The sequence below is a fragment of the Geotrypetes seraphini genome, chromosome 5 (assembly GCF_902459505.1).
Source record: "Geotrypetes seraphini chromosome 5, aGeoSer1.1, whole genome shotgun sequence".
In the NCBI taxonomy this organism is placed as follows: Eukaryota; Metazoa; Chordata; class Amphibia; order Gymnophiona; family Dermophiidae; genus Geotrypetes; species Geotrypetes seraphini.
In genome coordinates, this window is record NC_047088.1 from 40,871,005 (window position 1) to 41,015,183 (window position 144,179).

At 42.7% G+C, this 144,179-nt stretch overlaps 1 long non-coding RNA gene across 2 annotated transcripts; it reads right to left on the reverse strand.

Moving 5' to 3' along the window:
- Positions 1-52,239: 52,239 nt before the first annotated feature.
- Positions 52,240-109,621, reverse strand: LOC117361639. Of its 2 annotated transcripts, XR_004539707.1 has the most exons (5): positions 109,373-109,621; positions 108,852-108,983; positions 80,500-80,682; positions 57,234-57,474; positions 52,240-52,732 (listed from the first exon to the last, which is right to left on the reverse strand). It is a non-coding gene; the product is annotated as an uncharacterized LOC117361639 (long non-coding RNA). The 2 variants fall into 2 exon arrangements; XR_004539706.1 differs by lacking the exon at positions 57,234-57,474.
- Between the last annotated feature and the right edge of the window lie 34,558 nt (positions 109,622-144,179).

Genomic DNA, 144,179 nt, shown 5'->3' on the forward strand with positions numbered 1-144,179 from the left:
CTTTCGAAGTTATTGCTGTTTCCGGTTCTTATTAACCTTGATAAGGAGAGACAGAAGTCAGTCTCCTAATGATTTTTGCTAAGGTATCAAACACTGGCTTAAATAGTTTGTAAGGCTGAGAGATAGCAGTTTTCAAATCTCATAGTTATTGTGGATATTCTGAAAACCTGACTGGCTGGTCATGTGCACCAAGGACTGAGTTGAGAAGTAGAGAATGACACGAGGACAAATTTTTTCCCGACCCCATCCCCATTAGTTCTTTTCCTGTCCCTGCCCCATTCCTGCAAGCTCCGTCTTCATTTGCATAAGCCTCAAACACTTTACAATCATAAGTGCTCGAGGCTTGTGCAGTTAAGGTAGAGTTTACAGGAATTGGGCAGGGACAAGGACAGCGACAAAACTCGCAGGGATGGGATGGGGAAATTGAGTTCCTACAGGGACAGGGACAAATTTGTCCCCGTGTCATTCTCTATTGAGAAGCACTGCTGTATAGTAATAATTACTTGGTTAACATATAGTATCAAGAAGAGCAACCACAAAAGATGAAAAGACCTATATTCCATGAAAACACGGATAAATCCAAAGCAAAAAAAGTGGAACAATAGCCCCTGGATAAAACAGGAGTCGTCAAATTCAAAAGTTTATTATAATTCTAATATCATATAAAAACTTCAAAATCAGAAGGTCTTAAAAGCCAAAGTGATTTCACAATAAACTAATTGCTCCCAGGACTTTGCCTTCTTCAGAGGTGCTGATGGCTGGTGGAAAATTGAAATTGAGGAATTAGGCTGCAGCGGCCTCTGCACGCAATGACACACCGGCACCGTTATGGGGGGGGGGGGGGAGGTGGACAAGGTACTCCAACTCGGTTTCAATTTTCCACCATCAATCAGGACCCCTGAAGAAGGCAAAGTCCTGCCAAAATACGGCCTGCTTTTTTTTGCTTTAGATTTAACATACAGTAAATCTTTTTCCCCACAATGGGCAGTATGTGCTGGTATGTCCTGTCTCTCTCTCTAGCACAAAACAGATGCTTTGAGCAGGGAATCCCTCTTGAAGCTAGGTAGTATCATGAATCATTGGGTTTTCTGCATCAATGGTTTCCTTGAATCTGTTCTGAAATAAAAAAAATCATTAGAATCCCCTAAAACTATTTAATGAGTAGATGTTTCAAAAGAATTAGCGATGGATGGTTTCTACTTCCTATTTGAGTTTAATGGGGGAAAAAGGAGGGTTCCTTCTTGAAATAAACAGATATTATAGAAAGCAAATGGGGGGGGGGGAGCTTTCAAAAACAAGTCTCTTCTGAAATCACTGATTCTGAACTATAAATGAGAACATAAAAATAGCCTTATTGGGTCAGACCAATGATCCATCAAGTCCAGTAGCCCGTTCTCACGGTGGCCAATCCAGGTCCCTAGCTCCTGGCCAAAATACAAGGTATAGCAATATTCCATGCTACCGATCCAGGGCAAGCAGTGGCTTCCCCATGTCTTTCTCAATAACAGACTACGGACTTTTCCTCCAGGAACTTGTACAAACCTTTCTTAAAACCAGCCAAACAATCCGCTGACAGCACATTCCAGGGATCCTCAACTCATCCACCATATGCAGCCTAGTCTATTGCTCTGTGCTGTGTATTGAAGGAGTTAAATTAGCAGCTTCAGGTCACAGATATCCTTTTATTCTTGTATTCAGATAAGGCAAATCCTTTGGCTCCGTTAGCGGCTGATGTATAATAAGCATCTTACTTATTGCATTTTTCTCTTGCTTTCAGGTAGTTTATTTACTGCAATTACATGCAGAAGCATTTTTAAATCTTAGCATGAGAAGGTAGCCCAGTCCTGTAATCCTAGTGCCCAGCAAATTGAAAATGTGGTCTTATTATACTTCATCAGTAATCATTGTGTTTTGAAGTCCTTCTATGTGTGCATTTCTCTATGTATAATATGTTTATTACCATAAAGACCTACCCCGAAACAAGCTAGTATAGCACATTTGCAGCTGAGGTCCAAATAGTCCCAGAGTCAGTGGTATTACCCTAATGCAATGCTTCTCAAACCTTTATTCAACATTACCCCATTTTCACCCTTAAGAATTCACATGACCCCCAGATGATAGTAAAAAAAAAACACCAGGATTTAATAAAATTCAGAAAATAATATTAAATATTGAACTAAGACCAGTACTGGGCAGACTTGCACGGTCTGTGTCTGTATATGGCCGTTTGGTGGAGGATAGGCTGGGAAGGGCTTCAATGGCTGGGAGGGTGTAGATGGGCTGGAGTAAGTCTTAACAGAGATTTCGGCAGTTGGAACCCAAGCACAGTACAGGGTAAAGCTTTAATTCCCCTCCCCCATACACTTCTTCTTTCCCCACCAAAATGCCCTGCGTGTCAGTGCATGAGTTTCCAGTGTTACAGGAAGCCCACACAGGAGGTGGTGGAAAAACATATGAATGTTTACTGACTTACAGGCCTTACACTGACGGCAGCTATTGGGCACAGGGCCATGGGAGGAAGCAACCCTGATTCTGTGACCCCCATCCACTGATGATGACCCTCATTTGTGCCACGACCCATTGCCCTATTGTAAGGACGCAACAAGCCAGGTTGTTAGGATATTTGTAATGAATATGCATGAGGTAGATTTGTGTACAATGGAGGCAGTATCCAAACAGATCTATCTTATCCATATTCACTAGGGATATCCTGAAAACCTGGCCTTTTTATTGCATTAGAGGCCTGACATGCTACATCCCTGCCTTAATGCATCATACGACTTGTGGACCCCACTCCACTACTGCTACTAATCATTTCTATATACCGCACTGTACATCAAAACACAGAAGAGACAGTTCCTGCTCAAAAGAGCTTACAATCTAGCCAAGACCTACACAGTGTTCGGGTGAGGGGATTACAGAGGGAATGACAAGACAGATATTGATACTTAGAAGGTGGTTTGGAGTTTGGAATTGAAACACTCTTAACAGGTATCATTTTCAAGATTCCATAGTGGATATTTAGTGGGTCCATAAACCAGGGGAGCCTCACAATGTAACGGACTTTGCTTTGGTAACTCAACTTCAGTGTACTTTATTACTACCACCATGTTTTCCCTGAAAATAAGGCAATGTCAATTAATTTTGAGTCCAAAAAACGCAGTAGGGCTTATTTTCAGGGGATGTCTTATTGTATTTCATGTACAACAATCATCTCTCGCTTCCTCTCCTCCACCCCAGTTCTTCCTCTTTCCTTTCTCCTTCCCTCATGTGCAGCATCTTTCCTCCCCTTTCACCCATCCCCTTGTGCAGCATCTTTCTATCCCTCCTTCCCATCCGCCTGTGCAGCAGAATCCCACCAACCCTCCCACCGTGAGACTGACATACTTCCGTTCTGAGACCTGCAAAAACAGGAGCAGCAGCAGTGCTCTGAACGGGCTGTTTTGCAGTCTTCCGTGACGGAGCTGGGACTGTCCTCTGCAGCATCTTTCTATCTCTCCCTCCCATCCCCCTGTGCAGCAGAACCCCACTGACCTTCCCACCGTGATGTGTCAGAGGGGAGGCCCCAGCGGGGTAGGCCACGAAGCAGCTCTTTCATAGTGCTGCCACCGCCGCTGCTTTAAGAGACCTTGGATTGGAAGTATGTCAAGTCTCACTGAGGGGGGGGCAAGAGTTACTGAATTGACGAGTCAGACTTTTTTGGCGAATCGGACAGCACTAATATCATGGATGGAGTCGGGGGAGTAGCGGGGATATTTGGGGGGAGGTGCTTCAGAGGTTGATCATAACAAGGGCTTATTTTGGGGGTAGGGTTTATATTAGGAGCATCTTTAAAAATCATGCTAGGGCTTATTTTCAGGATAGGTTATATTTTGAGGGAAACAGGTTAAGTGTTTGTCACTGATTTTTAAAAATAGACATTTAATTTAGGGGCCTTAATCTATGCAAATGAATTGTTGTTTAAATTCAGCTAAAAGTCGCCTAAATTCAAGAACCTAAAGTTTTATGTTATTAAATTCAGGCCCTGAGCAACGGTTGAAAACTGATCCCTTATTTCATATCTGCAAATGTAATATTGTATTGGTGAGATTAAAATGGATTCTAATCAAGTAGCTTCAATGCAATTTCTTCTGGGGAAAAGAGTGCCAAAGGTATGCGAGATGTAAGAGAATCAGTGGAAGAACTGGCCTAATCGAGCTGAACTACATAACATGCAAAAAGCTGCTGACTGGAACTATCCTATAATCACTAATATCAGGAGAGAAGAGAAAAGTTCAAACAAAGCAACATGGACAGAAAGCCAAAGAAATATTGTACCCCCCCCCCCAAACAAAAAAAGAAAAAAAAAGAATTGCACCGTGTAAGTATCTACAAAGACATGCAAATAATTAGTGGTAAGAAAAATTCCAGATATTCAGTGCTAATATCCAGATAGTAGATAAAATGGTTAACACCAGCATTTACCAAATAATGGTGATATTCTGGGGGATCTTTTACTAAGGTGTGCTAGCTGATTTAGCATGTGCTGGAATCTGCCCTTAATCAGACTGTGGAGTGGGACTATGGGGTATTGTTGCTGGGATTGAAGGTTCCACTGTTGGAGCAGGGATTGTCCATTCCTCAATGTCGTTTCATTTACAATACCAAAGGACATGGGAACGGACAACGAACACCCCACTGAGTTTTATACCCGTGGGTTCTCTGTCCTGTTGGACTTTTTGGCATTTCATTTACAATGCCACTAGCCTGATCGCAAAAATGATTCTGTCTTATTGGATCTCGGAGGAGTCTCCCGCTCCTCAGTTGTACTAAATTGAGGGAATTGGCCTCCTTTGAAAAGAATTGGCATGGTATCTCTCCTACTCACATTTCTTACCAAAATACTGGAATCAACTGCACTATGTATCAGATCCCTTGAAGGCTTTTTGAGCTTTAGGAAAGCAATAAAAACATACCTCTTCACCTAATTCCCTGCCAGTACCTCGTATAGTACCTAGACTCCAGCTCCCTCTGCACATCAACATTATTAACAGACTATCAGATCATCCAACCCACCTATTTCCTTCTTCAGTTTAAATGACTATCCAGTCTGTAATTCCCAAGCAAATGTATTCCTCTTGTATGATGACATGATTGAGACATTTAAGTACGTCACAGGTCGTGTCGAGGTGGAAAATGACATATTCTTTCCCAAGGGACCCTCGGTCACAAGGGGGCACCCGCTCAAACTCAGAGGAGGGAAATTTAGTTGTGACACCAGGAAGTATTTCTTCACAGAAAGGGTGGTGGATCACTGGAACAAACTTCCGGTGCAGGTGATCAAGGCCACCAGCGTGCTCGACTTTAAGAATAAATGGGACATTCACGTGGGATCCCTACGAGGGTCGAGTTAAGGAACTAGGTCATTAGCACTCAGACTTAATGAGGTAGGTCAGTAGAGTGGGCAGACTTGATTGGCTGTAGCCCTTTTCTGCCGTCATCTTTCTATGTTTCTATCTTAATTCTCTCTATGAAGGCTAACTCAAGATAAACTAACTATGCCGAACTAACTTCTCTCTGTTAATGCTAATTCACTACAGACAATTTACAATGAACAAACTGTATTACAGTAAAACCTTGGTTTGCGAGCATAATTCGTTCCAAAAACATGCTTGTAATCCAAAACACTTGTATATCAAAGCAAATTTCCCCATAAGAAATAATGGAAACTCAGACTTTTGCCCTTCCTCCTGCTCCTAAAGACCACGGAACTTTGGAGGCCTGAGGAGCCTGAGGGACTGGGCACCCCTTCTGCTCCTACCGTTTCTAAAGGTATGGGGAGGGTGTGGGCCCGGATGGCCTACTACAGGGAGGGAGGTGTGCTGGGCCCGGCCCAGCTAGGTGGCGTTTGCGATGGCAGGAGGGAGATGGCATTCCTCCTGCCTTGTGTTCGGCAGGGCATCGGCGTGGGGGGGGGGGGGGGACCATCGGCGCACGGGGCATTTTTATAGGGGGTTGGAGAGAGAGGAGGCATTTCAGAGGGGATTTTTATTTTTTATTTTAACTGAGCAATTATTTTGCGTGTGAAATACATGCAAAATATCTGCCCGATTTTAAAAAAAAATTTTAAGCCGGCAGAAACCCTGACAGTAGTGACAGGAGGCTGTTTCTCCTGTTACTACTGTCAGGGCTTTAGCGATCCGTGCAGTCGGTTGGGGGCGTGCCTCTGATTGCCCCCATTTATATGCAGATGGTTGGCGAATCAGTCGGCCTGCCTCCAATCGCACACGGATCACACACGGATAGGAGGGTTAGTGAATCTAGTCTTTTATAACTCGTTTTGTCTTTTATTATGTATGTGATCTTGTAGCCCGTTCTGAGCTCTCTGGAGAGGATGGGATCGTAAAACCAAATAAATAAAGACATAAATAAATTTTAATAAAAGGTCCCCTTAGTATGCTATATTGCATAATTTGGTCATATTAATAAAAATCATTGAACAAAGAGAAAGAAAGAAACCCAGGACTGACTTAAAGTGAAGAAAGGAAGTCTAGTGAATGCAAACACTTTTTTATTCTATCTGTACATGCACATTTTTATGGATCAAACACGAATCTTTGTAAACTTCAAGTTCATGGCCTTTAAAAACAACAAGAAAGGCATCCATGTTTTTTGGACTCCGCCATGACAAAATGTATTTGCCAGAAAAACAACTTATTTTTTGAATGAATTTTTATACCAGTTATGTTCTCTCCAGCCTGATAAAAAAAAAACCAAAACCTGTGAAGTCTAGCTAACCAGTACCCACATAAGGAATCCAACAGGAGAAAAACCCTCTTGGCCTCAGTAACTTAGAACTGTCTTTGATAAACCCAGGCAGGAGAAAGCAATAAAAGTCTTTATTCTTCAAACCCCCTTGTTACACTACTCCAATATGTCACATTTTGGCTGGTTTACTGCTGCCAAACTATTAGATTTTTGAGCAAGTAACCTTGGGCAGTTTGCAACCAGCTGTGGCAGTTGAAATGCTGAGCTATTATGAGGCATCAGCAAGCAGAATTCTAGCAATTAACATAAGCCATTTACCACTGTTCTGTCAACGAGAAATAAACATTCTAAAGCGAAATACTGAAACTGGAGAACTTGTAAGATTTATTGAGCTTATAACAGATGTCTGGGTTGTTTTTCTTTTTTTTAACATGGTTTAAGATACCCTAAGAGAATCCAGAGAACATGCTCTGGAGTGAGGTGGGAGAGTAGCCGTAATGGTGAGAGAAGTGGGCTAAGAGCTAGAGAATCTTGGGCAAGTCACTAAACCCTCCCTTGCCTCAGATGCAAAGATTGAGAGCCCTCCGGAGACAGAACATTAACTACTGTTCCTGAATGTAACTCACCTTAACTACAAACGGAAAAGGTGTGAGCTAAATCCAAATCCCTTCCTTTTCCCCTCTGATATAACTCTTTCCCCCCTGAAGACCTAGGAACAGAAAGAGAGATAGGATTATACACATAAACAGTAGCGTAGCTAGGACAGAATGGGCCACGGGCAGAATAATTGGGCCCTAAAACACTATCACTCCCAAGGCAGTAGAGACCAGGGAGCAGGGGGCATGAAGATAAACATTTCCTAAAAGCTGCCATATTACAATTCATAAATCCAGGAAAAAAAACAACCATTGCGTTGTCTGAGCATTGCTTTGATCCTGGTGTCTCTCTTCTGCTTTTCTCTGTTTTTTCCTTAACTCTCTCCAATGTCTCCTGTCTTTTCTTCTCACTCTGTGTCCAGGATTCATCTTTTCTGTATCCCTATCTCTTCTGTTCAATGTCTGCTCTCTTCATCCCTGTCCCTATTTTCCCCCATGTTCAGCATCTCTCCTCTCTTTCCCTTTCCCTCCCTTTGTGTCCAATTTTGCCCCTCTTTGTCCTTGTCCCTGTTCTCTCCATGGCCAAAGTCTCTTCCGTGTCCCTGTCCCTCCCCATGTCCAGCTTCTCTCTTCCCATCCTCTTACACTCCATCCTGTCTCCTCACTCCCTCTGTTGGTCCTCCTCTGATCCAGTCTCTCTCTGCTCTCCCCCTCTGTCTAGCATCTGCTCTCTCTTCCCCCTCTTTCTGCTTAGGTCTCTTTCTTTCTTCCCTCTACCCCCTGAAGTTTAGCACCTGTCCCCCTCTGCCTCCCTCCCAGCCAGTTCAGCATCTCCTCATCCACCCTCCCTGTCAGGCTTTCACATGCTGCAGCAGGGATTGAGGCAGTGACAGCCTGAAAGCTGCTGCTCTAGGCAGTAGGGTTTTCCTCTACCACGTTCCATCCGCAAGAATGTGCATCAGAGAGACAAGATGAGGCAGAAGAAATGTCCTGACTGGTTTACCTTTCTTTCTCTCCTTCACAGTCAGAGTGAATGATCCAAGGAGCCAACTGCCTTCCAGCTTAGCTGGTCCTAACCTAGGATCCTGAATTCCAGAGAGCTGCACGTTGTAAATTGCAGTATTGTCTCCCCAAAGAATGTACCTCCAGGCTCCTCCCATCCCACCCCCTCAGTAAATCCTGGCCTTTGGGAGAAGGGAGCTATAGACTAATGCTGAGATGGCCTAGAAGCTAGGAGAAGGTGGCTGCTGAGTAATGCTGGGGCTGTTAGTGAGGAGAGAGAAGGACAGAAGGGGGAGAAGCAAATGCATATGCAGGAGACGATGCTAAAAAAGGCGAGAAATAGGCTATGATAGAAAAGGCAGAAACAATGGATATCTACAAAATGAGGAACATGTGAGGACATAGGACTGTGGACAAGCAGGAACTCACACAGTGTCTTTAGCCTCAGGTGGTACACCAGAAGAGGCTCTATGGCTGGCATAAGAGCTCACACCCAAATTATAGTCACAAGGTTATACTAGTTTTCTACAGAATAAATAAAAGTAAGCGTCTAGGTTCCATTATAAAATAGGCACCTATCAGGTGTCCAGTTATAGAATTGCCCCCATTGATTCCAGGAGCAAAAGTCATATATTGTATTTTTATGATGGGGGTTGATTGCTTTGTTAAGGAGGGATGGGAAATTGCACTTTCTGACTATTATAATAAACCTGACAGATAATTCACACAGATTTGTATTCCACTCCTCCTATATTCTGCAGTCTTTCGTGATGATTAAATTACAGGCAGTCCCCAAGTTGCAGAAGCCCAACTTAAGCACGACTCGTACTTAAGAACGTACTTGCGACTTCATTTCCAGTGGCAAAGACTTCTACACCTCTCCTGCAGCAGATTCAGGAATGATGCAGGGCCAATCTGGTGGCGGTCTGATGGTTGGAACCCATGCTAGGTAAATGTATTTATAACTTCATATTACACCCTCTGAGCCAGCTCCTCGACTCGAGTTTCACCCAAACAATTGCTTCCTCAGGAGGGAACGCTGACACTCCTAATGCCCAAACAGCTAAAATATATCTAAAATATGCTCTCTATTGCATACCTGACTCTTGGCTTTCTTTTCAGGGAGAGCACAACCTCCCAGCACCAGCCGAAGACGAACTAGTGTGACTGCTAAGAAGGAAACAGCTGATTTAACCTGCTGCACCTCAATTCACGAAAAAGAAAGTTCTTTACCATAATAACCAACAGCTAATTGAGTGTTTATTTAGTTAATGAATTCTGTGATATGTTGTGGAGTATCGCGTATTAATCACAGTATATACAAAAGAAACCACATTTTCCCACGAGAGTGAGAAGTGATAAAATTATTACCATATATTAACAAGTTTTGCAATACTTTTTTCTGTTTTTACATACTAATCGCACATTACCTAGTTTTAACAATATTTTTTAGAGGGGTCATATCATGGGCAAAGAGTAGGCCATGTTATCTGGCTAGTGTGTTATGATTAGTCCAAGCCATCTGGATAAAGCAGACTTAACACACTTGGGCCCCCTTTTATCAAACAGTGTTAGGGCTTTCTTATCGCCAGCCGCCGTGGTAAAAAACTCAGACTCTCATAGGAATTCTGTGAGCGTCGGAGCTATTACCGCAGCAGCCAACGATAAAAACCCCAAATGCGGCTTGATAAAAGGGGGGCCTTTGAACATCCTAATTCATTACAGGTTTCTTTTGTGGGACCTGCAAATTTAAAAAAAGCCCAATAAAGTATTGCATTAAATCTAGGCTTAACATGCAAGGAGAAGTCTTGTGTTAGACTCAGATTTCAACACACTTTAGTAAAAGTGCTCCCGAGAATGATATCTACTCTACAACTTTGATCTCTGCAACCACAGTAGAGGTTACCAAAAACAACACAATCTTCATTTACTATTTATGTATCAGTGAGTTACAAAACGAGATGGCTTTTTTGGTTTGCAGGTCGTTCCATCAATATTTTCTGCCAGTTTCTTAACCCTCCATGCTCTTTTCTATTCTTTGCACCCTTCTTGAGATTGTTTGCATATGTGCGTTGGCCAGTCTTTAAGCAGGTCCTTATTTTTCCTTGCATCTCCATGGTAGTCATTAGAGGTCACAACCCTGCAGGAAGTATGGGCTGCTATGGTAACACAAAATGTCTGCTACAGGCTCAACATAAGTCCTGCCCATTAAAACAGGAGCAGCAGGAAAGCCTGTCTTTGCTAATCTGACTTATTTGTTATACGGAGCATCCTTCGGTGAGGCACTAATCATTTATTGCTAGAGCACAATTGTTATTTTCAAAAATAATAATGTTTCTTCCTGATGTAAACCCTAAAATAAATTGTATTTAGTGCATGAAATGCTAGAGGAATTTTGAAAATACGAAATTTAATGTGTAAATCCGAAAATAAAATTTCCAGCTGTCAGTTTGACAATATTATTATAAAGAAAAATAACATAAAACACCATTTCTTTGCTGAGAGGTACTAGGAAATGGCTCTTCATTCTTCTTTATCCAACTTATTTAATACCATACTAAGCGCATATTAAATTCCAAGCACATTTTAAAACAAAATATCACCTGATCAGGGTGTATAGCTTTAGAAAACAGCCTCTCATTTTCTTATCTACCTTTATAATACTTTGCAAGAGAGCATCTCAAAAGCCGATCAGAAAAAAAATAATGTATTCTGCTGTTTTCTGCAATAATGTAATAAGAAGCAACAAAGAACATTAACAATCATAGTCATAAAATAGAACCTCCAGGTTTCCACAATCTGTAGCCACAGTGTGGGCCACAGAATTTACCACTTGATGAGGAATCATGAGAAACTGCCCCCCCTCCCCCCCACGATGTTTCTACCCGCTTGCCGATGTTTTTCCAGGCTGTCTGACTCTTTCATGGCATCATCACGCAGCTGTCTCTTTTCTGCTTCAGTGACCCATCACTGCTCCCCTCTTGCCATGCCAGATTGCTGACCTACGCTGCTACACCCTACTCTAATTTCCAGTTCAGTCTTAGTAAACAGAGCCATGTGGCACTGGTACTAGGGGGAAACAGGCAACTAGGAAAACTAAGGATTTAGGGATGGCAGGTTGTAGAGAAGAACTGGGAGGAAAAAATGGCTATAGGGAAAGAGAGGGTGAGAGATGAAAATATATAGAATAGAAATATATGGGGGAACATACTAATGAACATAAGAACACTGAGAGTGAGACAGACCAAAGGTCCATTGAGCTCAGTATCTTGTTTCTTACATTGGCCAACCCAGGTCACAAGTACTTGGCCCAAAGAGTAAAACAGATTTTATGCTGCTTATCCTAGGAATATGCAGTGGATTTTCCCAAGTCCATCTTAATAATGGCTTATGGATTTTTCTTATAGGAAATTATCCAAACATTTTTAAAACCCTGCTAAGCTAACTACTTTTTACCACATTCTCTGACAAATAATTCCAGTTTAATTACACATTGAGTAAAGGCATATTTTCTCCAGTTTGTTTTAAATCTATTACTTAGTAGCTTCGTTGCATGCCTCCTAGTTCTAGTATGAAAAGGAGAGTAGTGAGGAGTACCCACAGAAAGACAGTACATCAAATCCATGACCATTTACCCTTTAGAAGGAAGGGACAGAAGCAAAGAACAGGAGGATTAACTAAAGGCCAGATTCTGTAAATGGCACTCTGCGCCAAGCGCCCTTTATAGAATAGCAGTTAGTGGTGATTCCTGTGTCCAATTTTGAGCACAAAGACTTACGTCTGCTGAAATTTGGTGTAAATCCTGGCATAACAAAACGAACAGCACAAAGGGCCTCCAGGTGACGGTGGTCAACATATGTTTTATTAGAAAAGACTCGACATGGGCCGTGTTTTGGCGTGTTTGCCTGCGTCAGGGGAGGGGTCTGTTAAACGAAAAAAAATTATTACACAAATGCAAAATCATTTTCTTACGCAGATATAAAATCATGATAGATATACTACAAATAAAAGTACAAGAAATAATAACAGAATATCAAAATATTAAAAAACATTCATAATGAAGCAAGTTACATATGTCAGGCAATACTTTAAATTTCTGTGCTATAAAAGTCCCATAAAAAAATGTAAATAATTCCATCTGAAGTGATGAACAACATTAGTAAACTGTGAATGGCTAATACAGACAACAACACCTTTAAAACTAATCACCAAAAGTGGAGATGAAACAATTAAAAAAATAAGCATGCAGCATCACCTATTCGTCTGTAAAATCAATGCTGATGTGTGAAAAGCAAAAGACAACCTAAAAACATATGATGGCATATAAGTTGGGCACATAACCCACAAATTCTATAATACCGCACATAAATTTTCAGCAAGCCCCGAACTGCCCATTCCCCTTCCATGGCCACACACCCTTTTGGGTGGTGCACAAGACACTTTGGCCCTGATTGTATAAATGACATCTAAAGCTAGTCACCTAGATTGGCACATCTAGCCGATCCAGGTGCCTAACTTACCCCCCCCCCGCCCCCTTTTACAAAAGCACGGAAGAGGTTCTTGGCATCGGCTGGTACACTGAATGTTCCGCGCTGCTCCAACGCTGGCCGGCACTAAAAACCTCTTCCGCGCTTTTGTAAAAAGGGGAGGGGTTAATTATTATTATTATTTTTTTTTTTTTTTTTTTTTTTAATTCTATTTATTTATTTATTTTTTCATTTTTATAGCCCATCCTTCCCAGGAGCCCAGAACGGGTTACAGTAGTAGTCCACTAGGTGCTTAAAACTTCTCTATTTGTCCAAAAAGGCTCACAATCTATCTAAAGCATCATATTAAACATTTAACATACTAACATTTTTTTTATACATTTTTATTATTTTATTTAGTTACAATAGTGTAATACATTTAGACTGAAAATAACAAAATATAACAAAGAATACGCTATCTCAAACAATAATATTATAGAATCATAGCTATACCCAACCCCTTTCCATCAATTATTAATATTGACAATATTAAACATCTTTAATATGAATTATTTAATTATTTAAAAAGCTTAATTGGCACCAATAACAATCAATTAGCAATTATAATTGGCTTAAATTAAAATTAATTGGGGGGGATAGGCACCTCTGCTTTCAGGTAGGTGCACAGTTCAAGGCACGTACCAGAAAGCACAGTGGAGAAATTCAGTAATGTTGGTGTGCAACATTATTCGTCAATCATGGAAAACTGTGTGATGGCTTGACACGCATGTGTTTCGGCCAATATGGCCTGCCTCAGGAGCTGTTACTTGCACTATGACTTACTTCGGCTGCTTTGACCCGAGCTCTGAGTTCCCAGGGTCTCACAAGACTACAACGGAAATTCCCGTTGTAGTCTCATGAGACCACAGGAACTCACAGCACGGCTCTGCACGGGGCAGGAGCGTAGGAAGATCGCTCCCACCTTGCGTCGCCGTTATACCACCAGGTAAGGCCGGGGGAGGCAGGAGGGAGGCGGGGGGAGGGGGTCAGAGCCGGCCCAAAAATTATTCGTGATTTTCCCTATTCGCGGGCCGGCTTTGCCCCTAACCCCCACGAATATTGAGGGTCTGCTGTAGAAATTAGTTCCATTAACATCAATTGATTGCTAACGGCTTGTTAACTAATTAATTTGTGAGCACGTCCTTGTGCGCCCAGATTTGGGTGGCGTATTTAGAATACAGGGTTTAGGAGATGGGATTGGAATCAGCAAAATCAGACTTCAAATCCTACTCTTCACACTGATGTTCCTTGCAATTATGGGCAACTCATTGCCTTAGGTGCAAAATTTAGCTTGTAAACTCTCTGGGTCACAAAATACCTACCGGGCCTGCATAATTCACCTTACAGTCAGCCTTGGAAAGTTAATATTCAAATCCAAACCTGCAAAAAGTGGAGAAAAGGAGCATTCAAGAGACAAGAGGAATGGAGACAGGCGAGAGAAGAGGCATCCTCAGTCTCTAGTGACAATGTGAGTGGGGTAAGAGATGAATGTGCAAGAAAGAAAGCGGAGAAGTGAGACAAGGAAAGGAACAGTGGCGTAAGGGGGGGCAATCCGCCCTGGGCACCATGTTGGTGGGGGCACCAGCATCCCTCCTCCTCTCTGCCCCCCACCTCTTCCCATTCCTCCCCTCCACACGCGTACCCCCCTTCCCCTATACCTCTAGTTGAAGTCGTCATTTGCAGCATTCAACAATGTGCTCTTCGCAACCCTGTCAGCTCTCCCACTGATGTCACTTCCGGGTGCCACGCATAGGAAGTGACATCAGAGGGAGGGTCGAGAGGTACAAGGGAAGGGGGCACGTGGCAGGTGGGATCGTGGAAGGAGCGGGGAGGTGGAGACGAGGGCGGGGGAGGAACACCACCGCCCCTGGGCGCCTCTCACCCTTGCTACGCCACTGGAAAGGAATGAAATGATAAATGAGAATGGAAAGTAAACTAGAGGGAAAGAATAACACAAAAAATGAATAAATTACCCAGGTTTGTAGAATAAAGGTCAGGCCATGCATTTACTGTATGTTATTAAACAATAATATTGTGCAATGTGGTCAGGAAAACGAGCTATAGATAAATTTATGCAAATGCGCTACCAAATCGTGAAGCCTGCGTCACAGAGTTTTCTAGCTATTGCTGCGGAGAACCAGAGGGATTTTTATCATAACATTTTTAAGAAACAGAGTCCTGGCGTTGGTTTCATCAGTTTATTTATTTAAAATGATGATTCACATCAGGGAAAGGGCTATTAAGTGTAAGACTAATCAGACGGTTGAACTGGTGCCAAAGCTCTAAGCAGCATTTGGAGGGTTTTTTTTTTTTTTCAGACTACCAATTTACTGTGAACAATTATGTTATAATGAAAAAAGTAATAGCATTTCCAGGGTGTATATTAATAGTGCATGCTATATGTTTTAGTCTGCTCATGGAACGCAGTCCTCATCTCTTTACCCAAACTATTCAGTATTTCTCTACAGAGAAATACTGGCTTTGGCTGCATCAGTTTAGCCAGCCAGTCAAAATAGGAGAAAACATTGTAAGCAGGACAGATGTTCCAGCTGTGCACTATTCTACAGTTTAAAATGGTGTACTTATGGGTGGAGTCTAGGTGGAGCATGGGAGGGGCTCACAGTTACATGTGGAAATGATAAGACTACTGGAATGTATGCTTTTTTTTTTTTACTAATCTAGGCTTGAGCGTTTACAACGGCTCTATGGCTGGCGTAAGTGGTCATGCTTCAATTATATACATGTATTTACATTGCTCTCCAGACATAGTACATGGGGCTGACGCGCATCTGTGAAGCTGAAAGCTATGCCGTCAGTAGTTTCACTACCAGCAGGGCCTCCCAAGGCGGACAGGTTTCAGCAGAGATGTGAGACTAACGATGCACCACCCATCTGGGCAGCAGCAGATGAGCAGGGTTGGAGGCGGAGGATTGCGTTTGATGCGACAACATTGAATTTATACTGCGCAGAAGAAAGGTCCAGCAATTAACTTCTGTATTCTACCATGACAACTTGATATTATCAAGTTGCTAGGACTTGAATACGAGTCAATAGCACCTAACCTAATTTGTACTGCTATTCTACAGTTGGTTGACTTGAGCATGCCCTTTAACTAGTGGCATAGGTATGGGTGGGTCTGGGTGGGCATAGACCCACCCATTCTTGGTTTAGGCTCACCCCATGGTGGTACCACATTCCCCACTCTCCTTACCTCCTCCAGCTCTGCCCCATTTCGCCCTCAGCCCTACCCCCACACAAACCTCTTGTTTCTTTCCCCAAGTTCCAGACCACGTCTAGAGGGCCTCCACACATGTGTGGATGCCAATGTGATGACATCACACTCATGTGCACATGCATGCAATATCATCATGTTGACATCCGCACAAGCACAGAGGCTGTCCAGAAGTGACCCTGAGCTCAGGGCCTTCCAAAATCAGACAAACTGCCGACAAATATCTTCCTACTTAGGGCCATGACACCAATAATGCTTCATGACATTCATTCCTACTAGAACACCTGGCCTTGGTTTCTGTTTGTTTTCTGTTAACTCGCTTGCCAGGTTCTCCTACCTATTTGACGTTTTCTTCCTTCTCCATGCTCACCATCCATCTTCCATCTCTGTATCTTCCCTTCCACTGCCATATCCAACATTTCTGTTTCTTTCCCACCATCTACCATCTCTCTCTTTCTCTCACCCTGTCTTATGCCCTGGGTCAAACTTCTCTATTCACCTCCATGCAGCATCTCTCCTTTCCTCCCCTTCATTATCATGTGTACCATTTCTTTCTCCCCATTCACCATCTCTCCCTGTCCCTTACCCTATGTCCAACATTTCTCCCTCTCTCTTCTCTATGCATGTCTCCCTACCCTCCACCATATGCAGAAGATCTCCCTCTCACCCCTTTCTACCTCTGTTGCATCTTTCCCTTCTCCTCCACCAATTCTTCCTCTCTCTTCTCCTCCCCTGTGCAGCAGCTTTTCATCCCTCCTTCCCTCCTATTTCCCTGTGAAGCACCTCCCAACCAACTCCCACCCCCTTTTGGGCCTTGTAAACTAGCAGCAGTGGTGGTAGCCAACTTGGCAGAGGCAGCGCGATGAACAGACTTCTTCCAGCCTACCCCACCAGGGTTTCCCTCTGCCGCATCATCAGTGACCTCATCAGTGATGTGGCAGAGGGAAAGGCCCAGCGGGGTAGGCCAGGAGAAGCCTGTTTACTGTTCTCCCTCTGCCACACCGGTCACCGCCACCACTGCTGCTGATTTAGAAGGCCTGGATGTATGCCAGGACTCACTGAATTGGTGAATCCAATTTTTTAAGGAAGTGAATCGGTGAATCAATTTGAATTGGAAAATCAGGCAGGTGTGTGTGGGGGGGGAGAGGGAGGAGGACTCTGAATTGGTGCACGTGTGTAGGGTTACTAAATGACCAGTTTCCATGGACAAAAGTGGTAAAATTTAAAACCACCCAGACTACCGACAGAGTTCTCAAAAAGAGAACATCTCTGGGGAAATCTGGACATCTGGTAGCCCTAACATGCAGGATTATTGGAAAGAGAGGGATAGATGTTGGATGCGGGAGGGGGGGGCTGAGGTAAAGGTTAATAAAAACAGTGTTTATATATCTACGGGGAGATGGCCCAACCAAGTTAAATCTAGGACCACCTAAAAATACTGGGTCTGGCTACTCTACTGTCTTAAATGGGTTTTTCTCATGCGCTAAGGCCATTTTTACCATCGCCATTAAAATAAATTACTGCAGGAGCACTTACCAAAATCTACTTTGTAGGCGGTAAGAGTTCCCACGATAATCCTGTGTAATTAGTGCACAGTTATGCGAATGCTCTAACTTAGTGTTCTTCAACCTTTTTACCGTATTTTCACGCATATAACGCGCATACGTGTATAACACGCATAAGCGTATAGTGCGCGGGTACAAACCATTTGTATAAAAAAAAATTTATATAGCACGCACACGCGTATACCGCGCATGCTGCTATAACCTCCTCCCACCAATCCCGCTTATTCCCTCATCTGGCCTGCGAACCGGCATCCTCCCCCCCCCCGCTCGCGTCATCCCCCCTCCCCCGCGATCCTACATCCCCCCCCAGCACCGCAAAGACATCGGTCGCTTACCCGATTGGGCACCGGCACCAGCACCAATGCACAGGACGTGCCAGTGCCCGAAGATCCTCCCTCGTTGGGCTGGGCTGGGCTGGGTGGTGCGAGGGAGATCCTCCCTCTTCCCTGTGCCGGGCTGGACTGGGCTTTGAGCATTTGCGCATGCTCAAAGCCTTCTTTTAAAGAGCTCTGACGAGGGTGTGTAGGGGGAACCCCCCCACTTTACTTCATACTCTGCGCTACTGTTGCGGGGTGGTGGGGGCTGCAGCCCTCCACATCATAGAGAAAACTTAACTTTTTCCTAAAAAATCAGAAAAAGTTGTTTACTCTATAATGGAGGGTTCCAACTCCCCCCTCCCCCCCACGGCAGCGCGAAGTGTATGAAGTAAACTGGTGGGATTCCCCCCACACCCCATGTCAGAGCTCTTTAAAAGTAACTTTTTAGGCGGTGCGCTGGGTTCTTGTGCCGAATTGTCTTTGCTGCAATGTCGGCACTCCGAAGTCCCGCGCGTGAATGACTATGAACCCCAAAAAACCCCACTGTTCTGCTATACAGGTGACACCTTCAGACATAAGGGCTATTGAGGTGGTAGACAAGTGGAAACGCTAGATTGGGGGGGGATTTGGAGGGCTCACCATATAATGTATGGGAGTTATGGTGAGCTGTGTACCTGGCACCCTTAATGTGAAGTTCACAGTAGTGCCCCCTAGGATGCCCCATGGCTTTTCTGGCATGTTTATATGGCCAATCCATTAAAAATGCTGGCCCCTCCTACATGCAAATGGCTTGTTTTGGACGTTTTTAATTTGGATTTTTTTTTTTTTCAATAAGGGCAAAGAAAATTAAATGTCTAGTTGGGCCATATTTGAAAAGAAAGAAAAAAGTTAGAATTTTTATGGGTTTGAAAATGGATATTTTTTCCACCCAATTTTTGGATGTTTTTCTCAAAATGTCCAACGTTGGACTTAGACATTCTATCTAAAATGCACCTCCACACTTACATATCAGTCTCAAATTTCTGCTTTGACAAAGAAATTTGTGTGGGGTTATAGATTAAAGCAGTTACGAACCATATGTTCAACTTTGACTCCTTTGAGTTTTAGGAAGATTGTTCAGCCTATTTTGCTTCCATATTTGGATTACTGTAACTCCATTTATTATAGGTTAGTAGAAAAACAACTTCTACAAAACACCGCACCCAGGTTTCCATGCACAGATCAAGCCGTGGCAAAAGCAGCTTTAAAAAAATGATTCCCTAGTATTCTGTAAAGGAAAATAAGCACCTCCATTCCTTTGCAGGATAGGCTCCAGGTGGGCATCTTCTTAGCACGTTTAAAAACAGGCATCACTTTGTAGAATTGCCCTCAGAGGTAGGAGAGAAGATTCCAGCCTCTTTCCCACCAGAATTTAAAGTTGTGACCACTGGACTTTCCTGCCACAATTCAAATTTGTTTTTCCCGCCAAAATTCAATTCATGACCAATGGACTTTTCTGCCTCAGTCACCTCAAGACCCAGTCAGTCTTGTTTGAGGACCCTCTATATATAAAGACAAATATGTATAAATGCCAGTATGTACATGTGCAAATTATGAACAGTTTATGTTTTATTGATTTATAACCCAGAATGGGGAACAAGAAAAAACACACACAATAAATACTATCACACATATAAACATAAGTATAACAAACAACAAAACAAAACTGAAAAATCCAAAGGCCTCACCACAGTTTAAGTTCAATTTAATGCTCAGGCTAAGAAAAGGACCCTGTGATTGGTTGAGAGACGATCAGCTGTTACTGAAATGCCAGTTTAAAACCTTTTTGAAAAACGCTGCCACCATCTTAAAGCAGTGAAGTTATGCTGTGGCTTATTTATTTAAAAAGTTTCTATACCACCAAAAATCTCAACGGTTTCCAAGATTACATACATAAGAACATAAAAATACACATACACTAAAACATAACAATTCAAGATCACTGCACCTATAGATATGGACATTACTTTAAAGAATAATCATCTGTTTTAAGTTAGGGAACAAGACAGCTTCAGAGAAAGTTACCTTGCGACAGCAGGAGCAAAACACGTGCATGTCGTTAGAATAAACCTCCCCCCCCCCCCCCCCCGACCGACACGGAGCAAAAAAGTTATTTGTACATTTTTCTGAAAGTATTTATTTCAAAGATGAGATTGCTAAGATGACACATATAAGAAGTGAAAACGGAAGTGGACTTGTGAAAATAGAAATGGATCTGTGACGAACTGATGTAAAACTCTTTAGCGGAAGAAAGTTTCATCGCTACTGAGTCACATCACTGAGATCCAGAAAATAAGACATACTATATTATATTGAGTATTGTGTGGCTTTATATATGATAATTTGAATATACTCAAGTTATAGAAGATTTAAATTTCTGCAAATTTCAACAGGCTAAGAAAAGGACACCTATGACAAGAGCTGCTTCAGTAGGTGCTTAAAAAAAGAGGCTAGGTTCTTCGCATGACGAATGTCCAGTGGCAGCCCATTGTATTCCAGAGGGCTTTTAAAACAAGGACTACAGTTTTATACAGATAATTTATCCACACAAAGGGCTCCTTTTACTAAGGTGCGCTAGCGTTTTTAGCATACCCAGATTAGCGCACGCTAACCCCATGCTAAGTGGCTAGAACTAACGCCAGCTCAATGCTGGCGTTAGCGTCTAGCGTGTGCGCTATTCCGTGCATTAATGCCCTAATGCAACTTAGTAAAAGGAGCCCAAAGTTATGTGTGTATATGCAGCAGTGGTAGTTGTAAGGATATCTTGTCATACAAACTTTTACAGCTTCCATCCTATTGATACCTCAGTATTTTTAAATGTGTTTTCCCCCCATTTGCTTTGTCTGGAGAAGCATATAAGCCTGATGTAATAAGCTTTGTTCCCGTAGTGTAGATACAAATGGGGCTGGTTCATTGAAGTCTTGTATTATAGAAACAGGAAAGCCTTTAGTGATTCCGCCTCCAAAATTGGAAAAGTCCTTTTGTGTACCAGGCCCATAAGGCAATACTGAGAGAGGCTGGGTAGATTACAAGTTCAGAGGTACAAAGCACAATTTGAAAGGATAACTCCCTAGGAAGCTTCCCTTTGAAAATATGGGCCAGCAGGGACCATGAGAACAAGTACCCAAAGGCTCTGCACCTGCCAAAAGGTAAAATAGGCATGGGGTTTCCGAAATGAAAACCCCACGCATGCTTTCCCGTTCCTGCCCTAATCCTGCCCATTTACATTATCAAATAGCTCCAAGTTAATCCATTTTAAGGCTGTTCAATCTCTTCAAAATTTGACCTCAGATAGCTTTATTAGGAGAAAGACTTTAGCGCATTGGGTCCACACCATTTTGCCCACTTCTGCTTTCTCACACAGCTCCACATAAACGGCACTCAGAAGCTACTCCTTGCTTTAAGATTTTTTTTTTTCCTTTGTTGTTTTTGTTGTATCCGATTAGCACCTGCTAGAAAATTCCTGTTAAGAAGCTTGGGGCTAGGTTCACTAACCTGACTTCCGGGGCCAATTCCAGCGGGCCCGACGAATTCCCAAAACACTAATATTGAAATGAGGGCGATCGGAGAAATGCCCCTCTCCAATCGCACGGATCGCTGTGTGATCCCGACGCATGTGCAGACCACCTGTAGAAGGTCTGCGCATACGTCTAAGACCCGTTTGAGCCATGACTTTTTTTTTTAACTTTACTTTACTTTTTAGCCAGAGCCCGTGGTGCAGGGAAGGGCAGGAGAGATTTGAGGGAGATCAGGGCGGCAGGCAGGAGAGATTCGGGGGAGAGCAGGGTGGCAATTTGGGGTGGCAGGCAGGAGAGATTCAGGGCAGCAGAGAGCAGGGCGTGCAGAAAGCAGCCGCTGTCTTTCTGTGTGTCTCCCTCTGTCGCTCTCTGTGTGTGTCTGTCTCTTTCTCTCTCTGTCCTTGGCTTCTGCCTGCCTGTCTTTCTGTCTCTCCCTCTCTCCTTGGCCGCTGTCTGTCTTTCTGTGTGTCTGTCTGTCTTTCTGTCTCTCTTTCTCCTTAGTCGCTGTCTGTCTGTCTCTCTCCTTGGCCGCTGTCTGTGTGTCTGTCTGTCTTTCTGTCTCTTTCTCGTTGGCAGCTGTGTGTCTATCTTGGCCGCTATCTGTCTCTCTATCTCCTTGGCCGCTGTCTGTGTGTCTGTCTGTCTTTCTATCTCATTCTCTCCTTGGCTGCTGTCTGTGTATGTTTCTGTCTCTTTCTCTCTCTCTCTTTCCTTGGCCGCTGCCTGTGTGTCTTTCTGTCTCTCTCTCTCTCCTTGGCCACTGTCTTGTCTGTCTCTTTCCTTCCCTCTCTCCCATTCCCTGCCTGCGCCCCGCTCCCCTTCCTTTGACCGCCCTCCAGCCCTTCCCACCCCCTCTGCGACAGCGCCACCAGCCTCCAACAAATCCTCATCCTCGACCCGGAAATTTACCCAGAGGAGAGAGTGGAGGCAGAGGAGAAGGCTGTGCGACCACGGAGCGGCAGTAGTTGTGGCCTTCCCTCCCCTAGCTCCGTAGCTCGGTCGCCGCCACCACCTCCACCTCCTTCTTTCCCTGATGTCGGCTCCCAATGTGTGCACGCGCCGCACACGCGCCACACTCTGCAACATTTCTCTGCCGACCACAGAGCGAAGGACGCACGGAGCCACAAAAAATTGAAGTGCGCATGTGCACTAAAGGTATTATTATCTTAGATAATCAATACATTATTAAACTGTAATCAATACTTGTGCTCTTGTAAAGGTGTTACAATACACAGCATTTTCTGAGTTGGTTCTCAATGCACCCCTCTTAAACCATAATCCTTTTTATTTCCGCCTATAATATATAATCAATCTACCTGCTTATACATACCTATATAAAATATATCATATATTTATTCATATTATACCTTCTTTTTGCATGTTGGTGCTTAACATTGTTTAGTAAATCAGGTCCTTTATTCTGAACAGGTCCTTATCAGTCCTTTCTTGGTCCTTGAAAATGAAAATATTTACCAGTGTATTTGTGTGTTGTGAAGGAATTACTTGCTCTGTCTTTCTTTCTATTTCCTGTTCAGTTCTCCACTTTGCCCTCCCTCTAGCTGCTTGCGGTCTCTACCCCTTCTTCGAGTTCCTTTTTATCCCATCTCCCTCCTTTCAGGCTACCTCACCCCTTCCGCTTCTGCTATCCTGAGACACCGCTAAAAACCCTGCATGAGCCCTGGCACAGTGCTATGAACAACACTGTGTAAGAATACCGAAAGTGTGCAGTCGATCCTAATGGAGAGATCCAATCTGATCCCTGCACCTCATGGCAAGAGAAAGAGGGGTGATTCTCATGTCCACCTGGCTAAAATTTAATGCATTTGATTTCTATAAACTTGGCCAAACCTCTACCACAGCCAGTCTCTCTTACTGCCACCAGGGAAGGGGGAGGGAGAGGAGAGCAGGGTTGTTGAGGTGGCCCAGACGCACTTTATTCTTCACCTCAGCTGCATTGGAGCGGAAGTGCTGGTTCAAGATACCCGTAACTCTCAGCTAAAGCCTTGGTCCTTCGGCCCCGGGTACGTTTGTCAGCTGCGCCTCTGCCCGGGTTGAGGGGGAGAGAAGGGGGGAAGGGGACCTCGGGAAATTCACGCGCATGCGCACTCCTACTTGCGTTGCCCTACAGCACACGGAAAACGGGCGCACACGTGGGAGTGCGCATGCGCGCATAGGGCTTTATTATGTTAGATTAATATTTACATACCCCTCTCTTGTACTAAGGTGTGTGATGCTTTTTAGGGGGCGGAGAAGAGAGCGGGGGAGGGGCACCACCACCCTTGGCGCCTCTCGCCCTCACTACACCACTGCACGGTGCTGTCCCAGTCAATGGCATCATACCTGCCAGAGGAGAAGGAATTGACCAGAGCTGGTATTGTGACATCATAATGCCTCATTCCACCACTGCCTAAGAGCCAACCTCATCAGTGATGTCACAATGGCTTCACTGTCCTTTACTTGGGGGACTGTGTCTTCAAGCAGTTGATGACAGACACCTCCCCCAGCAGGCTGAAATAGGAGGCAGTGAGCTCATGTTTTTTTCCCTAAAGTGCTGCATATGTCTTGAAGCACTAAGGTTCTCTTTTACTAAGGTGCGCTACGCGTTTTTAGTGTGTGTTTAGTGAGCACGCTAACCACTAACGCGTCCATAGGATAACTTGTATCGCTTCCCTTCCCCCGTACCTCCGGAATGTTCCTGGCGCGAGCAGCAACCCCCAAGAGCGTTGGCTCTTCCTCAGACATCACTTCCTAGGGAAGCGGCGTGCATGCACGGCAATGGGGGGTAGGGAAGGAGCGATGGGGTAGAGAGGACAGGTGCCTGCACCCTCAACAAGACAGCGCCAGGGGCGGACTGGTCCTCCCCCCCCCTTACTATACCACTAGCACCGTGGCCTACCACTTCTTTGCATTGCCTCAGAGCGGTTCTCTCTTTCACCTAGCAAAGGTTAAAACATTTGTGTGGAAACTGTTTGAAAACAGGCTCAGTTCTCTTTGCATTGATCCTTCCTTCCATACCTAAAGTGAAGGCGGAAATGACTTTCCTCTGGACCTGATTGAAGATTGGATTTAAAATTAGTCTGGAATTTATTTATTTTTTAACTCATAACTAAGGTGCGCTAACCGACTTAGCATGCGCTAAATGCTAAGGTGCCCAGAGAATATAATGGGCACCTTAGCATTTAGCACGTGCTAATCTTTATCAAGAGCTATATCGGTTAGCACGTCTTAGTAAAAGGACCCCCCTAATTTTTTGCTGGGTTTATTTTAATCTTTATTTTTTTTATTTTCTTCATTTTTCTTTTTTTTTTTTTTTTGCTTGATTTGTAATTTATATATTCAATTTGTTAGATCTACTATTCTAATATTTGAAATGTAACCTTGATTTTATTCTTCCTTGGATAATTTGGGTTCTCTGGTGCTAATAATTATGGTGTTTTTCCTTCCTTCCTTCCTTAGTATTGTTTAAAAGTATAGAAGACACAGGTTTACAGAAAAATAGCAATTTACAAAAAAAGGAATGCAGCATATATTAGACAAATGAAAAGGAATGTACTCTGTCATAGCTGTGTAGTTTCAAGTTTTATTAGGATTTTATATACCGCCTATCAAGGTTATCTAAGCGGTTTTACAATCAGGTACTCAAGCATTGCCAGCTGGGAAAGACCTGAATGCGCTTGGGTATTATCCGAACGAGATATAACAGCCCTTCATGACTACTGTTTTCATTCACTCTTCACAACTCTTTCAATTGAAATCAGTGACTCTCTCGTCACAGTTTTCCTAAACCAATAGCTTAATTTTCCTCAGCACTTCACAATAAAGTGACACGTTTCTGACCCATTGCTCATAACAATTTATGCATTTATTGTAAAAAATGTATTACTCGCAACCATCCAATAATTCTGAGCGAGTTATAATCCAACATACATAATTAAATCAGAAGGCATGGGAAGAAGGAAATAATCCAGGTAAATGACTCCTACGGCACTCAAAGAGAGGCGAGAAATATGGTGGTGAACTCCTATAATGTTATGAAAGAGGAGAAGAGACCCACAGAGGAAGGTTCCAGAAAAATCATGGTCATGGGTGCTGGTGGTACACAGAAGGATGGGGGGAGAGAACCACTCCTATAGACACACAGAAAGTGACAATTAGACAGCCACAACAGACACCTCCAGGGGTTATTGGTGCCCTCCTGTCTGCTGTGAGAACCTGATGTGAAAATGGGGAAATCCACTGCCTATTCCTAGGATAAGCAGCATAAAATCTGTTTTATTACTTGGGATCTAGCTAGGGACTTGGGACCTGGGTTGGCCACTGTTGGAAACAGAATTACTGGGCTTAATGGACCTTCGGTCTGGCCCAGTAAGGCAATTCTTATGTTCTTAACTACATCAAACTATTTCACAGCTTCTGAAAATCACAGTAGTTATTCACTTGGTCTCCACAAATCATTGACTCCTCACTCTGCCATTAAGCACAGAAATTTTAAACTATCCCAAATCTTTCCATAGATTTCTACAGGATTCGGTTTCTACAGTAGTTATGGTTATGGTTTATTTACTTATGTTCTGCCTTTTCCAAGTCATAGCGCAAATCACTAAAGCAACACATGAATCATAATCAAAAACATAAAAGCGTACATTAAAATTGCAAAGTACACAGCGACAAAAATAAAATCATTATCTACCACATCAGTGAGGCCTAGTACTTGAATGATACTATTACATGAGGCATCCCTCATGTACGCCACAGCCTCAAGAAAAGCAAACAAGATGTTGGGTATCATTAAGAAGGGTATCACGACCAGGACAAAGGAGGTCATCCTGCCACTGTATCGTGCAATGGTGCGACCGCATCTGGAGTACTGTGTCCAGTATTGGTCGCCGTACCTCAAAAAGGACATGGCGGTACTTGAGGGAGTCCAGAGAAGAGCAACTAAACTGATAAGAGGTATGGAAAACCTCTCATATACTGACAGACTGAAAAAGCTGGGGCTGTTCTCCCTGGAAAAGCGGAGACTTAGAGGAGACATGATAGAAACCTTCAAGATCCTGAAGGGTATAGAAAAGGTAGACAGGGACAGATTTTTCAGATTATGGGGAACCACAAGTACAAGGGGGCACTCGGAAAAATTAAAAGGAGACAGGTTTAAAACAAATGCCAGAAAGTTCTTTTTCACCCAGAGGGTGGTGGACACATGGAACGCGCTTCCGGAGGCTGTGATAGGCCGGAGCACGTTACAAGGCTTCAAAGAAGGTTTGGATAGGTTCCTAGAGGATAAAGGAATTGAGGGGTACAGATAAGAGTAGCGGTAGGTTATAGGGATAGTCTGGGACCATTGCTCAGACAATGGGCCTGATGGGCCACCGCGGGAGCGGACCGCTGGGCGAGATGGACCTCTGGTCTGCCTCAGCGGAGGCAACTTCTTATGTTGTTCTTATTCCCATGAATAATGCGGTGGGGGAGTAACAGCTACAGTCCAGCCTGAATAAATGAGTCTTCAGGTGTTTCTTAAAAGAAGTGTCTTTTTTGCGCTCTGTGTGCTAGTGAACATAAAAACCAACCCATCGAACACATTAACCCATATCAAAAATCCCATTAAACCTGACTCACTCATCAACACACTGAGCCAAGCCTTCTGTTCTAACGTAGGGGGTCCTTTTACTAAGGCGCGCTGGCCAATTTAACGCATGCTTAACGCTAACGCGCCTTAGTAAAAGGACCCCGTATTGAATTTTCTAATACACAAAATGTATTGTATTTGATATACCGCCTGTGCATGAGTATTGAGCGGTTTACATAACTAATACGAAAGGCACATTGAACTATCCTCTCTGTCCCAAACGGGCTCACAAAAACATCACTTGTATAAAAAAAAAGATAAATTGAAAGGAAGGAAGGAAGAAAGAAAGGAGAAGAAACCCCAGTAAAAACACCATAGGGGTCCTTTTACTAAGGCGCACTAGGCATTATAGTCTATGGACGTGTTAGCGTTTAGCACACACTAAAATAGCCAGCGCGCCTTAGTAAAAGGACCCCATAATTATTAGCACCAGAGAACCCAAAGTATCCAGGAAAAATAAAATCAAGGTCACATTTCAAAAATTTTAATCGTTATTTTTTTGTCCACTGATATTTGGTTTTTGGAAGTCAAATTTAGGGACGAAAAAATACAGAATCAGATATTCCGTTAACATATGAAGCAATAATTTGTGGTACTATTTTACATATTAAACCTCCCCTTGATAAATTTAAAGGTCATCTTTTCTTGATTTTAACTGGAATTGCGGTTCAAATGATCACAACAAACTGGAAAAATCATGACAGGTTAAATTATATATTTTGGTGGACAAATGTATGTAATACATATAGATATGAGAAAATGAACGCAGAATGTTTAGGGTTTAGTGTTTTATTCAACAAAATATGGAGTCCATTGGCTTTATTTGCTGATTCACATTAAAAGGTTATATAATATCTTCAGATTTTTTTTTTTTCTCATTACACATCAGGGTTGGGATGAGGGGGTGGGTTTGGGTATGATAAAAATATATATGGATATTAGTTCTTCATATTTAAAATGATCAATATTGTCAATATTAACAATTGCTGGAAAGGGGTTGGGTATAGCTATGATTCTGTAATATTATTGTTTGAGATAGTGTATTCTTTGTAATACTGTATATTGTTACTATCTATCAAATGTATTACACTATTATAATTAAATAAAATAATAAATTATTTTTAAAAAAAAGGATTGGTGCGAAGCTTTGGAATGCGTTGCCTAGAGAATTTTGCAATACTATGCTGGGAGGATGAATTTTTTAAAAATGCTGAAAATTCAATTGTTAGCGCTTTCATGAGTTGCTTTTTTTTATGAGAGCTGTACTGCAATTGTGTCTGTATATGGTGTTTAACTTGTTATGATTGTAATTTTTGTAAACCGTATAGTTAATATATGGTATATACATTTTACAAATAAATAAATCTGCAGATCTAACAAACTGAATACAGAAATTACAAATCAAGCAAAAAAAAAATTATAGAAAAATGAAAATGAAGAAATAAAACCAAAAGATTAAAACAACCCAGCAAAAAACTATGGGGTCCTTTTACTACGGCGCGCCAGCCGTTTAACACGCGCTATACACTTACGTGTCCATTGCATCCTATGGACACATTAGCGTTTAGCGCGTGCTGAAATGTTTCGCATGCCTTAGTAAAAGGATCCCTATGTATTAAGAGAAGACTTGTATTGCAAATTTTGTACTGCACCTTGTAGCGTGGCCGGCCCTCAAGGCTCGCAGTAACCGGCCCACGCTTACAATATTCTCCCCAGCGTGCTTCCCCAAGATGGAGGAAGTCCCTGTTGTGCAAAACTTATCCTATGTGTATAACAGAATGGCCTCACACAGGTAAGTAAGGAATAACAAAAATCAAATTTATTGTTCAACTCACAAGTCCAAGAAAAATGCATCAAAAGAAAAATGTATTCCAAAAGGTCTTTGGCAAAATTAGGAAGAACAACATAATATGCTAGTAACCAGCCTGGTCTGGAAATTTGTCTCAATGTCCCAGGTGTAGCAGAGTCTCTGGCAGTCCTTGACTCTCAAACAAAGAAAACTCTGAACAGTCAAAATGTAGCCGTGCTTCTCCCTTCTCCTCAGGCATACAAGAGCAAAAGGATATGAGCTTTACCAATATAGCTCCTTGGTACAGCAAAGCACAAATGAAAACAATATAATCCCCAAACATCCTATGCTGTAGTCATGCAAACTGACTCCCACCTTCTGGGTTTTCACAGTTCTCCTCAGTAATGCTTCGCTCATGTGGCTTAATTGTCCTTAAGCCCAGTTCCTGCAGCAAGCCACCCAGCATACAAAAAGTCCATAACAAAACCCAATTTTGAAAAACACACACCCAGCCAGTTCAGCTTACTTCCATGCCTTCCGGACATTCCAGCTCTGGAAGAGAACTGCACTCCATGTCCTCTGGTACCTGAGTCTCCGGTGCTTGCTGGTCTGCCTCTGGGTCAAACATTTCCACGTCTGTGGGCTCGGGAGAAGGTGGAGGTTCCTTCCACCTGGGAACTTCTCCTATCTCCCCCCTCCTCTTGGTCAGCCAGCTCTCTAAATGCTGCCAAGCTGCTGTACCACGCCCAGCCCTACTCCGGGGCTGAACTTCCTTCAGCTGTGGTTGCCTTTTCCCCTGCTTAGCCTGCTTTCCACAAAATGCAGGATTTAAAGGGGCCTTACCAGATTTCACCAGGCTGTGTTCTGCATTAGGTCTGAACACAGCCTGTGCTTTCTGTTCTTGTTCCTGCCTCACAGGGACAACGTGGTTAGCCCGGACTAGTTTCAGGGGGTGTTTTTTATCATTCTTCCCTGGCACAAGGCCGGCATTGGGCTCGGGCTTGTGACAACCTATAGCAAATTGTAACCCGTCAACGGTATATTATGAATGTCAACGTGTGACCCGTTCTGAGCTCATTGGGGAGAATGAGATAGAAAATAAATGAAATGCCTAGTCCAGGGGTAGGGAACTCCGGTCCTCGAGAGCCGTATTCCAGTCGGGTTTTCAGGATTTCCCCAATGAGTATGCATCGAAAGTAGTGTATGTAAATAGATCTCATGCATATTCATTGGGGAAATCCTGAAAACCCGACTAGAATACGGCTCTCAAGGACCGGAGTTCCACACCCCTGGCCTAGTCTAACAGCCATGACAAGAAAGGCAAGTGACCAGCATATCTGTTCATTAGATTAGTGTCCAACCTAAAATGTCATTAATATCTGTGAATGCTGACATTCTTACAATGACAACGCTTGCCCATATTTTTCAGATCTTCCTAGCAAGGTCTTGCCATTTCGAGCATGATATATCTGTTTGTGCTCAGTTTGGCTTCAGTGAAACCATACCTAAATTCTATTATGCGCAACCCAAAAGGGGGCATGAACATGGGAGGAACCTGGATGGTCACGGGTGTTCCAAAAAGGTACACACAGTGTTACAGAATTGGGAGAATGCACCCCTAACTTGCCTTGTTTGAGTAACAGGAATCGACATTCAGCGCTATCCCTTAAAGGCCTTTAAGTGCTTAGTTCCAATTTTTCCCAGCACCCAAATTTGGGTGCCATATACTGAGTTTAGCCCTATATGTCCACAAACTGCCACCGAGGAGTGATCTAGTGCAGTGTACTTCAACCTTTATACACCTATGGACCGGCAGAAATAAAATAATTATTTTGTGGACCGGCATCGGTCTGCGGACCAGCGGTTGAAGAACACTGGGCTAAGTTGTGGGCCAGACCCCGCCCATCTCTACCCAAACTCCACCCAAGACCCCACCCCCCTAATAATACTAATTGAAACACTATTTTTTCCATTCATTTTCCATAGATACACACAATATAATCTTATTAACAACACATTATGGTTAACCACAAAATTAAGCTACACAAAGCACACTGACAGCAGATGTAAATTCTCAAACTTGACATAATTCAATCACTAAATTCAAAAATAAAATCATTCCCCCCCTACCTTTATTGTCTCCCTCACTTCATGCTATGCCTTACCTTCTGGCCTGCTCCCGCCTGGCCATTTTATGTCGCCCTTGGTGTTATCTTCAGGCCGGCTCCTTCCTCACTGATGAAGTGCACAAAGCTGCGGGCAGCAGCTCCTTGTGCGTCCCGCGCCTCATCTGGAAGCCTTCCCTCTGATGCTGCAATGTCAGAGAGAAGGCTTCCGGTTCAAGCGCAGGACACGCGTAGGAGCCAATGCCTGTGGCTTTGTGCACTAAATCAGTGAGGAAGAGGAAGCTGGCTCGAAGACAACGCCGCATCGATCGCACCGTGGAACGGCGGTTGAAGAACACTGTTTTGGGCCTAATACACGTGCCGGCCCTGTGGACCGGCAGGAAATTTCTGTGGACCGGCACAGGTCCATGGACCGGTGGTTGAAGAACACTGGTCTAGTGCTTACCGCAGCTGCCTCAGCACTCTGAGGTTGTGAGTTCAATTCTCACTGCAGCTCCTTGTGACTCTGGGCAATAAGTCACTTAACACTTCATTGCCCGAGATACAAATAAATACCTATCTAAAAATATGTAAACTGCTTTGAATTTAACCACACATAAAAAGTGGCATTTTAGGTCCCCTCCCTTTTATCCTTGAATATCTCAAATCCTATCTCCTTTCTGGATGAACAATTTGGGATGTGTAACAATTTATGTTCAAAATTAACCAGAGACCCCCCCCCCCCCCCCAGGATTTGTTACTGTTTAGAAAAGCTCTTTTGGTGCTGACGTTCCCATTGGTTACATTAGTGCTTTTCAGAACTGACTTCAAATAATACATAGGTATACGGATTTTTAAAAATGCATAAGCTAATTGATAACTAACTATAGTGAAACCCAGCCTGTTAAAAAAAAAAAACCCCAAATGTGATCGAAATATTTCAAAGTTTAATCTTTTCTACATCACAAACAGAGAACAGAGGGTGAAAGTGTGGTGCAGTAGGTTCAAATCCACGCTGCTCCTTATGACCCTGGGCAAGTCACTTAATCCCCCCATTGCCCCAGGTACATTAGATAGATTGTGAGCCCACCAGGACAGACAGGGAAATATGCTTGAGTACCTGAATAAATTCATGTAAACCTTTCTGAGCTCCCTTGGAAGAATGGTATAGAAAATTGAATACATAAATAAATAAAACATTGAAAAGACCTCAATCATGCATGAAGTTCAGACATCCAAAGAAAGTTTAACAAGTGGAAAATATCTTCAGCAGATTATCAAGGATTTTGGAACAATAGAGCATCAGCATTAGGATACAGAGAAAAGAGATCATTTTGAAAATAGGAAGCAAGATGTGGCTTAACATCTGTGGACTGCAGGGCTCATCAAATAAACTACAAAATGGCCAGAAGTACGGCACCAAAAAAAAATAAACTTCACTATGCTCGCCAAAATGAAACACTGCTTCATTTTGTATACTGGGAGGGATGAGAACATTTTCAGACAGCAAATGGAGAGCTGAGAGCTCATGCGTCATCTGACATTTCACAGTGATGGGCTTCCTTAGGGAGTGTGGCAACAACAGTCTGAACAATAAAGGATCCGAGTAAACGACAGAAATGACTGCATGTTTGTTTGTTTCTAAAGCAAAGATCTATTAATCCCAACAGAAATGATGCATCGTCCTTCCTGAGTCAGGAATGCAAGCTTCTCCGTTTTTGGGTTTGTTTGTTGTTTTATTTTTTTTGGTTCGCTTTATTTTCTAGCCTTAAAAACAGAATTTTGAGCAAGGCATCTGGAGAATAATTTGGAACATCCATTCTAGATGTTTCACATTATTTATATATTTATCGATGCTATGGAGACAATTCTATAAGTGGGTGTCTCCATTTATATGCCGTAATCCTACGTTGTGGGAACCTATTCAAAAACCAGCCTGGTATACACATTCACGTGCCCGTAGATGCACCAGCCATAGACAATAAAGGCCTGCCACTATAAAAGATTCCTGGACAGATCCCTTGCCTTCCAGGCAGGCAAATGGAACGATTGGCTGACTAACATCATCACGCATTCTTCAACCTACCTCAATTTTAGAAAATTGGTAAAAACGAGTTTGTTCAATCGTTTTGTAAACTAAGGAATTTTTATATCTCTGCAAATTCAACACGTAACCTTAAGATCTATATAACTTTCCACTTCTTCCATTATGTAAGATTGTATTGACGACTTTGAATTGTGACCTCTTCACTGATTGTCCAGCGCTTCTTGTTGTAAATCGCCTTGAACTTTCATGGCTTTGGCGGTATATAAGAATAAAATTATTATTATTATTATTTATTACTGTGGCTGTATACATGAGGCAGGGATGTATGAGACTTACTGTATTCTGTAAATTATGTGTTTAAATACCAACGTGGAATAAATACGCCTGAGTCGAGTCTCTTTCATTTGAAAGGAAGCTCTGGAATGAGAGGGCAAAGGATAAAGTTAAGAGGTGATGGGCTCAGGAGTAATCTAAGGAAATACTTTTTTACAGAAAGGATGGTGGATGCGTGGAACGGTCTCCCGGAGGAGGTGGTGGAGACAGAGACTGTATCTGATTTCAAGAAAGCCTGGGATTAGGCACAAGGAATCTCTGAGAGAGGAAGAGATAATGGTTAATGCAGATGGGCAGACTGGATGGGCTATTTGGCCTTTATCTGCCATCATGTTACAATGTTTCTATAACCATAAAGTTCTATGATATCACAATGCAGGTGTAAAGAACCTTAGCCAATAGGGAGAGGAGGAGATAGTGGATACTGCGGATAGGCAGACTGGATGGGCCATTTGGCCTTTATCTGCCATTATGTTTCTATGTATATCTGCTATAATAAAACCCTTAGTGAGCATGTGCACTTCAATCTCCGTGCTTCGTGATCCGTGCTTCCGTGCTGCCACGTGCGCAGTAGGAGCCTGCAGAGGTTTGCGACGTGTACGGTGATTTCCTCAGCAACGTTCCTGCCCCGATCTCTGTTGCCAGCTGACTTTTTGCCTTCTGACTATGCTGTCATTGCCAGGATGCCTCTTTTTCTCACCCCCAGACCAGCAGCGGCATCAGCCGTGGTTTCATCAAGCAGCCGCAGGGCATTTGCTAGTTCGGCTCACTTCGATAATGCAAGGCGGGCCAGCCTAGCAAAAGCCCCGAGGCTGCCCGGCCTAGCGGATGCTTGGCAGGGAGCAGGGAAGGGAGAAGGGGTACTACAGGAAAGGCGGGAGGTAAAAGTAAGGGAAAAGAGCTACTGCTGGACAGGGAGAGCAGGGAAGGGGTGCTGCTGGACAGGGAGGGAGGTAAAAGGAAAGGAGAAGGGCTACTGCTGGACAGGGGAGCAGGGAAGGGGTGTTGCTGGACAGGGGGGAGGTAAAAGTTAGGGAGAAGGGCTACTGTTGGACAGGGGGAGTAGGGAAGGGATGCTGCTGGACAGGGGGAGGTAAAAGTAAGGGAGAAGGGCTACTGCTAGACAGGGGGAGAAGGGAAGGGGTGCTGCTAGACAGGGGGGAGGTAAAAGGAAGGGAGAAGGGCTACTTCTGGACAGGGGGAGCAGGGAAGGGGTGCTGCTGGACAGGGGGAGGTAAAAGGAAGGGAGAAGGGGTGCTGCTGGACAGGAGGGAGAGACTGAAAGAAAGACAGACACACAGCGGGCAGGGAGAGAGATAGACAGCCAGGTAGGGGGTAGGGAGAGAGACAGACAAAAAAATAAAGAAAGAAATGCCTAAGTCTACACATCTATTCTAGCACCCGTTAATGTAATGGGCTAAAAAACTAGTGTGTGTGTATGTGTGTGTGTATATATATACCCCAAATCCTTGCATTTAAATGTCATTTATGTTATGCACACTGTTGTAGAATAGTGCTTTGTTGCCCTGCTTACACTTTCATGGATAAGTGTACACGTACCTCCAGATTATATAAACAGTGCTGAAACTTTGGTGTTAAAAAAATTCAGTGCTAAGCACTATTCTATAAATGGTGCATGCATTACATAGAATAGCATTTAGCACTGATCACGTGCCTGAATTTTGGGTGCCAGATTTATGCCTGCTAAAACCTGGTATAAATGCTGATACCCAAATTAGACACAGCTTTTCAGAACTCCGCTGGCCATGCCCTCTTTTCAGATATGCACTATGAGAGTTAGGTGCTGAGCCTGATAGAATAGTGTATGGCCAATTGCACGCGCAAATCCTAACTGAAAATCAATTAATTGCATTAATTGGTTGCTAGAACTCAATTACTACTACCGTGTTTCCCCCAAAATAAGACTTAGCAGGATTTTCAGGGTAGGTCTTAAAATAAGCCCTACCTCCCAAATAATCCCTAGTGCCGGGATTTGCTGGCAGTTTCCCTTCCCTCCCTCCCATCCCTTGTGCAGCAGGACCCTTGAGAGCGCACCCACCACGCAGCCGAATCCCCATCCTTCCCTCTCTCTCATCGAAACCCGGCTGTGAGCCCTACTTACCTCCCTAAGCAGCATCAGGCCGGCAGCACTCTAACAGGCTGCTTCGGCCTTGTACACCCGTGAATTCACTCTGCCGCATTACTAATCTTAATTTCTTATTCATCATTTGTTTGTGTTTTTAGTCTAATCTTTTGTAAACCGCATAGAACTTAAAGGTAATGCAGTCAAAATAGAACATAACATAAAATCTATCGTGTACCCGTTACGGAGAGTGTGGCATGGGAGGGGCATGGACAGGTTGGAGCATGCCTAGTAATTATGCACACATGTTATGGCATACTACCATACATACCTAACATGGCATAAGTATGCACACCTTGATCCTGGATTCCTGTGCATCACAGAATCATGGATCTCAAAAGACGACCTCTTCACACAAAACGAACTCTGCACCCATGGCTACCAAGGCCTCTTTTCACCCAGAATCAACCGCAAAGGAGGTGGCCTGGCACTCCTCTACAAATCCTTCTTTGATGTCCAGCTCCTCGAGAGAGGCACCCACGCTTCATTAGAATATATGCTAGCCTCAATCAATGATGAGCTCCGTCCTCACCCACTGGGCATCCTGTTACTATACCGTCCACCTATCCCTTGGTCCAATTCCTCTAACCTTGTCTTCGAGACCATAACTAATGCCTTTCTCAAATTCCAAAGATTACTAATCATCGGAGACGTTAATCTCCACCTTGACGACTCCACCAGCAAGGACACGATAGAATTCAATGACTTCCTCATCTCCCTAGGTTTCTCCCCCCCCACATCCGCTCCTACCCATGAAAAAGGGCACACCCTAGACCTCATCCAGTTCCTCGACCTCACCGCTTATAAAACGTCTGCCGAAGACACCCGTTGGGAACACATCCCGTGGTCAGACCATCTCCTAGGGGCCTTCTGCCTCCCCATCTTCATGTCTCATCTCGAATCCCCACCCCGATCCCCCAATTCTATTACCTTCCGGAAACAAATTTCGAGCGATCTGTTCTGGACCAAATTCCTCAACCTCCTCCCCTCCATTCCCAAGCTTGCAGACTCTGAAAACAATTGGCACAACTGGATCGCCCTTTCCAAGTCCACCTACCACTCCCTCGCCCCCCAAACCACTAAATCCATCACCTATCCCCATAAAGCCCCTTGGTACCTTCCACTCCATAGAGACCTGAAACAAAAATGTCGAGCCTTAGAGCGAAAATGGAAAAAATCCAAATCCTCATCTGACAGACAGGCCTGGAGAGTCAATATCAAACTCTACAACTCAATATTAAAAAAAGCAAGGAAGAACTTCTATGGAGACAAGATCTCCAAATCCAAAAACCAGAATGGCACATTGTTCAACATTTGGTGCTCCCTAACCACTAAAAATGACTCCACCCTTCTTCCCTCATCTCCTTCAGCCGAGGTCCTAGCAAAATTCTTCAATGATAAGATCTCTACCTTAAGGTGCTCCTTCCCGCCCGCAATCTCCTACAATTCTCTGGTGCCCCCCGAACCCAACCCCACCCTAGCTGCTCTCAACCCCATCCCTGCCGACAGATCCTGGACTGTCTTCGAGCTCATATCTGATTCTCAGACCCTTAAACTCTGCCTCAAGTTAAAATCATGCAACTGCATCCTGGACCCATTTCCCTCCTACCTATTTGAGAAAATCCCTGCACAGGCCATCACATCTCTTACCAAACTCATAAATTCTGCCCTATTATCAGGCCTATTCTCCACTGAAATGGGACACATCGCATTGACCCCTTTACTGAAAAAAGCTGACCTAGACCCCTCCATACCATCCAACTACCGTCCAATAGCAAATATCCCTCTCCTCACCAAACTGCTCGAGTCTATCATATCTACCCAGCTCTCTTCCTACTTAGAAAGATTCTCCATCCTCTTACCTTACCAATATGGCTTCAGACCCAACTTCTGCACTGAATCCCTATTGGCCTCTCTAATCTCTAAGGTTCAGCAACTGCATTCTCGTAACAAGTTTGCTGTCCTTCTACAATTCGACCTCTCGGCAGCTTTTGACGTTGTCCACCACGACATTCTAATTTTCCAACTCTCCGAGATAGGCATTAGCTCCATAGTTCTTGATTGGTTCTCCAAATTCTTGCGCTCCCGCTCTTACATGGTTAACATGAGCAGCACCTCATCCTCCCCCTGGACCCCGACTTGTGGTGTCCCACAAGGCTCACCCCTCTCCCCAATCCTCTTTAACATTTACATGTCCTCCCTGAAACTACTCCAACTATCCCCCCTTGAAACTCTTTACACTTACGCTGATGACATCCTCGTCCTCCTTGAGACCGACTTGAACCTCACTAACCTCTCCACGAACATATCCTCATGCATAAAGAACCTCCAATCCTGGGCATTCACAATGCATATGAAACTAAACGAGTCCAAAACAAAACTCCTTTGGCTCGGCCCAAAATTAGACCATCTACCTTCCTCCATCCCATTGTCCTCCGGCCCCCCATTACAGCTCGAGTTCTCAAGCAAAGTTCTGGGTGTCACCTTAGACTCTTCTCTATCCTTCAACGAACATCTCCAATCCCTGGTGAAGAAATGCTTCTTCAGCCTTCACATGCTAAGGAAAGTCAGACCCTATTTTCACCAAAAACACTTCGCAGTCCTAGTACAATCCATCATCCTCTCCAGATTGGATTATTGCAATTCTATCTACCTCAGCCTAACCAAGAAAAGCCTCCACAGACTTCAGCGGATTCAGAACGCCGCAGCTAAGCTTGTTTTCGCGAAAAGCAAATTTGATCACGTCTCACCACTCCTGTCTAAGCTCCATTGGCTCCCAGTAATCCCCAGGATCCACTTCAAATGTGCGTGTCTGGCCTACAAGATCCTACATGGCATCCTTCCTGCCGTTATCCCCCTATCCTGGAACTCCCCAACCCCTACTTCCTCCAGATCCTCCCAAATTTTTAAACTATCCTTCCCTTCCATAAAAGGTATTTCCCATGCAGGCAAACTTGGGTCATCCCTCCCCTTTAGAATCACTGAGATCTGGAATAACCTCACCTCCCCACTCCGAACCTCAAGCTCCCTCCAACTCTTCCGCAAACACCTAAAAACCTGGCTATTCTCAAAACTGTAACACTTACCCCCTCTTAGGCCTCTCACCTTCCCCCTTTACACCTAACACTTTAATCTCTCCACTGTAGTTCCTCTCTCATCCTTCTTCCTGTAAACCGTGCCGAGCTCCGCATTCGTGGAGATGGTGCGGTATATAAACCCAAGGTTTAGTTTAGTTTAAAGTTGAGTACATATATGTAGACATATCAGTGCCACTAAAGATGCTTAGCTCACTGTATCCTGGCTCCTATCTTTAGATGTCCTTTCTTGAAGCTTCCAGTGTTAGGATTCTACATATTTACATGGTCTCGGGACTTAAAGATCTCCCATATGAAGAATGTCTGAGCAGACTACGCTTGTACTCTCTCGAAGAGCGCAGAGAAAGGGGGGACATGATAGAAACATTCAAATATATCATAGGCCGCATTGAAGTGGAGGAAGAAATCTTTTTTCTTACGGGTCCCACGGCAACAAGAGGGCATCCGCTAAAACTTAAGGGGTGAAGATTTCATGGTGACACCAGGAAATACTTCTTCACTGAAAGAGTGATTGATCGATGGAATGGTCTTCCACACCAAGTAGTCGAGGCCAGTAGTCTGCTCGACTTCAAGAGACGATGGGACAAACAGGTGGGGCTGCTGCAGAGTTATACTTAAAAGATGGATTCTCAAAGGAGGGAGGGTTCTTGAGTGGGCAGACTTGTTGGGCCGCCTGCCCTTTTCTGCCGTCATACCCTCTATGTTTCTATGTGCAAGGCATGTATAAATGCAGACGCCGATAGAATTGCCCTTATCTCCCAGATTCTATAAAGTTGTGTGCTCAGATTTGTGACTAGCGTGCAAGTTATAAAATAATGGCAGTTGCACATCTAACTTAATTGTTAAATTAGGTGCAAATTGGCTTTAAGTACCTATAATAGCATTTAAGTGGCTTTAATTAGTGCTTAATGGCACTGATTTGTAATCACATGTGCACCTAGTGGCTGTTCTGTAAACTTCTCCCTCCCTATTCGCGGGGGTTAGGGGCAGAGCCGGCCCGCGAATAGGGAAAAATCGCGAATAACTTTTGGCTGGCTCTGACCCACCCCCGGACCTTACCTGGTGGTCTAGCGGTGACGCGGGGCAGGAGCGATCGCCATACACTCCTGTCCCGTGCAGAGCCGTGCCACTGTGTTCCCGTGGTTGCACGAGACTGTTGTAGTCTCGTGAGACCACGGGAACTCACAGCACAGCTCTGCACGGGGTAGGAGTGTAGGAAGATCGCTCCTGCCCCGCATCACTGCTAGACCATCAGGTAAGGTCCATACTCCGATCGCTTCCCCCCCCCCCCCCCCCCCGCCGCCTCTGATCGCCTCCCTCCAAGTCCTGGGGCTGATTTTTTTGGGGGGGGGCCTGGGGAAAAAATGCAGATAATCAAAACTGCGAACATCGAAACCGTGAATAGGGAGGGGGAAGTGTATAGCTAAAGAGACATATGATCAAGAAACTGTTCTATTTTACTTTTGTGATTGTGATAAACATACCGAGGGCCTCAAAATAGTGCTTGGCGTGCTGTGAGTTTGAGACCACTGCTCTAAGCCTATGTGCTCCACTTACTTATATTTTAAGCTGAAGTACTACCCCACGGAGGGCTCTAGGGGAATGGATCGGTTCCACACACGTTTTTATTCACATTCAGGTCCATTTAAACTAAATTCAAATCAGGCTTGCGAGCAATATTTTATGTTAAAGTTTAAGAAAAAATTGTGAACTTTATTTAATGCAAACCTAAACACACCTTTCTGAGGTTTTGTTAAATTTCAAGTAAAAATGCAATTCTGTACATTATATTTAACTGTGCAGACATATGCAATGAACTGCTTTGCATAATTATGCAGCTTCCTTTCTATTTGCATAGAAAATATGACTGGTTTGCAGATGTAATTTCTTTTCTAATCTAATCTAATCTAATTTAATCTTCCATTTGTGAGTCGCACAGGCTATACAGGCTCAAGGCGACAGATCAAAGAGGAAGGGGAAAGAAGGAGAGGAAGAGGACATGGAGATAAGAGGAGGGACTTAGACGTAAGGGATGCTATACAGAAACTGAGATAGTTAGTTGTCAAAAAGGTGAGTCTTCAGGTTTTTTCTGAATGTAGTGTAGTTTGTCTCTTTCCTGATAGCTTCTGGTAGGTCATTCCAAATTTTTACACCTAGATACGTTAGCATAGAGTGGAAAACTCATTTGTAGTGGAGGTGTTTTGTGGATGTCAGGTTTAGTTGGACTCTGTTAAGGATTCTTTTTTATGTCAACCAAACATTAGAGAATAATTGGATGAAAGAGGCTGCTGAGCTTCCGTATACGATACATGACGATTTGAAGATTATTCGGGATGATATTGGGAGCCAATGTAGTTGCCTGATGAAGGTTGTAATTGAGGCAAATTTCTGTAATTTATAGATTAGTCTAACGGCTGTGTTCTGGATGAGTTGTAGTTTGTGGATAAGAGCAATGTTGATGCCAAGGTAGGCAGAGTTGCAATAGTCCAGTTTGGGTAGGACCATCATCTGAACTATCAGAGCAAAGTGGTGTGAGTGGAAGTATGGTCTTGCGAGTCGCAGTTGACACATAGTGTAGATGGTCTTTTTCTGCAGGTTAGATATTTGTGGTTCCATTGTGAGATGCAGCCTAGCACCTTTTCTTACCTTGATGCTGGTAGGGGCACACCAACGATCAGAACCAACGATCATGCTGGCAGACCACAGCAAGCCACTCTCAGTCCAAATGACAGGAGACCACACCAGATGTTAAACAGCAAACACCAACTTTACTTCTTCTTGCAAGAACTAGGGAAGCTTAAACGTTAAATAGGTTTCTCTCTTGGAATCCGTCCAACTATATACAACTTCTCCTATACATCCACAACAGTTATTTCTCCATTCTCCCATCCAACAGACACCCCCCCCCCTCCCCAGAATTTACGGTTTAGGATTTTGGGTCAGTTGGTGTGCTCTGACCAAAAGACAAATTTACCGCCCAAATCCAGACCGTAAATCTTCTCTGGAGTGAGGTCATTTTTAAGACCACCCTCCAAGAAGTCCAAGAGCTGGCTTGGCTTCTCAATGATTTTTTTCCTTAGGCTTCTGGATGCTGCTTGAACCCCTGTCCTGAGTCCCTAGCAGTTTCCAGAGGTGCTTGCAAGTCTGTATGTATTCTGTGGTTCCCATGGAGACCAAGGTGTATGACCTTTTTTCAAACTCCCTGGGTCAAAAGTTCATACTCCCCTTTTGTTACCAAATATCACCTACTGTTTTATTCCAACTGCCAAATTGTGCAACACTAACAGCTAGGGCTGCCCTTCATACACCAGTCCAAAACCTATAGCACTGATAATTTTAAAACTCTAACCTTACAGTCCTGGAAAATAGATGCACCCCCTTAACCCTTCACTTCAGTGCATACTATTCACCCAGAGCTACACAAACATTATATTTTCTGTGCAAAAATCACTGATAGTGCATATTAACACGATAATTGTGATTATTGCACATGAATTATTAGTTTATAACGGGTCACGTAGGTTGCAAGTACAAGCAGACATCTATTGTGAGTCTATCATATGCAGATACATAGGTAACTATAGGTCTGTGTAAAATACAAGAACAAAAGCTACAGAAATTGGGTTCACAAATATTTACACTGTGAGAAACAGCAATCTCTCCCTGGATGAACTCAGGATGGACTCCGATGTGAAACAGCAAATAGTTTTATTTTACTGTCTTGCAAGAAAGGGTGTCATACACACAGAGTAGACACACAAAGCTGACTGTAGCTTTACATTATATAGTGCATTCTTTCATTCTGGTCCCTCCTGTCTACGTGCCCATTGGTTACGGTAGAGCAGTGGTCTCAAACTCAAACCCTTTGCAGGGCTATATTTTGGATTTGTAGGTACTTAGAGGGCCTCAGAAAAAAATAGTTAATGTCTTATTAAAGAAATGACAATTTTGCATGAGGTAAAACTCTTTATAGTTTATAAATCTTTCCTTTGGTTAAGCCTTAATAATAATATTGTAATTTATGGCTAAAGAGACATATGATCAAGAAACTGTTTTATTTTACATTTGTGATTATGATAAACATACCGAGGGCCTCAAAATAGTACCTGGCGGGCCGCATGTGGCCCACAGGCCACAAGTTTTAGACCACTGGGGTAGAGATAGCTCACAGCCTATCAACTGTTACTTCCTGTACTTCCTTTTTTCCCCGCCTCTGTTTACTTCTTTCACTACTCCTGCTCTTCCCCTCCTCTGGGTGACCCTAACTTTATTTACTTTTACCCATATATGGTTTCATGTCCTTCAGTTTGTTACTATCTTATTCTAGCAGAGTCTGTGTTCTGTAGTTGCTGAGATGGCGTGATCTTAATCAGCTGCAAAGAATGTCTTATCTCCCTTCACCATTCTTATCTCCCTTCTTTCTCAGGCAGCCTGTCAGTCTTTCTCTCCCCTTTCTCTCTCTCTCTCTCTCTCTCTCTCTCTCACTGTTCCTGCATGTTCCTGCAGGTACGTTAGATAGATTGTGAGCCCACCGGGACAGATAGGGAAAATGCTTGAGTACCTGATTGTAAAACCGCTTAGATAACTTTGATAGGCGGTATATAAAATCTAAATAAACTAAAACTTGAAACTTGTATCTGCAACAATTGACACCAGAGTATTACAAAAAGTATTACAAGAGTTTCACACGCTTCTCACTCAGAAGCAGGTATAACTATCCACAGGTGGGCCCCCCATTTTGGTTTAGACCCCATTCAAAAATAACAGCATCAGATGCCCAAGCCCCGCCAGACAAAGAAGATTCGTGGCCTGAGCCCTGCCCATGCTACCTGAACTTCAGAGAGTCAGCGGGGTGCTTTAGCTACTGATGCTGGCACTTAGGCCTTGATTCACTAACCTGCCCAATCTGGCCGATCCGAGGCAGGCCGACTGATTCACAAATGGGGGCGATTCAAATGAGGACGATCGGAGGCACGCCTCCCACTGACCACACGGATCGCTGGAGAGTGATCCTTGAGCATGCAAAGACCATCTTCTTTGCCTGTAGATGGCCTGTGCATGCTCACCACAAAGGAAGAGCTGGAAACTTTCACGAGCCCTTGGTTTTAACCCACGGGTTGAAAGCGGGGCTGCACCACGGGTTAAAACCACAGAGTCAGGGCAGAGAGCAGGAGAAGCAGAATCAGGGCAGAGAGCAGGGTTTTTGTACAAGCGACTGGTCCTCAGCAGTCGCTTGTTTTTTGATCGGGCAGCCCAGTCGGTGTTCCTGAAATTGTTTTGTGAATCGCTGCCTTCCTACTTTTGGATGCCCTTCCCCTCATTTGCATGCGCGGATCAGAATCGGATGGGGAGGAAGGTTAATGAATTGGCTGTCTTTAAGACTGGTACTGAGTAAGGCTCAGGTTTTTCCACTCCAATTTGGCCAATGATAATATTGCTGGACTCCATAAGAGCACCACTGTAGCAACCTTATGTTGGTTCAGTGCTTGTTGAGGTTTTTTTGGCTATGTTTGTAATCAATGATTCCAACCCCCCCCCCCCACACACACACACACACACACACACACACTAGCCAGTACTATTTTTCTATCATTTTTATTACAGTGGTTGTAAGCCAGCTGTTTTTGTTTTGCTGGTGAACTGTCTTTAAGCTGCTGCATATTTGGTCAGTGCCTAGTAGGATGTCAATCCGGGGAGGACTTTACAAGATTTACAAGAGCCTTTATTTGGAAGACAGACAGCCTGTGCAGTAACCAGCTTTGGTATAAATGGTTGCAGCAATAGAGCTTTTGTTCCTCTGGCTGGCGACCACATTAGCCCCTACTAAAGACTGTTACACTAGTTGCCAATGGAGGCGCGAATAATGTTCAAGTTTGCTTGTATTTGTTTCAAGCAAGCCTGGGGACTAGCGCCTTCCGATCTTCTACCACATTTCGTACGACACAACCCCACATGGTCAACCAGAAACTGTAACATATTTGCATACCCAAGGATCACCGGCTGTAAATACAAATCCTTTTTGGACAGATCTTTCATGTTCCAAGCAAGCAAACGGCAGTCCTGGCTGGGTAACTACATCAATAGAGCCAGGGTGACCTATGGCACCTTTTAGAAAGTAATTAAAACCGTACTGACCGATTCATCTCCTAATCAGAAGCCACACTAAATTTATTTTTTCCTTCTGTCTATTCCTCGTGTAATATGTTGTACCTTCACCATTTGCTTTCTGTAATTCGCTGATTGTCCAGCCCTCTTCAATGTCAACCGCCTAGAAGTCATCTGACTATGGCGGTATAGAAGAATAAAGTTATTATTATATTACCGCAGGCGTCTTAAAGCAGATGAACTTCAGCAAGCTAATGCTTTCAAAAGTGTTTACCCATGTGAAAAGCCATGCTAGCTTACCAGTATTAATTAGCTCATGAGAGTTTCAACCTACGCTAATGAGATAACTGTATGCAAAAATATGCGCCAAAAGTTAATTCTCTATGTTCACATGCAAAAATAACAGGTATTACATTTAAAAAACACTTGAATTCTTACATTTGATCTTATCATCCTAAAATATTGTACCCCCCTCATTTTATATATATATATATATATATATATATATATATAATGATCTATTTCTTAAAATAATCAAATTTTCCCTCTCCCCACCCTCCCTCATATGTTATAATCAGGGAAGAATATTTTTAATCTTTGCAATAATCTATCAATGGCCTCCACACAATAACAGGTATTACAACATTGAAAAGTTAATGGCACATTAATGCAAAAAATTATAACCACATTTAAGGAGATATTTTTTTTCCCCCAATAATGTTCACTTTAGCATGCTAACTTTAATGCTAGTAAATTAACACCAAACTCATTTTCATGCATCATTAACAAGAGCTATTAATGCTAGCTAATTAACTCAGATCAAAAGCTGATGTAAATGCACTTTAGTGCATTGACTTCATAGACTAGTCAAAAACATATTAGGTCAATCTAAAAAAAAATTATTACCTATATTTCTATATATGATGCCTGCATCAGGTGTGTGCCATAACTGTGCGTGCATCTTGTCAAATGAGCAGTTAATTGAGTGCTAACACTCAATTATTGCTGCTAATTGGCTACAATTCAATTTTATGTGCGCAACTTCCTAGCCGGGATTCTATAAAGAGACACGCATAAATGGTTTGCACGGATCCGACAAGAGAGCGTGGCTTTGGGAGGGGCATACCTAGCAGTGCTATAGAATATGGCAGATCCTTGACTAATTTACCCCCTTTTTACTAAGCGGTATAGGTTTCTACCGTGACTCAGAGCACTAAATGCGGTGTTGGAGCATTAGCGTCTCGGGCCACGGTCGAAACCTCGACCGTGACTTAGTAAAAGAGGGCCTTAGGCATGCCCAGGTTTTAGTTGATGTAAATCCTCATGCCCAAAATTGGGCATGGATCGTGGAGCTCAGCCGTATTCTATACACGGTGGTGCCCTTCCTTTATGGGTGACAGGTCTTAAGTAGAGAGTTGCGCGGGGACAGAAATCCCATCCGTCCCCACCCTAATTCTATAAAAGATGCCTAAAGAAAAGTGTCTGGATTGGCATGCCTAGCCGATCTAGATACCTAACTTAATTATTTAAAAGGTCTTATTTGGCACCATTATTTAATTAGATGGTAGGCATCTAACTTGGTTGGCACCTACCTCTGTGAGATAGGCACGGTTAGAGGCAGATTGTGGACAGATCTTGGGCGTTTTTTGACTTAGGCACAATAAAACCGTGGCATAAATAGAGTGCCCTTAAGATTTCAATGCCTACCAGCACCTAGGACTGCTTTAGGCACCTTAACATAACATACACATTTGCATACCGCAATACCTTACAGATCTATACAGTTTAACAAATTAAAAATGTCTGATCATCTATAGAGAGATACAAAAATCAAGCTCTCATGAACTTGGCGTATAAACAGGTTTTCAACAATTTCCTAAAGTTCATATAAGATGTTGAAATAGAAAACAATCGCTGGAGATCAGTATCCCAGATTGCGTTTGAAATGATGGTAGTCGGTTATGTTATCTTTTGTACAAACAACCCTTAACTCAAGGAAAATTAAATAATGCAGATAAACATAGAGAACGTCTAAAATTTTAAAAGTTAAAATGCTCTACTAAATAACCTAACTTATAATGGCGACTAACTTATGATTGACTGCTTCGCTCCTCAGCACCTACGTATTAGGCACTATATATAGAATCAGGGCCTTAGTGCTCTTTTTTTTTTGGCATTCAAATTTGGGCGCATGCATTTGTGTCTGCTCTGAAAACGTTCAAAGAAAATACAGTCATAGTTTTCAAAATGAAAATCCAATTGGCGGGTTCAAGGTCATCTGGAAACACTGGATGAAGGCAGGTAGAGAATGACACGGTGACAAAATTCATCACCGTTCCTGTCCCCGCGGATAACCGCAGGAAACCATCTTCATGTCATTCTTTAAGGAAAGAAGGAAGAATCAGAGTATGAATGGCCACAACCACTGACCCGTAAGCTTTGCTTTCAAGAATGCTGGTGTAGAAGGACTGAGGTTGAAACAGACACTACAGAATGACAGTCTCTGGTATCCAGAGCAGATATTGTGATGTCATAATGCCTCATTCCACCAGTGCCTAAGAGCCAATCACATCAGTGATGTCACAATGGCTTCATTATCCTTGGCTCACATAAGAATCAGAGTATGGATGGCCACTACCACTGACCCACAAGCTTTGCTTTGAAGAATGCTGGTTTAGAAGGACCAAGGTTGAAATAGACACTAGAAAATGATATGGGATTATTTCCCGCGGTTATCCACGGGGACGGGGACGTTGATGAATTTTGCCACCGTGTCATTCTCTAAAGGCAGGTATATGTACTTTGAATGATGTTATATCAGTTGGTAAGCTGCTTGACTTTTCACGATTGCAACATAAATTTGGTCTTAACAAATCACAAAATTATAGATGATTGCAGTTGAAGCAGGCCATTCAGGAGGGGTTCCCTGAATGGAAAAATCTTAATAATCAGCATAGTTTGCCGGTCTTATGTTTTCAGGTGGATTTCCTGGGACACCAGGCCGCTCAGTGGTATAAATTAATATCTGGATTTTTGAATAAGAAACCAAAGACTAGTCTGTGTGACATTTAGAGCATTGAGATAAAGCATCAAACTACTGCGTCTCAATGGCCACGAATTTGGGCTTGGAGGATGAGATGTACAGCGTCGGCATCTATGAAACAAACTTGTTTTTGTTTTTGTTTTTTTTGTTGCATAGAGCATTTTGGACCCCAGTTCGTTTACAGAAATTAGATAGCTCTAAGTCTAATAGATGCTGGCACTGTCATCTCAAAGCTGGGACATTAGATCATTTATTATTCTATTGTCCATTGATACTTCGCTTTTGGAAATCCGTTTGGGGTCAAATGAACAATTTACTGGAAAATCCGGTAGCATTATCGTATGATACTGTGTTATTTGGTACATCAATGAAACCTAAGAGCCAAATCTCTTCTAATAATAATAAACTTTTGCTCATTATGACAGGGGTTGCCATACAGAAAATTATAAAACACTGGAAACTGGGATCGGCTAAATTATAATTTTTGGTGGAATTGTTGTGCCAAATTTTTTAAATGGAGCATTTTAAGAAATTTAGGGATGTTTGGGAGCCATTAACAAAATATTGTACAGAATAAATATTATTTTTTCCCTTTGTTCATACACGTCCAGGGTGGGGAGGGGGGTGGGGATACTTTATGCTTTCTTATGCTTAAGAACAATTGTTGGGTATAAGAGGGGGAGGGATAGTTGATGTGAATTAGACTTTGATGTTAAAGTGTAAAGTTATTGTATCTTATGTTGTACTTATTGAAAGTTTTAAAAATGAATAAAGAATTTTTTTTTAAAACCATGAAAGTCCCACATATTTTGTTCCATCGCTGACTGAACCCTGCCCCTTTCCCGCCCCTTTTTTGATCCAGCTTAAAGTACCCGAGCTGTGAATAGCTGTAGTCAAAGTGATGGAGGACAATTTTCAGCAATAAACAGCATGATCTAACATTGGAAAGATGATCTAGAAATACAAAATATGGAAGCTTCATAAATTGTCCCCTTCAAATACTGTAAAAAAATAAAAGGACTGATTACTAATCAATTTTTAATGCAGTTTTCAGCACAACATATGAACTGTTGTATGTACTAATTACAGTTTTAAGTCGCTAATGTGGAAAATGGCATTTTAGGGTAGGCAAAAGGCATGGACTTACCACATATTAACCATTAAAACAGTAGACATATTTATTCAACAAATGTTATAAACCACTCTATTTCTAAATCTAGACAGTGTGCAAAACACATACATAATTAAAATATTACATTCCATTCAACAAGGGAACAGTACACAATTAAGAGTAAAATTCACGTGCCTGAAAATGCCTCTTTTTAAAAATAATGCTTTCAACTGCTTTGAAAAGTGAGAAGTGACCTGCCCTGACATGGAGCTGCATTTTCAATATGATATTCAAATCCAAGTTTGGACATTTGGCCGAACATGCACAAAAATGCAGTAGCAAATACAAGTATGATCATTTTTGAAACAGAAAAAAAAATCTTTTTGTTTCAAAAATGTTTATTTCTCAGATGTGCTTGTTCTCAGTGCATCTATCTTTTTGAACCATTAAAACAAACAACAACAAAAAAACCCACATCCAAAAGAAAAATACACAAAACAAGCCATTGGGATTTAGTAGGGGGTCATCATTTTTAATAGACTAACCACGCAGACATCCCAGCAGAGCAGTGGGTACTCTAGGAAGGACAGGTTGTTCACCCTCTCCAAGGTAGGGAGAACAAGAGGGCACCCTCTAAAGTTGAAAGGGGATAGATTTCGTACGAATGTAAGGAAGTTCTTCTTCACCCAGAGAGTGATGGAAAACTGGAACGTTCTTCCGGAGTCTGTCAAAGGGGAAAACACCCTCCAGGGATTCAAGACAAAGTTAGACAAGTTCCTGCTGAACCGGAACATACACAGGTAGGGCTGGTCTCAGTTAGGACGCTGGTGTTTGACCAGAGGACTGCCGCTTGAGCGAGATGCTGAGCACGATGGACCACTGGTCTGACCCAGCAGCAGCAATTCTTATTTTCTTATGTTCACTTCAGTGAACTTCACATTAAAAAAATTGCAGACCATGATCCCCTTATAGTGTATGATGTACCTTCCAAAATCCATACAAAACCTACTGGACCCTAATGTGTACCACACCCATAAGAACATAAGAACTGCCGCTGCTGGGTCAGACCAGTGGTCCATCATGCCCAGCAGTCCGCTCACGCAGCAGCCCTCTGGTCAAAGACAGCGCCCTAACTGAGATTAGCCCTACCTGCGTACGTTCCGGTTAGCAGGAACTTGTCTAACTTTGTCTTGAATCCCTGGAGGGTGTTTTCCCCTATGATAGACTCCGAAAGAGTGTTCCAGTTTTCTACCCTTATGCCTGCTGGTGTCACCTACATGTATGTACAGTGGGATTTAGGTGGGTTTCAGAAAGGTCACATATTCCACCATAAGTGTAGTAGTTAGAGTGGGATTTGGACCTGAGTCTCCATCTCTGCGATTGACTTCATTGCCCACTAGGCTACTCCAGGAACCTGCTTGCTAGTCTACTAGGACTGGCCATAACATCTGAAGCTATCACATAGGCAGGTATGTACTGGTTCATTCACATCTTTAGGGGTGGGAGATGGACAGTGATCATTCCATCATCCTTCATCCCTCCAATGGTCTTCTGGTCAGTTTGGCACTTATTTGTTGTTAAAATAGGTCTGGCCCCCAAACGTCCAAATTGTGCCCTGTACATTTTCTAAAATGTTTGTTGCAGAAAAACGTCCAAATCATAAGCCCGCCCTAATCCCACCCAAACCACATCTCCAACACGGTGTCAGGTCAAAAGCGTGCCGGGACAAAGGCGCACCCAGACAATTGAGCGCAGTGCGGGGGGGCGCGCCACAGAAAATTACTGTTTTTAGAGCTCTGACGGGGGAGGCGTGGGGGGGTAAACCCCCCCCCCCACTTTACTTAATAGAGATCGTGCGGCGTTGTGGGGGGTTTGGAGGTTGTAACCCCCCACATTTTACTGAAAACTTCACTTTTTCCCTGTTTTTAGGGAAAAAGTTAAGTTTACAGTAAAATGTGGACGATTACAACCCCTCCAAACCCCCATAACGCTGGCGCGATCTCTATTAAATAAAATGGGGGGGCTCCCCAACAAAACCCCCCGTCGGATCCCCTAAAAACTGTAATTTTCTTCGGTGCGCGCCTTTATCTTTCGCGGGGTTGTCTATGAACCCTCCAACACAGCCCCTTTGGAGTTAGACATACTGCAGATCACTACCACAGAAATCTGCCTACACAATGAGTTTTGAAAATAACGAATCGGAAGGGTTTGGTGAGAAAAACGTCCATCTGCCCCCTTTATGCCACTTTTTGGACATTTTTCTTTTTGGAAAACGAGCCCCATTGATTCAAAGGCAATGTGTTCCAGGGCTTAGAACCTGCACTCATAAACAAAGAGTCTCAGTCTCACCTGCCTACAGGAAGGGATGTCAAGGAAATAATTATCATCAAATCTTAAGGCTCAAGAGTAGCAGCAGCAGTGTGTGTGGCACAGGGGTTAGCGCTTCAGCCTCTGCACCCTGAGGCTGTGGGTTCAAATCCCTCACTGCTCCTTGTGACCCTGGGCAAGTCACTTAATCCCCTCATTGTCCCAGGTACACTAGATAGAGTTTGAGCCTACCGGGACAGATAGGGAAATATGATAAAGTACCTGAATGTAAACCACTTAGAATATAAGTGGTATATAAATAAATAAATACATAGCGGGGATTCATCATGAAGTGCTTTAAAAATCGACGGCATGATTGTAAAATGTATTCATAGCTGGAAACACCTGAAAGCAGGTGATCTATTGCATTTAGATCTCAAAGTCCTAAAAAAAATAGAACATTACAATAAATTGAACAAAGGAAACACAAACATCTGAACAACTGTACAGAGATTATTGATGCTCAAAAAATCACACAACGATCAAAGAGTTAAAAAAAAGCATCAAAATGTCCCCTTTAAGGTGAGGCTTCATAGATAATGAAGAGTCTAAAACGATCTCTAAATATTTCATCTTCTTTAAAATAGGAATGTCAGGTTCGAACCTGTTGCATCTTTTGCGGTATTTAAGTATAACACAGAGCAGTTATTGCCACTTCAAAAGATGTAATAACAGCATCATACATTATCATCCATGCTATTAATTCATAGTAGCGGCATCTTCTCTGTGTTAACCTCACAGTAGCCATCTCAAAACTACTGGGAATGCATCCAACAATTCATGCAGGAATTCTCAGGTGCCACTTGTTAATTAATTATCATGCAGTAAATGCAAAACCATAGCATACTTTATAAAATTATTTATTTATTTTAAAAATTTATAGCCCACTACGTTCAATAGTTTTGCATAGGGTACAAGAAAACATACACAATAAAACATACACAATAAAACAATTACTTAGCAAAAACATGTTTTAAAAGTATATCATAAGTGGCTTAGAAATCATACATGAATTTTGTTAGACAGTATGGTGTCACGGCTGAGTGGTATTTTGTACCCTTGGAGGTCAATATTCAAAAATATTTGTACAGATAATTAGAGCTGCATTTTAATCTCCGTTAACTCTGCGATTAATGCATTAATCATGACAAAAAAAAAATAATAATAAACAGAAATACCAGAAAGACAGCTATTTTCTTCAGCCTTGTGGCGGATAAGATTTGGAATTGCACATAACGTCATTTTTAATAGTACAGCACCTCACAATTTGGCAGTATTACATAAGATTTTGTAACTCCTTAGGCATCCTTTGCTGAAACATGGCTCCACGTTGGGAATGGTCAATTGTGGTGCGTTATCTATAAACCTCTTGAATTGTGAGATTTCCTTTTGACTTCTTGTAGATTTCCATTGTCCTATTCTATTCCTTTAAAAAAAAAAAAAAAATCATATTTCAGCATGTCCTGTCTCCTCCAAACATCTCTTCTGCTCTCTTCCACTCCCTACCCCTGTCCTCGGCATAACCCATCACTCCACCCACCTCCATCCATGATTCAGTATTGCCAAAACCCCCTGCACCAGTCTACCTTAAGAATGGTCTTCTGTTGATCCTCACCAGCAGTAGTGTTGTACAAATGCTGCCTACAACCTGATCCAAAGCTTTCCATCTGACTCCTCCCACTCATGCATAAACAGGAAGTGATATCAGAGGAGGCAGGAGAGGCCAGAGGGAAAGCTTCAGAGCAGTTCTCAAGTAGCATATGTACAACACTGCAAATTCTGGGGACCAACAGATGATCACCTTTAAGGTAGACTGGCGGGGGGTAGGATTGCAAGGGGGACAAATGCTAGACCCCTGGTGGGAAGAGGAGAGTGACTTATAGCTGTAGACCTGCAAGCAGAACTGGAGGGGCCATTCACGGAAGCTATGGCCAAGGCAGTGACCTCTAGAAGCCATGAGAAGAGCTTTGTGCTTCTTACCACCAAGTATATATTGCTGCTTATGGGGATAGAGGGGAAAGAGAGAGAGGTGCTGGTCAATCAAAGGAAGAAAGGGAAAAGAGAGAGAAAAAGAGCTAATGGACCCCAGAAATGAAAGAGAGATAATTAATGGACATGGGGAAAGAGAAAAGGAAGAGAAGGGAATGATGTTGAATTTGGAGGTAAGAGGGAGGGAGATTATTAGTCCTTTAGGGAAGGGAAGGGGGTATGATTTGATATATCATCTTTCAATCAAAGTGGTTTATATGTTATATACCTTATTTTGTACTTATTTTGTACCTCAGACAATGCAAGGTTAAGTGAGTTGCCCAGAGTCACAAGGAGAAATCAATACATTGAGAAATAAATAAATGCATAAGTATTAAATTAAAATAAATAAATAAAATATCCCTTTGGAGTGGAGGATTAGCCTAGTGGTTAATGTAGCAGCCTGAGAATCTGGCGAACTGCGTTCAATTCCTGCTGCTGATCCATATGGCTCTGGTCAAGTCAATTAACCCTCCATTGTCCCAAGTACAAAATAAATACCAGTATGTAATATGTAAACTACTTTGATTGTAACAAGAGAAAAGCAGTATATCAAGTCCCATTCCCATTCTTTTAATCACGATTACAAATTTTAATCAGAACACAGATTTTAATCAGTCCTACAGATAACTAAAGGAGTTATCCACAGAAATCTTAGTGATTAAAATTCCTCTCCCCTTCCTTCCATCAAATGCTAAGAGAGGAAAATATTAATGTGCATTACGACTGTAACACGTGTAATTTTTCCCTTAACAAATGTTAAAAAGCAATAATACATGCTATATTACTGTAACGCATATTAATATTAGGTGCAGTGGATACACAGTAATGAGATGCAAAACAGCTTATTGCTATTTAAATTGAATAATGTGGCTTGCACTGATGCTACCATCAAAAAGCTGACAGTATTTTCCATGCTGGGAACAAACCAAAAAGAACTATGGGCTAGATCCACTAATCAAACTAATCGTGTACCGATCGGTTTGCAAGCCCTTTGCGACCAGATTTTACTCCGGCCCGATTCACTTACTTCTCTGCCAACCATCCTCCAATCCGTGCATACAAATGAGGGGAATGGCATGCAAAGTAGGCAGGGACGCGATTCACTAACCAAAACCCTGCAACACCGACTGGGCTGGCCGATCACAAACAAGTGACTGCTGAGGACCAGTCGCTCAAGCCCTTTCCAACTGCCCTGCTCTATGCCCTGCTTCTCTGCTATAAGCTCCGATCTCCCGCCTGCCCCAAATCTCCTGCTCGCCCCAAATCTCCTGCTCTCTCCTGCCGCCCCAACTCGCGCCGAATCTTCCTGCCTGCCACCTCAACTCACTCCGAATCTTCCTGCCTGCCGCTCCAACTCACCCCATATCATTCCTGTCTTTCCCGCAGTGCAAGCCCGTGGTTTTAACCCGCGGGTTAAACAAAAACAAAGAGAACTACAGAGACACGTACAATGATGCAGGCTAAATTGAGTGCAGTTAATAATACCACCTTAAAAACAAACCTAGGGACCCAACACGGTCCGTGCTTCAGTTAACATGCCTTCATCAGAGGTCCCAAGTTAATAAGGAATCAAATAAAACCGCAAACAAGGAAAACTATAAAAATAACCCGTAGCCTGATAAAATAGCAAAAAAACGGGAACAGTCCGTGGAGATTGGAAACACAAGGCCGTAGCCTGTAAAGTAGCAACCATCAGGAAACAATCCAAATGGAAACACGCAGCTCCTGATTGGTGAGGCCCAACTTTAGTACAGGAAGGGGCGGTCGGAGCATACAGCGAGTGATTTCCTTCACTTGCTGGCGCTCCGGCTGCCCTCTCCTGTCTCTCCTGCCTAAAAACCATATTTGCAGGGGAGTACTGTACCTCAATCTATCTCCAGATCCTAAACATTCCAACCAAATAGAAACATAGAAACATAGAAATAGACGGCAGATAAGGACCACGGCCCATCAAGTCTGCCCACTCCAGTGGCCCTCCCTATCTATCTTTGCGGATAGATCCCACATGTCTATCCCATCTGGCCTTAAAATCTGGCACACTGCTGGCCTCAATAACCTGAAGTGGAAGACTATTCCAGCGATCAACCACCCTTTCAGTGAAGAAGAACTTCCTAGTGTCACTGTGCAGTTTCCCGTCCCTGATTTTCCACGAATGCCCCCTTGTTGCCGCGGGACCCTTGAAGAAGATGTTTTCTTCCACCTCGATGCGGCCCGTGAGATACTTGAATGTCTTGATCATATCTCCCCTGTCTCTACGTTCCTCGAGTGAGTAGAGCTGCAATTTCCCTAATCGCTCCTTGTACGGGAGCTCCTTGAGTCCCGAGACCATCCTGGTGGCCATCTTGTAATCTTCTGGATATGACCAGAATCTCCTCTTATTGTAATCCGCCTAGAACTGCAAAGTATTGGCGGAATAAAAGACACCAATGTAATGTAACGGCCTGATGCTCCCAGGCAGTGTGACTAGCACTCCTTGTGAGGTTGATTGCCAGCAGCATTATTCATATGCAGTGTGACTGACTAACCTGTGGTACTGAGCTACTACCCATGAGTCACTCTGCTGGGAAATTAAGGTGCAGTAAAAGCCTGACTTTAACCTACCTTAATAAATACTCCCCACAAACAGCTAAATTATGTTTGGACAAGTTGAAGCACGCACAGAATTAAGCTGCATGGAAAGATGTGAAACTGGGGGGGGGGGGGGGGGGGGGCGGTCCTTGTACATACTTCCACTCTATCCATTCAGTGCCAATATTCCGCATTAGCCCCCTCATTCTATAACAGGGTACATGAATTTAAATCCTGTTGCATACCAGAGTTTAAGGAATACCTGGGTAAGTGTATACATATACGCATAAATGGCAGCAAGACGCTCAACAGCTGTTCTATAATTATGCACTAAAATGGCTTAACGCATTATTGTAAGTCAGCACTCATAGGAGAAAGGCATGGGTAGGGCAGAGGCAGTGCCAACACACTTAACTTACACAATACTATGCGATATGGACCTGTTTCGATATATAGCACCCAGTGATGTAGTAAGGGTAGGAGGCCGTGGGGCGGTGGCACCCTCACCCCCTGTGTCCCTCGCTCTGTCCCACCCCCCCCCCCCCCCCACTCTACACTTTTGCTCTCTCTCTTTTGCCCATACCTCTTAATCTTCGCCGGTGCAAGTGGCTTCTGCAAGCATGCTCCTCGTGCCAGCGTTGAATTTCCCTCTGATGTCACTTCCTGGCCTGTGACCCGAAAGTGATTCAGAGGGGAACCAGGCTGGCGCGAGCAACAGGCAGAAGTTGCTCGTGCTAGCGAAGATGATACAGAGATACGGGGTGAGGGAGAGATGGCGCAAGGGTAGCGTGGTGTGGTAGGGTGGGGCGGAGAGGTGCCAATGCCCCCACCGACCTGACGCCCGGGGCGATGCGCACCTCCCTTCCTAAGCCATTGATAGTACCCAAAAAATCTAGGCCAACAAGAATGGCGCTAAAACCAGGCCTAAATGCCTGCGCCTAAGTTGTGTGCAAATCAGGCATATTCTACAATAATGCACATAAATTTTAGGAGTGCCTGTGATACACCCACACCCCCTCCCCTGACCACACACCCCTTTCAAATCCATGCACTAGAACTGACGCATACTTTTTATCAGACTTGTGCTTTCCAAGTTGTGTGTGTAATTTTTAATTAGTGTCAATTAGTATGAATTACAAGATGTTAGTTGCCAATTATCAGCATCAATTAGGCCAATCAATCAATTATGTTGTGCACAGTGGCACTGTAAAGGGGGGAGAGGGGGACAGTCTGCCCTGGGTGCCAGTACACCTCCTCCTTTCTGCACACACACACACACCCCCATCCCCCCCGCCTCTTCCCATTCTGCCCCTTCCCTTCCCCCATACCTCTAGTTGAAGTTGTTGTTCACAGCCCCGTCGGCTCTCCCGTTGACATCACTTCTGGGAGCCGCACATAGGAAATTACATCAGAGGGAGAGCTGACGGGCATGTTGTTGACTGCCGTGAGCCCTTGTTAACTATGTTTTGCCATCTTTGTCCGACAATGTCCTGCCATGTCATGTTTGTCATCACTTTGCAGAAATGCACTTCAATATGATTGTAAACTTGCAGCCCGTTCTGAGCTCTCCTGGGAGGACAGGATATAAAACCAAATAATTAAATAAAAATGTCTTGAAGTTTCAGTCATCCCTTAACACAAGATTCCTCCCGTAGTCCACTGTTTGATTTATTTTTAAAAAAACAGTGCTCAAATAATAAAAAGACTTTTCTCCATGCCATTCCCATTACAAGTTTCCTTGTCCTTGAGAATAAACAACCTCTTTGCATCTGATGTGATTATCACTCCAATTACAGACAAAAGGCTGTACCCTTGTCTAGCAGTTTAAACAATGAATGAGCAGGCTACTTTCATAGATGGAACATTGAGAGCCATATTGTACTCAAGAGACTAATTATTCGTTATAGTCTAAAATGCACTGAGGATGTAATTGTAACATACACAGATGAATGAAATAGTGTGGCTGCTCTATTAAACCACTTAAGTTCACACGAACGACAACAAACAGGTTGCAAGAAATACATTTTGACTGGACTAACCCAATGCATTTGTGACTAGCATTCAAATGTAATGCTTTGTTTACTGGGTCTAAGCTACATAAAGTTGGCACATGAGCTATCAGCCAATAAGAGGTGTCGTTATCAATGTGGGTTACAGTTAAGACCAGTCATGCTATGTTTACCATACTGTAGGTTCCATCTTATGTAATGAGACCTACGGGGGGGGGGGGAGAGTGTGGCACAGTGGTTAAAGCTACAGCCTCAGCACTCTGAGGTTGTGGGTTCAACCCCACACTACTCCTTGTGACCATGGACAAGTTCCTTAATCCCCTCCATTGGCCCCAGGTACATCAGATAGATTGTGAGCCCACCAGGACAGACAGGGAAAAAAACTTAAGTGCCTGAATAAATTCATGTAAGCCATTCTGAGTTCCCTTGGTAGAACGGTATAGAAAACTGGATATATAAATAAATACAGGTCCTTTTACTAAAATGCGTTAAACCCTGATGTGTGCTTAGAAAGTAGGAAAGTACTGAAAAATACATTAAAGCATTTTCCTGTAATTTTGCATTTCCTGTGCACTAAGGACCAGAATCTATAAACAGCGTGTAGTGCTGCCTATATTATAGACCCTACTTGGCGTGGTGGTCAATCAGCTGCTAGGTGCTGTTTATAGAATCCCGCCTAACAACGCCTAGGTTTGCTTAGGCTTGGCTAGGCTAGCGAAGAACTCCAGAGCGACTTGTATCAGTTAGAGAAATGGGCAGAGCAATGGCAGATGAAGTTCAACGTGGAGAAATGCAAAGTAATGCATTTAGGCAGTAAGAATAAGGAACACGAGTATAGAATGTCAGGAGCAACTCTTGGTAAGAGCGAACAAGAAAGGGACCTGGGTGTACTGATAGATAGGACCCTGAAGCCGTCGGCACAATGCGCGGCAGCGGCAAAGAAAGCGAACAGAATGTTAGGAATGATAAAGAAAGGAATCATGAGCAGATCGGAGAAAGTCATAATGCCGCTTTATAGAGCAATGGTCAGACCACACTTGGAATACTGTGTCCAACATTGGTCTCCCAAACTAAAGAGGGATATAAAACTGCTGGAGAGGGTGCAGAGACGAGCAACGAAGCTAATAAGAGGTATGGAGAACTTGGAATATGAGGAACGACTCAAGAAACTAGGACTGTTCTCCCTTGAGAAGAGGAGGCTGCGAGGGGACATGATAGAGACGTTCAAAATATTGAAAGACATCGATAAAATAGAGCAGAAAAACAAATTATTTACACTGTCCAACGTGACACGGACAAGAGGACATGGTTTAAAGCTAAGGGGGGACAAGTCCAGGACAAATGTCAGGAGGTTCTGCTTTACGCAGCGAGTGGTGAACGCCTGGAATGCTCTTCCACAGGAGGTTATTAAGGAATCCACTGTGCTAGGATTCAAAGGCAAATTAGATGCACATCTCCTTATGAGAGGCATAGAGGGATATGGGTGGTAAAACTACATCAGGTGTATACCTGACTGGGCCTCCGCGTGTGCGGATCGCCGGACTCGATGGACCATGGGTCTGATCCGGAGATGGCAGTTCTTATGTTCTTATGTTCTTATGTTGGAGGTAGGCACCGGCATATTAGGCCAGGTTTTACCAGGCCTAATTTACCAGCACTTAAGTTGGACATCTAGTGATGCCTAAGCCAGCCACACCTATTCTCTGCTCCTAACCATGACTACTTTTCGGGTTAAGTGTCGTTAGGCATCGGAAGTTGCCTCAATATAGGTGTCACTAGGTGGTACACAGAATTCTGTACCTAACTTTTAATTTTAATTTTTTTAAATTAATTATCCAGTTAACTTCAATGGGGCGGTATCATGCCATTTAAGCTAACTGATTTAATTTAGGTTAGATGCAGAGTTTAGTTAGGCGTCACTAAGCAGCTTCAAGTACGATGGCTAGCAGTGTCTAACTTGGACGCCATTTATAGAATCAGGCCTTAAGTGCACATTAATAAATTTTTTTAAAATACCAGGTGAGGAATGGGTATGTCTGTGTTAACGTCAAGCTCTATCTCTAGCAGTAGTCAAATCCAAGCTAAGATACCTTTGTCCATCCTATTATTCCTATCTGCAAGAAACTCCCCAACCCTATCGTGTCCTGTCTGTCTGTCAAAATTAGATTGTAAGCTCTTCTGAGCAAGGACCGTCTATTGCTTGTTAAATGCACCGTCTATTGCTATGTATGCCTTTCAGCACTACAGAAATGATAAATAGTAATAGTAGTAGAATTTGAATTATTATATCTTTACTATTTAATAATTGTTTTCTCAGGTACTTTAGCTAGATTGTGAGCCTTCAGGACAGTTAGGGAACTTCCAAGTACCTAATTTTAATTATTATTTTTAATTTATTATAACCCATTCTGAGCTTCTGGGGAGGACGGGATACAAAAATGAACAAATAAATAAACCAGCTATCACGTTCCCATTAGTGTGCACTAACTAGATAACGTGGAGTTAACATTGAGGTGATATGTGCTCCCACATTCTTTTTTTTTTTTTTTGCAAGTCTCATGTGTTAGTGGAAAAATTTGCGCAGGATCTGAGAAAAGAAAAAAATTTTAAAGACTTATTTTATAACTGCATTAAAAATAATAAAATAATACAATACAGTTTCTGATATAGCGCAGTTCTCTACAAGGAATCTGTGTGGTTTACAGTAAGCGTTAGATCAAGGTTACATTTTTTTAAGCCCGATCTTGTGGTTGTTAGAGGGAAGAGGGAAGGCGAAGAAGATTGGCTATATAGAGAAGAGATACGTCTTAAGCTTGTTCTGGAAGTCATGGAAAAGGAGCAAATTAAAACGTGCTAAGCCCATTTTCTAATGCATTTCAGTAAAAGGTCCTCCTAGTTACTAATAACCAGGGTTAGCAGTGAAATAGCTCATCTTAATGGTAGCCCACTTTGTTAACTTCCCCTCCAAATATTCTTGCGTCTTCGTAAAGGGGTCACATTCTAATCAACAAGTAACATAAGTTCATCTCAGTTACTGCATGCAAACCTGTGGCATTCGTATCTGATCTACAATGCAATTACTGATATAATGTTTTATGAGGCAGAGACAGAGTAACCATTACATAAGCTTGATTTATGCATCCTTTACCGATCCCCTAGTATGCATATAATTTAATTAATTTTAAGAGTTCTTTAGTCTCCTTAGCTGAACATACAGCTGTTCTATTTAGTGGTCCACAAGACCACTTATAAACATACTGTTGATTATAATTGCGAAATCACCACACAGTATTTTTTGATCCTTGAATCAGGCTTTTTGACATGCCGAAACATGGTGCCGTGTTAGGTCAACACCTCTGTGGATCTCTATCAGTAAACTGAATTGATTTCTATTGGACCTCTGGCTCTTGTCTGTTTGGAAAGGCTGTTGACTGACCCCGTTTTTCTTTTTGTTTCCTTTAGTTTAAGAATACATATAATCAGATCTTCCCTATTATCAATGGGCTTGATTCAAAATAGACTTTTTCTCAGTCTGTTCACTGATTGAGGCCCCAGGCTCTTCATTCTAAAATGATGGTATACAAACTCTTCGTAACTCTTCATCAGGCCATTGGTTCAGTGGCTTTGCTGCTTGAACATTCAGTTTTCTAATAGGACATCACACACTTGCTTTTCTCTTTTGACCTTTGCAGTTTTTTGCTCCTCTCTGCTATTTTGTGTCTGACCTACTTCTCAGATCTAGGCAAAGGCTTGGCACTGATGCATTCCAATAAAGAAGGGTCTTATACTAGGGGCCTCTGAAAAGTTCTTAGCCCAACCAGCAAAGTTGGGGCAGTCTCCGTCGAGGACTATACACTTAGGGCTCCTTTTACTAAGGTGTGCTAGTGTTTTTAGCGCTCGCACGAAATTACTGCACGCTACACCACGCTTCTAGAATAACGCCGGCTCAATGCTGGCGTTAAGGTCTAGCGGGCGCGGCAATTTAGCATGCGCTATTCCACGCATTAAGGCCCTAACGCACCTTAGTAAAAGGCGCCCTTAGTTCAGCAAATTTCCACATTTTTCGTTCCACATATAGCCCTGGATGGAGACTGCCCCAACTTTGTTGGTTGGGCTGAGAACTTTTCAGCAGCCCCTCGTATGTGAATGTGTGTTTAGCACACACACACACACACACGCACGCACGCACGCACATATCAGAACCTCACAACCTCATATCAGAAACAATCAGCTTCAAATAGTTTGAAAACAAATATATAATAATGATTATAAAACAAATGGGTTTTCATCATAATTGGATCCAGTTGGTTAAAAAAAAAAAGAAGGCATTCTGCACTCTTTCATATAGGGAATGGACAAGAGAAAACTAAGGCCTTTTATTGTATTGTATTGAGATTTTTTTTTTTGAAAATGTATGTATATACTGTTTTTTCATGCTATAAGCCGCTTAGAACCTCCCCGGTATGGCGGCATATAAAAAAATCATAATAATAAGGCCAAATATTCTAAAGGGGTTTTGCTATTTTGGAGAGAAATTATTTTAGCACAAGTCAGGGTATTTTTGGCACAGGGTCTCACTGCATAAAAACAAAACATACTTGGTGGCAGGTGTAAATCTTGACATTTATTCCCCTTCCAAAATGTGGAATAAAAGTGTATTTTCTAAGCATGCCCTTGAGTTTGAGAATGTAATGCAGTGGTTAAAGCTACAGCCTCAACACCCTGAGGTTGTGGGTTCAAACCCACACTGCTCCTCAAGATCCCGGGCAAGTCACTTAATTTCCCCACCCCACCCCCCTTTTGCCCTAGGTACATTACCGTAGATAGATTTTGAGCCCACTAGGACAGAGAGGGTAAAATGTTTGAGTACCTGAATAGATTTATGTAAACTGTGATGAGCTTCCCTGGGAGAACAGTATAGAAAATTGAATAAATACGATATGCAAATTCTGGCCTTGTAAAATGGGAACTTAAATCTCGATGTTGGTTTCTGCATGCTTCAAATGCATATAGCCCTTCTAAAATGACCACTGATATCTATGTAATAGGACACAGTCAAATGACAAATATTTATTTCCTGAAAAAGTAGAAGTATGCACAAACAAAAAGTAACAACCCCCACTCCCCCCCCCCCCCACACACACACAAAGATTTTATCATATAATTAATATGTTCAAACAGCTCATTGTGAATCTACCTGTATCTCAGCTTTTAATTTTATTTCTCGCAAATTTTGAATTGATCTCCCCTGGCCAATCAGAACTGAAGCCTCTTTTTTTAAGTTTAAATTATTGTTAAAAACCCATTTGTTTTTTTTTAAGACAGCCTTCGGCTCACTGGCCATATCCTCATTATTTGCTTTCCTGGCCTAATTTCACAATCTCAAGCTTGTCAGCTTTTCCACTCCCTCTCGTATGTTTGATTCCTATCCTAAACATTGTGGCCTTCCATTTGGGTTGGTTTATTTACCCCTCCCTTTTACTAATCCGCCATAGTGGTTATTAGCGCAGGGAGGTGCGCTGAATGCTCCGCGCTGCTTCCGATGTTCATAGAGTTCCTGTGAGTGTCGGGAGCCATGCGGAACATTCAGTGCGGCTCCCTGCGCTAATAACCGCTTTTGCGGTATAGTAAAAGGGGGGAATTAATTTGTTAACCACTTTGATCAATTAGGTTTGCAAAGGTGGTATATCAAATCCACAACGAATTATAATATACAAAATATGTAACCTGAATTATTTTGTCAACTACCGGTAGTTGCATCAGGGGTAACTATTATATAGCAAGTGTATACAGACACTCAGACATCGTGTATTCCTCTCAACTATAAACCGATATAATTCAACCTTCTCAATAAATGGATTATGTCACTTTGTTCTCAGCCCCAGTGTGGAAGTTCACCAGACAGTGGTATTATACAAGGGGATGCTGGAAGGTTCTCAGCTCAACCAACCAACTTCCTAAATTCCGAGCGTTATTTTGCCACTGTAGCTGAAAAGGGTGTTGTCTGATTTCGCTAAAATGTGGTTTTGACATTGTTTCAGATCATTGATTGGACCATATCCACATCATTCTCTTCTTGATTGGGCTGAGAACTTTTCAGCACCCCCTCATATCATATATTAGTATTATAGTATTCAGAGTGGTACCGGGAGCCCTGTGAAATACTAATATATTACATGTATTCAGGTGAACACGTGATGTCTGTTTATTCTTGCTATCTATCTATACATACTGTATATATATATATATATATACACACACAGAATAAATAACGGCATATGTTTATACAGCACTTACCCCTGATACAGCTGGCTTACGAAACATTTCAAGTTACATACAAGGAAAGCTTTTTCCATTGCCACACAGAGTTCTGTTTGGTTTTTGTTGGGTTTTTTTTTGTTGTTGTTGTTTCTGCGCACTCCTATTTTTTCTGAGTTTTGGTTGTGGTACGGCACGAGTATGAGCTGTGCATATGATTTACTGCCTTTCTGTGGTACAGCAGTCTACATATTATATACAGGTGCTTTCGCTGTCTCTAGTAGGCTCACAATCATGAGCTAAGTGTTTTGTTTTTTTTTGCAACGGCAGCAATGGAGGGTTACACGGTGCATCTGCCTCTATTTTTTCCAAATATTTATTTCCAGTCGGTGTAAAGGCAGCTAGTTTAGTAAAGGTTATCATTCAGCAGAATACACAAAAACGAGCTATAAATTATATTTCAAGTCACAATATAACCTCACTAAGGATGGCTTTTACAAAAATACACGCTAAATGCCAGGAATAGGAATAGAATGGGCGGCTCGGCATTTAACATGTGCTACTCAGCAATGCCCCTTTGTAAAGGGACCCGTAAGAGCCTAGCATCGCAGGTTAGTTGGGGGCATATACATAACCAAACTTAATACAGCAAATAAGAGACAAACACTTGAAACCAGAACAAGAGAAAAATATAAAACATTGCAGACAAAAGCCCGTCCTCTGGCAGCTGTGTTTGAGGCATTCCTGGGTAGGTCAGGGTAGCATACACATGATAACAGCAGCCAGCAGACCTTTCCATTTAACCTACTAGACACGTGAAAACATTTTCTTCCTTGGATATTATTTGGCGTAACAAAGAGAGAGCTTTTCAATTCTAGTTCCCTCACTTAATAGCTTTTCCCTATTTGGGCCCCATATAAATTACACAGTCATAGTTATGGGATATCAGAATTCTTTATGGTAATCAAAATCACAAAAATGTTGTGTTCATATTTCATAACCACAGCGACATTATGATAGTAGAGGCATAACCTAATTGTTTCTTGTAAGCATAGCTTAAGTGTATAATAAAATGATTAAATATGTATATTGTCAATATGTTGACTATATTGAACAAAACTGTTGTTGACCTTCTAATAGCCAACAAAATTAAAATGACAGTGAATCCTTTGCAGTATTTTTATGGTATACTTTATCTCCCATGAATAAAAGCATTTAAATAATATTATTTACCAGACTTCAATATAATGTTAAGTGTATCAACACTATTAAATTAAGAGCAGCTGGTAAACTGACTACTGCTGCATTATATATGAGCAATAAATTAATGAGTCCATTAAAAAAGAGATTTACAATATTTGAATCTGAAAGAATAATGCCTTGATATAACACCATGAAGATTCTTCTAAATATGCCAGAGACCTGCATTTGTGGTATTTTTGTATGCTGGAGGATAAAAAGCACATATTGTTAAAACCAAAAAAGGGAGTCTGTTTGAAGGTTAATTTTTGGAACATTTCATTGGTAAACAAAATTTCATGGGCAGACTTCATACAAAAGTGTATTTTCCATTTGAAATTAACAGACTGCTTCAAAACAATATAGAATTGAGCACGATGGCTGTGGTCGAGTTTCTTCAAAGGTTGGCTTTTCAATATTTTGACTTCCTATGAATGCAAGTTCTTTGGTATTAAGTTACAGGGTTATCACCTTCTGAGAAGTACTAATTATTTGGTACAGTTGACCCTAGTTTTTCAGTGTTTTTCTCATTCTGTTAACTATTTGACAGAGGACAGAGGATCCTAATTTGTTGATTTAGCCTGTCTGAATAATGGTAGAGAATGCAAAAAGCAGAGAATTACATGAAGGGGAAGCAAACTGACCCAAAAACTATATAATGCACACACACCCTCTCCTTCAAGCCACCAAACACTGCCACCCGTACCATTCCTCCATCAATGGCACATTGCAACTTTCTGTAACTAGAAAGCATTAGGCATTTTTAAAAAAATTCCCTCAATCACTTTAATTTCATTAGCAGCAAAGCGGTCATTATTTACAGCTGCAAGAACTAAAAAGTACTGTAGTGGAGGCTAATTCCTTCAATCAAACTTGGCTTGTTTACAAAAAGCTATTAACCTACCTAGGTGAGTTAAGAAGAGAGTTGTTCTACATTTATCAATTACCTTGGAGGAATTTTTTTTAACCTTATACACGTTTCTTGAGTTTGTATTTTCATTAACCAAAACAATGCTAGTTTTTGTTAAGGCCCTGGTGCCCCCTTTTGGTCTGTATAGATAAAGATATTTCTCAATAAAAAAAAATAAAAAAAAATTGCAATTAAGAAAGCCATAGTTTTTTACTTAACTTGCAAAGATGAAGTTCTGATTGCACAGTTGCAGAAATATTATTCTTCTTCTTCAGATAGTATTAATATCAGACTTGCAAAATCCATTGGTCACAACACAAGTACCTTTAGGTCCACAGATACAGTAGGGGTTTTTTTTTTTCTTCCGAAACCGATAGGCAGTACAAGCTTGCATGGTAGTAAATAAAATCTGTAACCTTTCTCAGATGCATGAGAATGATGGTGTGAGTTTGAATATTAGTTTCTTTCACATATATATGTAGTACTGAAAAGAAAAGACCCTCCTGAGCCTCTATTCAAATAAAAGATTTTTGACACAGGCACAAAACTAGAGAACGCCTGCAATGAATAAGGCTCTTCGTGGGAAGAAAAAAATTCAACTAGGACCCTAGTTTCCTGCCAAGGTAACTTACCAATAATGAAATAGAGGCGTGTACCAAAACTTAGCCAGACTTTTTTTTTCCTTTTTTTTTTTCTTCAGGAAAACAAAAACATTTTGAGTTACACAGTTACAGAGGGGGGAAAAAAAGAGAGGCAAATTCTTAATACTTTAATATCTTAGGGTTTGTAATTATGCCATAGAAACCAGATCTTTCCATGTTCAACACCACTGTGTGAAGAGGAGCCTGCTTCCAGCAGGGATATTGAGGCTTTCTATCCGAAGGGCCAATCAAGTGTGAAGTACAGTATAGTTTTAGATTCAATTGAAAGGAAAAAGCTTGACTACTAGTTCATAGCATGACAACTTTCGTGGATTAGTTCAGACCCTATTCTACTCCTTGAAAGGGTGTCACAGCATGAGGACAGTTTTCAATGCACTAAACTTTAATAGCTGGGTAGGGGAGTCAAAGCTTTCTTTTCGTCTCTATAGAAACAGTAAAGCCCAAAAATTGAGGCAAAATTAAGATTCTTGGTTTTCAGCCTTGCGTTTATTCTTCACACCTTATGGAAATGTAACTATTTTCACTATAAAGAGGAACAAGAGTTCGATAATTGTGATTTTTTTTCACTTTTAAATTCTCTCAACATTATGTGTCACATTTGTGGATTTTGTTGTTTGTTTGGTTGTTGTTTTTTTTTTTGGGGGGAGGAGGGTTTAATCCTACTAAATAGCCGTAGGCTGGACTGATTAAAACATAAATCATGTCAACCAAAACAGAGATATTCCCAGTTCTCACAAGGAATATAAGATCCTAACATCAGCAATACAAAGCAGAGGACCCTAAGCAGGCAGCACAAACAATGTGAGTTAAGATTTTATTTTCCTCTTTTAAGATTTTAGACAAAACAGGGAAAGGCTTTTGAGTTTCCACCCATGACTGGCAGACCAAGGGCGGGCACAGAACTCCTAGCAGCCTTTAAAGCAAAGATCACGGGACAGTGAGGAAATCCTGAGCGAAAAGCGGGCTGTTTAACAAACAGGAGACTTTAAGAAATGTTGCCAACACTATGAATTTGGTTACGATTTGCAAAGACCAGTCTTTATTTTACAAAAGCTGCAATTCTAGACTTGGCAGTGCAGGAAAATCAGCAAAATTCCTGGAGCAACTCAAACAGCAAATGCTACCCTACGCTAGCAACCATAAAAAGCTGCCTGTCCTTCCTCAGGCTTAGGGCCTGCAGATGATCAGCTCCAAATCAATTAGGGACCTTCTATAGACTAAAGTTTAGCGCATGCTAAAAAAGCCCATTATATACCTCTGGGCTACTTAGAATTTAGTGCACACAAATTCTGTTACCATATGCTAATCTTTAGTAAAAAGGGTCCCTTATAACGGACTATTGGTGGGCAGTGGCACTGTTCCCTTTAAGCTGAGCAGGAGTCCTCCAACTGCATTGCTGCCAGTAGGAGGCAGTGTTTCAATATTATGCTTTTAATTACTAGGGACAGGCAGGTTCTCTGAAGTCCTGTAGAGCTTGCCTGTCGCTCATATGGGGATGATAGTGAAACAGCAACCCCACTGGCCCAACTGTAGCTGGAAGACCTGCTCAGTTAGAGGAAATAATGATGGTAGTCACAGGATACCAAGCTAGATGGATCACTGGTCTGATCCAGTGAGGCTATTCTTATGTTTTTGAGTAGACAGACTTTAAAATAAGGGAACTTTATCAAGTCCTTTCATAGTCAATCAGAAATTTACAAGGAAAACCAAGGAACAGTGGCGTACCTAGGTATGTGGCACACGGGGCCCATCATTTTTTTGACCCCCCCCCCCCACCCCTCATGTAAAAAAATATTTTTTGTAATAACCATAAAACAGAATAAATGGTCAGAATAGAAACAGACAGTGAAAATTTTCTTTTATTGAACTTCATATATGTAACCATTATTCCAAACATAACATAACATAAATTATGTCTGAATTGTCATGACATCAGAAGTACATATGGAGTAGTTGCAGGTGATGCTTGGGACAGTTCTGATTGTGTTAGTTCGGTTTTATGTGTTTTTTGAATAGAAGGGTTTTTATTTCTTTTTTGAAGGTTTTGTAGTCTATGGTCGAGGTCAATAGGTTGTAGAGTTGGGGGTCGAGTGTTGCAGCTCGAATGGCTAGGAGGTTGTCGAACAGTTTTTTTCTTTTGATGTTTCTGGTTGGAGGGTGTGTGAATGGTGCGTGAGTTCTCCTATATCTGGTTGAAGTGGACTGAATTATTTAGCTGAAGAAATTAGTTACCACCACCCCCATTCCACACACATTAATTCTCTTCCATTTTTGTTCCCATTATAAAAAACACTGATAAGTTCCCAGAAAAAAAATACATTAAAATAAGAAGTGAAAACAAAGGCCCCTACAGATGAGAACATAACATAAGAATAGCCTAACTGGGTCAGACCAATGGTCCATCATGCCCAGTAACCCATTTTCATGGAAGCCAATCCAGGTCACTAGTACCTGGTCAAAACCCAAAGAGTAGCAACATTCCATGCTACCGATCCAGGGCAAGCTGACACTTCCCCATGTCTTAATAACAGACTATGGACTTTTCTTCCAGGAATTTGTCCAAATCTTTCTTAAAACCAGCTACGCTATCTGCTTTTACCATAACTTCTGGCCACTTCATTTTAAAGCTTAGATCTGTCCTTCCAAACAGAGACCTTGCTAGATGTCAAATACAGCACAAGGTAACTTCACACGGACTTAGCTGTGCAGGAAATGTGAATCTCCTCATACACCCACCATATAGTGCAAAAATGTGCAAAGGTCTGGTTTTTTCTTTCGATCACTACATAGCCTAATGCCACACAAGCAGCGCTGTTACAAACATATTTTGAAGGTCAATGCTAAGGTTAACAAAGTTTCCTTCCTTGGACCACAAGGAGATACTGACAAACTACTGGAAGAGATCCCAAAACAACTACCCAGGCACAACACCCAAAGACCCACCCCAGTTGAGTGGAGTGGACTAACTGGGGGGTGGAAATGGGCCCAGAGTTTGCTCAGCAGAATTTCCCAGACCACCTCTTCCTCTCAACGCATTGACATGCTGCCACCACCACCACCAATAGGAACACCTCATCGGGTCGGCCAGCAATGTTTATAAACTTTATAAAACACATTATTATATTTTCTTATAAAGCACATATTTTAACTGAACTCTCTGACATCCTTAGCCTTGCCATTCACAAAAATAGAAGGAAGAAAAGTTCCCATTTCCTGCTGTCTTATGTCCCCAGCCTATACAATATTTTTCTTCTGCAGACCCTTCAAAAGTCTGACCAAATCCTCGTTTCACTTGCATTATAAAGTACTGAGGATGCCATCTCTCCCCAATCCCAGGTCCTAAAGTCTAAGACAGTAGCACAAACTAGTGCTGCTCGATTCAGGGAAAAAAATTTTGATTCGATTCAGCCTATTGAATTGGTTTTTCGATTCGATTTTCCTGCCCAATTGGGTGTTTGGGTTTTTGGGGTTTTTTTTTCAAACATCCTGGTGGGTTTATTTTATAGCTTTTTCATCCCCCCTTTGGCTTCTCCTAACCACACTGGCACTGTGGTGTAAATAAAATAAAGAAACAAAAAGGACTTTTCCTCTCTCTGTTAAATCCTAGCTCAAGTTTGCAGTCTAACACTAGCTCTGACATATTGTAATCTCAAAACAGAAAATAAAATTAGTTTTTCTACCTTTTGTTGTTTGGTTATTTTTCAAATTTTGTTGGTCCAAGGCTCTGGTTGTCTTCTGATAACTTGCTTGACAGGGTCTCCTTTCTTCTTTCTGCATGCTAATCATCCATCTGCCGTCTCTGTCCTTCCTTTCCGTTTCCCTTCCCTCCCCAGGAGGTTCGGCATCTTTCCTTTTTTTCGTCTCCCTCCACAGATCCACCTTTTCCTAACTACCCTTTCATCCGGCATCTCTCCCTCCTTCCCCACCACCCCAGGATCCACCATCTCTCTCTTTCTTTTCCCAACTACCCTCCTATCCAGTATTTCTATCCCCCCTCCACACCATCCTTTGTGTCCAACTTCTTTCCCTTTCTGTTCCTTCCCTCACTAAATCCCATGGTTCATCATCTCTATCCCTCTCCTCTATTTTCAGACCCATTATTTCTTCCCCCCCCCAAAGTCCAGCATATGCACGTCTCTTTGAACCCCCCCTTCCCTCCGTGTACTTCTACACCAGGGCCTCCCCTCCCCTGAAAGCCTGTCCCACCCTTAAAGGTCTGCATCCCACCCCTGAGGCCTGTCCCCCCCTTGAACGCCTGTCCCCCCCTTGAAGGCCTGCCTGCCTGTCCCTCCCTTGAATGCCTGTCCCCCCCTTAAAGGCCTGCCTGTCTGTCCTCCCCCCTTAAAGGCCTGTCCCTCCTTTGAAGGCCTGCCTGCCTGTCCCCCTTGAAGGCATGTCTCCCCGAAAGCCTGTCTCCCCCATGAAGGCTTGTCCCCCCCCCTTGAAGGCATGCCTGCCTGTCCCCCCCTTGAAGGCCTGTTCCCCCCTTAAAGGCCTGTCCCTCCCTTGAAGGCCTGCCTGCCTGTCCCCCTTGAAGGCATGTCCCCCCGAAAGCCTGTCTCCCCCATGAAGGCTTGTCCCCCCCCCCCCCCTTGAAGGCCTGCCTGCCTGTCCCCCTTGAAGGCATGTTCCTCCGAAAGCCTGTCTCCCCCCCATGAAAGCTTGTCCCCCCCTTGAAAGCCTGCATCCCCCCTAGAGGCCTTTCTCCCCCCTGAAGGCCTGCCTGCCTGCTCCCCCACCCCGAAGGACCACTCGGTTGCACTATTGGTTCATGATTGTTTGTCGGGGGTGGAAGGGGTTGAGGTTGGTGGGGAGGGTAGTGGGATGCCTGGGTGGGTTTGATTGTTGTGGTATGGATTGGTCTTTATTCTGTGTAGCGCTTTTTTTGTATTGTTATTGAAAATCAATAAAACATATTTTGAAAAAAAAAGAGCTGCATGCGCTTTGTTTTAACTTTATTTAGTTTTTAATGCCAACAAAAAGTGCAATACAATTTATATACAAATAATGATAATCAACCAAGCACTTAAAATCAATCAGTATCTATACAAAAGATAAAAATTCCCTCCCCCATTCAACATTACCATCAGGAATAATACCAAAACAAAAGATATACCCTCCCTCCCGCTCCCACCCACCCCTGGATGTGTGGGTGAAAAACAATGGAAAATAAAGATAAAGGACAATTATAGCAAATCTGCAAAAGACGTCAATGGACCCCCAAACTAATTTGAATATCTTATTATGTCCCAGCATGTCAGCATTCATTTTCTCATATTTATAAGTTAAACATAAGCTCACCCATCAAAAAGGAAAACTAAGGTGATCCCAGTTCTTCTAATTGTGAGTAATCATGTGCATGGCTATCCCAGTCATTATAAGGAAAAGCCGGCATTTATAGCGGTCCATGGGGGGATTAATATGCAATAATGTTCCACATATAACTACCTCATATGTCAATGGAATTGATGCCTCCAGTATGGTATTAATCTGTCCCCATATTGACTTCCAAAAGTTAAGTATCAAAGGATAATAGAACAGCAGATGATCCAGTGTCCCTACATCAAGATGACAGTGCCAGCATCTATAAGATTTAGAACTATCTAATTTTTGTAAACGAACAGGGGTCCAGAAACTTCTATATAACAAAAAAAACCAAACATGTTTTTCTCATAGATGCTGATGCTGTACATCTCATCCTCCAAGTCCAAATTCGTGGCCATTGAGACGCAGAAATCTGCTGCTTTATCTCAATGCTCCAAATGTCCCTAAGACTAGTTTTTGGCTTTTTATTCAGGAATTCAGATGTTATTTTATACCAACGGGCGGTACTAGCAAATCTGTCTGGAAGAACATGCTATAATTATTTTTTTAATTTTGCCAATCAGGGAACCCTTTCTGAATGGCTTGCTTCAACTGCAACCACTTATAAATTTGAGACTTTGAAGTACCAAAAGATTGTTGCAGTTTTGAAAAATCAAGCATTTCCCCATTTAACATAAGAACATAAGCATTGCCTCTGCTGGGTAAGACCAGGGGTCCATCGTGCCCGGCAATCTGCTCCCGCGCCGGCCTCCCAGGTCCATGACCTGTAAGTGATCCTTTACCTAAACCTTTTATTCCCTAATAATTTAATATCCTGTATAGTAACCCTCTATCTATACCCTTCAATCCCCTTCTCCTTCAGGAAATCATCCAATCCCTTTTTGAAACCCAATATCGTACTCTGTCCTACCACCTCCTCTGGAAGCGCATTCCAGGTGTCTACCACCCTCTGAGTGAAGAAGAACTTCCTAGCATTGGTTCTGAATCTGTCTCCTTTCAATTTTTCTGAATGCCCTCTTGTTTTTGTTGTCCCCGCTAGTCTGAAGAATCTGTCCGTCTCCACCTTCTCTATGCCTTTCATGATCTTATAAGTCTCTATCATGTCCTCTCTAAGTTTTCCGCTTTTCCAGGGAAAAGAGCCCCAGCTTCTCTAGCCTTTCAGCATATAAAAGGTTTTCCATGCCTTTTATCATCCTTGTTGCTCTTCTCTGGACCCTCTCGAGTATCGCCATATCCTTCTTAAGGTACGGCGACCAGTATTGGACGCAGTACTCCAAATGCGGGTGCTCCATACAGTGGCAGGATAACTTCCTTCGTTCTGGTCGTGATACCTTTTTTGATAATGCCCAACATTCTGTTCACCTTCTTTGAGGCCGCTGTGCATTGGGCCGACGGCTTCCAGGCAATCTTAGACTCACCAATTTGAATCTTGGAGTTTAACCATAAGGATTGACACATGGATTTCTCTACTGGAATTTCTGTTAAATGAATTTCAAGGTTTTCCAAGTGTCAAATATAATACTATTGTCCTTAGCATAACTCGGTAACTTGATACTCAACACATGAGACAGCCGTAATGGGGACATAATTTGCCAGCTCATGGAAGATGTTCCATGAGCTTAGGAAGGACCCAATACATACCCTAACACAGTATATAGGCCTGATAATACCTATAAAAGTTTGGGAAGTTTACCCCACCCGCTGTAAAAGAGCTGCATGCTAATGCTAACAGAGTATGGCCATATTTAACTTCACTATATATGTTTTAGATCAGTGTTCTTCAACCTTTTTATACCTATGGACCGGCGGAAATAAAATAATTATTTTGTGAACCGGCAAACTACTAAGACTGAAATTTTTTAAAACCCCATCGCCGCCCCGTCCCCGCGAGCTCAGTCCCGCTAACCATCTGATTCCATCCGCACAAGCCTCAAATAGATATGATTTTATATTGAACATATTTTATTAAAGTATAAAAAGAAACAATATTCTGTACAATTGTCATTTTATAAATACAAATAATACAGGGCAAGAATCAACAAAACCCCTGTCTCCCCTCCCCTTCACATATATTCCCTCTACTATCAAGAAAACTGAAAAAGCCAAATTATTACAGAATGCTACACAGAAATATCATGCTAACAGAATACCGCAGTCACACATGACAGGAATAGTGTTAGGGGTGTGCAACTAGGGCAACTGCCTCCTGGTCAGAGAGAGCCCTAAGCCAGCTGGAAGCTAAAGAAGCACTGTCTGGGCTTTGCACTCCCCAGTTATGTCTAACATCAGCTCTAGCAGGATACATATTTCAAAGCTGATATATTCTAATCACAAGATAGAAATAAAATTATTTTTTTCTACCTTTTATCATCTCTGGTTTCTGCTTTCATCATCTTTTCACTCTCTTCCACCCAGCATCTGCCCCTTCCATCCACTGTCTGCCTTCTCTCCCTTCCATATGGTATCTGCCTTCTTTCTATACCCCTCTCCCCTTTCCATCCAGCCTGTGCCCCCCTCTCCTTTTTACATGATTCATTCTGCTCTCTTCATTTTTATCTCTCCTACACCAGATCTAGCATCTTTGTCCCTCTCTCCTTATTTCTCATCTGACCCCCTTCCCAGCATCAATCCCTCTCTACTTTCTCATTCCTCTGTCTCTCCCCTTTCCCTCTTCTGATCTCTCCATTCCATCCTGACTCCTTCCCCTTCTCTAATCTCCCTGTTGTTTTATAGACAGATGGTATTCTTCCATGACTGACCTTTTAGTCAGATCCAATTGAGTGCCAGTGTATTGTGTATTTCATCATGGAAACATAGAGTATGACGGCAGAAAAGGGCCGACAGCCCAACAAGTCTGACAACTCAAGAACCCTCCCTCCATCATTTAAGCATTCCTCTGGAGCGACCCCACCTGTCTGCCCCATCGTCTTTGAAGTCGAGCATGGTTCTGGCCTCGACTACCTGACTTGGAAGACCATTCCATCCATCAATTACCCATTCGTGAAGAAATACTTCCTGGTGTCCCCATGAAATCTTCCCCCCCCCCCTGAGTTTTAGCGGATGCCCTCTTGTCGCCATGGGACCCGTAAGACAAAATATTTCTTCCTCCATATCAATACGGCCCATGACGTATTTGAATGTTTCTATCATGTCCCCCCTTTCCCTGCGCTCTTCGAGAGAATATAAGCGCAGCTTGCGCAAACGTTCTTCATGTGGGAGATTCTTTAATCCTGAGACCATCCTAGTGGCCATTCGCTGAATCGACTCCATTCTCTTCACATCCTTTTGATAATGCGGCCTCCAAAACTGAACACAGTACTCCAGGTGAGGTCTCACCATTGATCTGTACAACGGCAGTAGCTTTTTAAGATGTTCATATATATATTTATAGACTCCTGAGGCAGGCCTGAGGGCCGAAACATGTACATGTTGAGTCATCCAGTCGTGAGTCATTGAGTCGTTGAATGTGTCATTTTGATGTTTGAACAATAAAGACCTTCATATCATCAGATGGATTGGAGGACATTTTTTCCATTGCACATCTCTCTTATTTGGACAATTCCACTCTGGTCTTTACATATTTGGTTTTGTGGTGTTGTTTTCCCCTGTTTTTTTCTTCACTAATTATTATCTGAATGTGGATCTAGCTGAATGGATGCCTAAATTGGATCGTGCACAACTCAGAAGTGGGCATGGCCATGGCAGAGGCAGGAGTAGATTAGGGGCATTCACAAGAGTTGGGTGCAGTATTATAGATTAATTGAGATCCATGTCCAGCTTGCACACTATGATTTATACCAGATTTCAGCAGGTGCAGAAATCCGTACTGTTATTCAATTAAAGGCCCTTTATTGAATAGCACTGAGCATGGATTTTTCCTGGCACTTAATTTTTTGCTCCATTTTTAGAATCTGGCTCCTACTGTCAACCCATCCTGAAATCTAACTACTTAGTAGTAGATTTAAAACAAACTGGAGAAAATATTTCTTCACACAATGTGTAATTAAACTCTGGAATTCATTGCCGGAGAATGTGGTAAAATCAGTTAGCTTAGCGGAGTTTTAAAAAAGGTTTGGATAATTTCCTAATAGAGAAGTCCATAGGCCATTGTTGAAATGGCTTGGGGAAATCCACTGCTTATTCCTAGGATAAGTAGCATAGAATCTGTTTTGTTACTTGGGATCTAGCTAGGAACTTGGGACCTGGGTTGGCCACTGTTTGAAACAGGATACTGGGCTTAGTTGATGGACCTTCGGTCTGTCCCAGTAAGGCAATCCTTATGTTTTTAACACCGCAAAGCTGAAACTACTTTTAATATTATAATGCACTTTACTGACCAGGGGTAGACCTAAATTTCCTGCAGATAAATATTGTTTCTCTTACAAACACTCAAATATACTATTTATTATATTATAACAGCTATCTGTTCAGTGCGGTACCTTAATTCAAATACATTGCTAAGGAAGACTAGAAACATCATATTAAATGTAATAACAGTGTTTCTTGTCCTCATCTTTCAGATGTTAAGATAAAATTCTTACTGGACCCCAAAGGGCGTTTTCTCAATTCCAACATGCTCTAGAGAGTGGAGATGAAAAGCTGAATTACAATCAAGGCTGCTTTTTTCTTTAGTGCAAAAGTCCATCAAAATGCAAAGCTTGCTGTGATAGGTGTATTTATGTTATCTGAAGAGAATTTTCCCGAAGAAATTACAATGACTTCCTATAGCGTTTCAGCTCTGGTGCAGGAAAATGGGTTCAGCAAAGTGCTATTTCTCTTCCCGAGCACAGTAGTGGTTGCCAGATTAGGCCACTTGAATACATAGAAATAAGGCAATAGAAAGTTGTGGGTGTTGCCTTCTATTGGACTACATTTGTCATGGGTTCCAGTTGCTATAGTCCCTTCATCAGTTTCATGGTTTTGTTTCTATCCTGATGACATAATAATAATGGCATCACTCACGCTTTGTATGTGTTCCATTTACACTCATAAATACTGCCAAGGAACTGACAGGTTTTTCTAAAATTTCAAATATAACTAGATCCAATTCAAGGAAACTCACATTTTTGACATTTTGCTGTGGTTTCTTCAAAGTCCAGGCTACCCAAGAAGTAAGCTCACAATAGCATATGATTTCTATGCAGATATGGCTTGGAACTTTTTTATGGAAATATGCTTGTATTATCGCTGCCATGGCAAAATACAGAATGCACAGCCACTTAAACCACACCTAGAGCAGGTCCATTAATTTAGGCACATTATGTAGCAAGGGAGGCCTAAGCATTAGTGGCGTGGTAAGAGCAGGCAGGGGGTTGGGGGGGGGACAGATTGCCCTGGACATCATCCTTGCGGGGGGGTCGCTGGCATTTCTCCGTCCATCATTTTACCTTTTTAAATGTTTACCAGCACGAACAGCATGTTCCACTTGCTGCTCATGCCAGCCTTGGCTTCCTTCTGACGTCACTTCCTGATCACGGGACCAGGATGTGAGATCAGAAGGGAGTTGAGGACAACACGAGCAGCAGGTGGGGAGATGCTGCTCACGCCGGCAAACGTTTCACGAGGTACGTGGTTCCTATTGGTAATATTCAATTGGCCTTCAAGAACCAAAATTTACAAACTCAGCCCTAGTAAGTTTTCAAAGGAACCAATCTAGGAAGTCAGTTTAGAAAGTTGCATATGAAAATGACCATAAACACATAAGTGGTGATTTCAAAAAAGCCATTTCTTTACTGCACATTAAAGCAGGGTTTCTGTCTGGAAATACCTTTGAAAAATGCCCTCACGCTATACAGGCTTCTGAGACTGGATGGTTTTACAGTCAAATTTTATCAAGCCCTTAAGAGAATGTTGACTCCCAACAATGTCAAGATTTCCTCTCCTATTGAAAAGCTGAGACTGGGATTACAGGAAATAGCCACTGCTTATTCAAAATTATCCCCTCCTTTACTAATGCGTAGCATGGGTTTTAGCACGGGCAGCAGCGGTAACTTTTCCGGCACTCATAGCATTCTTTAATCATTGGAGCAGTTACCGCAGCTGCCAGAGTTAAAATCCGCGTTACGCATTAGTAAAAGAGGGGTTATGTGCTGATCCCCGTAATTAACATGGACTAAAAAAGTTATGCTAAGATATTAGAATAAAGATTACACAAAATCACAAAAGGATTAATCCATATAACAAAATATTTATTATGGTTTATTTTATTGAATATACCGCCCTTCCTTATACAATAACAGAGCGGTTCACATAATTTAAAAAACATACAATAAAATTAACTGGATCTCAAATTCTTTAAAAAAAAAAGAAAATCAAAATTTAAAAATTGCAGCCCCCAATGCTAGTAAATATGAACCATATCAAAGCCATCCAACTGAATAGAAAAAGCCTCTTCAGAAAGATAAGGCTTTAATAAAGTTCTAAATCTTAAATATATAAGTTCAGGTTGTACATTGGTTTGGTTTGGATAATCTTTGTGCAAATGAATACATCTGCCTCCTAATTCTGTAAACTTGGGTGTAGAATTTCATCCTTAGCATGCAATGTTACATGTGTAGGTTATAGAATAGCGTCAGTTAGCAGTGGCATAGTAAAGGGGGGTGGGAGGTGGCCCATCCCAGGTGTCATCTTGATGGGGGCACCGGCACAGCTTCATCCACCTATGCCACACTCATGCCCTCCCGTCCCCACCACCTCATTAAATCTCTGCCAGCACGAGGAAATTTTCCAACCTGCTGCTCGTGCCGGCCTGGCTCCCCTCTGAAATCACTTTCAGGTCACGGGGCCAGGAAGTGATGTCAGAGGGAAAGCCAACGCCGGCGCAAGCGGCAGGCCAGAAAAGCTGCTCGTACTGGTGAATATTTAAAGAGGTACGGGGGAAGGGAGGGCACGAGTGTGGTATGGGGGGGAAAGGAGTTTGGGTGGAGAAGAGGGCACGGGGAAGGTACCACCTCCCGGGTGCCTCCTACTCTCACTTTGCCACTGCCAGTTAGTGTAACTTAATTGCTAAATTAAATGCAAATTGATATTAATTGATGCTACTTGGCACTAATTTGCAGTTATATGTAAACCTGCCCTTAGTCAGCATTCTACAAATTGAGTATACAAAATCCATAGCATGCAATTGCATGGGGGTGTGGGCATTGGAGGGCCTGGGGCAGGTCAGGGGCATGCCTAGTACTTAGGTGCATGTTATAGAATACTATCAGTTGCACCTAACTGACTGCAGTAAGACAAGAGTATTTACACCAGCCATTGATTTAGCTAAATGCTCACCCCTAAAGTTACCGTTCCACTTCCAAAATAGATTTTTCTTATATCCAATATTCACTTAGAGAATCTTCAACCATCGATATTATTAAACTCTAAGGGGTCCTTTTACTAAGGCGCGCTAGCTGATCTAGTGCGTGCTAAATGCTAAGGCGCCCAAAGAGCATAAAGGGCACCTTAGCATTTAGCGTGCGCTAAATTGGTTAGCACGCCTTAGTAAAAGGATCCCTAAGTGCGAACCAGTAATAACACTTTTCTTCTGAGCCTCGGCGCCACCATTTCACCACTTCAATAAACTTTCATGGCAGTGAGCTTTCTGCGACAGATCGTCATTGGCTCGATCTTTAATTTATTATTTTTCTTCAATTTTTGTGCTCAGTACTCAAGCTCTCATACTGTTTCCTTCATAAATGTATTTTCAAAAATAAATATATAAATACTTTTTATTTTATTCTAAATTCATTTCAATGAATAACTTATCTTAAAGAGTTTCTTCTTCCTCTGTGCTTTAAATTCGGCCCGGGAGGGTTGAACCCAATATGTATGCATTACATTACTGGTTCGCACTAAGGTCTCCTTTTATTAAGCCACGCTAGTGGGGTTAACGCACGTGACTTTTCATCACGCGCTAACCCCCGCGCTGGCCTAAAAACTACCGCCTGCTCAACAGGAGGCGGTAGCTCACGGTATTACGCACATTAAACCGCTAGCGCGCCTTTGTAAAAGGAGCCCTAAGTGTGGACTTACTAGTATTCTATAACAAAAATTATGCTTAACACACATCATCCTAGTACCTAACTGTGGGCAACGTGTAGAGAATTCTCCCCATGCTGTCTGAGGTCACTAGTGAATAATATTCTTTCATATGTCTTTACTGTAGGTCAGATGTGAAGGACATACATCGGTCTAGTGTTCAAGATACCTTTAATATGCAAAAGGAGGACATCAACGGGAACGCCACTAGCTTGGAACATGAGGGCGTTACTGGCCAGACTTTATGGTAGATATCCTGCAAACACAACGAGATGGTTGGATAGGTTGGAGTGAGCTTGGACGGCAACTTCAGGATTTGGAACCTAAGACAGTACCAGGTGGACTTTACAGTCTATGGCACAGAAATAGCAAAGAAAAGAGACAAGTTAATTTACAGTAATCATGCTTTTTGTTGAGTTTTTTTACTTTTATTGTAATGTAAAAATAAAAAAAAAGAACAAATAGTAATACAACACTAGGCATACGAATGTCGTATCATACAATGCACACAAACTCATAAACAACAGCAAAAAAATCCCAACCATCCCCTCCCTCATCCTTTTTCTCATAGGGGCTTTAATCATGTATTTTTAATGAGTATAACTAATGGGCAGACTGGATGGACCATTCAGGTCTTTATCTGACCTCATTTAGTCTGTTACTATGTACATATTCCCCTCCATATTCGTGGGTCCTGAACTCGTGACATCAGTTATTTGCGGTTTTCATCTGGGTGACCCACCCCCACCTCCTGGACCTCTCCACGTAATTCTTTTTTTTAAACCTGGTGGTCTAGCAGTGAAACAGGGCAAACCTTGATAGTCAACTCTTCATAGCTAACTTGTAGGTGTGACAGGTTATAAAGTCATCTCTTGTGAGCTAATGCCTTTTGTATGAGCTGAAAAGCAACCCGTGTCCTCGACTTGATGATAAATTTTTATTTTATTTATTCCGTTTTCTATACTATTCTCCCAGGGGAGCTCAGAATGGTTTATATGAATTTATTCAGGTACTCCAGCATTTTTCCCTGTCTATCCCGGTAGGCTCACAATCTGTCTAATGTACCTGGGGCAATGGGGGGATTAAAGGGCAAATTCTATAAGAAGCGGCCAAAAGTTAGGCGCCTAATTAGGCACTGTTCAGCGCGATTCAAGTAAAATTGGGTGCTGTTTAATGAATCACGCTGAGCGGAACTTATTTTGGAGGCGCCCAAGAAATGGGCCAGCTCTAGGCACAACTAAAAGGTAGGCGCCCATGCGAGCGCTTAAGCACGCTTAAGAGCAGTGATTTTGTAAGAAGGCGCCTAACACGTAGCCACGCCCACGCCTACCGTGCATAGCGCCTATTTTATTGAAGGCCGCATAAATTTTTAGAGGCGCCTTGTTACAGAATCGCGCTTTCTTGATCGGCGCCTAGGTTTCAATCGGCGCTGATTAAAAAGCTTCATTGAGCTTGTTCTTCAATTTCGATAGGCGCCTCTCTAGTTGGGCGCCTCCGAAATAGGTGCCTAACTTTAGGCGCTGGTTACAGAATTTGGGCCTAAGTGACTTGCCCAGGGTCACAAGCAGCAGCGTGGGTTTGAACCCACAGCCTCAGGGTGCTGAGGTTGTAGCTTTAACCACTGCGCCACATGGTTTGAACATTATGAATACAAACATTACAAAAGCACCAGGATACCTTTATCTTAAGCATTGCTTTTCTACAACTTTTATCTGCTTCCCTATTCATATTAAAAAAAAACAACAAAAAACTTGTTACTTTAGCAACTGCAACACTGCATATCATAGATGCTATCTGCGAGGTACTGAAATGCCTTACTACAGAAACACATACAGCGAGCAGAATGGCAAGTCAACAGCATACCTCCTAAAATATATTATTCTAATATCAATTCTATAATCTCATACTAGAAATGCAAGTGCTTTAATTTTACATATTAATTTATGTGAATCATAATTTATTGAGAGTTAAGTTTATGTGCCTAAAAGAGAATTTTTACATCAAATGTTTCACAGCCCAAATACATGTTTCCAGTGATACACCAGGGTTGAAGGCTTGGTGATTGCTGCTACTTCTCACAAGTTTCAAATTTGTGCTAATCAACCCCTTTATATGTACATGTGTATGATTTGAAAATGTTTTAATTCAATCTTTTCAGACACTAGAAAATCTACGGAGAAATACTGTATAAATATCAAAAGGAAATGTAACCAGATTTGGTGGAAATACTGCTGGTTTGCACGTGTAACAATTGGAATTGGATTGTCTGGGGTAACCCCGTGGCTCAGCAGGAATGCTGGGTATTGCTGGATAGAAGGTCTGAGTTTCGTTGCCAGGCCTAAGTCCTACCACTTGACTTGAGGTTGCTGCAACAGAACTCTCAGTCACTGATGGAAACGGCGTCTCAGTCACTGCGCAATGGAGGTATCTATTGGCCAGAAATAAGGTACATGCATACCAGCTTCCGAGGGAAGCCACAGCCAGCAATTGCTGAGCTAGGAAGGGAATTCTGAAAACTAAAGGAAGATCCCCTGGTATTTCTAGCAAAGGTTCATGGTACTAGAGACCGCTAGAGACCCAAAGAAGCAGGACACTAGCAGTTCAAAAAGAAGTAGGCTTACATGGAGTAAAGCAAAATCCCAATCTGTAAATCATAAATAGATTCAAATCCTCCTATTAAGAAATGGAGAAAAAAAACCTCAGGGACTTACTATATACAAAAAGGAGGTAGATTTTTGCTGTAGTGACTGAGTACCCCCTTTTTGTATAGTTCACTAAGGTCTTTTGACCATTTCTTTATAGGAGGACGTAAATCTATTTATGAATTGGGTTTTTTGGTGTGCTATTGATTTTTTTTCCCTTCTGCACCCTGTAGTAGGTTTTATTTCACACAAGTTTTTCTGAAGAGCAAAGTAACACAGAAGGCCAGTTATCACAGTTTTGAACTTTGGCAGCAGTGGGGCAGGAAGGAATCATGGTCTTTTTGGCCCCGTTCTCCTTCAGCTCCTCTTTCAATCGTGGAATCAATAGTGGGACTAGCTGGGAAAGGGAGGAAGCTTGATGTGAGTTAGGACATGTATCTGTGCAGAAACAGAGCAGAAAGGATTGTGGCATATTGGAAGTAATTTTAGAAATAACTATTTGCAGATAAAGGACCTTTTATGCATGAAAAAAGGGCTTTTATAAAATCATATGTGATAAGAACAAGGAACATACTTTTCTGTGACTCATGTGTAGGCATGTTCTATGGTAGTTTGGGTGAACTATATGTGGAATGACAATTTACATGGGTATTATTGTACTGGTTACAAAAGATAAATAGTGAAACAAGCAAAGAATGGAACCAAGTCCTGGGCTAGCAGGAGTAAAAAAATCAATGTTTATTAGTGTGTATAAAAATACAATACAATATCATAAAAGTCATATTGTAAAACTCTGGCCGATGCCAACCTAAAAATAGTGCTGTTTATAAAATCAACAGACCCTACACGGTCCGTGTTTCGGGAATAAGGTTGCCTTCCTCAGGGGTCCTTAGCACAGTGGGCTGGAAGTTAAGCAACAAATAGCATCGTGGAAAGCACTGTTATATAAATCTTCTGACTGCACGATATTGGCCTTTTCATTTGGCCAATATCGTGCAGTCAGAGGATTTATATAACAGTTCTTATAGTATCTAACATGGAGCCTAGAATAGTTTCAGTACTATGGTTCGTTTGAAATCCAGATTATCCAGACTATTTAAGATGTTAAACTTGTCAAGATACAAATTTAATTGATTATTAACAATATCTTCCATAAGTTTTTCCAGGAAAGGTATAGATGCCACTGGTTTATAGTTAGAGACTTGATCTTGTGTACCCATGGAAGGGCAAAATCAAAAGAAATGTCTAAGTCCAATTTGGACGTAGAGCTCTTGTCACCCAAAGTCAGCAGTGGTAAAATGTCCATTCTCGAAAACTACATCCCCAATTTTTTTTTTTTTAAATAAAAAATCATCTATCTGTACGTCCAGGCGGTTGATCGTCCAGACTGCCACTGCATCAATCTTTATACCACATTCTCGACCACAAATTCATCTAAGTCTGAAACATCCAGAACAAGACCATTTGGACATGGGAAGGGCCAGCATTTTGATGGACTGGCCACCCAGACTAGAGAGTTGCGCGGGGACAGAAATCCCACCCGTCCCCCGCCAACCAGAAGTCTTTCCGATGTCAGCGCTGACGTCGGAGAGAGGGAGGGCTTTGTTAAGCCCTCCCTCTGACGTCAGCGTTGACATCGTGGAAGACTTCCGTTTGGCTGTGTGCTGCGGCAGGGCAGGTAGGGAAAAGAAGACGAGCCTCGCGGCTCGAGTGCATCAGAACCCCGCGACCCTAGCAGGCGTCCCAACGGGATCCCCGCAACCCTAGGGGGACGTCCCCATGGGATCCCTGCAACCCTAGGGGGCATCCCCACGGGATCCCCGTGACCCGAAGGGGGAACCCGCGGGATCCCCATTCCTGTGCAGCTCTCTAACCCAGACATGGCAAGAGAGCAGTGGGACATCTTACAGGGCACTGCTATGAAATTCATAAAAAGGGTGCCACATAAACATCTCACTAGAACTCCCTTATAAATTATGGTGAGCCCCCCAAATCCCACTATACCCACCTATCTACAACTTCAATAGCCCTTATGGCTACAGGTGGCACCTTTATAGCAGTACAGTAGGGTTTTGGGGGGTTCACATTTTCCACCATGAATGTAGTGGTTAGAGTGGGTTATGAGCCTGGATCCTCCTCTCTATGGTTCATTAGCCCACCTCCCAGAGTACTTAAGACACCTCTGTGCAGCTCTACTAGGCTTTCCTATGCCAGGTGCTGATGTTCCGGAGGCAGGTATGTATGTTTTTATTCTGAAATTTGTGAGGGTGCAACAGGGTCAGTGAACACGGTGGGAGTATGTGGGGGTCTTTGCTTTGTCCCTGCAGTGGTTATCTGGTCATTTTTTATACCTTTTGGGCACTTATATGTGTCTTTACATCATCTAACACAACGTATAAGTTACTTCTAGGCTGTCTCGTCAAACATTCGATTATCACTGCAGGACAACTAAGTCTAGTTCGGCCCGCACACATCCTGCCCTAACCACTCCTCCAAAAACAACCCTTTCAGCTCTGGGCGCAAAGCAGGATTCAGAGGCCTAAAAAGTCCCTGGATGCGTCTAAAAAGCCATTTTGATTATGGCACTTGAATGACCTGTTTTAGATTGTCCAAGTGCCAACTTGGGAAGGTTTCTAGATGCATTTCAGTTTTGATTAAGAGCCCCTTAGTTTCTTGTACAATTAGTGTTAAAATTATGTCTTTTGTAAAAACCATAGTGGGGAAAAGACCCTTTGATAGCATTACATTTATACAGTTAAAAACCATAGATTTAAATAATAATGGAGCTTCCTTCAAAATATAAGTAGGACAAATTTCAAGATAGCAATATGATTTAACATACTTATTATATACTTTAGTAAATTCCTCCCAATTTACTTTTTCAAAATTATGCCAATATAAATCAATCCAGACATTATTAGGATACTTTATCATAGATATTCCACAATCCTCAGGAACCGCTAAAAACGTAGATTTAATCCCTGTACTTTATCTTTTTCTTTCCATCAAGCAACTCGTTGATTAATTTAAATAATCTACTTTACAAGTTTATTAACCGTTTAGATCTATTGAAAGCTGGAGCTGTATATCAAATTTTAATAAAATATAAAACATATATCACTCATATCTGTTCCAACAAATTCAAAATAATAACCCTTTCTTACTTCTAACAATTTCCTTTTATACACAGATATCATTTTTCCCCATTCTATCTTAAACTCTTCCTTTTTACACTTCTTCCATTTTTTTTCTAAGTTAATTTCCTTCAATTACGTTTTAAATTTAACAGTTCTTCTGTAAACCACTTTACACTATTAATTTCATTTCCAATTTTTTTCTTCTTTGACAAGGAGGTTGAATATCTAAAATGTTTGTTACCATTATATTTTATGTTCGAAAAAATTAATTGGGTTATTTATCTTATCAAGGCAGCTTCCATGTCATGTGTGAATGGCACTGCTTCCAGATGGAGCTACACCATTTTACATAATTACGTTAAGTACAATAGTATTATATTTGACACATGGAAAACCTTGAAATTTATTAACACCTTAACAGATATTCCAATAGAAAAATCTACTTATCGATCCTTATGGTTATACTCCAAGATTCAAATTGGCAAGTCTAAAATCGCCTGGAAACATTGGATGCAGGCAGGCGTACGTACATTGGATGATGTTACATCAAATGGGAAATTGCTTGAGTTTTCACAACTGAAACAATCTTGGTATCTCAGTCTCAAATTTATAAATGGTTGCAGTTGAAGCAAGCCATTCAGAAGGGGTTCCCTGATTGGCGAAATCTAAAAAATTATTATAGTGTGCAGGGTCTATGCTTCCAGACAGATTTTTTTTAGGACATCAGGCCGCCCAGTGGTATAAATTAATATCTGAATCCTTGAATAAAAAACCAAAAAATAGTCTTAGAGACTTTTGCAGCATCGAGATAAAGAAGTATATTTCTGCATTTCTCGATGGCCACGAATTTGGATTTGGAGGATGAGATGTACAGCGTCAGCATCTATGAGACAAACCTGGTTTTTCTTATTACATAGATCTTTTTGAACCTCTGTTAGGTTACACAAGTTAGATAGTTCAAAATCTAATAGATACTGGCACTGTCATATTGATATAGGGATGCTGGATCATCTGTTATTCTATTGTCGCTTGATACCCAACTTTTGGAAGTCAATATGGGGGCATATTAATTTGATTATGGAGACAGTGATTCCATTATCTTATGAAACAGTAATCTGCAGGACACTATTATCCCTTAAGCCACCAATAGATTGACATAAAACCAGATTGTTAGGAGTCATGTCTGGGATAGCCATACAAATGATCATTTCAAATTGGAAGAACTTTGATCGTTTGAACTTTAGTTTAGTTTCTGGTGGCACTCACTATGCCTTTGTTATAGGATGGAAAAAACGATTGCTGATCAAAGGGGAAATTTTAAGTTATTTCAATTAGTATGGAGTCCGTTGACTAACTTTATCAATAATAACTGAACTATTATAACTTACACATCCAAGGGGTGGGTTCGTATTACTACTTTAAATAAGAGTGGGTTATTGGAAGGATAATTGCATTTATATTATTGATTAAGTAACAGGGTGGGGGAAAAGATTACTTTCGAATATTTGTAAGTTCAAAGTGCTTTTCTTGATTTGTTATACATTCAGGTTCATATGTATTGCACTGTTACTACTTGAAAGTCAATAAAGATTTATAATGAAGAAGGTTTTTCCCTTGCTGGAGGAAGCACAGCTTTGCAATAAGTGACAATACCAACTTCTATCATGCTTAATTTAACCGCAGTTGAGTTTCCCAAAGAGGTATTATCCCAAGATGAGGAGACTGTGAGCTAGGTTTCAATTCCTGATATTTGGAAGGCAATTAAAAGAACTGAGGTAATGCTTCAGAGTCCAGTGGAGCAACTGTGTGATTTTTCCCAGTCTGTGGTTAAAAAAATTGAAGATATGGAAAGAGATATCAATGCCTTGTCTATAGCTGTTAAGAAGGTGAAATCTCAAGTTGGGGCATTACAGCAAGCAAGTACATCTGCGATTAAAGACAAGTTTTGTCTTTATAGGAAGCTTGAGTTAATGTAAAATATGATATGATCATATCATATGAATTATCAAGAAAGGAATAGAAAACAAAGATGAAAATGTTATAATGCCCTTGTATTGCTCTATGGTACGGCCACAACTTGAATACTGTGTGAAGTTCTGGTTGCCATATCTCAAAAAAGATGTAGTGGAATTAGAAAAGGTTCAAAGAAGGGCAACAAAAATGATAAAAGGGATGGGACAACTTCCATATGAGGAAAGGCTAAAGTGGCTAGAGATGTTAGTTAGTTAGTTTTCTTTTGTTGATTTTGGAGATCGTTTTTGTGATCTGGCCATTGGGAAGGGTGGATGAACTAAACTGGATTGGAGAAGGCCAGCACAGGTATGTGTGGGGCTGCCTGCGCGTGCTCAGATGGAGCTCCCAGGGGCCTCACCTGGGCTCTGGGAGAGCAATTCCGGGTTAGGGGCGTTGGATGGCATCGCCAAGGAGTGGCTGACTTTGCTTGTCCATGGAGAAGTTCTTCTTCACCCAGAGAATGGTGGAAAACTAGAACGCTCTTCCGGAGGCTGTTATAGGGGAAAACACCCTCCAGGGATTCAAGACAAAGTTAGACAAGTTCCTGCTGAACCAGAACATACGCAGATAAGGCTAGACTCAGTTAGGGCACTGGTCTTTGACCTAAGGGCTGCCACTGGAGTGGATTACTGGGCACGATGGACCACTGGTCTGACCCAGCTGCGACAATTCTTATGTTCTTAAGAGATGGCTCAGGGGTGATATGATAGAGGTCTATAAATAGTGAGTGGTGTGGAAATATTAGATGTGAATCACATGTTCATTCTTTCCCAAAATACTAGGACTAGGGGACAAGCGATGAAGCTACTAAGTAGTAGATTTAAAACAAACCGGAGAAAATATTTCTTCACACAACGTGTAATTAAACTCTGGAATTCGTTGCCAGAAAAGGTGGTGAGATCAATCAAAAAAGGTTTGGATAATTTCCTAAAAGAGAAGTCCATCAGCTTGGGGAAATCCACTGCTTAATCCTAAGATAAGTAGCATAGAATCTGTTTTGCTAGTTGGTATCTAGCTAGATGTTTGAGACCTGGGTTGGCCACTGTTGGAAACAGGATACTGGGCTTGATGGACCTTCGGCAATTCTTATGTTCTACTATGCTTCCTCAGACCTGGCATTCCCACATTGTACTTGCCTTAAAGCCTTTAACAGTTCTCTACATTGCAGGAGAATAGCTACTAGCCCCTACCATCCATTTTCATTTGATGTGCACTGGTGTCTAATTCAAGGGTTAGCTTCTGTGCAAAACCCTTTTCCGAATTGTACACCCAGAAAACTGTGTGCAGACACCATGCGCTTCTGTCTGTGCCAGCTTTCTGCATTGCCCCCTGAGTAACTGGAGAAAGCTCTCAGCCTTAATAATAAAATTTTATTTAAGCCCTGTTCAGCTAGCCTAGTTTTTAATTGTGTGAATGTCTCTTTACGGTGTTTCTGATTCAGCTCCTATTCAAATCTTTCTTCTAAGAACCAGTATGTGTAGTATGTATATGTATGTACTGTATATGTACACAAATACATAAACCCTTCAACTGGGAAAAAAAAATATTAAGGAAATCAAAGGAAGATAAAAGTATAAGAAACATTGTTTTCTGCCTTCCGGCCCCATGAAGTATTCAGCTATTTCTCATAAAGAAAGCAGTTAAATAGTCCTGAAATTGGTTTCCTCTACACAAAACCATGAAGATATGTATATATAATTTACCTTTCTAAGTTGCCATGTGGCAAAAGACCTCTTGCTGTGCAGCAGGCTTCTCTTGCTACTTAGAGAGAATTATGTGATTAAATAGAGACCTGAAAAGTTTTGAACAAGGGCTGAAGAAGAAAAGGTTTCCTCTTAAAGCCTTAATGAAGTGGGCTCATTCCTCCTCCAACATCAACTTAGCCCTGTGTAGTTTGTTTTCACTCTAGTTAATCACTGACCAAAGCTGTAGTGCGGACCACCAGTTTCCAATAAACCATAAAAGGCAGATCAGAAGCCATTGTTCTTTTCTGTAGGGCTTAGCAGACAACAGCTGAATAAACCTGTTCAAAGTCAGAACAGTCAAGCAGGAAGAGAGGCTCAACAATCAGCTTTGGTGAATCCTGGGAAGTAAATGAATTCATTATGACATAACTGATACTACATGCATATAGCAACATTCTGAATATTATTCAGTAGCCTTATTAAAGGAAAAAAAAAACCCCTGTAAGGCTATATTATTATACATACACATTTTCCCTTTATGTTTGTATGTACATTCCTGGCAAAGGTTTTTGTAAAATGTAGTCCAAGAAATGGTTCATTGAAATGCATAAGGCAAGGAATAAGAAATCACATGACTGCAAAGTCAGAGGTTATACGATTATTTAGGTGTAAAGATAAAGAGTATAATAGCAAAGCGTTCTTCATTGGTCTCTTTCTTAGGTTGTTTTTTTTTTTGTCTTCATTAATCAACTGTGTTTTCTTGTCAATGTGTTCAATTATGAAAATCTTTTGGATCTTAAGAATTTCTACAAGGGTACAATTTTACACAAAGCTGTCATTGCCTACAAAAAGTCCAGATATACGGTATGCTTGTACAATAACGAGATTTCTTCTGCAACCAATGCCTGTTCTTATGACTAAACTGACTACACACCATTCACTGTATTCGACTGCAGACAGGATACTGCCATTTTTTTTAGCTTGTGTCGACCCCAATGAATGCAGTGACACCCACAGGCCAATAGAAGACCTGCCCAGTAGCCAAAATAAGCCACACGCCCTTAAGGGCTCCATCATATTTCTGCTTTAGCACTTTCCTTAAGAGCTGTATACTCTTCAAAATCCATACAATACAATAAAGCACCAATCGCTGCCTAAAAAAAAAAAAAAAATAACAATATGTGTGCTTTTACAGCTGAGAGCCAGAAGTTTGGATAAGGTGTATCAAATATCTATTTTTTTTTTCTCTTTGATTTTCCAAAATATCTTTGAAGATGGAGGGATCAGCAGAGGAACATAGAACCATTGCCATTAATTTCACCTCCCAGTATGTGACACAGCCAGAAAATCCACTCGACTTATGTATCATAGACATTTTGGGTCAGATTTTGTATGTGATGCGTAGGTTAGGTGCCACTGGGTGCCTGGAAAAATGGCAGCACCCGTTAAGTTCCACCAATAAACATACACTAAGTAAAAGATATCCACTTATCTGGATTCACTGGAAGGTTGGGTACTTCATCGAGTTCCGATATGGAAGTTTAGTTTATATTTTTATAACATTGTTCAGCACTTTCAAGCACCAGTCACTTTATCACAGCTATGGTAGAAGAAGTACCCATTCTTCCAGTGAATCCAGATAAGTGGATATCTTTTACTTAGTGTATGTTTATTGGTTGGGTCAGGGACTGTGAATTTCTTATGTTCTTAATTTTTATAGCATAACACAAATCTTTATTTATATAGCGTGAAAGCCTGTCGGTTTGAGGCAGTGTACAGGAAAAAGGCTGAAGAGAGGCAGCGAACTACAACATTCAAGAGAATATTAAAAATAATATAGTTCACATAGAGGGAGATTTAGCAGGGTTTTATAAGGGGGGTGAACTTCTTTATCTTCAGACATAGGCGTTAGAACAGGGGAGGTCAAGGCCTCCCCAAAAATTCTCGGTCACTGTAGTTTTGGCCCTCCTGCCCACCCTTCTCCCAGTGTTTGCTTAAATCTTCAGGCAGCCACCACGCAGCATCAAACAGCAGGCCTGCCCCGGAACCCTTCATTCTATTTCCAGAGACAAGCCTGCTCGTGGATGTTGCACAGCAGCTGCTGAAGATTTAAAACTAAAGTGCCGGGAGGAGGTGGGTGGGGGACTCGGGAGCTGTTTAGAGATCATGGGCCCCCCCAAACAAAGCAGCGTTCCGCTGCCTTTGTCTCCAGAGATTCTTAGAATATACTATAGAGAGGTCTTATTGTGCACAGTACTGTGAAACATTTCTAATTCTTATTGTATTTGTCATCTAGCAAAATTATGGAAGCAGAAGAAGGCAGAGTAAAAGTTATTTCCTTAACTGGTTTTGATTTGACTGTTGTTGTTTTTTAGAACAAGATGAGATACCGCCGAGAGTCACTCTTTTGGTCTCATTTTATTGTGAATTAACTAAGGGGGCCGTTTACTAAAGTGCAGTGGCGTACCAAGGGAGGGGCGGTCCGCCCCGGGTGCCAGCCCTGAGGGGATGCTCCCGGCCTTGCCGTTCAGTCCCCCCCCACCCCCGAAGGACCGCTCGCCCCACTGACCTTCCTGCACCACCTGTGAAGCAGCCCGCAGCGTCAGCGATCCCTGAACTGCTTGGGCGCTGCTTCCTGCGCCGCGGTCCCGCCCCTCCTCTGACGTCAGAGGAGGGGCGGGACCGCGGCGCAGGAAGCAGCGCCTAAGCAGCGCAGGGATCGCGTCGCGATCCTGCTGCGGCTGCTTCATAGGTGGTGCAGGAAGGTCAGTGGGGTGAACGGTCCTTCGGGGCGGGTGGGGGGGCACTGAACGGCAAGGCCGGGAGCATAGGTAGTGCTGCTTCATAGGTGGTGCGGGGATGCCAGGGGGGCGAGCGGTCCTTCGAGATGGGGCGGGCGGGCAGGCAGGCAGGCTTTTAAGGGGGAGGGGGGGTGACAGGCAGGCAGGCAGGCCTTCAAGGGGCGACAGGCCTTCATGGGGGGGGACAGGCAGGCCTTCAAGGGGGAGGCAGGCCTTCAAGGGGGGGGACAGGCCTTCGAGGGGGTGTGCAGACCTTCAAGGGGGAGGGACAGGCCTTCAAGGGGGGCAGGCAGGCCTTCAAGGGGGGGGCAGGCAGCCTTCAAGGGGGGGGACAGGTCTACAAGGGGGTGGGACAGGCCTACAAGGGGGTGGGACAGGCCTTCAAGGGGGGGACAGGCCTTCGGGGGGGGGGTGCAGGCCTTCAGGGGGGGTGCAGGCCTTCGGTGGGTGCAGACCTTCAAGGGGGTGCAGGCCTTCAAGGGGGGGACAGGCCTTCAAGGGGGGGAAAGGCCTACAAGGGGGTGGAACAGGCCTTCAAGGGGGGTGCAGGCCTTCAGGGGGGGTGCAGGCCTTCGGGGGGGTGCAGACCTTCAAGGGGGTGCAGGCCTTCAAGGGGGGGGACAGGACTTCAGGGGGGGGACAGGCAGGCAGGCCTACAAGGGGGGACAGGCCTATAAGGGGGAGACAGGCAGGCAGGCCTTCAAGGGGGGGGACAGGCCTACAAGGGGGTGGGACAGGCCTTCAAGGGGGGTGCAGGCCTTTACGGGGGGACAGGCCTTTGGCGGAACCCTGGTTTAGAAGTACACGGAGGGAAGGGGGTGTTCAAAGAGACGTGCATATGCCAAACTTTGGGGGGGAGGAAGAAATAATGGGTCTGAAAATAGAGGAGAGGGAGAGAGATGATGGACCATGGGATTTAGGGAGGGAAGGAACAGAAAGGGAGGAAAATTGGACACAAGGGATGGTGTGGAGGAGTGATAGAGATACTGGATAGGAGGGTAATTGGGAAAAGAAAGGGAGAGATGGTGGACTCTGGGGTGGTGGGGAAGGAAGGAGAGATGCCGGATGAAAGGGTAGTTAAGAAAAGGTGGATCTGTGGAGGAAGATGAAAAAAAGGAAAGATACCAGATTTCCTGGGGAGGGAAGGGAAATGGAAAGGAAGGACAGAGTTGGCAGATGGATGGTTAGCATGCAGAAAGAAGAAAGAAGGAGACCCTGGCAAGCAAGTTATCAGAAGAAAACCAGAGCCTTGGACCAACAAGATTTGAAATATAACCAGGCAACAAAAGGTAGAAAAATTAATTTTATTTTCTGTTTTGTGATTATAATATGTCAGATTTGAAATGTGTATCCTGCCAGAGCTGGTGTTGGACTGCAAACGTGAGCTAGGATTTAACAGAGAGAGGAAAAGTCCTTTTTGTTTCTTTATTTTATTTACACCATAGCGCCAGTGTGGTTAGGAGAAGCCAAAGGGCTTGAAAAAGCTATAAAACCCACCAGGAGTTTTGAAAAAAATCATCCAACTGGGCAGGAAAAACGAATTGAAAAATCAATTCAATAGGCTGAATCGAATCAAAATTTTTTTTCCTGAATCTGGCAGCATTAGTTTGCGCTACTGTCTTAGAGTTTAGGACCTGGGATTGGGTAGAGATTGCATCCTCAGTACTTTATAATGCAAGTGAAACGAGGATTTGGTCAGACTTTTGAAGGGTCTGCAGAAAAAAAATATTGTATAGGCCGGGGACATGAGACAGCAGGAAATGGGAACTTTTCGTCCTTCTATTTTTGTGAATGGAAAGGCTGAGGATGTCAGAGAGTTCAGTTAAAATATGTGCTTTATAAGAAAATATAATAACGTGTTTTATAAAGTTTATAGCATAGCTGGCCTACCCAGTGAGGTGTTCCTAGTGGTGGTGGTGGCAGCGTGTCAATGTGTTGAGAGGAAGAGGTGGTCTGGGAAATTCTGCTGAGCAAACTCCGGGCCCATTTCCACCCCCCAGTTAGTCCACTCCACTCAACTGGTTCACACACTGAGTGGGTCTTTGGGTGTTGTTTTGGGATCTCTTCCAGTGGTTTATCAGTATCTCCTTCTGGTCCAAGGAAGGAAACTTTGTTATCCTTAGCATTGACCTACAGAATATGTTTGTAACAGCGCTGCTTGTGTGGCATTAGGCTATGTAGTGATCGAAAGAAAAAAACAGACCTTTGCACATTTTTGCACTATATGGTGGGTGTATGAGGAGATTCACATTTCCTGCACAGCTAAGTCCATGTGAAGTTACCTTGTGCTGTATTTGACATCTAGCAAGGTCTCTGTTTGAAAGGAAAGATCTAAACTTAAAAATGAAGTGGCCAGAAGTTATGGTAAAAGCAGATAGTGTAGCTGGTTTTAAGAAAGATTTGGACAAATTCCTGGAGGAAAAGTCCATAATCTGTTATTAAGACATGGGTAAGTGTCTGCTTGCCCTGGATCGGTAGCATGGAATGTTGCTACTCTTTGGGTTTTGACCAGGTATTAGTGTCCTGGATTGGCTACCATGAGAATGGGCTACTGGGCATGATGGACCATTGGTCTGACCCAGTTAGGCTATTCTTATGTTATGTTCTCATCTGTAGGGGCCTTTGTTTTCACTTCTTATTTTAATGTATTTTTTTTCTGGGAACTTATCAGTGTTTTTTATAATGGGAACAAAAATGGAAGAGAATTAATGTGTGTGGAATGGGGGGTAACTAATTTCTTCAGCTAAATAATTCAATCCACTTCAAACAGACATAGGAGAACTCACGCACCATTCACACACCCTCCAACCAAAAACGTCAAAAGAAAAAAACTGTTCGACAACCTCCTAGCCATTCGAGCTGCAACACTCGACCCCCAACTCTACAACCAATTGACTTCGACCACAGACTGCAAAACCTTCAAAAAGAAATAAAAACCCTTCTATTCAAAAAACCCATAAAACCGAACTAACACAATCAGAACTGTCCCAAGCATCACCTGCAACTACTCCATATGTACTTCTGATGTCATGACAATTCAGACATAATTTATGTTATGTTATGTTATGTTTGGAATATAAGAAAATTTTCACTGCCTGTTTCTATTCTGACCATTTATTCCGTTTCATGGTCATTACAAAAAATATTTTTTTACATGGGGGGTGTGTCAAAAAATGATGGGCCCCGGGTGCCACATACCCTAGGTACGCCACTGCTAAAGTGTGTTAGGCTTTGAGGCCCTGATTCTGTAAACAGCACCTAACTTCTAGGCGCCATTGAGTGCAATTTCCAAACATTTGCTAGACGTTGTTTATAGAATGATGCCTAGCGGTGCCTAAGCAGGCACCAGCAGGTGTTGAACACTTAGGAATGCTCCATTTATGCCAGGATTTTCGTGGCCTAAATAGGTGCCTATTGGTGTGTAAGTCAAACCATGCCTAAATCCACCCCTAACCATGCCTACTTTCTGGTAAGAACATAAGAATAGCCTTACTGGGTCAGACCAAAGGTCCATCAAGTCCAGTAGCCCACTCTCACAGTTTCCAATCCAGGTCACTAGTACCTGGCCAAAACCCAAAGAGTAGTAACATTCCGTGCTACTGATCCAGGGCAAGTAGTGGCTTGCCCCATGTCTTTCTCAATGACTTTTCCTCCAGGAAATTGTTCAAACCTTTCTTAAAACTAGCTACGCTATCTGGTCTTACCATCTGGTAATGCGTTCCAGAACTTAACTATTCTCTGAGTGAAAAAATATTTCTTCCTATTGGTTTTAAAATTATTTCTCTGTAACTTCATTGAGCATCCCCTAGTCTTTGTAATTTTTGGCAGAGTGAAAAATTGATCCACTTGTACCCATTCTACTCCACTCAGGATTTTGTAGGCTTCAATCATATCTCCCCTCAGCTATCTCTTTTCCAAGCTGAAGAGCCCTAACCTTTTCAGTCTTTCCTCATACGAGAGGAGTTCCATCCCCTTTATCATCTTGGTCGCTCTTCTTTGAACCTTTTCTAGTGTCGCTATATCTTTCTTGAGATAAGGAGACCAGAATTGAACGCAATACACCAGGTGAGATCATACCATGGTATAATACAGAGGCAGGCGACCTCTCATTTTCAATGCATATCCAACAAACTGCTAAGACCTGTCACTTCTATCTCTTCAATATCACCAAAATTCATCCCTTCGTCTCTGAGCACACTACCTGGACCCTCGTCCAAGCTCTCATAACCTCATGCTTAGATTACTGCAATCCACTCCTTACTGGTATCTCGCAGTGTTGCCTCTCCCCCTTGTAATCTGCAAAACTCTGCTGCACAACTCATCTCCTACCTACCTCGCTACGCTCATGTCACCTCTCTCCTTAAGTCATTTCACTGGCTCCCTATCTGCCATTGCATACAGTTCAAGATCTTATTGCTGACCTACAAGTGTGTTTATTCTGCTGCCCCTCACTATCTCTCCTCGCTTCTCTCTCCTTATACACCTCCCAGAGAACTCCGTTCCTCAGATAAGTCACTCTTAACGTAACCCTTCTCCTCCACTGCCAATTCCAGACTTTGTTCCTTTCATCTAGCTTCCCTGTATGCCTGGAATAAATTACCCGAGTTTGTCCGTCAAGCCCCCTCTCGTCCTTATTCAAAAGCAGACTGAAAACCCACCTTTTTGATATAGCTTTCAATCCTTAACCCTACTCCTCTGCCCTCAAACCCAGCCCGCTGATTAACCATTCCCCTTAACTGTATTCATGACATCCTGTTTGTCTGTCTTGCCGGTTTAGACTGTAAGCTCTTTCGAGCAGGGACTGTTTTCTTATTCTTTGTGACTGCGTGCATCTGGTAGCACTATAGATATAATTAACAGTAGTAGAGTGGATGCTTATCTCAAAGTGTCCTTGCTTGGGTTCCACGAATCTGTCTTCTCCTGATTTGCCTCTGACCTCTCCCATCGCACCTTTAGTGTATCTGTTGGTGGATTCTCTTCTGCTGCTACTCCGCTAGTGATTGGCATACCCCATGGTTCTGTCTTAGGATCTCTTCTTTTCTCTCTCTACACCTCTTCCCTCGGTGTCCTGATCTCCTCCCATGGCTTCCAGTATCACCATGCTGTTAACTCCCAGCTCTACCTCTCTACACCTGAAATTTCACCTAAAGTCCAAGAAAGAGTCTCTGCCTGTATGGCTGACATTGTTGCCTGGATGTCATGCTGTCATCTGAAACTAAACATGTCCAAGGCTGAGTTGCTCCTCTTTCCTCCTAAACCTTCTGCTCCTCCTCCTCCTCCTCAATTCTCCATCTAGGTAAATAATACTGTCATTGTTCCAGTCTCCTCTGTTCGCAACCTTGGAGTCATCTTCGATTCCGACCTCTCATTTTCTACGCATATCCAACAAACTGCTAAGGCCTGTCATGTCTATTTCTACAACATCACCAAAATTCGCCCCTTCCTCTCTGAGCACACTATTCGAACCCTTGTCTACATACTCATAACCTCATGCTTAGATTACTGCAATCTACTTCTAATTGGTCTCTTGCAGTGCCGCCTCTCTCCCCTGCAATCTGTGCAAAACTCTGTTGCACGACTCATCTTCTACCAACCTTGCTACACTCATGTTACCCCTCTCCTTAAATCACTTCACTGGCTCCCTATCCTCCTTCGCATACAGTATAAGCTCCTATTGCTGACCTACAAGTGTGTTCATTCTGCTGCCCCTCAATATCTCTCCTCTCTTCTCTCTACTTATACACCTCCCTGAGAACTCTGTTCCTCAGATAAGCAGCTCTTAGTTATACCCTTCTCCTCCACTGCCAATTCCAGACTTCGTTCCTTTCATCTAGCTGCCCTCTATTCCTGGAATAAATTACTCAATTTGTCCGCCAAGCCCCTTCCCTTGTTTAAAAGCAGACTGAAAATCCATCTTTTTGATATAGCCTTCAAACAATAACCCTACTCCCCACTGCCCATCAACCCAGCTAGCAGATTAACCATTCCCCTCAACTGTATCCATGACATCCTGTTTGTTTGTTTGTCTGTTTAGATTATAAGCTCTTTCAAGCAGGGATTGTCTTCTAGTGCTATGTGCGTCTGGTAGCACTAAAGAAATAATTCCGCTGGGTCAGACCTGAGGTCCATCATGCCCAGCAGTCCGCTCACGCGGCGGCCCAACAGATCCAGGACCTGTGCAGTAATTCTCTATCTATACCCTTCTATCCCCTTTTTCAGCAGGAAATTGTCCAATCCTTTCTTAAACCCCAGTACCGTACTCTGCCCTATTACATCCTCTGGAAGCGCATTCCAGGTGTCCACCACATGGTGGGTAAAAAAGAACTTCCTAGCATTTGTTTTGAATCTGTCCCCTTTCAACTTTTCCGAATGCCCTCTTGTTCTTTTATTTTTTGAAAGTTTGAAGAATCTGTCTCTCTCTACTCTCTCTATGCCCTTCATGATCTTGTAAGTCTCTATCATATCCCCTCTAAGTCTCCTCTTCTCCAGAGAATAGAGACCCAGTTTCTCCAATCTCTCCGCGTATGAAAGGTTTTCCATCCCTTTTATCAGACATGTCGCTCTACTCTGAACCCTCTCGAGTAACGCTATATCCTTCTTAAGGTACGGCGACCAATATTGGACGCAGTATTCCAGGTGCAGGCACACCATCGCCCGATACAACGGCAGGATAACTTCTTTCGTTCTGGTTGTAATACCCTTCTTGATTATACCTAGCATTCTATTCGCTCTCTTAGCGGCTGCTGCACACTGTGCCGTCGGCTTCATTGTCATGTCCACCATTACCCCCAAGTCCCTTTCTTGAGTACTCTCATTCAATAATATCCCTCCCATCATACCTCGGGTTCCTGCTACCCACATGCAATACTTTACATTTCTCAACGTTGAACTTCATCTGCCATCTCGTCGCCCATTCCCCTAGTTTGTTCATGTCTCTTTGCAATTCTTCACAGTCCTCTTTAGTCCGAGCTCTACTAAATAGTTTGGTGTCGTCCACAAATTTTATTACTCACACTTCGTCCCTGTTTCCAGATCATTTATGAATATATTAAATAGCAGCGGCCCGAGCACTGAGCCCTGCGGAACACCACTCGTGACCCTCCTCCAGTCCGAGTAGTGGCCCTTCACCCCTACCCTCTGTTTCCTACCCACCAACCAGTTTCTGATCCATCTATGTAAGTCTTCTTCCACCCCATGGTTCTTCAGTTTCCGGAGTAGACGTTCATTAGGCATCTTGTCAATACGTCGGCATTCAGAACCCTGGTCCAATCCCTCGCACTAAGTCAACTTGACTACTGTAACATCGCCTACTTAGCCATTTCCCCCAAAAATATGCGATGTTTACAACTAATGCAAAATACAGCGGTCAGACTAATCTTCGGACTAAAGAAATTCGATCATGTATCACCCTACTACCGGCAGTTACATTGGCTACCGATGGAAGCATGCATAAAGTTTAAATTTGCCTGCTTCTGCTTTAAAGCGCTAAACGGACTTGCCCCTAAATACATAACTGACCTTTTCTCCTTCTCTGCCAACAGACACAAGAGAAGCTCTCATTCCTACTTCGTTTCCCCCCCAGTTAGAGATTGTAAACTGAAGAAACACCGTGAACACCTTCTTTCACCTCAAGCAGCATTGTGGGGTAAAGACCTAGATCAACTGCTTTCGAGGAATTCAGAAAACATCTAAACACTCAACTGTTCCTAAAGTATCTAGACAACAGACCCACTCATCTTCTTTCTCCTCCATAGTGTTTCCTCTGTCCTGTTAATCTCTTTCTCCTCAACAACGCTTTTCCGGTCCTATTAACTTTCCTCTTCTCCCCTATTAAATTCAATCAATTTGTACCTCACTTAATCTATTATAAACAGCATAGAACTTAACGGTATTGCGGTATATAAACTGTTATTATTATTATTATGTCTATGGGGTCTCCTCTGTCCATCCATTTGCTAATTCGTTTGAAGAAGTACAATAAGTTAGTTAGGCACGATCTCCCCCCGCAGAAGCCATGTTGGCTGGTTATCAGAAGTTCGTTTCTTTCAAAATGTTCATCGATGTTTTCTTTTATCAGTGCTTCTGCCATTTTCCCCGGAACCGAGGTCAGACTCACTGGTCTGTAGTTTCCCGGGTCCCCTCTTGATCCCTTTTTAAAGATGGGTGTGATGTTGGCTATCTTCCAATACTCCGGGATCACGCCTGTTTTCAGGGATAGGTTGCAAATTTGCTGCAGTAGTTCCGCTATCTCCTCCTTTAATTCCTTCAGAACCCTTAGATGGATTTCGTCCGGACCCGGGGATTTGTCAGTCTTTAGTTTTTCTATCTGCCTGGCACATATTTGATGCTCACTTCCATGGATGTTAATTTTTCTGCTTGATTTCCATTGAAGAATTGGTCAGGTTCCGGTATGTTGCTTGTGTCTTCGTTTGTAAATACAGATAAAAAGAACATGTTAAGTCTTTCCGCTACTTCTTTCTCCTCCTTTACCACTCCCTTCCTGTCTCCGTCGTCCAGCGGTCCTACCTTCTCTCTAGCCAACTGCTTCCCTTTAACATATCTAAAGAACGGTTTGAAATTTTGTGCTTCCCTGGCTAGCCTCTCTTCATACTCTCTTTTGGTTTTTCAAACCACACGGTACTTCCTGTACTTTTTGGTACTTCCTGTGCTCTTTCCAGTTCCCCTCAGTTTTGTCCTTTATCCATTTCCTGAATGAATTTTTTTTTATTGCCTATTGATTCCTTCACTATTTTAGTTATCCACGCCGGGACTTTTGTTCGACCCTTTTTGCACCACTTTCTGAATCTGGGGATATTCAGATTTTGCGCTTCGCTCACCATGTCCTTGAAAAAAGTGTTCCTAAGTTTCTTCCTTACCATTTCCCTCATTGCTTCGTAGTTGCCTTTCCTGAAGTTAAAAGTTGTTGCTATGGTTCTCTAACCTTTCGGTTTTCCTACCTCAACCTTGAACTTGATCATATTATGATCGCTGTTTCCCAACGGTCCCACTACTTCCACTTCCTTTGCCCATTTAGGATTAAGTCCAGAGTGGCATTTCCTCTTGTCGGTTCTCTAACAAGCTGCTCCATGAAGCAATCTTGTGTAGCCTCCAGGAATTCTGTCTCCCTAGCGCATCTTGAGCTTCCAAGACTCCAATCTTTCCCGGGGTAGTTGAAGTCTCCCATAATAACCGTGTTACCGCTTTTGCATTCTCGCTTCATCTCGGCTTCCATTTCTTCATTGATATCTCCGGTTTGCCCTGGTGGACGATAGTATAGGCCCATCTTTATTTCAGGTCCTTTCCTACCCGGTATTTTAACCCATAGCAATTCCAGCTTGTTGGTCGTCTCTGCTATGTCCATTCTTGTCGATTGTATGCTTTCTCTTATGTATAGGGCTATTCCACCTCCTTTCTGTCCTGACCTATCCTGGCGATAGAGCTTGTACCCCGGCAGTGCTGTATCCCATTTGCTTTCCTCATTCCACCATGTTTCAGAGATTCCAATGATGTCTATGTCCTCTGCTTTGGCCATGGCTTCTAGTTCTCCCATTTTGTTTCTTAGGCTCCTTGCATTAGTATATATGCAATTTAGATCCAGGCATTTTGTTGTCTTCATTTCCTTTCCCTGTGCTTCGGTCTTTAGTGTCTTCTCTTTTGCTACAACCTTTCTAACCTCCTCTTCTGGGTTAGTTGACTCCTGTAATTTGTCCCTTGTTTCTTCCCAGCCTTTTTTCCCCTTAGTATCTTCACGGGATACCTTCTTCCGAATCGTCAACACTGGGTCGACGGTCGGCTTTCCCTTTCCTCTTAGTTTAAAGCCTGTTCTATTCCTCTCTTGATGTTGTTTGCTAGAAGTCTAGTTCCCGCCACGCTCAGGTGCAGTCCATCTCTCCTGTAAAGCTTGCTTTTGCCCCAGAACGTTGTCCAGTTCCTCACGAAGTGGAATCCTTCTTCCTCACACCATTTCCTCATCCAAGCATTTATTGATTGTAGTTCCTCCTGCCTTTTCACATCTGTCCTCAGTACCGGTAGATCTCCGAGAACGCTATCTTCTGGGTTCTCATCTTCAGCTTCCTTCCCAGAATCTTGAACTGTTCTATCAGTGTGCTTCTTCTGTAGTATCTCCTGCTGACATCATTCTTCCCAATGTAGATCATTACTGCAGTCTCTTCCGTCTCCGCTCCTTCTAGGATCTTCCCAATTTTGTCCACGATGTCCTTGGTTCTCGCTCCTGGGAGGCAGGTCACCAGTCGATCCTCTCTCCCTCCTGCTACGTGGCTGTCCACATTCCTCTCTTCCTCCTGCTAAGTGGCTGTCCACATTCCTCAGGATAAATTCTTCAGGGCATCAACCTGCCATCCCAGTTGCATTCAAACAGCAAGTTGGGAGACAAAGCCATGGCAAGTTGGGTGATCTAAGCCATGTTAAACACATTGTGATCTCACTCCTCCAATTTATCTAATATATCTTTAGAGAACAATCTTAGTTAATGATATCTCAGTACTTATGACTTCTTGCCATATATACTGCAGTGAAACCTTTGAAATGGATGGTTCCCTGAAATTGTTTCAATTAGGAATAGTTACAGCTTTAAGTACAAATTACAAACCTGAAACTGGGTCAACTCTGTCCCTGTGACTTGATCCAGTCCACTATTCATGACAGCCTTGACAGGAAATTTGCTTAGGATACCCTCTTTAACTGCCATATTATCTGAGGTCCTTGACTGAAGCTTTGAAAGATGGCCACCATAACTGAGAGAAGGAACTGAAAGGGACCATAGCTGAACTGCTTCAACTAATAGCCAATCTGTCAATCAAAATGGGAAAGATTCCGGAGGACTGGAAGGTGGCGAATGTTACGCCGATCTTCAAAAAAGGTTCGAGGGGAGACCTGGAAAACTACAAACCGGTGAGTCTGACCTAAGTACCGGGAAATATGGTAAAGGCGCTGATAAAGGACCGCATCATTAATCATCTTGATGGACACGGTCTGATGAGGTCCAGCCAGCATGATTTCAGTAAAGGCAGATCTTGTTTGACAAACTTGCTTCTTTGCGGGAGTAAACAGGTAGATAGTGTGGCGGGGCCGGGGGTAAGCCTAGCGCTGGCAACCCAGCTCCCGCCCCAGGCGTAAGGACCAAGCGCTCCCAGGAGGACTCCCACTGGGAAACAGTGAAATAATTAATGGAGGCTGCGTTAGTGGTAAAGTTCAGCTTTTCTTTTATTTCCCTCAGTTTACAGCACTAGGGTTCCAGCAGTCCCTCTGTGTTGAGGAGACTTAAACAAAACATACTTTCATACAGTCCAGCCTGATGTCCAGGCAGAAAAGCCAAAAATAAAACCAAAAACGTTTTCTCCTGATTTTGCTTTTTCTGTTTGAAAAATCGTTAGGAAGCTTTAGCACTGTCCCACCTGAAGCCCAATGCCCCCACTACCCCAAGCTCCCAGGGTAGGGCTAGGGAACTTTATCACCCAACCGTTTCAGACTGCTGTTAGTCCCCTCCCAAAGTTCCTGCTTCAGGGTTAAGAAATCTCGGGACTCTAAGTTCCGTGCAAGCTTTCGGGGGAGGTTAATTACAGGTTCTCACCTCCTTCCCTATCTTCACAGGCTTTCCTCTCGGGCTCTAAGTAATTTATTCATACTAGTTTACAGTTAGACTAAGGGAGAAAGAACGCTACTTCCAAACATTCACTTTCATTCCCCTCCCCCATTCATACCTCGTTATCTGTGACTCTCCTGGAGATCCCATGCTACGAGATTGCATTCCATGTCACTGCTCTCAGATAACGCCCTTTCTAATTCCATTAGGGAATCACCATTCTCTGAGCCAGGGTAAGAACTCCCTTCAGGGCCAGCTAACGGACAGCCCTGTCCTGGAAGTCTCGCTACTTCCCTGCACTGCTGTTGAGGAGTTAGAAGTCTGGTCACTCGGGAGGGTTGTAAGACCAGCTGTGCTTTAGCTAAGGTCCGGGACAGAGACCTCTTGGCAGGCTCTATCCTGCTTAGTGCAGCCTGGCTCTTCCCTGCATTCCTCCTTCCAGTCTTCTCTCCAGTATTCTCCACAGTATTCGTAATCTCCTCAGCCCTCCTCCTATTGTTTCCACCTGGGCTCATTTTATGCTGCAAGCCTAATCTCACTCTCCCTCTGGGTTCGTCCTGCTTGCTAGCCACACCCCCCTCATTAACCATGCCTGTGCTGGTTTTCTTTCTCAGAGGTTTTGTCAGAGCTTTGCCCAAGGGATCATAAAAGGAATTATAGTGCCCTAAACTAGACGTTATGGTTTCTGTCCTTGCCTCTCTGCCTTGCCCTGCCTGTTGGCTCTTAGTGATAGGCACAGGGATACTAGGCAGTTTCCTGGGCTTAGGAATAGGGACAGCCCTTTGCAAGGCAGGGTTTAAAACCGGGTTTAAACTGCTGACAGGCACTTCCCTGTCACAATAGACAAGGGCAACCCGGTCGACATTGTATATCTGGACTTTCAGAAGGCGTTTGACAAGGTTCCGCATGAACAACTACTTCGGAAAATTGTGAGCCATGGAATCGAGGGTGAAATACTCACATGGATTAAAAACTGGCTGGAGCATAGGAAACAGAGAGTGGAGGTAAATGGACAATACTCAGACTGGAAGAGCGTCAACAGTGGGGTGCCGCACGGCTCAGTGCTTGGACCTGTGCTCTTCAAAATCTTTATAAACAATCTGGACATAGGTACGATGAGCGAGGTGATTAAATTTGCTGAAGAAACAAAGTTATTCAGAGTAGTGAAGATGCAGGGGGATTGCGAAGATCTGCAACTTGACATAATCAGGCTCGAGGAATGGGCATCGACATGGAAGAAGAGGTTCAACGTGGATAAGTGTAAAGTGATGCATGTCGGTAACAAAAATCTCATGCACGAATACAGGATGTCCGGAGCAGTACTGGGAGATACCTCCCAGGAAAGGGACTTGGGAGTTCTGATCGACAAGTCAATGAAGCTGTCCATGCAATGTGCGGCGGCAGCAAAAAGGGCGAACAGAATTCTAGGAATGATAAAGAAGGGGATCACGAACAGATCGGAGAAGGTTATCATGCCGCTGTACCAGGCCATGGTGCGCCCTTACCTGGAGTACTGCGTACAGCACTGGTCGCCGTACATGAAGAAGGACACGGTACTACACGAAAGGGTCCAGAGAAGAACGACTAAGATGGTTAAGGAGTTGGAGGAGCTGCCGTACAGCAAAAGATTAGAGAAACTAGGCTTCTTCTCCCTCGAACAGAGGAGATTGAGAGGGGACATGATCGAAACATTCAAGGTACTGAAGGGGATAGACTTAGTAGATAAGGACAGGTTGGGAGAACGAGAGGGCACTCTTTAAAGTTGAAAGGGGATAGGTTATATACAAACTTAAGGAAGTTCTTCTTCACCCAGAGAGTGGTGGAAAACTGGAATGCTCTCCTGGAGTCTGTCATAGGGAAAAATACCCTCCAGGGATTCAAGACAAAGTTAGACAAGTTCCTGCTGAACAAGAACATACGCTGGTAGGGCTAGTCTCAGTTAGGGCACTGGTCTTTGACCAAAGGGCCACCGCGTGAGCAGACTGCTGGGCATTTCTTATGTTCATATGTTCTTATATTTGACTAGTGTTTAAGCCCGTTAGATTAACGGGTGCTAGAATATATGTGAAAATTACTGAAAACTTAATGTGAGAGCTTTAATATCCATCGTATGGTTGATTTATTTAAAGTTTTTATATTTTTCCTATTTGTTGCATACTTTGTGCTTAATAAATTGTTTTTTTGTCCATTTTTTCTGCAAATCTGTATAAGTCTGAGTGTCTGTGTGTCTCTCTCTCCTTGTCCAGTGTTTCTTGTGGGGTTTTTTTCAATGTCTCTTTAGATCCCTGTCCAGAAATTCTGAGTGTCTTTGCCTCTCTCTCTCCTTGTCCACTGTATTTTTTTTTTTTCAATCTGTCTCTTTAGCCCCCTGTCCTTCTGTGAGTTTCTGTGTGTCTCTCTGTCCTTGTCCTCTGTGGTGTTTTTTTTTTGTTGTTTTTTTTTTAATCTGTCTCTTTAGCCCCCTGTCCTTCTGTGAGTGTCTGTGTGTCTCTCTCTCCTTGTCCAGTGTTTCTGTCCTTCTGTGAGTGTCTAACGTACATACCTCTTTACTTCCATTCAGGTTAGGTTGAGCTGCCACATTTGTTCTGGGAACATCACAAAGCTGTCTGCCTGTATTTCTCCCCAGCCAATTTCCCTCCCTCTCAAGTCCCTGTGCACCACTTGCCAGGGCGCATCCTCCCACGATCCCGGTCTGCATGTTTAGGTGTGGCTGTGAGTTTGGGCTCTTCAAATGAGCTGACAATTAGGTGTGTGTGTGAGTTTGGGCGAGTTCGGGAGGAGCTGGCGCTTAGTTGTGTCTGTGCATCCATGGTTTCTGCCACCGCTGCCACTCCTATTTAAAGCGGCCTGCTGAGGTTCGTGGCCGGCTGTAGCGAACCTCGCAAGCCGCTGTCCACCTCAGTAGCATGTTCCCTCTGACGCGATCGCGTCAGAGGGAACGTGCTACCATGTGGAGAGCGGCCTGAGAGGTTCGCTATAGCCGGCTGCGAACCTCAGCAGGCCGCTTTGAACATGAGCGGTAGCGGCTGTTGCGGGAGGATGGGGGGGAGTCGTTGACGTGCAGGCCGCTGTGAACAGGAGCGGCGGCAGGACCATGAGGCGGGAGTGAGTTTTTCGACTTCCCCTATTTGGGGAAACCGCCGTGCCGAACTCAGCTGCGCATCGGGAGTGAGATGTTCGACTTCCCCTATCTGGGGAAACCGCCGTGCCGAACTCAGCTGCACATGGGGCCGTAGTAAGCGCGGGGCATGCTGCACTCTTGGCGGCCACGGACATACGGATCATGGAAGCACGCCGATAAGAATGCGCATGCGCCGCCTACGGTTTTATTATATAGATACTCCCATCAGATTGTCTTTCCAGGAGTTAAATAGGCTTATCCATCAGACCTTTGATACTAAAAACACCAACAGTCATTTTCTTACTTTTTATTTCCTTTTTCCCCTTGACAATATCTCAAATATAATTTAGTACCTGATACCTTCTAAAAGGCAAGCTATTCACCTACCATCTCTATATAGATCAGAGTCCTTCAGAATCTCTGGGTCTCCATTAGGGCTCCAAAGGGGTCTTTCCCTTTGGGCATGCCCCTGTGGCTGTGGGCTGCAAGGACACTGGTTTAATATAGAAGTCCTAGAAGGGCATTTGATATCCAAGGTTGCTCATATGATTAACAAGATGTCCAAGGGTGTCCTTATGGCTCTCACTCCTGCTCACATTTGCAGGATCATATACATAGTAACATAGTAAATGACGGCAGATAAAGACCTGAACGGTTCATTCAGTCTGCCCATTAGTGATACTCATTTTAAAAATACATGATTTGATTAACTTGTCTCTTCTTTGATACTTCTGGGCCGCAGAATAATCCTTCCCCAGTTAGATATAAGGCTGCTGGTCTATTATAGCACTCCACGAAAGGTGTCTAACATCACAGGTTATTCAATCAACACCAAAATTTCCAACAGCATCTCCTGGCTCACTCCTATACAAATGCACCATTTGGTACTGATGTTAATATACAGACTCAGGTACCAAATATCCTTCTTTCTCCCCCTGAAATTATTTTCTATGGGTTGGTGTGCGACATTCTGCTAAATCCAGAAGTAGCACAATGGTTTTTTTTCCAATTGCTCTGTTCTTTTTCTTCCCAGACCCCCATCCCTACCTTCAATGCCCAACTGTCATTTCTATTCTCCTCACTCCTGGGGTTTCTGACAGCTAAAGCTGCCTGTTAAGGAACTATTCTATATCATTTTGAGATACATTCCATGTTGCCTTGCTTCAATATCATTATGAGTTTGATTGCATTGACTTTGTGATTCTTCAGTCAGATCAGAATGCTTTGCACACATTTTCAACTTTATCCTAAATCTAAAATGGGGCCCAAGCCTGTCATCCAGCTTTGCAACATCTGACTTGTGCTTCAGCAAATCTATTTATTCTCAGATTTCAATGAGTCACCAAATAAAACTCAGTCATGTACACGTGATGTCTGACATTCAAGATGCCAGAAACCTGGGTCTCTTGCTCCTCTCTCCTCTGAAAAATTGTGATCATCTCCAAAACTACCCTTCCAAGAATTATCTGGATAAATGAGCTATTTGGGAAATTACCCACCCATCCTGCTGGCAAAAATACCTCTTGTTATTTCTTTGAGTTTTTGTGGTTGATAGGACTTATTGCTGTACTTTGACCCAGGCTGTTCTTTGGCATCCCATAGAAGCAGCTGGCTTAGGCAATTGCTTAGTCTTGCCTAATGGCTGAGTCAGCCTAGACAGAAACAAAAAGTACAATGAATTAAAATGGCCACATCAGTGTCTCCAAGTTTTATATCCAGTACAGATTAGGAAAACAAAAAATTATTTTCATACAAAATATGTCAGCATTTTGTGAGCAACTCTGTTGAAATCTGCAGTTGTTTTTTTCTTCTTTTAGGTTAAAGACAAAATATGTGGCTTTAAACTGAAAAAATGAAGGGCTGGTGATGGGAGACAGATGAGCAATGATAATCCTACTTAGCATACAAAAACAAGTATTTTCAGTGAACTGTTTAGGTGATTATTGGTTACTGGTATATTGGCAAAACTTCTAGTAAGCTTCATGAACTTCTTTGAGTTTTACATATAATATTCTACTTCACAAAAGTTTACTTTTCTCACCTGCATACCCCATAGGGAAACACTGATTGCTTTAATTCCAACATCTGAAGTGGAATCCATTCACAAAACTTTCAGGCTGTGTGATTCAAACTAGGCCTCTCTTTCCTGTTTTTGTTCTCACAAGAAAATCAATTCACTTGAAGAGCCTCTTAATCCCATTTTTGCAATCAACAATTGCCACTTGTATATCGCTCTAATAGATTAAGAAGTGGGATGATGCGGTTGTCTGGTCTAATTCAGCCCTATTCAGGTAACGGCAGCCTGAGGCACTTTGTAGTGCCAAGTGCAGAACTCTACAGGAAGACTTTTGCTATCATAATTTCCTGTGGAGCTATGCACTGCCCCCACTGAGTAGTCTGAATTACTTTTAATTACCCCGACAACCACAGAGAGTAGAAATCCAGCAAGTAACAATAACCAACTCTTTGAGCATGACTTGCATGGGCTATTTTTTCTTTGCATTAGAATTGAGAGAAGGAATTGGAAAACGCACATCTATTTAAATGACAGGAACCTGCCATAAATCAAGAGTGAGACAAAAGAGAAAACAGTTTAAGTGAGAGAGAAGTTGAAGTGGGAGAAAAATTAATCAAAACAGTTTTCAAAAACTTCATAGTAACAGCCTGTGAAAGATTTCAGACCGACAGCATCTCCATGGCAACCAAGACCAGGATGAAGAGCCTATACATATTGGATGCTAATATCATAAAAGACTTGTTGTGCTAAACAGATGCAGACACACATGGATTTGTGTTCAGTCTTAGTGGAACTTGTTTAATGGCAGACTTTACATGAGATGGCTGTATAATATTAATAAATGAAGACAGAAAAAAAATAAGACAAGTGCAAATACTGCCAGTATACCTATAATTCATCGAGAAAACTCACAAACTTACAGTTCTCTAATTTGTTTTGAAGCTAAACTGACAAATCTTTGCTGCAGAAACTGTCACATTTGAACTCAGTTCTAAATTTCTAGCGTTATATCAATTCTGATACACAAACTGCTGCAGTCTCTGAAGTACTGTTTTGTATTTTTCACCAGTTTCTCAAAAGAAGTTGTCACGCCAAGATGAAAAAGGTGGCAACATGTAAACTTGTCGGCTATTTTCGGGCCCTTCATAACTTTGACGAGGTGTTTCTGCCCAAATCCCTGTCAGGTGCATAATATTCACACTCAATGAAATTGTGATATTGTTTTACATTGCCTCATTCCCTTAATTATAGCCAATGTGAAGGAAAAAAAAATGAATCAAATATAAATAAATACAGAGGGTTTCTCTTCTTAAAGAGTTTCAGTCGCTGTTCCTACTCTTTTACCTTTCTGTGTTCAGAAAATAAAGAGAACAAAGGGGAGCCCTACTGATTCAAAACTAGCAGAACAGACAAACAACAGAGCACAACTGTTCCCTCATGCATGACTGGGATTAGGATAAAAGCAGAAAAGACTTCTGAGAAGAAGAAAATAACAAAAGAAACAGGAGTGCTGACAAAACTTTTTTTTTTCTTTCTATTGAGGCAAAAGAAAGCAACAAAAGAGTCCTTGCTAATAAAAAAAAAAAAAGATAGAAGGCAAAAGATTAACAAACAGAAGTAGGGGTTTTCACCCCCTGCTATATTTTTTTGCCCAATCTGGTGAGAGAAACAGGGTCTTAGGAACAAAGCAGATCATAACCTGTGACACATCTGTAGTTTGCGACACACAGAGGCCTTTGCCAACTATACTGTATCTTCATGGTGTATTTTTGTTTGTTTTTTTTAGGATATTGATCGAAGTCCGTCAGAAAAGCAGGATATCATACATACATCTCACTATAGATGAGTCAGGATGTGTGATGTGCTCATACATTTTTAGAAAGGAAAAATCAAGAGTGTTGTACAGTTTGAAAATATACTCAGACATTAAACATAATCATTTAAATCTCTACCTTCAGGTAACATAGTTGAACAACATTCTGGTTTAGTACATTTCTGCAAATGGAATAAATACATGCACTCCTATGCTAGGTGTTTAAACTGTTTGTGTTGTAGCCAGTATTCATTCTGGCATGTAGTGCTGGCTCCAACCACTGGATGGAAGCAGAGTACATTTTAGCTGATAGTATCCACTAACATGTGCCTGTTATTTCCTGGGGGTTGGTTCTTTGTATTCTTTATCTATGTGAACATGTGCAGGACTTAGTTCCTCAATAAATCTGTGCTGTCATATCTCTGTTTCTCCTTACATACTCTAGAAAAGGATAGGAGAGCTCTGCAGCCAAGAAGGGATGTATCCTTTCTCGTGTATGATATGAACAGCAGGAGGAAGAAGAACAGAAAATGTCAAAGAAAAATCAATCAAGCAAGTAACATCACCAATGTAAGAGACTGCTGTCTCTGAAGTACATCAAAATGAACAAGTTATTGTGGGACTGGCATGATTTTTACTAGAATATAGCAAAATGTGTTTCTTTCTTGCATAGCCCCTTTTATATTAAAGATTTAACCCTGTCAAATTTAAGGGCTCGACCTTCAGAGGGAAAATCGGTTTTTGGGGTAGGACACTGTGAGGCCAAGGCCTAGGGATAAAGGATAAAAGACCTCTCACTCTTGGTAGTCCACTAAATAAAATAGTCCACACTCTTAACAACGGCACAGATGAAAATGGTACAGAGAAAACAAAAGGCCTCATTTACTAAGCTGGTTTCATGTATTAATACGTTAATGTGAATTATACATTCAATTAATAAACAGGCTGCACTGAGAATAACAGGGCTTATGTTAATATGTGTTAACTTTTATGTGCATTAACGTGCATCTTTAATAAGTTAATGCAAGCTAGTAAATGAAGTTAATGGTCTGAAAATTCAGTAGTTTCCAGTCTTTGTCAGTTATTCATTTCTGAAATAGAAAGCAAAGTCCACTGACTCATCAAACTAAAATTTCATGGGCATCCTACTGTTTCCACTGCACTTAACTCAAACAAAGTTCCTCTTGCCTTTTTTAAATGCATAAATCACACTAATACTACGCTGAAGAACAATGTGCTAGGATTCAAAGAAGAGCGGCCATGATGATAAAGGGTATGGGACTAAAAAGATTAGGGCTCTTCAGCTTGGAAAAGAGACGGCTGAGGGGGAGATATGATTGAAGTCTACAAAATCCTAAGTGGAGTAGAACGGGTACAAGTGGATCGATTTTTCACTCCGTCAAAAATTACAAGGACTCTCAATGAAGTTACAGGGAAATACTATTAAAACCAATAGGAGGAATTTTTTTTTCACTCAGAGAATAGTTAAGCTCTGGAACGCCTTGCCAGAGGTTGTGGTAAGAGCGGATAGCATAGCTGGTTTTAAGAAAGGATTGGACAATTTCCTGGAGGAAAAGTCCATTGTCTGTTACTGAGAAAGACATGGGGGAAGCCTCTGCTTGCCCTGGATCGGTAGCATGGAATGTCACTACTCTTTGGGTTTTGGCAAGGTACTAGTGACCTGGATTGGCCACCGTGAAAATGGGCTACTGGCTTGATGGACCATTGGTCTGACCCAGTAAGGCTATTCTTATGTTCTTATGATCAAGCTCCTATCCTTAAGACTAAAGTACACTCATCCTCATAAAGACCATGCAGATGAGTTTCTTTTTGTCTCACTCCCAACAAACAACTAGGGAGATGCCTTCTGGCTAGGAGGAAAAGAGGAGCCTTGGTTCTCTTTTTCCCTCCTTAAAACATCTGAGTGCAAGCCTCCTTGGCTGCCTCCCGCTACTCTCTCTGCTTTAAAAAGGGTTTGTGCGCACGTTATACTCAGAGGACTTCTGTGCCAATGCAAGCGGTTTTGCCAAAGATGGCCAAAAATTGCATTCTAACATATTAAAATGGATGCTAATGAGGTCAGTCACTATTCCTTCCGAATGCTCAGCCTGTTTTTCTGCATAGAAACATAGAAACATGACAGCAGATAAAAGCCAAAGGGCCCATCTAGTCTGCCCATCCACAGTAACCATTATTTCTTTCTCTCTCAGAGAGATCCCACTTGCCAATCTCAGGCCCTATTGAATTCAGACGCAGTCTCTGTGTCCACCACCTCTTCCGGGAGACTGTTCCATGCATCTACCAACCTTTCTGTAAAAAAGTATTTCCTCAGATTACTCTGGAGTAGAGAGCTGCACGGGAACGGGGATGACGGGAATCCCGCGGGACCCGCGGGTTCCCCCTTTGGGTCACGGGGATCCCGTGGGGACGCCTCCGAGGGTCGCGGGGTTCCTGCGGGGTTGGATCGCAGCGGGGTTGGTCGAGCCGCGAGGGTAGTCTCCTTCTCCTTACCTGCCCTGTCGCAGCACACATCCGACCGGAAATCTTCCCGATGTCAGCGCTGACATCGGAGGGAGGGCTTAAGCAAAGCCCTCCCTTCCTCCGACGTCAGCGCTGACATCAGGAAGACTTCCGGTCGGCTGTGTGCGGCAGGGCAGGTAGGGAGAAGGCAATGGCGAACGAAAGAGGGGGGAGGGGGCGGTCCGCCCCGAAGAATGTGCACAGCCGATCAGGTCCCCCGATCGACCGACAACAGGCCCGGCCGACAAATCTTCCTGCCCTGTAGCCGCAAATCTAAATTACCTCTTACAGCAGCTTCACTACTCCAGCTGCTGTAAGAAGGTAATTTAGATTCGCGGCTACAGGACAGGGAGATTTGTCCGACCGGGCCTGTTCTGTTGTCGGTCGGGTGCAAAAGCGCCACAAAGGTGGAGGCAGGGAGGGAGGAAAGGTGGAGTGGAGAAGAAAAGACGCTTAAGGGGGGGAGAAGGCCGCTGAAAGCACTGGGGAAGACAAAGGGGTGGAAAAGAACGCTGAAAGGACATGGGGTAAACGGGAGATGAGGGGGGGAAGGACCCTGAAAGCACTGGGGAAGACAAAGGGGTGGAGAATGCCACTGAAAGGACATGGGGAAAACAGGGGTGGAGAAGGCCGCTGAAAGGACATGGGGTAAACGAGAGGAAGGGGGGGAAGGACCCTGAAAGCACTGGGGAAGACAAAGGGGTGGAGAATGCCACTGAAAGGACATGGGGAAGACAGAGGGGGGAGAAGGCCGCTGAAAGGACATGGGGAAGGCAGAGAGGGGAGAAGGATGCTGCCTGACAGGACATGGGGAAGATGGTGGGGGAGAAGGACACTGAAAGGAAATGGGGAAGAGGGAATGGGAAGAAGACGCTGGCAGGGAAGAAGACAGAGGTGCCAGACTATGGGGGGAGCGGAGGGAAAAAGATGGGTGCCAGACCAATTTGGGAGGGGGGAGAAAGGGAGAGGCACAGTAACAGAGCAAATGGAAGACAAAGAGAGAAGAGAGGCAGTGGATGGAAGGAATTGAATGAGAACATGAAGAAAGCAGAAACCAGGCAATAAAGGTAGGAAAAAAATTATTATTTTTTTTTTTTTTTTGCTTAAGGATAAAGTAGTATATTAGTTGTGTTGATAAAAATTTATAAACATTAGAGGCTCTGGTAGAAACCCGTTTACAAAGTATGTATTCTTCCCAATTAATATTTCCAAATTAATAAAGTCTTTTTGCTTATTTTTAAATGGGTTTCTACCAGAGCCTTGTATTCAATAGCATAATTAAATGAAATAACTATTTCTGTAGTTTATAGGGACAGGTGGGGACGTAGGGGATTCCTCGCGGGGACGGGCGGGGACGGAGGGGATTCCTCGCGGGGACGGGTGGGGACGGAGGGATTCCTCGCGGGGACGGGTGGGGATGGGTGGGAGTCCTCACGGGGACGGGTGGGACTTTGGCGGGGACGGGTGGGGACGGGTGGGATTTCTGTCCCCGCGCAACTCTCTACTCTGGAGCCTATTACCTCTTAATTTCATCCTGTGCCCTCTCATTGCAGAGTTTCCTTTCAAATGAAAGACACTCGACTCATGTGCTTTTACATTACATAGGTATTTAAACATCTCTATCATATCTCCCCTCTCCCACCTTTCCTCAAAAGTATACAGATTGAGATCTTTAAGTCTGTCCCCATACGCCTTATCACGAAGACCACACACCATTTTAGTAGCCTTCCTCTGGATCGACTCCATCCTTTTTTTTATCTTTTTGAAGGTGCGGCCTCCAGAATTGTACACAATATTCTAAATGAGGTCTCACCAGAGTCTTATATAGAGGCATCAATACCTCCTTTTTCCTACTGTCCTTACCTTTCCCTATGCAATCTAGCATCCTTCTAGATTTCGCCGTCACCTTAAGATCTTATGATCTTGGCCACCTTAAGATCATCACATACAATCACACCCAAGTTCCGCTCTTCCGTCGTGCACATAAGTTCTTCACCCCCTAAACTGTACCGTTACCTCTGGTTTTTGCAGCCCAAATGCATGACCTTGCATTTCTTAGCATTAAATTTTAGCTGCCAAATTTCAGACCTGTTAAAATTTTCAGTGCAAACAATTTTTTAAAAGGTCACATTTAGAGGAGCAGAAGAGTAGTGCCGATATGTGCTTGCATTTCCAGTTTTGTCTGGACATGCACACAGCGGTGCGTACCTCAAAACATTTGAGCACATGTGCCAGGTACATTCCTCCCCTTGCTTTTGGGTTTAACAGCGTAAATTACCAATGCATAAAATTTTAATATCATTAGCTTTGAGCATTTTAGCTGTTTTTCTATATTGTTGTTGTATTATGGGATTTGGTTGTGGGTGTTAGCTCCCAACTTTTAACATTAACCTCTCTGTTCTATGACAAACCTTCCAGGACTCTCATCAAGTTTCCTTTGGAAGAAAGGCAGGAGAGAGGAGATACGATAGAGACATTTAAATACCTACATCGTATAAATGCATGAGGCAAGTCTCAATGGAAAAATACTCTAGAATGATGGGACATGGATGAAGGTGAAAGGGGACAGACTCATAAGTGACCTCAGAAAATACCTTTACATGGAAAGGGTGGTGAATGCAGGGAATGGCCTCCTGATGGAAGTGGTGGGGACGAAAACTATATTTGAATTCAAGAAAGTATGGGACAAGTATGTTAGATCTCTAAGAGAGAAGAAGACATAGTAGATGGCATGGATAGGCCATATGGTCTTCATCAGCCTTCATTTGCTGGCATGTCAGAAGGAGGAGACACTTCCTAGTTACAAGCAGGGCTTTTGGTTATCCTGATCTCATTGCAGAAAAAGATAAAATATAGGTACTGAAATCTTTTTTTTTTTCTTTCTTTCTTTTTGTGATCCAAAGATCCAGATGTTCCCATATGCGGTTTGTTCCACACGGCTGAGAAGACCATTGTTTCTTCAATTCTGACTGAAGGTTCTACAGATAAGTACACTTCCCCCTCCCTATTCGTGGTTTCACCGTTCGCAGTTTCGATTATTCGCAAATTTTTTCCCCAGGCCCCTCCCCTGAGAATCGCTCGTTGGCAGCCTGCATAAAATAAAACAGCCCCAGGACTTGTAGTCTCGTGAGACCACGGGAACTCACAGCACGGCTCTGCATGGGGCAGGAGTGTAGGAAGATCGCTCCTGCCCCGCATCACCGCTAGACCACCAGGTAAGGTCCGGGGGTGGGTCGGAGCCGGCCTAAAAGTTATTCGTGAATTTTCCCTATTCGCGGGCCAGCTCTGCCCCTAACACCCGCGAATAGGGAGGGAGAAGTGTGCTTTTTTTTAAAGTTTCCCATGTAAATGTTTGACTTCTTGGTAATTTTTGACTTTTTAAAAAAATCCCTCTTATTTAGAGAGCTTTATAACAAATAAGATTACACCAGATGTTGATGTGAAATGGGGGAGTGGGGGTTAAAGAAGTTATGAAACCACTAACAGAATAGATTTAATAGATAACTTTGGGCCCCTTGTACAAAGCTGCGGTAGCGATGCCGCTAGAGTAAGTGCACAGCTCATTTCAATTGAACAGGCTTTGGTTCATTTACCGCAGTAGCATCACTACCGCAGCTTTGTAAAAGAGGCTCTTTATATGATTGCTAATATTTTATTTAAATAATTTCCTCTCTTCCCATTATGGGGGCTAAGTCACCTAATTGCTTATGTGATATTATTTTTGTTTTGTCTATATTATCATTGTGGTATAATTTTTTTTGATTCTGTATATTGGAATTGAACATATTTAAATTAAAAAAAAAAAAGATAAAAGAAAACTGTTCTGATGAATGTCCTGGGACCAACTATATATGTGATCATTCACTGTTACTGTCTCCAGCATCACCCATAGGAAAAATGATATGAAAAGATGAGCTCACGTCGCAAGTGACAGCTTCCTGAACAATTCATTGAACTGTTTTTTTTTAAAAACATTTAATTACAACCTAGGGCTTCTTTTACGAAGCCGCGCTAGTGGGTTTAACGTGCGCGACTTTTCATCATGCGCTAACCCCAGCGCTGGCTGAAAAACTACCGCCTGCTCAAGAGGAGGAAGTAGCAGCTAGTGCATCCGGCGGTTTAGCGCACGCTATTACCCGCGTTAAACTGCTAACACGCCTTTGTAAAAGGAGCCCCTAGTCTACTATGGTTTTTCACGTCAATTGCCTAAGTAACCTGAAGAATATCTTCCCCCATATATAATATAACAAAGGAAAAGTTGAGATGACCACATAAACAACATAACTTGTAGAACAGTCACATTCAAAATTAATTTTAATTGGCCAATGTACTGATAAACAGGATTTGTTTACATTCAGGTACTCAAGCATTTTTCTCTGTCTGTCTTGTGGGGCTCACAGTCTATCTAATATACCTGGGACAAAGAGGTATTAAGTGACTTGCCTAGGGTCATAAGGAGCAGTGTGGGATTTAAACCCACAACCTCAGGGTGCGGAAGCTGTGACTCTAGCCACTGCGCCACACACTCCCCTCAGTCAAAATCAGTGGCACAGCTATGGATGGGCCTGGGTAGGTACAGACACACTCTGTCATTCCCCCAAAACAGTTCAGCAGTGGCTGTCTCATTCCCCTGTCATCCTCTCCTCTGCTCCCAGCTCTGGCATTTGCTCCCTCCCCCCCCTAGCATTCCTTCCAGTGGCCGCAGTGATGCACATCTACTGCCTGCACTGGCCCATAGTCTTCCCTCTGCCATGTCCCACCCTTACTGACATCACTTCCTATTTCTTCTCTGGTGGAACAAAGCAGGACAAAGCAGGGGTAAGGTCAGGGGGCAAATGCTAAATTAAGGGGCAGTGGCGTACCTAGGGTATGTGGCACCCGGGGCCCATAATTTTTTGACACCCCCCCATGTAAAAAATTTTTTTGTAATAACCATGAAACTGAATAAATGGTCATAATAGAAACAGGCAGTGAAAATTTTCTTTTATTGAACCTCATATATGTAACCATTATTCAAAACATACCATAACATAACATAAATTATGTCTGAATTGTCATGACATCAGAAGTACGTATGGAGTAGTTGCAGGTGATGCTTGAGACAGTTCTGATTGTGTTAGTTCGGTTTTATGTGTTTTTTTAATAGAAGGGTTTTTATTTCTTTTTTGAAGGTTTTGTAGTTTGTGGTCGAGGTCAATTGGTTGTAGAGTTGGGGGTCGAGTGTTGCAGTTTGAATGGCTAGGAGGTTGTCGAACAGTTTTTTTTTCTTTTGATGTTTTTGGTTGGAGGGTGTGTGAATGGTGCGTGAGTTCTCCTATGTCTGGTTGAGGTGGATTGAATTATTTAGCTGAAGAAATTAGTTACCCCCTCATCCCACACACATTAATTCTCTTCCATTTTTGTTCCCATTATAAAAAACACTGATAAGTTCTCAGAAAAAAAATACATTAAAATAAGAAGTGAAAACATAGGCCCCTGCAGATGAGAACATAACATAAGAATAGCCTAACTGGGTCAGACCAATGGTCCATCATGCCCAGTAGCCCATTCTCATGGTAGCCAATCCAGGACACTAATACCTGGTCAAAACCCAAAGAGTAGCAACATTCCATGCTACGGATCCAGGGCAAGCAGATGTTTCCCCCATGTCTTAATAACAGACTATAGACTTTTCCTCCAGGAATTTGTCCAAACCTTTCTTAAAACCAGCTACGCTATCTGCTTTTACCATAACTTTTGGCCACTTCATTTTTAAGCTGAGATCTTTCCTTCCAAACAGAGACTTTGCTAGATGTCAAATACAGCACAAGGTAACTTCACACGGACTTAGCTGTGCAGGAAATGTGAATCTCCTCATACACCCATCATATAGTGCAAAAATATGCAAAGGTCTGGTTTTTTCTTTCGATCACTACATAGACTAATGCCACACAAGCAGCGCTGTTACAAACATATTCTGTAGGTCAGTGCTAAGGTTAACAAAGTTTCCTTCCTTGGACCAGAAGGAGATACTGACAAACCACTGGAAGAGATCCCAAAACAACTACCCAGGAACAACACCCAAAGACCCACTCAGTGTGTGAACCAGTTGAGTGGAGTGGACTAACTGGGGGGTGGAAATGGGCCCGGAGTTTGCTCAGCAGAATTTCCCAGATCACCTCTTCCTCTCAACACATTGACACGCTGCCGCCACCACCACTAGGAACACCCCACCGGGTAGGCCAGCAATGCTATAAATTTTATAAAACACATTATTATATTTTCTTATAAAGCACATATTTTAACTGAACTCTCTGACATCCTCAGCCTTGCCATTCACAAAAATAGAAGGAAGAAAAGTGCCCGTTTCCTGCTGTCTCATGTCCCCGGCCTATACAATATTTTTCTTCTGCAGAGTGCAGACCCTTCAAAAATCTGACCAAATCCTCATTTCACTTGCATTATAAAGTACTGAGGATGCCATCTCTCCCCAATCCCAGGTCCTAAAGTCTAAGACAGTTGCGCAAACTAGTGCTGCCAGATTCAGGAAAAAAAAATTTCGATTCGATTCAGCCTATTGAATTGGTTTATCGATTTGATTTTCCTGCCCAATTGGGTGTTTTTTCAAACATCCTGGTGGGTTTATTTTATAGCTTTTTCACCCCCCCCCCCCACCCCTCCTCCCTTTGGCTTCTCCTAACCACACTGGCGCTGTGGTGTAAATAAAATAAAGAAACAAAAGGACTTTTCCTCTCTCTGTTAAATCCTAGCTCACGTTTGCGGTCTAACACCAGCTCTGGCAGGATACACATTTCAAATCTGACATATTGTAATCATAAAACAGAAAATAAAATTAATTTTTCTACCTTTTTATTGTCTGGTTATTTTTCAAATCTTGTTGGTCCAAGGCTCTGGTTGTCTTCTGATAACTTGCTTGCCAGGGTCTCCTTCTTTCTTCTTTCTCCGTGCTAACCATCCATCTGCCATCTCTGTCCTCCCCTTCCATTTCCCTTCCCTCCCCCGGATGTCTGGCATCTTTCCTTTTTTTGTCTCCCTCCACAGATCCATCTTTTCTTAACTACCCTTTCATCCAGCAGCTCTCCCTCCTTCCCCACCACCCCAGGGTCCACCATCTCTCCCTTTCTTTTCCCAACTATCCTCCTAACCAGTATCTCTATCCCCCCCTCCACACCATCCCTTGTGTCCAACTTCTCTCCCTTACTGTTCCTTCCCTCCCTAAAACCCATGTCCATCATCTCTCTCGCTCCTCTATTTTCAGACCCATTATTTCTTCCCACCCAAAGTCCGGCATATGCACGTCTCTTTGAACCCCTCCCCCTTCCCTCCGTGTACTTCTACACCAGGGCCTCCCCTCCCCTGAAGGCCTGTCCCCCCCCTTAAAGGTCTGCATCCCACCCCTGAAGGCCTGTCCCCCCCTTGAAGGCCTGCCTTCCTGCTCCCCTTGAAGGCCTGCCCCCCCTTGAAGGCCTGCATCCACCCGAAGGCCTACACCCCCCTTGAAGGTCTGCCTGCCTGTTCCCCTCGAAGGCCTGCACCCCCCTGAAGGTCTGTCCCCCCCTTGAAGGCCTGCCTGCCTGTCCTCCGCTTGAAGGCCTGTGCCCTCCCTGAAGGCCTGTCCCCCCCCAAGGCCTGCACCCCCCATCGATGGCCTGTCCCCCCCCTGAAGGCAGGCCTTCTCCCCCCCTTGAAGGCCTGTGCCCTCCCTGGAAGGCCTGTCCCCTTCCCTATGGCCTGTCACCCCCCCCCGAAGGCCTGCCTGTCCTCCTTGAAGGCCTGTCCCCCCCCCGAAGGCTTGTCCCCCCTATGAAGGCTTGCCTGTTTGTTTTCCATGAAGGCCTGTCCCCCTAAAGGCCTGTCTCCCCCCCTCCACAAGGTCTGCCTGCCTGCCCCACCCTGAAGGCCTGCTGCCCCCCCCCACTACCTCGAAGGACCGCTCGGCCCCACCACCACCACCACGAAGCACTGCTTATTCCCCCGGCCTCCCCACTTCATTTCCCTGGGGAAACAGCCTGCAGCAAGATCGCGCGATGCCAGCAATCTTTGCTTGCTTCGGCTGTTTCCTCCGCCACGGTCCCTCCCCTTCTCTGACATCAGAGGAGGGGCGGGACCGTGGCGGAGGAAACAGCCGAAGCAGGCAAAGATCGCTGGCATCGCGCGATCTTGCTGCAGGCTGTTTCCAGACGCGACACCCGGTGCAAGTGGTGGGGGGGGAACCAGACCGGACCGGGAGCACCCCCTCAGGGCTTGTCACCCGGGGCGGACCGCCCCCCCCTTGGTACGCCACTGTTAAGGGGAAAGGAAAAAGTGAGATGCTGAACAAAGGGGGATAGGTTTGGAATGTTCACCCATCTTAACTTTGGGTCCACCCAAAATGACAGGTTTGGCTACACCTCTCATGAAATGTATGCTATATTTTGTACACATAGAGGGGCATTTTCGATATTGTGTGTAAATCTGACTTTGGATGTTTCCCCCAAGATGTCCATAAGTTGGGGCAGGGAAACATCCATTTTTCAAACCGCTAGATGTCCAAATGTTTTTGGGGCAAATGACCTATTTGGACATTCTTGTCCTTGGGACGTCCAACATTTTTTTGCTATTTTCAAATACAAAAACGTCCATGTTCAAAATGTCCAATTCAAGCCCATTTGAACATGGTAGGGGCCAGTATCTTAATGGACTGGCCACGCAGACATCCCAACAGGCAGTGAGGCACCTTTGAGGGCGCTGCTGTGAACTTTATGTAAAGGGTGCCAGATATGTATTTCACCAGAATCCCTTTTTAGTGTATGGTGGACCATCCAAAACTCCCCCCAAATCCACCTGTCTACCACCGCAATAGCCCTTATGGCTGCAGGTGTCATTTTTATGGCAGTACAGTCGGTTTTGGTGGGCTTACACTTTCCACCATATATGTAGTAGTTAGAGCGGCTTATGGGACTTGCTACTCCTCTCTATGGTTCACTAGCAGCATACCCACCAGGCTACTTAAAACACCTATGTGTAGGTCTACTAAGCTGTTCTGGAGACAAGTATCTACTTTTGTATTCTGATCTTTGTGGGGTGTGAGGGGGTCAGTGAGCTCAGGGGAAATGTATGGGGGTCTTTACTTTCTCTCTGCTGTGGTTATTTGGTCATTTTGGGTACCTTTTTAACACTTATACCCTTTTATAACAGGTCTAACTCAAAACGTATAAGTTCTGACCAGGACATCTGCCAAAACATTTGATTATCCCTGCAGGACATCTAAGGGGATCTTTTACAATGGCGTGCTAGCCAATTTAGCATGCGCCCATTATATTCTATGGATGCATTAGCATTTAGCGCGCACTAAATTGACTAGCACGTCTTAGTAAAAGAACCCCTAAGCTTCCAAGTTTCTAAAGTTTATTTTATATTTGATATACCGCAATGGCAGAACATCTGTGTGGTTTACATCTCAAATTAATTTAAATTTAAAATTAATTTTAAAAATATAGAAATAGTCATTCATTTATCAACCGAAAGCATCCTTGCATAAAAAAATGCTCAAATGCTGCCCATAACACTCTTCCCAGCATGCTCCTTTGAGCTCTGGACGCACAGCGTAGAAGGCCTACTGGACGTCTAGAATGTTGGTTTTGAAAATTGGCACTTGTACGTCCTCTCGATTAGGATGTCCAAGTGCCAACTTAGGCGTGTTTTGTAGACGTCTGGATATTTTGAGTATGAGCCCCATAATAATCTATAATTAGGATTATTAGACGTCCGGATTTACCCTGACACATGTCCTCTTTTTAGAGGACATGTCCGGGTGTCTGGACGGCTTGGTTTTGAAAAGCTTCCTCTTCAGATCACAGTTGGAGGGGGCATCTGCACATGCGTGGATGCATCCTCCCAACCGATGAAAACAGACTGAGGGGGGTAGGGCTAGGAGTGAGGCTGGGGTGTGGTGTGAGTGTAATGGGGCAGGACTGGATAGAGCTGGGCGGGCCTGGGGGCAGGTCTGTGGGTGCAGATTTTATACAAGTAAAATCTGGTAACCCTAATGGAAGCAGACAAGATCAAATTTTCTTATTTCTTTACTTTAAATAAAAGTAGATCTGTACCAGGGATCAAAGTCCCTCCTTGAGGGCCGCAATCCAGTTGGGTTTTCAGGATTTCCCCAATGAATATGCATTGAAAGCAGTGCATGCACATAGATCTCATGAATATTCATTGGGGAAATCCTGGAAACCCGACTGGATTGCGGCCCTCAAGGAGGGGCTTTGAGACCCCCGATCTGTACTATTCATGATCCAAACTTGTTTAAAACTCTCCAAACATATATTCATAGGGGCTTTGAACAAAAAAATCTCTTCAACCTCTACTGGAATTGCACCTCACAATACAAATCCATGGAACAAATGTACTGCAGATGCGAAAACAGGCTTACTGGCAAGCTTTTCTTGAGATGTCTAGGATGGGCACTTGAAAAATGTGATAAGGTGTTACAATTTGAGTTTATTCAGGCGATATTGAAATCCAAAAAAGCAATAGAATGTCATACAGCGATGTAAGTAAACTGTAAATTTGGGTCATATTTGTGGAGTCAGACACGGTCTGTTTTTTGAGAATTGTTTACTATCAAGACATGATCTGTTACAGTTATTCACAACCTGTGACTGATTTTAGATAAGGATAACCAATATATTTTAATGCAGCTAGACTTATTGGCCATGTTCAAGGGCTAATAACGCAGGTTATTGCTGAAACGCATCTCAATAACTTCCCCTCTTTAAAAAAAAAAAAAAATTAATTTATATCATTTATATATATACATCTCAAAGAAATTTATATATGTGTATTCGGAGAGTTTGCCACAATATAACAAATAAGAAAATACAATTCCAAATTTAAACAATGCTCTGGCTCTTAACAATTAAAAAATTAACAAAGGAAAGAAAAATATAAAATAAATATTGTAGTGTTACATCTTCCATTAATTCAAAGACCTTTTAACTAGAGTCAATCACTTATGCTACTCAACAGAGTGGGCGGACATTACTATTCCTTTTCTTTCAAGAAAATATCATAATTGGGAGGGTTCATAAAAATATAAGATGCTTGATCCAAAGAGATCATACATTTACATGGATATCTTTTTATTTTTTATTTTTTTTTAATTCTTTATTGATTTTTAATCAAAAACAGTGTCATACAAATGAAAGAACAAAAGATATTCCACATATTACACTATTATCTATACAGGTAACATAAATCATTCAATAATTTCATTTTCCTGCATATAATAATATCATAATATATCCTAATATACAATACAAATAAAAAATAGTTACCCAAATATCACTATCAATATTTATTCCCCTCCTTCCAACACCCCACCCCCCTGGATGTGTAAAGATAAATAAACCAAAGAAAAGAAGAGATAAGATGAAAATACATTATTATGTTTTTACAAATTTAGGCAATGGGCTCCAAATTTTATTAAATACCTCACTAAAACCCCTACATTCTGCGTTAATTCGTTTGTATCTGTATGTAGTACACACATTCACCCACCAAAATGTATAATTAATTGAAATTTAGCTCCCAAAGCAATCACAAACTCTTATTTCTAGAAACTGTTTTCTCCTTTTTTGTATTATTTTTGAGGGAAAAATGCTTGAGTACCTGAATAAATTAATGCAAACCATTCTGAGCTCCCATGGGAGAACGGTATAGAAAATTGAATGAATGAATAAATAAATAAATATGGAAATATTACTATCCAAAAATGTCACCTCTTTTAGCCTAAAAAAAACCTAAGAAGTAATTCTTTGTCCTGATGAAAAACAAAAGTAATATACCTTCAGTAATAAACAATCCACTCTAACAGGGAAGTCTACATTCGACATTAGAGCCGATTTAATCAATTTCAATTTCAGGAAAAAGGCCTCAGAGTAAGGAGCACTACGCAAGTCATATCACCAACTAGTGGCCAAAAAATCTGAATGTTAATTGATTCTTCTGATACAATTTTTCTTTTATTGATTTTTGTTAACTTAAAAATTTTTAAACTGGTTTAACTTATTTCATATTTTTCTTTTAAAACTTCATATCAAGATCCAAATAATTCATAGACTTATGTAGTAGACCACCCTAACGATTTGAAGAGTACTAGCAGACTATTACTTATCTTAAATACTCTTATAACTTCTGTACCATTGATTAAGCAACTGGAATCAAAGCCAGTTTGCCCCCTGGGGAAGAGGTCAGAAAGCTGGTAATCTTCCCCTGCTGAAGTAGGGTAGATTCAGGCTGCCGGGCTGAAACAGCCACTCTACCCCTTCTTTTATGCATCTCAAAGAGTTAATTTGCAAAAAGAGTAAGTGCAGGAGCGATTTTCACAGCGTCCTCACTACAGCGCCATTTTGTTTCTCGATAACTTCCACTCTTAACGTTAGATTGTGAGCCCACCGGGACAGATAGGGAAAATGCTTGAGTACCTGATTGTAAAATCCGCTTAGATAACTTTGATAGGCGGTATATAAAAATCTAAATAAACTTGAAAAAACTCTTTGAAAGGTCTTTTAGTAAGAGACTATAAGATCTGGGTATTCTTTACTTTTCATATGTGGATGATATTTTAGTGTTAACCACATTTCAGGATAAACTGGATTTACTGTAACTTATTTCTAAACTACGTATGAAACAATGTGGTGGGCGGTTTTGGACTATCTATAAAGCTAGTGTTACCAGATTTCATGGAGCCAAAAACCGGACATGTGGCCCTGCCCTAGTTCTGCCCTAGCCCCACACTAACTTCTTCTCTGTTTCCTCGAGCTCGGGGCTGCGTCTGGAAGGCTTCCAAGCATGCGCAGATGCGGCGTGACACCATCGCATCACATCCATGCATTCTCGGAGGCATTCCAGACGTATCCATGAGCTCAGTCCTCTTCAGAAACCCAGACAGTCCTCCTAAAAGAGGACATCTCTAGGTTTTCCCAGAAGTCTGGTAACCCTTAGTAAGGCATCTTAAAATTTACAAGTGTATGACACCATGACTGACTCTTCCTATAAAGCAGGGGTGTCAAACTCTATCACATTAAGGGGTCGAAATCCAAAACACAGGCTCTGCCCAATCTCCGCCCCCAGACCCCGTCCCCCCTAATAGTACTAATTGTAACACCATTTTTTCCATATATACACACACAATATAATCTTATTAACAACACATAATGATTAACCACAAAATTAAACTACACAAAGCACACTGTATGCTTCTCAACATTCATTCCTAGCAGAACACAGATAACCCCTATGCAAATACAGGACCAAAAACTAAAAGTACTAATATATACAAACAAAACCCTAAGATGCAAGACTTGCATGCAATACAACCCCAGAGAAAAAGAAACAAATGCATTTCTTCCTGAATAGTACAAAATACAGACGGCAGATGTAAAGTCTCAAAATTGACACAATTCAATCACTAAATTCAAAATAAAATCATTCCCCCTACCTTTGTTGTCTCCTTCCCTCCATGCTGTGCCTCAATTAGATGCCTCCCTCCGGTGGGTGTCATATCTTCTGGTTGGCTCCCTCCTGGCCGTTTTATGTGGCCCACAGTGCGATGCGTGTTTTCATTTCCGCCCCCGGTGTTATCTTCTGGTCGGCTCCCTCCTCCTCACTGCCGCAGTGTGCACAAAGCCACGGGCAGTGACTCCTCACTCGTCCCGCGCCTCATCCGGAAACATTCCCTCTTACATTGCGATGTCAGAGAGAAGGCTTCCTGTTCAGGCGCAGGACGCGTGGCTTTCTGCACACTGCGGCAGTGAGGAGGAGGGAGCCGACCAGAAGATAACACCGGGGGCGGAAATGAAAACACGCATCGCACTGTGGGCCACATAAAATGGCCAGGTGGGCCAGATTCGGCCCCCAGGCCTTGAGTTTCACACCTGTGCTATAAAGTATTACTTACTGTCCTCCTGATTTGCTAAGGCAAGATTTTTCATTACTGAAACAAGTCATTTCCTGGAAAGGGAACTATTGTAATTTGATAACTATAGGTAATTTCATTTATTTTTCAGATGATATCCATTGTTTTGCCTATGATGATTTTATTCATATGATGTCATCTTTGAGTTGGAATCAGCTTGTAAGTGTTCAAAGACAAAATCAAAGACACCACAATCCAAGTAAAAGGATCCACATTCCCCCTCGAACAAACCTTAAAAGTACTGGGTGTAACACTGGACAAACATCTAACCCTCGAGAAACACACCGATATCACAGTCAGGAAAAGTATCTCGATACTTTGGAAACTCTGCACCATAAAAAAATACTTCGACTCTTCATTCCGCCTCTTAGTACAATCCTCTATCCTCAGCATACTGGACTACTGCAACATCATCTACTTGAGCTCCACAAAGAAAACCATCAGGAGATTAAGGATGATCCAGAACACCGCTGTCCGCCTCATATTTAACCTGAAAAAATGGGACCATATCACCCCTTTCTACCACAAACTCCACTGGCTCCCACTAGAATCCAGAATCGCATTCAAATTCGCCTGTTTTTGCTACAAAACAATATTTGGTTTATCCCCAAGTTACATCACCCCTCACTTCACCCTTAACCACAACTATAAGAATTCCCGAAAAATTCAACTCTTCTCCTTCCCCTCCCTAAAACTATGCCACTCAAAAAAATTCCTCGACAAAACCTACGCCTTCCAAGCCGCCAAACTAAACCCTTGGCTAGCCCAAATGGTCCTCAAGGCCTACAACTACCTCGACTTTAGAAAATCACTCAAAACTCACCTATTCCGAGACCAAGACCCTTAATGCCCCTTTTCAATCCTCCCCCCGCTCTGATCTACTCCCCTCCCCCATCTCTCTCCTCTCCCCCCTACTCCTCTCCTTGCTGTTCGCAACTCTATGATTCAATTCGATATGTAACCATTTATAACTACTCTCGCTTTGCTGTTTGCTAATCTATGTTCAAGTTGATATGTAACCACTTGTAATCTCTGTCTAATGTGAACCGCCTAGAACTCTTTGGGGTATGGCGGTATACAAAAATAAAGTTATTATTATTATTACTCACACATAAGGCTGGTCCTAAACCCTTGGATTCTATATATATGGTACACAAAATTGGGCACCAATCCTAGTTTTATGCCCAACTAAATTTGCTCACATGCCAACAATGAGTTGTTAATCAGCCCGTTTGGATTTTCATTCACATCTTGCTCTGTGCTCTTCTATAACAATGTGCACTAAATCCCATGGCCTATAACTCAAAAGGCTCTGCGGCATTCTTAACATTTGCTCTTAGACTATGGGGAATGTGCATTAGAGAATGACACGGGGACCAATTTTTCCCCATCCCCGCGGGAACTCATTTTCCTGTCCTGTCCCCGCAAGTTCTTTTCCTGTCTCTGCCCCATTAGCACATAATGAATAAAAAGCCTTATTTTACGATAACATTAAAAATGGGCTTAGTGAGCAAACAAGTCCCGCTTTAAAACGCGTTTAGCCCATTTTTAACACATTTCAATAAAAGGGCCCCTAAATGTGTATTGATAAATTGAAAAATATCAGTGGGCCTTGATTAATCAAAGAGCATCATATGACCCTAAATTTATTTGATGCACAACCGTAGACTTGTCCCGTTCCTGTGTTGTGGATGCATGGAAAATTCTAAACCCTGATCCTTCATGCTGGATTTTGTATTGCTTCAAATCGTTAAGTTACCCATATTTTCTACTTTAACAGGTTTGTAGCTATTTATGTTGTGTCTTCTCTTCTCTCTCAGATAGCTGATTTTTAACATAAGCCTGAATTTTAAAGTTCATTTACACTCACACTACTTTAAAATTGTCACTGTGTTTTGTTGTCTATCAATCGTCTATGCAAAGGTACCCCCTGTGTTAGCATTGAAACCTCTTCAATCATTGTCTTGAAAAGTCTGCAACCTCAGGCTAATCTATTTCATTTCAGAAGAGAATTGTTTCTCCCTTCAGGGGTCTAAGAGAAAAAGGCATTTTGGGTGACTGCCAACATCCCAGCTGCATCCACAGCAGTTAAAGTGGTTCCTTTTCCTCTACAGCATTATTTTGATTGCAGGAAGTGTAGCGTTAGTATTGACAGCTATTCAAAACTCTTATCTTTTGCTGGACTCCCAAGATTTTATAAAATCCAGTCTTGGATTGCCATAGCTGAGCCAAAGAAACCAGAGCCCCATAATATTATAAAAATGCGTATTTTACCACGGAACAGAAATATTCAACTTGTAACTTATGGCAAACATTAAAGTCTAAGGCAGTAGTTTTTAAACCTGCCCTGGGGGACCCAGCCAGTCGGGTTTTCAGGATATCCCTAATAAATATGTATGAGGCAGATTTGCATATAATATTATTAACATTCCGTAAATCGGTAAAGACCCTCCTCTTCAATTAAAGATCTCCTCTGTCTCTCCCCCCCTTAGGCCCCACCCTCCACTCTCCTATCTCCTTCCCGAAATTCCAGTATGACCCTCTCTTACTCTATCCACTAACAAATTGCACCTATACGCTTATAACTTTCCTTTAAATTAAACTACTGTATTTCCCCCTTCTCTCTCTCTGCTTAATCTCCCTGTATTTAATTCTCTCCAAAAACTATAAATCCAATCACTAAACCTGTTGTACCACTTATATGTCTAGTTACTCCGCACTGTGTATGTTCATTTGTAAACCGTTCTGAGCTATTGGGAGGACGGGATAAAAATCTAAATAAATAAATAAAATAAATAAATAAATAAAAAATAAATAATAGAGGTGACAGGCATGCAGATATGCCTTATGCATATTTATTAGGGATATCCTGAAAACCCGACTGGCTGGGGAGTCATAAGAATTGCCATACTGGGACAGACTGACGGTCCATCAAGCCCAGTATCCTGTTTCCAACAGTGGCTAACCCAGGTCCAAAGTACCTAACAACATCCCAAGTCCCAGGAAAGGTTTAAGAACCACCGGTCTAAGGTCCTCAGTGTGATTCTTTAACATTTTAATATTCTCAAAGGATAGAAGATTCAAATGGAAATGTTATCTAGAGTCTGGGATTTAAATATGTTATCATTGATGGAAATGGAGATGAATCTTTAACATTGGAAAGATATTTAGTTAACAACATGCTCAAATCTCAAAAACTTATAATACTGTGACTGGGATTAAAAATATCCAGATGTTGTTATGCTTGAGTTTTAGATTTAAGGAGGGTGAAATTTTATAAAAAGGTATCTATGTTATGTTGATTTTATAAAAAGCTCTACAGGTATATTTCTTTCTTTTTTTTTATAAATCTTTATTAATTTTCAATTCGAGAACAGTGCATTAAATATACACATACAATTAACATCATAGACAGCACTTACAATCGATCAAAGAATACTAAAAAAAATTTTCCCCCTCCCTCCCTAATTCGAGAACAAAAGCAAAGTGCTTTAAATTATGCATAGAATTAATATCATAAAACAGTACTTGGATTCGATCAAATGAATACAACAAAATATATTACCCCCCTCCCTCACACCCTAAAGAAAGCTCTATATTTCAATAAGCCAACTACCAAACAAATTCTTCAGATTTCTATAAAAAAGATCATTAGAAGATGATTACATCTACTGTATGGTTAGAAACTTCCACGATAATTTACAGTCCTATTTCCTCATAGGTATATAAATGTCTTTTAAACTTTAACAAAAAAAAAAAATCTTGATTTAGCCATTGATTGGTGGAGAGGAGTCAGCTGACTATGATGTAACAGCAGTAAGTGTGCTGCTGCCATATTGGATAGATGAGGAGCTGCCTGCAGTTATGAGTCCCTAGGAAGAAGCTATGTATGTATGTATGTTGGATATTTATCCTGTTAACATTGGCAATCAGACGATAGTTGGGCAATCTGTTATTGGAGAATCTAATTGCTTAATTTTCGGGAAAACAATAATATGTTTCCAGAAATCAGGTGAAGATCCAGAAGAATGACTATTAGAAATCATCTGATGGGTGAATGGGCCGAAGATGTTAAAGCGTTTTTTGAGAATGGTTGGAGGCAAAATTTCCAATGGATTAGTAGAAGTGTTTAAGCATTATTCAAGAGGTTTCGGCGAGTGAAGGAATATGGAAGTCTTCAAGACTTAGGTCATCTAAGGGCCAACTTTGGTGGGTTTTTAGACACGTTTAAGTTTCGATTATGAGCCCCATAGTGATAAAACTGCATGTAGCCATTCCCAGGGGCAATAGTTTGGGCAGAGCTATCTGCTGCTTCTATTTCCATATAGGTATGTGTCTATGCCACCCAAAGCATTTAAAAAGTCCTTTTTCTTCATATAAAACTGGCTTTACACACAGAAAAACCCTTATAAGATTATCCCCATAGGGTATAATTCAGCAGAGATAGAGAGGTCAAAACAGGCAGTTCACAGAGAATCTTGAGTCTGGCCACACCAGTCATTCATAGCGTTCAATTGTCATTTCTATTACTAGAGCTCAATCATGAAAGCAAAATCAAATGAATAGCACGACAATTCAGCATGACATTCCATGATGGTGTGTTATTGATCATGTTATTACAAAAATTGAGATGTCAATAGCACGAAACATTACGGGCTGATTCATAGGTTTGTTTCTTGTGGAACAGGAATGATTTTTGCTTATTACATTGTGCATCATGTAATACGCTTCCTAATCATGGCACACTGGCGTGCTGTCAGATTTGATCAAAACTGTGCATAGAATTCACCATTCCAGACCTACACCTGAGCTCTGCTGTCAGCACGTCATGGTTAAAGAGACAACATTACGAACTCTTAAATGTGCAGGCATTCCTTTCTGAGCGCGTGTGCTTCTCATACTTAGCTACAGCAAAGGCTTCACAGTTGAGAGAATAAGGCACATCTTTATCAAATGAAGCTCATTACATGGCAAAAAATGCCCCATTAGTTGATCACATCACATGAAGATCTATTGCAATGATGATGATGACATGCAGAGCATGAAAATGAATGCTTGGCAGCTCATTATTATGCAAAATTAGAGGCCAATTGAATTTCGGTATTAGTTTTGATTAAGTTGCCTAAACTGGCTAAGAATCCTTTTTCTGCCCAGTTATGGTTTCAGCCAAAAGGTTATGGCCATGGTTTCAGGGGGTTTTTTTTGTTGGAAGTCATAAACTTGTGCTTTGGCTTGTTTGTCTCCATCCCTCCCCCTCCCCTCCTAACAGAAGTTACCATTCCTCCCTGCCCACCAGTAGGTGCACTCCTTAGGCATATCTTACAATTCCTGGTGATCTAGAGCAGTGTTTTTCAACCTTTTTACACCCGTGGACCGGCAGAAATAAAATAATTATTTTGTGGACCAGCAAACTACTAAGACCTAAATAAAAAAAAAACACATTTCCGCCCCGTCTCCGCAAGCTCGGTCCCCACAAACCATCTGATCCCATCCGCACAAGCCTCAGTTATGATTTTATATTGAACGTATTTTATTAAAGTATAAAAAGAAACAATATTCCATACAATTGCCATTTTATAAATATAAATATATAGAGCAAGGACCAACAAAACCCCTGTCTCCCCTCCCCTTCACATATATCCCCTCTACTATCAAGAAAACTGAACAAGCCAAATGATTACAGAACTAGTCATTAAGCCCGTTACATTAACGGGTGCTAGAATATGTCTATCTGTCTTTCTTTCTTTCTGTGTCTCTCCCTGCCCCTGTCTCTTTCTTCCTTTCTTTGTCTCTCTCCCTCCCACTGTCTGTCTTTCTTTCTGTCTGTTTCTCTTCCTGGCCCCCTTTGCCTGTCTGTGTTTCTTTCTTTCTGTTTCTCTCCCTGCCTGCTGTCTTTCTGTGTGTCTGTTTTTCATTCTCGTGCGCTGCCTGCCTATCTTTCTGTCTCGCTCCATGGCCCCCTTTTGTCTCCCCCCAAAGCAAACCAAGATTGCTTGCTGGCCCCCTTTCCCTTTCGCCCCCTCCCCCACTTCCCTGTGCAGCAACAGCAGCATTCCCCCTTCTGTGTAGCAGCAACAGCATTCCCCCCTTCCCTGTGCAGCAGCATTCCCCCTTCCCTGTGCACCCACCCCTTGCCTGCTCCCCATGTTCCCTTTCTTTTCTCTCCCCTGTCCAGCAGCATTCGTTTTCTGCTCCCCCTGTGCATATGCCCCACAGAAATTTACATGCCTCACAGAAAAGCGCTGCACCGCGCTGTTGCTGGCCTCGGTGTCTTCTCTACAGTGCGGCCAACCCTAGTGGAAACAGGAAGTTGTGAGAGGGCGGGCCGCAGTGGAGAGGAGATGGTGAGGCCAGTGGCAGCACAGCGCAGCGCTTTTCATTTAAACGCTGTGAGCATGCGAGAGGGAGGAGGAGGAAAAATAGATGCCGGCAGGGGGGTTTGGAGGTCAGAGCGTGTGCGGCAAGCCGCCGCTCATGCCTGAAGATTTTAAAAGGGCGTTGGTAAGTTGGAGCGCGTGCAGCAAGCCACCGCTCGCGCCTGAAGATTTTAAAAGCGAGTATTTTTTTTAGTTGAAAGACGCGGCGGTGGCTCCTCTCATGATCCCCACCTGCGTCGGAAGTCCGATGCAGGTGGGGATCGTGAGAGTAGCCACCGCTGCATCTTTGAAAGAACCGTAAGCCGCGCATGCGCACTTCCTATGTGTCGCTACAGCTCACGGAAAACCGGTGCACACATAGGAAGTGCGCATGTGCGGCCTAGCGTTTTATTATATTAGATGCTACACTGAAATATCATGCTAACAGAATACTGCAGTCACACATGACAGGAATAGTGTTAGGGGAGTGCCCCTGATCAGAGAGAGCCCTAAGCCAGCTGGAAGCTAAAGAAGCACTGCCTGGGCTTTGCAGTCCCCAGTTATGTCTCTACAGGATATATATTTCAAATCTGATATATTCTAATGATAAAATAGAAATAAAATTATTTTTTCTACCTTTTGTGGCCTCTGCTTTCATCTTCTTTTCACTCTTTTCTTTCCAGTATCTGTCCTGTCTCTTCAATCCAGCATCTGCCCGTTCTATCCACTGTCTGCCCTCTCCCCTTCCATATGTATCTGACTTCTTTCTATGCCCCTCTCCCCTTTCAATCCAGCCTGTGCCTCCTCTCTCCTTTTTACATCATTCATTCCAGCTTCACTGCTTTCTTCATCTTTATCTCCTACACCAGATCTAGCATCTTTGTACCTCTCATTTCTCTGCTGACCCCCTTTCCAGCATCAATCTCTCTCTACTTTCTCATTCCTCTTTTTCTCCCCTTTCCCTCATCTGATCTCTCCATTACACCCTGACCCCCTTCCTCTCCTGTAATCTCTCTGCCAGCTGTTTCCTTCTCCCTTCCCTCCTCCTCCCATCCAACATTAACTCTCTTACCATTCCTTTCCCTCCTCCCCTCCAAGTAGCATCTCTTCTTCTACCTCCCTCCAGGTCCAGTAACAGCTCTCCCTTTATCCAGCAGCTTCCCAGCCTCCAACAGTGGCTTCCTCTCCTTCCAGCAGCTCTCAGTACTTATCTGCAGCAGTGATTTCCTTAGGCAGGCTTGGGTCCGTTGCTGCCTCTGAGGAAAGGGGAAGTTGCCGAAGTGAATCACTGCCCTGGTAAGTATGAGAGCTGCTGGGAGGGGAGACAGCCACTGTCAAAGGCTCCCCATGATTTTGCTCCTGCGCGCCCTGCACATTCACGGCCCCCTCCAAGCCGGCAAAAACAGCGTTGCACCCCAGGCCCTGCCGCCCAAGATGAGCCGGCGGCCCCTACCTGCCACATCCTGCATGTAGGCAGACTCTCAGCACAGACGCTGCTGATGGCCCCAATCCACACGCTGACCCCTCCACGCACGCTGACCATCTCCCTTCTACCTGCACCTTCCCCGCGGCCCTCTTCAGCAACTCAGCAGGGGCAGCAATCAAAACAGTCTGCCGACATCGAGCATTCCTTCTCTGAGTCCCGCCTATTTAGTTTCAACTTCCTGTTTCCGCATAGGCGAGACTCACAGAGGGAATGCCCGACGTCAGCAGCCTGTCTTGATTGCCCGAGGCTGGGAGGAACAGCAGATTTCCACCAACACCACCGGGGCAGGAAATTTAACAGCGTCAATCTCACCGGCCCTGTGCGGACCGGCAGGAATTTTCTGCGGACCGGCAATGGTCCGCAGATCGGCAGTTGAAGAACAGTGGGCTAGAGGTATAATCAGGGCAGGAGTGATCCACAGTCACTCCTGCCTATGCTAGCTGTGCTCTCAAAATGACTGCCATGACTTCTACTCACAATCTCATGAGACTCCTGCCATGACTATACCACCAGTATGTATAAATAGTTGTTTCCACTATTTTGCCCAGCACTAAACTCAGGCTTAACAGTCTGTAATTTCCAGATCATCCCTGGCACCCTTTTAAAAAATTGGCGTAACATTGGCCAGCTCCCAGTCATCAGGTACTACAGACGATTTTAGTGACAGGTTATAGATTATTAACAGCAAGTCAGCAATTTCATGTTAGTTATTTCAGTACCCTGGGATATATACCATCCAATCCAGGTGATTTATCACTTTTTAACTTGTCAATTTGGCTTAGTACATCTTCCAGATTCACTGAGATTTTTTTCAGTTCCTCCATATCATCACCCTTGAAAACCATTAACGGTTCAGGTAGATCTCTTACATCTTCTTCCACAAAGACCAAAGCAAAGAATTTATTCGGTCTCTCTCTGCTATGACCATATCCTCCATGAGTGCCCCCTTTGCTCCTTGATCATCTTGTGGTCCCACGAATTCCCTCACAGGTTTTCTGCTTCTGATGTTCCTAAAAAAAAATATGCAACTGAGTTTTTGCCTTTTTGGCAAATTTCTATTCATATTCTTTCTTAGTTTTCTTTATTAATACCACACATCTAACTTGCCAGTGCTTATGTCTCTTCTTATTGTCAGAGGAGGGCGGAACTGCAGCAGAGGAAACAGCGCCGAAGCAGCGCAAAGATTGCTGGCATTGCGATCTTGTTGCAGGCTGCTTCTCTACCGTAAATGGGGCGGGGGGGGCGGAATCTGGACGCCAGGGGGGAGAACCGGACATCGGGGGGGACCGGACGCCAATGGCTTCAAGGCCAGGAGCACCCCCTCAGGGCTTGCACCCGGGGTGGACCGCCCCCCCCCATCCCCCCCTTGGTACGCCACTGCAGCTATCAAACAATCTATATTTTTTTGTTTTTCACAAGGTCATCTGGAGACCATATAAATTATCAAAAAATAAGAGATAACTTTAATAAACTCTGGTCATGTTCAAAGGAGGTTGGCACACTAACTCATTTGTCATACTCCTGTGATCCTATACTTGTTTATTGGCAATGTATATGGGCTACCATCTGTACTTTACTAGAAATTGAGGAATCACTTACATTAGATGTTATAGTACTGGGCCATTTAGGACTTCAGCAGTCAATATCTGAATATCATTCTAAATTGCTAAGAATTCTACTCAATTTGGCCATCAAAATAATTTTGCAACACTGGAAGGATGCTTCAAGGGTGGAATATATAACCTGGTGGAATACTGTTTGTCTAACTGCCAAATATGAACATGTTGCTGCAGAAATATTAAATGGGTTAAATAAATTTAATAAAATATGGGAGCCATTAAAATCTTAGAGTCACGCGCCTGTTAAAACCATGATGATTCAGCTGAACAAGGTGTACATTCATACTGTCCTTTTCGTTGTATCTGATAGCATTTTTGATTCATTGTTCACTGTCATATCGCTATATTGTTTTGCTTTTTTTTTTTCTTCTCTACATTTTCTTTTCTCATACATTTGACTCATGTTTTCTTATACTGTTGTGATTCATTTATGTAAGATCTATTTAAATGTCAATAAAAATTATTGAACTAAAAATAAAAAGACCTCTGAGCATTCCATCCAGATTTATATGCATGCTATTCCTGCATTAAATGGCCTTACAGTAGGTTTTGAGAACCAACTTACAGGCCAGAAGGTCTACAGGAAGCCCCTCTGACACTTATTTTGCATTTCCTAATCAATACAAGACAAACAGGTAACAACAGGAGACCAAAAGTAACAGATGCTATACAGAGTGCAGTGCAGTGTGTCTTCCTCGCCAGCAGCCTAAAATGCAATTAGCTATAAACTGTGAAAGGGAAAAAAGCTGTCAAAAATGTCCACTGTAGCTAGTCAACCTGGATTGTGTAGTGCAGTGGTTAGAACTACAGTCTCAGTACCCTGAGGTTGTGGGTTTAAATCCCACACTGCCTCTTCTAACCCTGAGCTCCCCTGGGAGAACGGTGTAGAAAATTCAATAAATAAATACTGTAGTGTGAAAAGTTTCTATCTCTGCTAATCAGAGCTGGTATTGTGACATCATAATGCCTCATTCCACCGCTGCCTAAGAGCCAACCTTATCAGTGATGTCACAATGGCTTTACTGTCCTATACTAAGCTCACTTTTACTACATATCGATTTCTATATATTTCCTAATACATTTGATCTAGTAATAAAGTCCTACTTCTGGAAGCTAGCTCTAACTCCTTAATATGGCACTTGGCGTTTTTAAACAAAATCATGTGAATCAACTGGCCACTGGGAATACTTAGGCTTTTCTCTTTAGCATTTTTCTGTGAGACCCAGCAATAAACACATTTTAAAGGTGCATTTAATCACTTAATATTTAAGTGACTTCATATGTCATCTTGACAGCATCTGCTGAAGAAAAGTATGATTGATTTTCTGGTGGATGAAATTTAAAATATCTGAGATAATGAGCTTTCTAAAAAGAGATGTGGGATTTAACCTGATTTATTGAAATGAAATCAAAGCATCTCTTCCTCTACTTCTGAAAAATGAACTCTGGATTGGCAAAATGTTTGCATTTAATTAATTTAATCCAGCCAAACGGCACAATTTTAGATTGCTTTCATTTGTACAAGACCAATGTGAGGACTTGACAATGACAAGTATCATTAAGCCTAAATCAAATAAGCCTTTTTTCATCTAATTATTACACTTGTTTGAAACATTAACACTTATTCCTTATTTCATCATCATCTGATACACAGTGTAGTGCTACAGGATGGTTATTAAGAACATAAGCAATGCCTCCACTGGGTCAGACTCGAGGTCCATCGTGCCCAGCAGTCTGCTCACGCGGCGGCCCAACAGGTCCAGGACCTGTGCAGTAGCCCTCTATCTATACCCCTCTATCCCTTTTTCCAGCAGGAAATTGTCCAATCCTTTCTTGAACTCCAGTACCGTACTCTGTCCTATTACGCCCTCTGGAAGCGCATTCCAGGTGTCCACCACACGCTGGGTAAAGAAGAACTTCCTAGCATTCGTTTTGAATCTGTCCCCTTCCAACTTTTCCGAATGCCCTCTTGTTCTTTTATGTTTTGAAAGTTTGAAGAATCTGTCCCTCTCTACTCTCTCTATGCCCTTCATGATCTTGTAGGTCTCTATCATGTCTCCTCTGAGTCTCCGCTTTTCTAGGGAGAAGAGCCCCAGTCTCTCCAATCTTTCAGTGTATGAAAGGTTTTCCATGCCCTTAATCATTCGTGTCACTCTCCTCTGGACCCTCAAGTATTGCCATATCCTTATTAAGGTACGGTGACCAATACTGAACACAGTACTCCAGGTGAGGGCGCACCATTGCCCGATACAACAGCAGGATGACTTCTTTCATTCTGGTCGTAATTCCCTTCTTAATAATACCCAACATTCTGTTTGCCTTCTTTGCGGCTGCTGCGCATTGTGCCGTTGACTTCATTGTTGTGTCCACCAGTACACCCAAATCTCTTTCAAGGTTACTTCCCTCTAATACTAATCCCCCCCATTTGGTAGCTGAACATTGGGTTCTTTCTCCCTATATGCATGACCTTGCATTTCCCTACATTGAAGTCCATCTGCCATTTATTCGCCCACTCCTCCAGTTTGTTTAGGTCCCTTTCTAGGTCCTCACACTCTTCCGCAGTTCTAACCCTTCTACAGAGTTTAGTGTCATCCACAAATTTTATAACTTCACACTTCGTCCCCGTTTCCAGGTCATTAATAAATACATTGAACAGCAGCGGTCCGAGTACAGACCCCTGCGGAACTCCGCTCGTGACCCTCCTCCAGCCCGAGTAGTGACCCTTCACTCCAACCCTCTGCCTGCCAACCAGTGTTTGACCCATCTGTGTACATCCCCTTCTACCCCATGGTTCCACAGCTTCCTAAGTAGCCGCTCATGAGGTACCTTGTCAAAGGCCTTTTTGAAGTCGAGGTAAATGATGTCTACGGGTTCCCCTTTGTCCAACTGGCTGTTTACCCCCTCAAAGAAGTGCAGTAAGTTTGTTTGGCACGATCTTCCCTTGCAGAAGCCATGTTGGCTCACTTTCATCAGCTCATTTTTTTCGATGTGCTCACAGATGCTGTCCTTTATCAGTGCTTCTACCATCTTGCCCGGAACCGATGTCAAACTTACCGGCCTATAGTTTCCCGGGTTTCCTCTTGACCCCTTTTTAAAGATAGGTGTAACATTTGCTATCTTCCAGTCCTCCAGGCTAGCCTCCCTGCAATTTTTCTAACATGGTGGATCTCTACATCTCTCTCACACACATACCACTTCAACATAGCGAGTGAGTTTCAGGTTTTATTAAAAATTTGATATTCCGCTTAGCGAATTTCTCAGCGGAGTACAAGGCTACTGGATATGACATTGTATCCTATCCTCACATTATAACCTTTGTTTTATACATCATTGGCATTATTGTTGTATATTCATAGGCCCAATGTGGCTATGTTATTGAGGATTCCTATTGTTTATGGAGATGTATGTTTTTGTTGCACCAATAAAGATAATTAAAAAAAAAAAAAAAAGTAAAATCTGGGGGACACGAACGATATAACACACTAACATACTGGTACACAAGGGTAGAGAGGTAGAACTACATAGCCTATAGAAAAGAGAGACAATAAAGGGAAGAACAGTTGGATGGGACCCTTCTATAAGTGTTAATCATAAGAGAAGAAAGATAAATGTATGTTAAATTAAAGCTCGAAAGCGACTTTAAATAAATGTTTTTAATTTTATTTTAAATCGTTCCAAAGATGATTTTTCTCGTAGATCTGCAGGCATAGCATTCCAGAGCGTGGGAGCTGTAACGGAAAAGATTGATGATCGATGCATGCTAAACTGTGTAGTGATGTGATATGTAAGAGGCATTGGGCATTTGATCTCAGGGTTCTAACTGGGTATAAGGGATCAAAAGTCTTATTGAGAATTCTGGAAGATTTGTATTGCATGTTTTAAATGTCAAAAGTAGAATTTTATATGTAACTAGCTGATGCCCTGGCATTGCACGGGTATTTAATTATAGCAATAACACTGTAAATGGATTCAAATAAAGATACTTTATAGTGGTGAATGAAATTATTTTTTTACAGCTTTATAAAAAGTACAATATTCAAATTATAATGTGAAATATTTGACAAAATGAATACAATACAACTAACACAAAACTTGATTATAAACAACATTTTTAGTTTCACCTCCAGGAGCAAGAACATATAAATTCTTGGGTGAAGAGACCCCCCAGAACATATCACCCCAGTTAGTGAGGGATCTGCATACCAAGTTTCGTTCAAATCGGTCAAGCCGTTTTAGATTTACTGTGAGAATGGCAGCTGTTTACATTTTTTCCATTGACATGAATGGGTGAAATCTGATGTTCTGTTTGTAGCTCCGCCCATGTGTGCAGGTGGGCCGCGAGACCCCCAGAACATATCACCCCAGGTAGTTGGAATTACTGTGAGAATGGCAGCTTTTTACACTTTTTCCATTGACATGAATGGGTGAAATCTGATTTTCTGTTTGTAGCTCCGCCCACGTGTACAGGTGGGCCACGAGACCCCCAGAACATATCACCCCAGGTAGTGAGGGATCTGCATACCAAGTTTCGTTCAAATCGGTCCCACAGCTTTTTACATTTTTTCCATTGACGTGAATGGGTGAAATCAGATTTTCTGTTTGTAGCTCCGCCCACGTGTGCAGGTGGGCCGCGAGACCCCCAGAACATATCACCCCAGGTAGTGAGGGATCTGCATACCAATTTGCGTTCAAATCGGTCCCACAGCTTTTTACATTTTTTCCATTGACTTGAATGGGTGAAATCTGATTTTCTGTTTGTAGCTCCGCCCACGTGTGCAGGTGGGCTGCGAGACCCCCAGAACATATCATCCCAGGTAGTGAGGGATCTGCATACCAAGTTTCGTTCAAATCGGTCAAGCCGTTTTTGCGTGATCGCGGCACATACACACATACACACACACATACACACATACATACCTCCGATTTTATATATATAGATAACTAGCTGATGCCCCGGCGTTGCACGGGTATTTAATTATAGCAATAACACTGTAAATGGATTTAAATAAAAATACTTTATAGTGGTGAATGAAATAATTTTGTTACAGCTTTATAAAAAGTAAAATATTCAAAGTATAATGTGAAATATTTGACAAAATGAATACAATTCAACTAACACAAAAATTGATTATAAACAACATTTTTAGTTTCACCTCCAGGAGCAAGAACATACACATTCTTGGGTGAACCCACCCTTCCCACGTGTGCAGGTGGGCCGCGAGACCCCCAGAACATATCACCCCAGGTAGTGAGGGATCTGCATACCAAGTTTCGTTCAAATCGGTCCCACAGCTTCTTACATTTTTTCCATTGACTTGAATGGGTGAAATCTGATTTTCTGTTTGTAGCTCCACCCACGTGTGCAGGTGGGCCGCGAGACCCCCAGAACATATCACCCCCGGTAGTGAGGGATCTGCATACCAATTTTCGTTCAAATCGGTCCCACAGCGTTTTACATTTTTTCCATTGACGTGAATGGGTGAAATCTGATTTTCTGTTTGTAGCTCCGCCCATGTGTGCAGGTGGGCCGCGAGACCCCCAGAACATATCACCCCAGGTAGTGAGGGATCTGCATACCAAGATTCGTTCAAATCGGTTAAGCCGTTTTTGAATTACTGTGAGAATGGCAGCTTTTTACATTTTTTCCATTGACATGAATGGGTGAAATCTGATTTTCTATTTGTAGCTCCGCCCATGTGTGCAAATGGGCTGCGAGACCCCCAGAACATATCACCCCAGGTAGTGAGGGATCTGCATACCAAGTTTCGTTCAAATCGGTCAAGCCGTTTTTGCGTGATCGCGGCACATACACACATACATACCTCCGATTTTATATATATATATAGATTCTGTGTGTTTCTGGCAGCCTCTCTCTCTCTCTCTCTCTCTCTCTCTCTCTCTCTATGGCCACAGCCCGGAGTAAAAGGTGATAATTAGTTCATATAAACAGGTTTAGTTAAACATGATGTGAACAATCAAGGCAAACTTATCTTTGAATTGCATCTCTCAGATCCCCTAGACGCTCTTTCATACAACTTCTTTGCTCAAAACTGCTGCTTCTTCCTGACAGAAAGCACTTCTGTTTCACCTTGTCCCAGGCTACATCAGAGGAAATTTTATTCCTTATCGCCACATCTGAATATCCAAACACGTTCGTGTAGTATACCAACTTGTCTGACACACCTCATAAATCGCCGCGGAACTGAGAGATGCGCCCGGCTCATTCAAAAGAGCCGGGCGTCATGACGTCATCACGAACGTGATGCGTGATCTGCCAAACACTAGCGTTCAAGGAAAAAACAGGCTATGAAAGATTCTACCACAAAACCCCCACCTACATAACAATCCAAGCTGCAACCATACACCCCCCAACCGTTCTCTCCGCTCTGCATCAGGGAGATGGCTCAGCATCCCCACAGGAAGATCTCTCAAAATGGAAACTGCAAGCAAAACGCTCCTTCAGCCACTTTCTTCCTCGACCATGGAACAAATTGCCTACTTAGATCAGATTAGAGAATGACACGGTGACAAAATTCATCACTGTTCCCGTCCCCACGGATAACCGCAGGAAATAATCCCATGTCATTTTCTAGTGTCTATTTCAGCCTCAGTCCTTCTACACCAGCATTATTCAAAGCAAAGCTTGCGGGTCAGTGGTTGTGGCCATTCATACTCTGATTCTTATGTGAGCCAAGGATAATGAAGCCATTGTGACATCACTGATGTGATTGGCTCTTAGGCACTGGTGGAATGAGGCATTATGACATCACAATATCTGCTCTGGATACCAGAGACTGTCATTCTGTAGTGTCTGTTCAACCTCAGTCCTTCTACACCAGCATTCTTCAAAGCAAAGCTTGCGGGTCAGTGGTTGTGGCCATTCATACTCTGATTCTTTCCTCTCTCCTTAAAGAATGACATGAAGATGGTTTACCGCAGTTATCCGCGGGGACGGGAACGGTGATGAATTTTGTCACCGTGTCATTCTCTAGATCAGATGTCTGAACTCTCTGATGGCCTTCCAAATAGGGTTACCAGATGTCCAGATTCACCTTGACATATCCTCTTTTTTAGAGG